The 121,744-nt window shown below is 27.1% G+C and overlaps 19 protein-coding genes across 19 annotated transcripts; 10 read left to right on the top strand and 9 right to left on the bottom strand.

Moving 5' to 3' along the window:
- Window positions 1-3,585: 3,585 nt before the first annotated feature.
- On the top strand, window positions 3,586-4,128 carry OCT59_007976 (uncharacterized protein; the record flags this gene model as incomplete). The annotated part of the gene is made up of 1 exon (XM_066142158.1): window positions 3,586-4,128. One exon carries the CDS (start codon window positions 3,586-3,588, stop codon window positions 4,126-4,128), a length of 543 nt encoding a protein of 180 aa, XP_065999064.1.
- A 2,037-nt stretch (window positions 4,129-6,165) lies between these two features.
- On the top strand, window positions 6,166-6,390 carry OCT59_007975 (uncharacterized protein; the record flags this gene model as incomplete). Its single annotated transcript, XM_066142157.1, has 1 exon — window positions 6,166-6,390. The coding sequence occupies one exon, from the start codon at window positions 6,166-6,168 to the stop codon at window positions 6,388-6,390; it is 225 nt and encodes a 74-aa protein (XP_065999063.1).
- A 1,666-nt stretch (window positions 6,391-8,056) lies between these two features.
- OCT59_007974 (uncharacterized protein) lies at window positions 8,057-9,560 on the bottom strand (the record flags this gene model as incomplete). The annotated part of the gene is made up of 2 exons (XM_066142155.1): window positions 8,057-9,175; window positions 9,255-9,560. 2 exons carry the CDS (start codon window positions 9,558-9,560, stop codon window positions 8,057-8,059), a joined length of 1,425 nt encoding a protein of 474 aa, XP_065999062.1.
- A 3,354-nt stretch (window positions 9,561-12,914) lies between these two features.
- OCT59_007973 (uncharacterized protein) lies at window positions 12,915-13,418 on the top strand (the record flags this gene model as incomplete). The annotated part of the gene is made up of 1 exon (XM_066142154.1): window positions 12,915-13,418. One exon carries the CDS (start codon window positions 12,915-12,917, stop codon window positions 13,416-13,418), a length of 504 nt encoding a protein of 167 aa, XP_065999061.1.
- A 4,312-nt stretch (window positions 13,419-17,730) lies between these two features.
- Window positions 17,731-18,758, bottom strand: OCT59_007972 (uncharacterized protein; the record flags this gene model as incomplete). Its single annotated transcript, XM_066142153.1, has 6 exons — window positions 17,731-17,902; window positions 17,993-18,041; window positions 18,119-18,147; window positions 18,239-18,309; window positions 18,375-18,533; window positions 18,741-18,758. The coding sequence occupies 6 exons, from the start codon at window positions 18,756-18,758 to the stop codon at window positions 17,731-17,733; spliced, it is 498 nt and encodes a 165-aa protein (XP_065999060.1).
- Window positions 18,759-22,989: 4,231 nt separating this feature from the next.
- On the top strand, window positions 22,990-23,472 carry OCT59_007971 (uncharacterized protein; the record flags this gene model as incomplete). Its single annotated transcript, XM_025324943.2, has 1 exon — window positions 22,990-23,472. The coding sequence occupies one exon, from the start codon at window positions 22,990-22,992 to the stop codon at window positions 23,470-23,472; it is 483 nt and encodes a 160-aa protein (XP_025183565.2).
- A 5,168-nt stretch (window positions 23,473-28,640) lies between these two features.
- OCT59_007970 (uncharacterized protein) lies at window positions 28,641-29,774 on the top strand (the record flags this gene model as incomplete). Its single annotated transcript, XM_025324942.1, has 2 exons — window positions 28,641-28,917; window positions 28,978-29,774. The coding sequence occupies 2 exons, from the start codon at window positions 28,641-28,643 to the stop codon at window positions 29,772-29,774; spliced, it is 1,074 nt and encodes a 357-aa protein (XP_025183563.1).
- A 9,564-nt stretch (window positions 29,775-39,338) lies between these two features.
- Window positions 39,339-40,512, top strand: OCT59_007969 (pyruvate transporter mpc1). The gene is made up of 6 exons (XM_066142152.1): window positions 39,339-39,498; window positions 39,583-39,586; window positions 39,692-39,707; window positions 39,775-39,855; window positions 39,975-40,110; window positions 40,194-40,512. The coding sequence occupies exons 1-6, from the start codon at window positions 39,431-39,433 to the stop codon at window positions 40,264-40,266; spliced, it is 378 nt and encodes a 125-aa protein (XP_065999059.1). The 5' UTR covers window positions 39,339-39,430; the 3' UTR covers window positions 40,267-40,512.
- A 1,687-nt stretch (window positions 40,513-42,199) lies between these two features.
- On the bottom strand, window positions 42,200-42,848 carry OCT59_007968 (uncharacterized protein; the record flags this gene model as incomplete). The annotated part of the gene is made up of 3 exons (XM_066142151.1): window positions 42,200-42,297; window positions 42,412-42,479; window positions 42,760-42,848. 3 exons carry the CDS (start codon window positions 42,846-42,848, stop codon window positions 42,200-42,202), a joined length of 255 nt encoding a protein of 84 aa, XP_065999058.1.
- Window positions 42,849-46,318: 3,470 nt separating this feature from the next.
- On the top strand, window positions 46,319-52,058 carry OCT59_007967 (uncharacterized protein; the record flags this gene model as incomplete). The annotated part of the gene is made up of 14 exons (XM_066142150.1): window positions 46,319-46,666; window positions 46,762-46,767; window positions 47,050-47,202; window positions 47,268-47,325; window positions 48,156-48,280; window positions 48,358-48,517; window positions 48,716-48,834; window positions 48,906-49,334; window positions 49,411-49,540; window positions 49,841-49,899; window positions 49,965-50,462; window positions 50,546-50,717; window positions 50,886-51,043; window positions 51,117-52,058. 14 exons carry the CDS (start codon window positions 46,319-46,321, stop codon window positions 52,056-52,058), a joined length of 3,357 nt encoding a protein of 1,118 aa, XP_065999057.1.
- Window positions 52,059-56,811: 4,753 nt separating this feature from the next.
- OCT59_007966 (uncharacterized protein) lies at window positions 56,812-59,095 on the top strand (the record flags this gene model as incomplete). Its single annotated transcript, XM_066142149.1, has 2 exons — window positions 56,812-57,749; window positions 57,901-59,095. 2 exons carry the CDS (start codon window positions 56,812-56,814, stop codon window positions 59,093-59,095), a joined length of 2,133 nt encoding a protein of 710 aa, XP_065999056.1.
- A 9,689-nt stretch (window positions 59,096-68,784) lies between these two features.
- On the bottom strand, window positions 68,785-69,021 carry OCT59_007965 (uncharacterized protein; the record flags this gene model as incomplete). Its single annotated transcript, XM_066142147.1, has 1 exon — window positions 68,785-69,021. One exon carries the CDS (start codon window positions 69,019-69,021, stop codon window positions 68,785-68,787), a length of 237 nt encoding a protein of 78 aa, XP_065999055.1.
- A 1,587-nt stretch (window positions 69,022-70,608) lies between these two features.
- Window positions 70,609-72,011, bottom strand: OCT59_007964 (uncharacterized protein; the record flags this gene model as incomplete). Its single annotated transcript, XM_066142146.1, has 5 exons — window positions 70,609-70,670; window positions 70,764-70,814; window positions 70,889-70,929; window positions 71,037-71,048; window positions 71,890-72,011. The coding sequence occupies 5 exons, from the start codon at window positions 72,009-72,011 to the stop codon at window positions 70,609-70,611; spliced, it is 288 nt and encodes a 95-aa protein (XP_065999054.1).
- A 737-nt stretch (window positions 72,012-72,748) lies between these two features.
- On the top strand, window positions 72,749-79,853 carry OCT59_007963 (uncharacterized protein; the record flags this gene model as incomplete). The annotated part of the gene is made up of 22 exons (XM_066142145.1): window positions 72,749-73,015; window positions 73,252-73,719; window positions 73,786-73,913; window positions 74,076-74,232; window positions 74,299-74,429; window positions 74,592-74,709; window positions 74,812-74,930; window positions 75,107-75,263; window positions 75,330-75,445; window positions 75,623-75,779; window positions 75,844-76,086; window positions 76,150-76,296; window positions 76,362-76,494; window positions 76,681-76,802; window positions 76,873-77,000; window positions 77,163-77,322; window positions 77,388-77,843; window positions 77,909-78,048; window positions 78,202-78,364; window positions 78,439-78,586; window positions 78,761-78,909; window positions 78,987-79,853. The coding sequence occupies 22 exons, from the start codon at window positions 72,749-72,751 to the stop codon at window positions 79,851-79,853; spliced, it is 4,674 nt and encodes a 1,557-aa protein (XP_065999053.1).
- A 5,390-nt stretch (window positions 79,854-85,243) lies between these two features.
- Window positions 85,244-87,004, bottom strand: OCT59_007962 (uncharacterized protein; the record flags this gene model as incomplete). The annotated part of the gene is made up of 8 exons (XM_066142144.1): window positions 85,244-85,383; window positions 85,462-85,501; window positions 85,581-85,854; window positions 85,946-86,100; window positions 86,322-86,450; window positions 86,527-86,561; window positions 86,645-86,725; window positions 86,806-87,004. The coding sequence occupies 8 exons, from the start codon at window positions 87,002-87,004 to the stop codon at window positions 85,244-85,246; spliced, it is 1,053 nt and encodes a 350-aa protein (XP_065999052.1).
- A 4,242-nt stretch (window positions 87,005-91,246) lies between these two features.
- Window positions 91,247-95,395, bottom strand: OCT59_007961 (uncharacterized protein; the record flags this gene model as incomplete). Its single annotated transcript, XM_066142143.1, has 11 exons — window positions 91,247-91,616; window positions 92,043-92,200; window positions 92,264-92,421; window positions 92,626-92,734; window positions 92,802-93,266; window positions 93,343-93,501; window positions 93,682-93,810; window positions 93,881-94,357; window positions 94,469-94,623; window positions 94,798-94,930; window positions 95,000-95,395. 11 exons carry the CDS (start codon window positions 95,393-95,395, stop codon window positions 91,247-91,249), a joined length of 2,709 nt encoding a protein of 902 aa, XP_065999051.1.
- A 12,824-nt stretch (window positions 95,396-108,219) lies between these two features.
- Window positions 108,220-109,333, bottom strand: OCT59_007960 (uncharacterized protein; the record flags this gene model as incomplete). Its single annotated transcript, XM_066142142.1, has 7 exons — window positions 108,220-108,284; window positions 108,360-108,389; window positions 108,478-108,510; window positions 108,579-108,616; window positions 108,992-109,002; window positions 109,189-109,219; window positions 109,299-109,333. 7 exons carry the CDS (start codon window positions 109,331-109,333, stop codon window positions 108,220-108,222), a joined length of 243 nt encoding a protein of 80 aa, XP_065999050.1.
- Window positions 109,334-112,755: 3,422 nt separating this feature from the next.
- On the top strand, window positions 112,756-113,054 carry OCT59_007959 (uncharacterized protein; the record flags this gene model as incomplete). Its single annotated transcript, XM_066142141.1, has 2 exons — window positions 112,756-112,818; window positions 112,881-113,054. The coding sequence occupies 2 exons, from the start codon at window positions 112,756-112,758 to the stop codon at window positions 113,052-113,054; spliced, it is 237 nt and encodes a 78-aa protein (XP_065999049.1).
- Window positions 113,055-114,987: 1,933 nt separating this feature from the next.
- Window positions 114,988-116,267, bottom strand: OCT59_007958 (uncharacterized protein; the record flags this gene model as incomplete). Its single annotated transcript, XM_066142140.1, has 3 exons — window positions 114,988-115,316; window positions 115,379-115,912; window positions 115,964-116,267. 3 exons carry the CDS (start codon window positions 116,265-116,267, stop codon window positions 114,988-114,990), a joined length of 1,167 nt encoding a protein of 388 aa, XP_065999048.1.
- Window positions 116,268-121,744: the final 5,477 nt, after the last annotated feature.

The raw sequence follows: 121,744 nt of genomic DNA, 5'->3' as shown, positions 1-121,744 counted from the left end.
TTTGTGATTTCTCAAGAATAAATTAAATAAGGTTATTGTAGGAAAATGAATTATGAAAATATAATATATATTGGAAAATGAAATATATTACAAGCAGTTCTCGCGAAAATTTCAAGAGCATTAGAAAACCAACAAACTTTGAATAATCATTTATCATCATGCAACTTTATTTTTTTTACCAAAATCCGATATATTAAAATTTTAATTGGTAATGTTCCAAACCATTTAAGGGTGGAGTATGTGTCAATCATTTTTTATATGTATTGGATGTATTGGATGGTTAAATTTTTTGCCAATCATTTGTTATGCACGTAGCAGTCGTAGCAGTCGTAGCATTCGTAGCATTCGTAGCAAATATCAATAACCAATAAAATTCAAGATTGCCTATTCGCAAACTTATATATTCATATTCGCAACTTCATACGAAAGTTTTTTAAAAAATTTTTTAATAATTAAATTTTTTTAAAATTCTAAAATGAAGCTTGGGATTGTTTTACAAAAGTTATAAAATACATAAATTATTGTTACTATGTAAAAAAAATTTTAGCATGTCGATTAATATAAAATTATCACGTGATATACTGCCCTTAACGCCAATTTTTGGGGCTATAATTTTGTAGATTGTGGAGAATATCGGAGCTGCTTTTTAGCCAAATTAATTCCCATTCAACAAAATTTTTGAACGCATAATATCTGCATGTTGATTAAAATTTTCGCGTTAACGATTATCATAGCTTTCATAATTACAAAGTAAGTAATTATTGATGAAGAAAATTTACCTGGCGTTCGCGGGAGAATTCTTTTTACTTATTGAAATTTCTAAAATAACACTACTATAACTTTCTTTTATTTACTCAATAGTTCAGAACAATGAAAATATTTGATTAGTATTGTTTTCTCGAATTTTATTGCCAGATGGACTTATAGTGTGTAACAAAAAAAACCGGAATATCACTCATGTAATAAAAATGCGTATTATACGCTCAAAATAAATCTGATTTTCTTTGTGTAAATTGGAAAATAAACCTATGACCAAGATCTATATTATGATAACTTTAAAGTTATAATTGCTTCATTATTTTTTGAAAAATTTCGCTGTAAATATTTACAGGTAACAGAAAATATAATAAAAAAATAAATTAAGATTACAAAGCATTTGAATATTGAATTTAAATTAAAACATTTAAATATTATTAAGAATAACTAATGTAAAAAACGTTGATACCAAAAAATCAGCAGTATAGAAACATTTATGGTAGAATGATGAGAAATTTACTCTTCAAAATTCCTCAATTTCGGTATATAGTAAAAAAGCTAAAAAATTATTCAAATTACAAAAATGCGTGTAGTTCGCTCAAAATAAGTCCAATTTTTATCATTTAAAATGCAAAATAAACTTGAATATCAGGGCTATATTTTGACATCTTTCATGATCATAATGCTTTTTTACTTCTCGAGAAAATTAACTACAAGTGTTGGTTTTTGAAGAAAAAATATAATGTGTAATTTGTGAATTTATAATGAATACAAAGTCATTGAAAATTTCTCAAATATTATCAAGACCAATAGAAAAATCTAAATTAAAAAATTTTTTTTTGACTATCTGCTGCATTTTATGCAAAGATATACATTAATTTTAAATTAGTTATAAAAAGTTTTAATCTAAAAAAAATTATAATCAGTTCTTATAAGCTTAATTATAAAAAAATTACTGCATTAAACACCATTTTAATTTACTATTGATAAGATCTACAGGTTTTCAGCTTTTCGAATACATATAATTTGGTGCGATCATCATGGCGGTACAGAATTTTTTAATTCCGATTTTTTCTGTTACACTGCAAAGTTGGCGTGCATTAATTTATTTTGTCCAGACTCCAGAAATTGAAATAGATATGAAAAAAAGGAAGTTATTAAGCTATTACATTTTAAGTTCAAACAGATCATGTGAGTAATGCAGAAATTTATAATAAGCATTACTAAGAGGTTCTGCGTAAATAAAGATTTACTTCTAACTTTATTTGGATTAATTAAGTTGTGTCTGATTAAATAAGATGCGTTGAAATGTTTGAATAAAAAGAATTTACTATTGAAGTCACACAATATAAGATTTATTTTTACTAATGCAAACTTAAATTCTACAAATTGATTTTGTATTCATTTTATTATCTTTTTGATTGCATGTTATTTATTTACTAAACTTTTTTGAATAATCTCTTTATTTCTGTTGGTTAAAATGTTATTTTGCTGTTTTAAGTATATTTATTCAGAATTATTCAGAGATTGAACAATCATTATGATTTAATATTGTGAAATCTCATCAACACCACCAATATAAAAGAAATATTTAATGAAAAAAAATTCTTTTTCCTTATTTCTAAAATTGTGCAGTTCTATCAATCTGACATTCAAATAATCAAGGAATTTGGTTAGAGCAACAACCAACCAATTAGAACTATGGCGTTTCCATTTAATAGGTATTGATTAGTATCTAATCAGCCCTGTCGTTGAAGAAGAATTTTTTTCAGTAAGGGACACATAATGTCTGTTATAGCTCCGTCAGGAAGTGAAATGGATACACGACATGACACGCTTAATTATACTAGAAATTATATTCTCTTTATGGAAGTGCAAAAGTCAAAAATGACTTATAAAAAAGCACATTTATTAGCCAAATTCCTGATTAATATTTTTGTCGCGCATAATTTTCTTAACGCTAGAAAAATGAATTACTATTTATAATAATATCGAATATTTCAAGAATACTTGTTAAAATTATACAACACCCCTCTTTTTCATTTTTTAAAAAAAATTATTCGTATTTTTAATTCCATGATTTTAAGACTCTATCTCATGAGTTGCTTTGATAAAATAACATAAATTTCTTACCAAAGGAATATTTAGTATACGGCGTGTACCACTATTGTTGTACACCAGTATAATAGCCGACGGACTTCATCGTCAATTTTATTCTAAAAATAATATGCAAATGTATCAAATGTATCAAAGAAAATTTCAAATGAGTGAAAGAGTATTCCGAAACGCAAAGAAACTTGCTATTTTAGATGTGAATGTTATCCTGAATTCAGGATACGCGATTTTTTGAGAATTTTTTAATTTAGTCATATTAAATCAGTTCCATTATTCTTCACAGAATATTAGGCGTTAACTTTAAAAAAAAAAGAAAGTCAACTAACTATTTTGATAATATTATCACCGGTGATGGTACTCCGTGAACTATGGATATAATTGTGTCCTTGATCAAAAGCATGTTTCACTGATGAGATATTATTATTACGTGACAGATAATTAATTAATGGGAGTAAAATTTTACGCCTATTTTTATTTGTTTTACGAAATATTTTAAGTACATACGCAGTAATCAGTTATTAGTACATTATTTATATAAAGAGCCCTCAATCCATTTTTTTTAATAAAAAATTTGATAGAAATTTCAAATTATTAAGTTTTCTTGAAAATCAAGCACACCGTAAGTAAACTTCACGTTAAACATTTCGAGCAACCTATTCGTTAAATTGCATTACGAAATCGTATATAAACTCGCATTATATTTAAGTTTTAAATATGAACTCAAATTATTCAAATAACCAATTTTTTGGTTCTGATAACAACCTCTCATTCCAAATGAATCCTGAGCAAGCGGCAGCTGGTTCACTTCCTTATATGGATGTGCAGAATACTAGCATCAATCCAAGACAAATCTCCTGCTCTGTAAATTCTTCTATCGTACAAGACAATCTTGTGATTAACCAACTCGTTCATCCTATTAAATTTATTTATCGGCCACCAAATGATATTTATATCTATCATATCAAATGTGAAGAAATCTCAATTCAATTATTAAATGAAATTAGTAGTAACGTATCCAACATTAACTTCAATCAAAATGAATACTTCTTCTTTTATCAACAACAAAATGATAATCGAACTTATAAAGTGGTTTGTGAAATAGTCTCTCCCTCTTTTATTATTAATTTTTTAAATAAAACTATTTATGGAATTGAAATTGAACAAAATATTGGCGAAGAATTGATCTTCAAATTTGATCAAAAGGAAAATCTCAAATTTTATTTAACACAATATCTAAATCGTTTTTCATTTAATTAAATTTTAAAATTAAATTATCTATTAGTATGATTATAACGTTAAGTTTAAAATATAGTGAAATTAAGATTATTACCTTAACAAATCGATAATATGATCATTGAATTCATTACGAATTATAGAATATGTTATTAAGCGATTTATATGTTGAAATACTATTGATAGCTACTTTTAAAATTTAACTCGGTAGTTTATTTAAGTTTAAATGATATACTATTTTATCTAATAAAATCAATTAACTCTTTTTATAAAATCAATTTTCTATATTGATTATTTCAAAAATAATTTTAACATTGACGGTATTACTAATATAAGTCTTTCCGTTTGATAAGTAAATCATATAACTCATTATTTCGCGCTGTTTTATTTGAATTTTGATTCTTTAGTTTCGACTATTAATTTCTTATATACCAATCTTGAATTAAGATTTGCATTCAATCAGGAAAAAACTCTAAAATATTGATTAATACAGATTAAGTCACTATTTGAACCACTAGACAAACAAATATTTATAAATTATACGTCTAAGATCATCTCTTTTATAGTTTTATAGTTAGTGATTAAAATGATCATTATACATTGGCAGCTTTTGTATGGTTTACCAAGGACCCCGAAATAGGCTTAACTATTAGCTGTGAGGTAATATATTTTCACTGGAAATATAAAGAGATTACACGAATTTTTTTAATTTTAATTTTTGCAATTTTGCAATTTAGTTATTTACCAAATAAGTATGGCATGAAGTCAATCAGTGACGTCGACCCTATAAAAAATTTTTCAGAAAAATGATCACGTGCCCGAGTCAGGATTTTTTTTGTAGGGCAATTGTAAATCATGTGAAATTAATATTTCAGATCAAATCAGTTGTGCTTAACCCATGAAGGGCGGGCCACGAGCGTTATTAATTGAATAATTAATCAATGTACAGTATTTACGCTTCTTATTTCTCTATTCTCCATGTAATTAACTATAACAACTACTTTCAAATACAATTTAATCAACGTTTGAGAGTTGAGACTTATGGTATTAGTTTATTTTACTTATTCTAATGACGACATAATATAATGTTGATACAACAAACTTACCTACGAAATTACTAATTTTTTTTTTGCTGTAATCTAAACTAAATTGAAAATTTTATAGAAAGTTTTTAATTATCGAGAGACCAAGATCTTCGTTATAAATAGCGTATTTTAAAAATTTTTTACATTCACTAATTTATGTTGTTATTTACGGAGAGGTCAAAATTTGCCGATAATAATAACTTCTTGCACCACTAAATTAATTTAGATTATTAGTCAAAAAGAAATGATTCAAAGATTCATTGAAAGTAAAAAGAAGACTTTTTACTCTAACCATTTAGGCAGCAAATTAATTATCCAAAATCAAGCCAAAATCTATCTTGTAATAAGTAAGAATATAGTATTTATTATTAATTAAACATGAATTATTCAATTTTTGGTTCTAAAACTTTCAAACTACTATTCCTACTAGTTTTCTCAAACGAAATCAGCCCGAACATGATGGTGATGCAAAAATATCATAAGATCATCTTGATATGTTTATAGAGTATCAACATAAGTCCATCAAGAAGACTCGTACAATATCAAGATTTATACATTTGTTAAATATCAACCAAAAACAATTTTATCATTGATTCATTGATTAACACTTTCATCTCATGTCAATTACCAAACGAATGATCTTACTAATTATCATATTAGAAATGTCTTTTATCAATGACAAAACAATAATAATTGAATTTGTTAAGTGATTTGTGAAATATTCTCTCTCTTGAATATTGGACGAATAAATTAACTGATCTTCCATGATCGGTAAAATCTGTCAAATTTCTCTTTTTTTTTTGTAATTCCATTTAAAGTTTTGGGAAGTGCAACTGAATGATAAGACAATGAAAGTAGATACATCAGTTTAAATTTGTTTAATTTGTCTGTCATTAATAATTCCTTAATGTGACTGAATTATTGAGGAAGAAAAATTTTATGATAAAGATCTTATACAGTAGAACCACAAAAATATATGTTAAGGGAGATTGAAGAGATGATGAAAGACATTCAACAGTTGATACCGTTAGCACCACCTACAAATTTGACTATTACAATCTCTCAAGAAGAAATTGAATCATACAACAACTCTGCAAGGTTATCACCTATTAAATCTGAACCAACCATACCGGTTATTCAAGAAGGTAAAAAAGAGGGTAAGAAACATGAAATAGAAAGCACAGATGGAGGAAGCAGTTAACCATCTAAGAAAGGGAATAGCAAGAAAAGGAAAAACGAAAAGAGATTAGAAATAGGGACGCCAAAAGTTCGGTTATAACCGATTATATCCGGTTTTTACCGGTTCGGTTATCGGTTCAGTTTCAGTCCAAGACCGACCGGTTAACCGTCAGTTTTATATATATAAAAACCGATCAAAAAACCGATCGGTTAATTGTAAATTTTTAATATATTCTGAAAAAAAAAATGATTTTGTTTATTGAGAATACCACTAAAAACTATGGTTTTAGTGTTTCTATGTATATTCTCATTTTTGAAATTATCGAATTTACGCGTTGATCACGTGATTTTTCGTTCTCTGAAAAAATCACAACGTCGGCGTTATTGTTGTAAAAAAATTACGTAAATTTAAAGAATATTATTCAAAAAACTATAGTTATAGTTGATACTTTATGGCATTATTTTATTCGATTTTGCAGTATTTTTGCAATCGGTTTTGTAGTTCAGTTTTATCGATCAGTTTTGCGGTCGGTTCGGTTTTGCTTGAAAACTGCAGTTTTAAAACCGAAACCGAACCGAACCGACCGTTGGCATCCCTAATTAGAAATATACAGTGATAATAGTCCTTTAGTTAGTTTTTTTTTCATTATTAATGGAGTTAGTTATACTGTATTTTATACGACTATGTATTTCTTGTTTATATTTGTTGTTCTCTTTGAATTACAGTATTAATAAAGAAATGCGTTACTAACAAAAAAAAAACCTCAAAAATTTATAGAGATTACTCGCCATATATGATGTTCAGAATTAAATAATCGTACAAATTTCACTTTCCTACCTTGACAATATTTACTGACAGGGTCATGGTATTGCTTATCAGAGTTTAAAAAAATTTAATAAAATTATTATATATTTTTTTTTTGTAAAAAAAATCCACTCATCTTTATTTCCGTCTTAGTAGATGTCATTTAATTTGTAAGGTTTTGATTTCTGGGTTCACCAATTATCTATTTTATGATTATGTTTTCGTTATTCGTTAATTACCGAAATGGGAATTATATAACGGCCTCTCTCCTAGAATACTATATATCTATATTAAATAGTTATTGGATAGGTGTATCTATATCGGTCACAGGACCGATATGTTATCGTTCCAACGTTTTTGATTAAATAAGTTTTATTTAACTTTCTATAAATTTCATTTTTATGCTATTTTTAATCCATTTTTTTAAGCTTTTCCTACAAATATTCATTATATCAATCATGTGTTATTGCTATTAAAAAATCTGCATAACTATATTTATTATTAATTATTTTTGTGTAACCATAATGTTTAGACTAAATACTGTTGCATAGTCACGTTATTTGCCATTATCGGGTTGTAACTAAATATCAAATGACCCACAGATTTTATTTTATTTTATTTTTTTTTAAACTTTAATCTTTATTAATATTGTGATAATTATATAAAACAACCTATCACAATTTAGACGCAATGCATCTGCTAATAAAGTAACTGACAAAATTTTCACGAAAAATACAAACACATAAACAAAACCATCTACGAAAATAAAATAACAAAATAAACTATCTACCAAAAATTAAATATAATTCTTAATTTCGATTTAACCTATTTTTAACCAAAATTTATGCTAATATTGTTCAACACTATCATAATCCTTAACGACCTACTTACCATCCTTTCTTACTTTTTTTCTTAGATTTCCCATTTTTCCCATTTTTCCCACCTTTTTTATTTTTTTTCCTCCCCGATTTACCTGTTCTTTAACTACTACCTTTGGCTCACTAATATCTGATTCACTGTCATCCTCAGTACCATCACTACTAACCATCCCTCTACTCAATTCATCCTTATTACCCCGCTTTTGTCCAATTTTTTCGTCCACGGCCATTACTTCTTTTTTGATTTTAGGCGGCAGACGTGATGAACAAACTTGATTTATCTTATTATACGTTTCTATTTCTTCTTGAGACACTGATACCTCTTCGGAATGTCTACCTATCCTTAAGCTCCCGTTTGTATCTTTCATCTTTTCGTTGATCACGTGATCTTTCACGTCCAAGCTCTTGCCCAAAATATCACCTGATGTTAAAGTACCACTCCTATTCTTTCTCTTAGCATTAGCTTTTTGTATTTCTTGGAACAGAACTTCAGTCTGTCTATCTTTATTTACATTGCTAACACCAAAATCTATATTGTCTAACTTAACGCCCATCATACTAGCTATTTCGTTTGCGGTTCTAATAACGTTCTCTTTAAACATTTCTTTCTCTTTAACCTGATCCTCAATTGCCTTATTAACAATTTCTTCCATATCTTTTTCAGTGTACTTAAATTTCGAAACAATCTCTTTATCCCATTCTTCTTTTTCCTTGATCGATTCCTCTACCTTTTTGTCTACTGTAAGTTGCAAATCCTTTTCCGTATATTTGTACAATTCCATCATGTCCTTAACGTCCTTTTCCGTATACTTATATTTACCATAATCCACGAAGTCCTGAGTCCATTCACGCTTCTTAATCAAATGGTCAATTGCTTTCGCAACACTCTTTTCCATATCCTCTTCCGTATACTTAAGTTTGGAAACCCTTTCATTAAACATCTTTGCTACTCTATCTTCCAAATCCTGTTCTGTATACTTAAACTTAGCCAACCTCTCTATCTCCAATTCTTTTGCCTTATTCTTGAACTTAGCATAACTCTCTTTAATCAATTCTTTCTCCTTTTCCTGATCTTCAATTGCTTTCGCCACCATCTCTCTCACATCTTGTTCTGTATACCTGGCCTTAACCAAATTCTCTTCTTTATCATGATTATCCAAAACCATTCACTTCCGTCCCTGACTCTCACGTGACTTGACGTACCGCTCCCACTTGAAATAAAATAATTAAAATTCTTTTTCTTTTGTGGAAACATCCAAGCTCCAAACCCTCAGTTACTGCCTGTTCTAACTTATTCTCATTCGCAAAATAAACATATATAAACTTCTTCCCTTTAATTAAAATAACCTTCCCATAAAACCAATCTCCTTGTCCTTTATAAGATTGCAAAATCTCTTCCTCTGTCAAATTCCATAATTCTTCCTTAACTTCTTTATACACTGTATACTTAAATCTTTCTCTGATCTCTGAAAACTTCATATACTCCGGAAACCATCTAAACAAATACATCTTGTCACCTATCTGTATATTAATGCTATGTCTGCTTCTCCAATCGGCATTTTCTTGGTCTAATTTTAAATGAATACACAATTTAACCGACTTGTACTTAAACTGATTCTTAATTGAAATCGTTTTGACCAAACCCAAATTCCTGAAAACTTTAATAATTTCTTCTTCTTTCCACCGTGCTGGAACGTCATACACAAGTATCTCGATCGGCGTCACCTGATATAATGACGCATCAATTTTTTCGATCGGCAGCTGATCAACCTGAATTACATTGGCACTTTTTTTCCGATTAACGCTATTCCTTTTTCTGTAATTTTTTGTGTCTGACTTGACCTTTTTAAGTTCTATCCTCATTGATTCAACCTCTTTAGATACTTTCCTAATTTTATCATTTTTCTCCAATATTATTTGTTCCTTTCTTTCAACCTCTTTTACCTTATTAAATACCTCACGTGATAATTCTTTGTTCGCTGCTGCACCTCCCGCAGCCAATTTCGAAGCTCCAAAATTTCCCTTGAAAGTCTCTTCATTTCATCTCTATAAACCTCGTAAGAAGTACTTGCGCACTTTAATATTATATCTTTTATATGTGTTTTTGTGCGTAGAACATCTTGTCTAATATCCTCTAAAAAGTTTCCTTCCACTCTATTGTATTCTTCCCACAGATTTTACATTGGGTTAACGGCTAGTAATATTATAATAATTTTAAGATTATGAAGCCATGAAGGTCATTGAGAAATCAAATGGGTCAATCATAATTTGGGAATACTCATTTTCTTGATTATGCTTGAAAAATAACAAACCTCATAATATAAATTTTTTAAAAGTTCGGTATTGAATAAAATATATAGTCTATACTAATTACTTGTTATAGTTATAATAATGACGCGTTACACATCAAATGTAAATGTTAAGTCTTACATTCATTAAAGCATTACACTGTATATAGTAAATAAGTTTAAATTAATTTAATATTCAAGATTTGAAGGATAAAACAAGTAATGATAATACGCCCATGGCTAAAAAGAAGCCTGCGGATTTCATTATCTCAATGAAGTTTTTGTTCCTATTCTTTCCGAAAAGAGTTTGTTGCAATAAAAATATTGGCGAGTTTAGTATAAACAATTATTTTGTTTTTCCTTTCGCTTTGCCGAATAATTGTCATTTGGTTTCATACGTCTAGTCTAACAAATAAGCCAAATTTCTAAATCTAAAATTCGTAATACGATAATTTTGTTCCTAGTTATCTTAATAATACCATGTGTTACACGCACGAATTTAACGGTATTCATAATAGAGAAATTAATTTTAACAATGACAAGTTATGAATAAATCACAAGGAATATTAAGGGAAAAATCTTTAACGGTGTTATTTTAAACTGACCGCTTGGTTTTTGTATTGAATTAGTGTAACACACAATAATGATATTTATGATTCGTCGATTACGGAATGTATTCCAAGTTTAGCTAATGATCTGCAAAATATTATTATGTGCTCCTTGATCGGAGTCACGAATTATAATATATTTTTTTATTTTATGCATTAATAAAATAAATAATTTATTGTAATTTAAAATAACAAATTTGTCATTTATCACCTTAGAAACATAAATTTTGCTATAAATATGTTGTATATGAGTATATATGATAAATGAATATATTTCGGAATTTTATTTCAGAAGTATGTATGCATACAATAGCGCATAGAGGATGTAATATGTATTTATTGGATCTGAATAAGAAAGTCAATTTTTAATTATAATAGCATCTTTCATCAATTTTGTTTTATTATGGATATTGAGTCTATTCTATTTAACATATATAGAAATCGAATATACTCCGATTAAGTCTGGCGCCTAATGGACACAAACTTAAAAAAAAAGAATTATTTCGGGTTTTCCTATAAATATTATGCTATATTTGGAACTTTAAAAAATGACAGCACACAATAAAATAACATATCGCTGAACTAAAAATTTTCAGATCTATTTTAATGCGTTATTAATTTTTTATCGTTATTATTTTGCATGAATTTATTTAATAGTTATAATAAATGCCTATTTTTAAACCACTGCTTAATATTGGATCAATAGGCTTTAGAAATTTGTAATAAAGCTTTGTACCATATTGCTTTAGTATCCAATAGTGTAAAATAGGTGATACAAACTATCTACCAGACAGATAGACCCCTTTTTTGTAACATAAACATGATAGTACGTATCAAAAAATTTTGAATATATAGTAAATATGGAATAAAGATCATAGTTGAGAAAGATCTAAAACGCCTTCTCGGGTTTCACGATTGTTTAAAAGTAAAAACAATTTCTTATTAACTTATAAGGCAATTTTAATTTCACAAATAACAATGATCGACAAAAGTATCCCCCCGGGACTTTCAAATAAATATAAATTTATTCGTTTGCATGCATCATTATGAAAAATAGGGGCATCGTAAAATTATATCAGGATACTTGCAATCGAAAAATATCATAAATTTCTTACCAAAATGAACTAGTGTATGGACCAAAAGAATGTCAGTGTATACCGTGTACTACTAATGTTGTACATCAGCATAATAGCCGACGGACTCTTCAATTTTATTTTACAAATAACATGCAAATGTATCAAAAAGGAATTTTCCAATGGATGAAAGAGTATTTCGAAACGCCAAGAAAATTGTTATTTTATTTTAGTAAATAGATATGAATGGTACGACTCAAGAAACGCGATTTATTTAATCTTTTTTTTTAATTTAATCATACTATTCGTCCATCGATGATTAAGTTTGATTAATTTGGCTAAAAATCAGTTCCGTTATTCCGAACCAGTGTTACGAACCATTCATTTTTTCTAATTTATGAGCGTAATTTCATTGATGTTAAACAATAAGATGATTCAATTGGAATTAGGGTGAAGGACAAAAGGAGTATCTGAAATTTTGACTTTATTAAAAAAGGGTACTTCATCAATAATACTGATAGTAATTGGTGGTTCTGCGGACATAAAATAAAATGGTTGATCACATGATAATATCAATAGGGAGCAAATTTACGCCAATTTTTATTTGTTTCACGAATATTTTAAGATTCATATGTATTAATAATGCATTATTTATATAAAGAGCTCTAAATCAGTTTCAATCCTTTTTTTTTAATAAAAAACTTGATAGAAATTTCAAATTAAGCTTTAAGGAAATTAAGTACACTGTAATTTATTTGTACAAACTTCAAATTTTAAAAGTATTATCGGTCCTTTTCGAATAACCTATATAAGTTTATTTTAAGTTTAGTAAATATGAACTCAAATTATTCAAATAACCAATTTTTTAGTTCTAATAACAACCTCTCATTTCAAATGAATACTGAGCAAGCGGCAGCTGGTTCACGTATGAATATTCCTTATATGGGTGTGCAGAATGCTAGCCATTTATCAAACCAATATTACGACAACCCGGGACAAATCTCCTTAAATTCTATCGTACAAGATAATTTTGTGATTAACCAACTCGTTCATCCCGTTACATTTATTTATCAGCCACCAAATGATATCTACATTTATCATATCAAATGTAAAGAAATCTCAATCCAATTACTAAATGAAATTAGTAGTAACGTATCCAACATTAACTTCAATCAAAATGAATACTACTTCTTTTATCAACAACTAAATGATAATCGAATTTATCAAGTGGTTTGTGAAATAGTTTCTCCCTCTTTTATTATTAATTTTTTAAATAAAACTATTTATGGAATTGAAATTGAACAAAATATTGGCGAAGAATTGATCTTCAAATTTGATCAAAAGGAAAATCTCAAATTTTATTTAACACAATATCTAAATAGATCTTCATTGAATTAATTTTATATTTTAAAATTAAATTATGGTATAATTATTTTAGCCAAACATTAAGTTTAAATATAGTAAAAATAAGATTATTACCCAATCGAATCGATAATATGATCATTGAATTATATATATATATATATATATATATATCATTACGAATTATAGAATATGTTATTAAGCGATTTATATGTTGAAATACTATTGATAGCTACTTTTAACTCGTAGTTTATTTAAGTTTAAATGATATCCAATTTTGTCTAATAAATCATTTATCTTTTTTTTATATTCTTTGAATTTTTTTATATTTTTTTTATGAGATAATTAATAAATAAATAAATTAAACAACAAAGAATATTTAGACAAATGGACATTTTTATAAAAAGAGAGATCAACTTTTATGCATTGAAAAAAATTATTTACTAGCAGTCACCTGTTGCTTCACACTGGGAACAATGGTCTTAAACTAAATCATTTTACGAAAAATCGTAATATGTCATAATTCTATGAAAAATTTTTGCTACACGTTACACAATTCAAATTAATTTATACAGGGCAATCTAATAAATATCCACCAAATTTTAAATGCGATTCAATGTCAATTAGGAGAATTATTATTAGTCATAGCTGATTAATCTGATGATTAAAAAGATCATTTTTATAATACGTAAATATAAAAGGTAGAGTAATTGTTAAGAAAAAATAGAAAAATAATAATAAAATAGTTGTACCAATTAATTGAAAATTTTTCGGGTTATGCTCAATATTCGATTTATTATTGGTTCGATCATTTATACATACAGTATATATATATTTTTTCAAATAGGTTTAGGTTAAATAGGTTCAATTTTTTAATATAAGTTAACCAAATTTTGACTAATTCCTGCATAAGTGCATTTTCCTGCGCCATTGCAAAATCACGTGACAATACAGGCGGCGTTCTATTTAAGGCTATTTAAAGACTTACTAATATTATTCGTGGGAATAAAATTTCTCGTGATTAACAATATAAGATAATTTCTTTATTATTGTACTATAAGAGCTATAAAAGCTTTAAAATAACCAAAATACAAAGAAACCTAAATGTATCATGATATCATAAAAATTTTTCTTTCTTTCCAAATAATTGAGGATCATATTATATTTTTCCCAACAGTTATTACATATGAAGTTTTGGGCGTAAATTTCTAAATGTGACTGATAGCCGAACATTATCTATGCTTCATAGATGCACTTTATTGATTTGGTTACGTAGGATAATATTATAATTTAATAATTAGATCAAATAAATAAATCAAAATACGTTCTTATTTTATCGCTTTTATAAGGGCAATAACGAACTTTTTTAATATATTTGAAACGTTGATTAAATAACCTTTTAATGAGATAATAGAATTTCTTTTTGATTTTCTCATGTTATTAAATAAATATAATCATATAAATATATTATTTATTTAGATCAAAGAAAATCTGGTTTTTTTTTACCCGAATATATTAAAAGTGGCGTGTTAAATTAATATATTATAAATACTGGTCAAAATAACGCGCCGTTATTTGTTAATCCTAAAAAATATTAGATCAAAAATGAAAAAAGGGTCTAACTTTATTTATAATATTTATTGAATCTTATCATCATATCAGTTAGTTATCAGGAATTCTTTTTTGGAAATGATTGTTTAAATGACTTCTTAAATAATATCTCCTTTGTGTTTGAAACACTTATTTTACTTATTTTACATCTAAATACAGAACAATGTGTTATGTACTGCAAAAAAAGAATTATAATATACTAGGTAACAGGAACTGTTGGAGCGCCTGAAGCGTTATATTCACATGACTATCTAAAAAAATATATCACTAAAAAATGTGCTTAACTAAAAAATGTATATATTAGTATTTAAGTTAAAAAATGTATAGTTTAAATAATGCATCGCTAAAGTTATACTTAAAAAAGTGTAAATGTAGTTAAATTTGTGACCACGTTGTAAATTTTCGATTTATTTCCATGGTATCGCAACACAATTTTTATTTTACAACAGAAAATATTAGTTGAACAATTTGGTATCATATGGCTGCATAGAGATTAACCTTAGTTCTTCGGCCATTCTCTCGTAATCTCTTAGTTTTAATACACTGGAGTCTTTCAAATGAAAATGGTCTAAAAAGAATATTTTGGAGAGCACAGCGTATTTAATGATGTTCAACAGTTTCATTTTATCTGGATTTACGTTTACGAAGTGTTGATAGGTTTGTCATCTGTTCGCTTGTTTTACTATTTTATTGATTTATTGAATTGTTTTTATGGTTTTTATCAATTTTTTTTGAATGTACAATTTATAGACTGACACTTTAAAAGCAACGGTTTATTAGCAAAAAAAATATATATATAAATGTCTCACTGTATAACTTGTGCGAAAAGTCAAGAGGATCTCTTCGTAAACCAATTACAAAAAATGGATATAAAATATAAGAAAGCTTTTCTACACGTCTATGTTTTCTAAATATTGGACAGCTGACTTACTAATACCAAAGTGTTTAGCAATGAGCCGAGTTGTCAGGCCTTCTAAATTTTTTTTTTCAATTATTTGCCATCTAATATGTAATGAAAGAATTGATTTTGACATGATAGCACAAAATAATTGTTTGTAAAATTGAATTTGTTTATTTATTTTTATTTATTTCATCATTGATCATTTAGTATAAATCTCGAATCACGTAACAATCCGACACACGTCCCAAATCTTATAGAAACAGCTGTAATGGCTGTGTAAGAATTATCAGCTTAACGGATTATCTGCTCAACCGTTATACAAGAATTATCGGCTCAACGGCTGTAAAAGAATTAATAAAGTAATAGACTTATCCAGTTTCGTTCTACTGTACAATGTTCTCTCAAAGTGGGTTGTGTAATCTCCCGCCGCAGTCAAGTAAAAAATTGGTTACGAAAAAAAAAATATGAACTTATTTAATTATATTATTTTATTTATTCAAATTATCATGACAATAACTTTCTTTTTTTAGCAAATAATTGTTTTTTTAATATACTGTAAATACCCAACGAATACAGTTTAAATATCAATCGTTAATTACAATATATACATCATATTATTATTATATCACATATTCACATATTAATAATATTATTTTATAATATTTCAATTTTATTTTATTTTATATACATAATTGAAAATTTTTATTGAATAAAAAAAATTTTCGGAATTCGAAATACTTTTAAATTTCTAAATAAAATGTGTCAGAATTACTCTCAATTGAATGCAATACAACTAATTTTTATATTGTTTTTATTGAATTAAATAACTCGTGAACTTTGGGAGAAATCGGTGAAAAAAAGTGTGGGTAATTGTGGCTAGTATCTTACTTTGTAATAATTCGAGTTTGGTTTAATTATGAATTTTTTTTTTATGAAATCTTTTTCAAATGAAACGTAATAAAAAATATTCAAATCTTTATTAGGGAATAATAAATAAGTAAATAATAATTGTGAACAAAGAAATTTATTTTAATAATTTATTTATATTAAAATGTTTTTTTTTTCTCCCCGATCTTATTCTCTTATCAAAATGCACGATTAACAAACTTTGTACATACCTTGTTTTCATTATTTGAACGGAATTAAGCCTTTTGAACATATTTCGTTAAATTCATCTTTTTAAAAAAGAATATTTTTAAATTCTTTTTATTGTTATTCTTGCGTTATCGCAAAGTTTCTCATCACAAGTCTATTTAAAGGGAATTATAGCTCATATGACATGGCTAAATACGCGCTGGCCCTATAAAAAAGGAACGTTCACTGTATATATGTAAAATAGTCACTTACAATTGTTACTAATCAGAACATAATTTAGGCTCCTTTTATATGTAGTTTAAACATAATCTAACTGTAAAATATATGGTAAATGAGACCAATTTGAACAATATATGATCATAATTTTATCCATTTTATATTCAAAGATATTAGTAATGACAATTTTATATTCATAATTGATAAATCATTTATACATTATTCGTAAACTATTTATTCAACAAATGTTTATTAAATGTATGTAATATATTGTGATTTCATTTATATAATAAATTAATACAAATGTTAAATTCACTATGTATAAATATGTATGCAAAGTATTAAAATACCAACTGAATTATTTATTATAACGTCGTTTTTTGATAGATTTGACAACACCTTCAATCGAGCGAATTTCAAACAGTTGATTCAGCCTTTTTTCGAGTTGATCTGCGAAGTGTAGTTAGCTGCAGTACTTTTTATTTCTATTCAACGTAAAAAACAATTGCTAATAATTAAACTAAGCTAACATACACACTGAAGGTTTCTTTCATTTTTTTCATTGGAATCATCTTCAATTTGTTGATCTTCAGCAGATTCTTCTGAATCAGTATCAGCTGGTTGATCTTCCTGAGCACGTGTTATATTATCAATTGGTTGTTTTTCAGTAAATACGTTAGAAACATTAATTTGTCGACTTTTAGTAGTTTTATTTTGCTGAAACATTGATTTTCGTCTACCACAATATTATAAAATGGAGCTAATAAATGTATTTTGGTATACATACGCATTGGAAAGAGTAGGTTCTTCTTGAGCACGAGTTTTATGATTTTTACCTAATAAATTAATATATTAATTAGGATGCTAATGTTAATATAAAATGCCAAAAAAACTTAGACATGAAATACTTTACCTTTTACTTCATTATTGTTTTTTACATGACTGAAGTTTATTTTGCGATGCATGAGATATACTAAGGCAGTCACCAATACAGTCTGGAAAATGAGCTCGAGGGTTAAATTTTTAAATTTACGTATAATACTCAAGATGTTTATATTGAACTCCAGCAGGAATATGGCGCTCAACAAGATCATAAAAGGCGGTCTAAAAATATAATAATCATAATTATCAAATGACCTATTTACTTTATATTAATAAATAATATTTACCCTATAACTTTCATATACACTTTTATTCATATTCAATTTTGAATATAATTTTGCGAATTGACTTGGTCCGACAGGAGGTTTTGGAATTGGCGCGATAGACAACTGACTATTATTTTCTTTGTTAACTATGCTATGCTTGTCATCTGAGAAATGTATATACTGTTTTAGAAGTGTTAATAGCATTCAAAATAATTATACCTCTATATTGTCTGGTTCTTATTCAGAACTTGACAGTTCTAAGCTAGATTTTTTGTATTTTTTGGATTCTTTTTTGGTTGGCCCGTTGGTACATATTTTTTACATTAGTTCTTATGAACATTTTTACTATAGTATTATCAGAAGTAGGTTTTGAAGTAATATTATTACCTTACCCATTTCTTTCATATTTGTTTCATCTTTTAATTTTTTATTTTTGCTTCCAAAGCAGCAACACGTGCTAAAATTGATGATAATAATTTTTCATCCACTTTTTTTGTAGTATAGTCATCATCATTGAACTTTGGGGAAGCTAAGATTTGAGAATCTTCAGCAGTCTTCATTATTTTCGGGAGCTGGTGATGGCTTCTTGACAATAGATTTGACAACATTTTTTCTTTTTCTGGTCATGTTTATAAATTTGAAAGTTAACGGCTAAGTGGATTTTAAAAAACAAATCATGATTTAAACTTTATAATTAGACTAATTAGACTTAAAATAAACTTCATTACGAATACTCATTTGGATTTTGTAGTACAAATTAGGATTAGTAATCATTAGTAATGTACAAATTATTCATATCTTTATTGTAGTGTAAATAAGTATTAGTAGTATATATGAAATTCCCACGAAATAATTTTGATAAATAAATAAAGGAATAATTTAACAAGTTCTTTGAAGTTTATATTATTAAAAAAATCACATACAATGTCAACCCAAGAATCAAATAAAATGAACAAAACTTTTTGCACCTGTTCAAAATGCTGTGAAAATGATACTGAAAATGGAATTGGAAAATTAATTAATTAATTTCAAAATCCACACGAGCCAGAGACTAGGGATTGGAATCGATTCAACTAAAATCGATTTAATCGAAAATCGAATCGTATCTAATAGAATCGATTAATCGAATATAAAACCGAATCCCAATAAATCGAATTTTTATATTTTGGCGCGGCAAATATAATCTTGCTGTTTCTATAACCACGCCACAATGATAAAAAATCTCAGAATTAACATAAAAAATTGAAAAAATTCAACAATTGTGATGGCTTTTTGACCAATAATAATTGGATATTGGACAATTAGACAATTGAGAATTTAATCAAACATTATCCAATCGAGTTAATTGTGGCTAATGTTTAATTAATTAAAAAAAATTTTTTTATTAATTGATAATTTCGAGTTCAGGGCCTGGATCATCTTTTGGCCAGAATTAAATATAATTCTATAATGCGGGCCAATAATGTCTACTGCATATTTGTACATATATTTTTTATTATAATGATAACAAATTTTGACTTTTTATATAATAATTACTTTAGTTAATAAATTTTTCGGGGGGTTTTTATTCAGTGCAAAAATAAAATCATTTTACTTTTTAATCAAAATTTTAAAATTTTTCAATTGAGATTATTTTAATGTTTTAGTTAAAATCCACCTAAAATTTTGTGCCGCCGGGATCATCGAAAGCGGTTACATCACGAAAATGTTTAAAAAATGATTTTTTTTGTTAAATTACTGAGAAACGATTAATCGATTCTTAAATCGATTCTCGGGTTTCGATTTTCGATTGAATCGATTCCAATTCCTAAGCCAGACACCGTAAAAAAAGAATTGGAAAATCCATTACCAGTATATTCACTGGGCTAAAAATGTTAAAGAGGATGATGTAGGACTCTTGTCATTTTTAAGATTTGGTGCACATGAATTTATTGATGCTTGTGCAATTGATCACTGCGTAGGATTCTTAGAGTATATTATATTATAGATAAAGAGGAGAAAATTTAGATTTTTTTTTCTTAGAGGGTGAATTTACGTAAAATATACCAATTATTAATTATTTTCTATATTTATTTACATTTTATGTACATATTTTCGTAATGATGAACATTTATCGTACATTTGTGTATTTAAAAATGGACAATTGTAAAATTATTGTTTAACAAATAGTAAACGAGCTAGACATTATATGGTTAAAAAAATGCCATATATATTTATGTACAATGCATTTTTATAGGATGGTTACTATAACGTAGGAAAAAAATCTTTTTATTTGGATCGTTGTGTAATGCAAAAAACACCACATATTTGTTATATTATACATTATCATTATCGCCGTTTTTAAAATGGTGTGAGCAGTTTATTTGTGATATATTCGAATATCAACATTTGTCCGGTTTTCATCCAGTATTCGTCCGGTATATGTCTTCTTATTCAAATATAACTATATAACTGCATACACCATTTTGAAAACGGCAATAATCTATCTTTATTATATTACTAGGTAAATTTAATTATAATTTAAGATAGATTACATAGTTTCATATTAATATTAAGTGATAGTTTTTTTTAGATAGATTTTTAGATATATTGTTTAGTTATAGGGTTATCGATATGCTATTATTGATACCTCTAAGTATTTATATAATTATGTAATCTTTGATTAAAATAATCAATATAATGCATTACTAATTTTTTTTTTTGTTTGATTTTGGACATGAAACATTAATAATAAATGTACAGCCAATTTTTTTCACAGTAGTGCTTTTAGTGAAACATGTACGATGACGGACAACTCCTCCCTCACGATCTACATGATCTTTAATGACCAGAACCCTTGTCATTTAGCCCAATCATTTATAAAACTTCGCAATCTTCCATAATTGAAATTTCTTTTTTGAATATAATAGCACATGTTCATCCTTATCAGACAAGATCGCCTCATCACAAACATCATTACAATTTTCTACAAAAAAAATGTAATAAAATAAAAAGAAGGGTTAGAAATGATTACCATTGTAACCTGAAATTATCTATCCTAATCCTTAACTCTAAACCTACTCTAACCCTAAGCCACTCCAAACCAACACTACTATAATGATAACGCACCTAACCTAAACCAATCTTCTTACACTAACCCTAAGCTGCTCCAAAGCCAAATACCACTCTAAAGCCAACATTATTTTGCCAACATTATCTGTTATTCTACCTAATTACATGCCTTGAGCAAATTCTGAAAGATGAATAATTTGAATTCTTTTTCTTCTATAAGGTAGGTTTGCACGAAAGGGAAAAATAAATGAAATTATTTATGGGTTTTACGTTCAATATTAAAGAAAGAAAAAAATAAAAATATTCAAATGAAAGAGGGCGAGCAAACGTGGGAAATACTGATTGACGATAATCAAAAAAGTTTTATGAAGTATACATCACGTGTCTACCATATTGAATTACGTAATTCACGTGACAAACAGCATCGATAAATAATAATTTCTTTTTTTTAACCTTATCTAATTTTTATTTAAAAATTATAATTGATCGAAATAGGTTTCATGATACCATAATAATAATATTTATGCGACTTATTCGTAAAAATGAAACATTATTGCAAAGAACTTTAAATAATTTACTCTAGCCATTTGACACTCCTGCAAGTACAAATCTCAATCGCGCCATTTTAGGGATCTACATAAAACAAATAAAACCGGTTATAAATTATGCCGAATCTCAAAAAAAGGGTTTAAAAAATTTTCTTTGTTATTTTTCAAATTAGTGTATCCCATAAATATTGCCTCTAAAAATCATCGATTTCCAAAAATTTGCGATTATAGACACAATTTTTTTAGGGTAGTTTCCTTGTTAAAAACGTTAGGTGTTACACAATATTTCAAAATTTGTTTATACCCTAGAAAATCACCAAATTCTAATGTAAGAATCAATGGATGAGAGTATTCCGAAACGCCAAGAAAATTCTATTTTATTTTAATAGATAGATATGAATGGTATCCTGTTGTATCATATTACACGACTCAAGATACGCGATTTTATTTCTTTTTTAATTTAACCTTATTATTTGTCCATCAATTATGAAGTTTGATTAATTTGACTAAAAATCAGTTCCATTATTCTTCACAGAATTTCTTAAACACAGATAAATAATATAAACAATATTAGGCGCCAACTTTAAAAAAAAAGGAAGTCAACTAACTATTTTGATAATATTATCACCGGTGACAGTACTCCGTGAACTATGGAAATAATTGTATCTTAAAAAGCTTGATCAAAAGCCTAGAAGAATGCTTCACTGATGAGATATTACGTAACAGATAATTAATGGGGAGCGCCTATTTTTATTTGTTTCATCAAACATTTTAAGATGCATACGCAGTAATCAGTTATTATATATAAATAAAGAGCCCTCGATCCATTTTTTAATAAAAAATTCGATAGAAACTTCAAATTATTAGGTTTTCTTGAAAATTAGGCACACCGTAATTAAACTTCACGTTAAACATCGTTAAATTGCATTACGTACGAAATCGTATATAAACTCGGCATTATATATTTAAGTTTAAATATGAACTCAAATTATTCTAATAACCAATTTTTTGGTTCTGATAACAACCTCTCATTCCAAATGAATCCTGCAGCTGGTTCACGTATGAATATTCCTTATATGGATGTGCAGAATACTAGCATCCATTTATCAAACCAATATTACGACAATCCAGGACAAATCTCTGTAAATTCTTCTATTGTACAAGGCAATTGCGTTCATCCTATTAAATTTATTTATAGCCCACCAAATGATATCTACATCTATCATATAAAATGTAAAGAAATCTCAATCCAATTATTAAATGAAATTAGTAATAACGTATCCAACATTAACTTCAATCAAAATGAATACTTCTTCTTTTATCAACAACAAAATGATAATCGAACTTATCAAGTGGTTTGTGAAATAGTTTCTCCCTCTTTTATTATTAATTTTTTAAATAAAACTATTTATGGAATTGAAATTGAACAAAATATTGGCGAAGAATTGATCTTCAAATTTGATCAAAAGGAAAACCTCAAATTTTATTTAACACAATATCTAAATAGATTTTCATTATAGTCAAAATAAGATTTATTACCTTATCGAATCGACAAAAATTTTTTGATTTCTAAATAGAATATATTATGTTAATTTATTTATAGGTATTATGTTCGAATTCATTACGAAATATAGAATATGTTATTAAGAGAATTATATATTGAAATATTGATAGCTACTTTTAACATTTAACTCAGTAGTTTATTTAAATTTAAATGATATCCGTTTTTATTTAATAAAATCAATTGTCTTTTTTTATATAAAATAAATTATCTATATAGTAGAGAAAACATTACTACTACCTTTGAAATATTATTTCAAAAATAATTTTTATCACGGTATTGCTTAGGGTACGCTCGGCTCGCCATGAGTTCAACTTAAACTTAAAATTCCTTAACAGTTAATCATAAGTTAAATGTAACTGAAATTACTTTCATACAAATTACGAATTTCATTTATGCTTATTTCGAGTTCTTTGTACCATTACGGTGGCGTGAAAGACCAAATGGTTAGTGTAATATACGCCATAAGCATAATGAGAAATTTGAGATGCTCGTAAATAAATATTTTATATTGATCTTTAAATAACGAAATAATGAATTAAAGATCTATCAATAAAGAAAGTTGTTATAATATAATATAAATGCTGTTATTATTAAGCATTTATTCGTATTGTATTCAGTTGTTTGCTGTATTACAAATGCATGACTCAAAACTTTCAAAAAAAAAAATAATTGTAAAGTAAAATGAAATTAATATAACCGCTAACACTCCAGTAACTCATTGAAATTACATACCAGAATAGACGATCATATTAATATCTTTAATCTAAAGACTCAAACGATATTTATTCATAATATTGTGCCATTTTTATCTGAATTATATCAATTTAAAGTTCTATTCTAATGAATCTACAATCCCATAAAAAAATTCTGGAAAAAACTCCGATAAATGATTGTTTTTAGTTTTTATTCCGAAGAAACTCAGACACGTGATCATTTTTCTGAAAAATTTTTTATGGGGAATAATTTTATGTGAATAATTCCGCATTTCTGTATTTCTGTAAACTAAGCAAGTCAAAATTTCAGGGAATTGAGGTTTTAAATTATACGAATATGCTACTTTACGGAAAATACGGAAAAGACATGAAAACATAACTTCTTTCAGGGTTTTTAAGACAAGGCAAAAAATGTGAGTCGAATGCGTTATTTTATTCCATATACAGTATTATGTGTTGAGATGACAAAAAAGCACTGAAAAATAGAAAAATAACTTAGTAAAATAACTTAACAGATTTGGAAATTGTCAGATGAAAATTAAATACAAAGAAACTTTAACATTATTAATTTTCTAAATGTTTTTTCCTTTTTGGATTTTTATTATTAAATCTTTTTCTCGGGTTCTGATTATTATTTTTTTAAATCAAACGATCTCATTGAGAACATTGGTCAGGAATTGATTGAACTTTACGTTCCGTCAATTAGAAAGTAATCCTAAAAATAATATTCAACTTTACCTAATTAGTTCAAATAATAATAAATGATTAATTACTATATCAAAAATAATAATGTGTAAATGAGATTTATTATAATTTCCTTGTCTGTTTAGTGATTTTAATCGGAATTGATTTTAGTTTTTTCTTTTGCATATGCGAGTTTCTATTATAAAACTTCGCAACAAACTTAGATATTATTTATTCTATGACAATATAATAATGTAGGCGTAAAATATTTTATTGGAGCAACATGCATATACATTTTTTATTATATATTTAATATCAAACTTTATTTATTTACTTAAAGGAATAAAAATTTTTGCTAGAGTCTAACTAATTTGAGAAGTTTATAGAAATTTATTACCATATTGAGGAAACTTAGATTTTGCGTAACCTACTTTATTAAGTAAGTGCATGAATTTTCTTATAAAATTTTTTTTTTTTTGAAACCAATTATATTCATTCATTTGTTATTATTTACGGAGTCAGAGGTTATAACAATATTTGATTATATTAGTATATATATTGACCTGAATGATAACTTGTACTACTTGAACAATTTTTAGATTAATCACGAATCATAAAAAGAAAATGATTCAAAGAATCATTGAATAAAATAATAAGACAAAAAGAAATCTTTTGCTTAAGCTGTTTTGGTAATTAATTATCCAATATTCAATTTACATATATGTAAAACCCCTGAATTTGAACAACCCCTTTTTTTCAAGAAAATTTATTAGAAATCTTAAATTCTAAAATTATCTTACAAACAAGTAAAAGTATAATCATTTGTAAACATAAGCATGAACTCAAAATATTCAATTTTTTGTTTCTGAGACTTCAAACTACTATTATTAATTTCACATCTCCGTCAAACAAACCCCGAGCAAGTGATCAGCAAAGACAATATTATTGTCGATCAACTCATTTATCCATGGAGTTTTTTATCAACCGCCAAATGATCATTTTATTATATTGACATTAAATATAAAGAAATTTTATTTATAATTACTAGGTATTACACGAATTTACATTGACTTCAACCAAAATGAATATGACAAAATAATGGTAATCGAATTTATCAAGTGGTTTATGAGATAGTCTCTCTCTCTTAAATTACAAATTTTAAATATAGCATTGAAATAAACTGAATATTTGGAAATGAGCAGTGCTGTAAATCTAATATTAATTCATTATTACTAAATTTACTAGATAGAAAATTAAGATCGATTACCTTATTTTTTTGGGATTACTTCATTTTTAAATATATTAATTTTCAATTTTTTTTATCTGTTGCATTTATTTTTTCTATCAACTGAACTCTATTAAGCGTCCAAATGAATTATTTACTTTGATCAAGATCTTTAAAATTGGAAAATAAATTAGAGTATTATAATAATGATAACTTTATCGTTAAATATAATTGGAGGAAAATAATTTATACTTTCCCGTTATAGAAATAACTCTATGTTAAATCAAGTCTTCTGGTTGGATTCCGCTATATAATGATCGTGCTGATCATGATTTGCAATAGGTACATTTCATTCGAAATTCATTTCACCGAAATCAATTTCGCCGAAGCCATTTTGCCGAAAGGAGGTTCACCGAAGGGACATTTCACTGGATGGAAATTTTATCAAGTGGACATTGAATCCTTTCCCTAAATCATCCATTTCGCTGAAATATACTTTGCCGAATCCCATTTCCCTGAAGCTATTCTGCTTAAATGGACATGCTGTTGAAAATAGTCATGGTGAGTGTGAAATTTTAATTTCTTTTTTTATATTAATTTTCGAATTATCTATACATTTTTTCATAAAAAAAATTCCAATTAGCCAGGACGGATATAACCGATTTATCATATTAAGAGAAATTTGTGTAACTATAATCAAGTTACTTTAACCGTTAACTATACAAATTTTTTGTCATGTGCTTTACTAGTTTTAACATTAATTTTCTCTTTGCATATAAATGAAATTTAGGGTTCCGTCCAAAATCCCGAAACTCAAAATCCCGAAATTCAAAATCCTGACGCGTCAAAATCCCGAAAATATATTTTTATTGTACTGTATATATTAGATTTAAATTAATTAGATGTACAAATATAGATTAGGGGATGGAAAGATGGCATAATCGGCATATATATAGCAGAGTAGTCGGAAATTTTAACAAGAATTTTTGTTAAAGTCTTGATTAGTAGGATTAAATTACTAGTATTACAGAGCGACTTTCGGGCAGCATTAAAGCTTAATGTGGGCCAATTATTCTGGATTTTGTACCTGTCGGGATTTTGGCCATTTGGGATGTCGTACCATACCCGTTTGTTTAACAATTAAGAACTATCAAAATAATTAAAACTATAATAAATTATACAAATAAAATAATGAAAAAGGATTTTTTTAGAGTAATCTTAATGCTCACCAGAGGTAAAATTCACCTGGAGTAATATTTTACTATATCACGTGATTTATATTAAAATTTAAAATTTTTTTCGTTTCTGAAAAATTTTCATGGCATTGTGAAACTCTTTCCCCTTTTTTTACATTTTGTTAATTTTCCGCAGTTATTTTTGCGCTAGTTAGTTTTTTTTCAGTTTCGACTTGAAACGCTAAAGGGGAAGAGGCCCAAGAGGGCGCCTCTGGTTGTATACGAGGTTTTTAGTTAGTATTTTACCTACACCCAAAGGAATATGACTTCTTCAAATCCTATAGTAATAGACTGGTCTTCATCATCACACTCGTTTATTCGCATAGATGACCCTTCATTTTCACAACATATTTCATATTATCCAATTCCGGATATTGATTCTCAAGCTTTTCCGAATAATAATCAGGAGGACTATCCAATAAAAGATTTTTCTTCTATATCTCCCATTTCTTTAACGACGACTCCACCTAATGTCGATAATTCTTTTCTCATTTCTTTCAAGAAATTTCACGTGACCAAAATACACAAAGCCGGTTATAACAAGATTTACGAATTTAGACGTTCAAAAAGTTTCTTTTTTGAGATTGTTGATCACCATCTGGACACCAATCAACTTCATTTACGGATACACACAAATGATTATCTCATGTCAACTATTCCTATTAAGTATCATTCCACAAGTGCACTACCAAACGCCAAATATCAAATTAGCAAAGGTCTTCAGCATTTTTTTTCCTCACAAAAAGTTATTCCACGTCGTATTCAAAAAAAATATTTTGATATGATACGCAATAAATTATTAGATAGAATCATGTTTATCAAGTCACGTGAGAGTAAAATCAACAATAAGAATACAACAACGAAAACTTTTTTTAATTTCTCGTACAAAAGATATAGATTTCATTTTGGTATCTTTATCCCTTACGACTATAAGATTGAGGCAAAAGGTTTATCTATTCCACCTCGACTTTGTGAGGTCCCTTGTCCTATAGTAATGTCTAATAATAGATATGGATGTGGCTTACATTTTTTTCACAAATACCCAGCTGCAATAGCTTTTGTACGAAACGAACATGGTGATTTTACATTTAAAAATCAACATCAAGATAAACAGTTCCACGCTAATTTGACATTTGACCGATGAATAAAAAAAGAATCGAAATCGATATTCTCTTCAAGAACGGGCATCTCTTATAACTCAAGATATATTGTCTGCAATTCAAATCGTAAATTCAGCCCTGGCCGTACTCACATTTATCACAAACTTATGAATAACTTCCAACTAACCCCAAGTCCTAATCGGAGGACAGCTAAAAAGCAGCAAATTAGATTCGAACGATCTTGTCGTCGTATCTTATCACAAGAAGTTACTAAACCAGACGCTGTTTCCAGTACATCAACGAAACTGGCCGCGGCTAAAAAAGGACGCTTCCTCTTTTTACCATCTCAAAAATTTACGACTCCTCTCAAACACTTACGTTATAAGAAGACTGTTGATACCCCTAAACAAAAGGATTATAATTTCACTATTCCACATTATTTCGGTATTAATACGAATACGCCTAACTGATCAAGGGCTACAAATAATATTTCTTCTGCTATAGCTATGACTTCACCTTCGGTGCCTATTGGTGAAATATTATATACAGTTTCTCCTTATAATCCTATTCCGGACATGTTTATTCCTATCAAATATCGCGATATCATACCGCCTGATCCTATTTATGATAATTTTGGTTCCTTTATTGCCCCTGGGTCTAGGGAATGGTTTACTTATATGTATCAATTGGATTTAGATACCCGTGATGAACGCCTTAGCAAAGCAGATGATGCTAAATTTATTGCTAGAATTGATGAACTTACTGCTGATGGTGACGCTTCTAGAGCTCATTATCAACAGTATCTAGAAGAACGTTCAAAGGAAATAACCGAACTTATAATACAAGAAGATATTAGAATTCATGATTTAGCCATATATCACGGTACTAGTTCTAAACACGTCAAATATCGACAACGTCAGGCGAGTGATTTAACCAGGTGGAGCAATTCCTATCATAATTGTATGATGAATCCCCAACGTCCTACCTCTTCCAACAAAAAGAAAAAGAAAAAGAAGAAACTCTTACAATCGGAAATGGATTCTTTTCTCATTAACTACCCTAACGTGTCATCTCCTCTTAGTTTAAAGTGTGACACCACACGATCAGTGTTTGATTATAAGGATAATATACTCCCTACCGAGCCATACACATCGGACGACACCAAAGAACTTGAATACCATCCTTCGAAACGTAATGATCGCACTTTTGATAATAACTCGAGTTCCTACAACATACCTAAACGCTCTCGCCTAGATACTCCTCTAGCTCTCGATTCCGAGCAGGCGGGGTCGTTCAAATAATTTTATTAGTTTTCTTATATTTAAAACTTTAGATTAGTGTTTCGTTATTTTGGAATCATTTTTATATATAGACGTTGTCTATTTCTTATTTCTTTTCTTTTTTTTAAACTTACAATGATAGTATATACAATAAGAATAGTGTTTACCATTCCACCTATGACAGTATTTACAGGTGGTGGCTTAGGCCAAAAGAAAAATACGGATCAACTAACTTTTCTTTTTTTAGATTAGCTTTTTCAATTGTTCCCATTTGATTTTTTAGCGTAGTCCTACTTTATCAAATAGTACAGATCGAAGAGTGGGGTCCCATAGGGGACGATGAACAAAGGTCTATACACATATATTAGTTTTAAGTATTTTTGAACTCTTTCTTCTTCTATTTGTAATAGCCTGGGTTTTAACACTCTTTTAGTAATAAAATAAATAAATAAATAAATTTTCATGGCATTGTATAATAAAAAATATAATAAAAGTACAATATAAATGAATAAAAACGTGTATAATTTTCTCCTCATTTTATTATAATTATTGAGTAAAAAATGATCAAGTTTTATTAGAAGTAATGAATTACAAGAAAAACGTGCGGAAACACTTCATTTTTTCCCAAACATCCCACCAGGTCTAATAGTTGAAATAATATTTATACTAATTGATAATTTAATTGCTTAATTAGAGCGAACGCGAAATCGTACAATGTTGCAATGCATTCTATTAGGGGTTAAAAAAGCTATATAAAGAACCGTTGTACTAATCAAATACTCCAACAAACCTATATATGCACTACATTTTATAGTAACTTCGCATTTACTCTCTTACGTTTGGACATTTCCGGTTTTTTGCATACCAAACATCTTCGTTGTGATTTTGATGTTACTCCACTATCACCAGTTTCTTGTATGTTAACGTGGATTTGGAAGTATTTTTGAATAACATACTAACTTAGAAATTCTTTTCTTCTTGAATTTTTAATTTTTATTATTGATTTTCATTTCGTCTTTTGAACTTGGGAAAACATATTTTTATTTACTAATAAATAAATATCCTTTCAAAGAGGGAGAAGAATAAGATATCTAGTTAAAAAGTTCGTAAATCTTTTTTTTTTTTCAACAAACCAAATTCTGCATACCAGCCGGTTGCAGTGATATAATAAATCATGCACGTAAAGGTGCGGGTTGGTCCATACACTACCATTTTTGGTGAATGACAATTCGGCGAAAGAGTCCTTCAGCAAATGTCCGGACATTCAACGAAATGGCTATTCGGTAAAATGACACTTCAGAGAAATTTCACTTCAGCAATGCAAAATGGCTTTGGTGAAATGGGTTTCAGCGAAGTAGACTTCGATGAAAGTTTCGGATACCCAATAAGTCAATCAAGTCATGGCTGCTGAAAGTCATCATTAAATCTGAATATTTCTCCATGAGAACCCTTTTTTCCATTTTGTTACTCAACAAATTCTTGACAATTACGGGACATTATTTATATAGAAATCTTATTGTAATTTTTTTCTTATACTCGGAAAAGTTCTATAAATGATATTATTAACAGATCGGGAATCCGCAATGATTCCATAATATCTCGCAAATTGTTGATAATTTTAAGATGAAATTTTAATACATTATTTGTTCATTATTACAAATTTTGTATGTGTAAATTTTAAAATATTCTTTTTGATATTTTATGTTTCATATTAATTTTGAATTGATTTACGTGCACGTGCATCGATATCGATGGATTTAAAAATCTTTCGGAAATTATCATCGGCTCAAGCGGAAAGAACCAGAATTATTCTCTAGATAAGAAACACGTTCTCGTCTTTTGTATGATATCTATTTAATCCATGCATATCTAATAATCTCATTATTATATAATTATGGTTGATAACTACAGTAGGACCCAGAAATATATATAAAAGAGTCAGGTTTGAGTTTGCGTATTTTGAACTAAAAAAATCATGAAAATCTTACCTTTTTTAGATAATTTTTGATAATTCCAGTCAGAATTTTATTTCCCATTATAGTAACCGACTGGCATTATCATAATTCCGGCCCTGAAAAAATGCGTACAGCTCATAGTAAAAAATTTTTTTCATCACCTGACCCCTATATATATATTTCTGGGTCCTACTACTTGAATATTTCACTTGATTTTCAATGCTTCAATTTTTCCTAGTCCAATTATCCCACTTAAAACATTCCGAAGTATAACTAAGACTATATATCTTAGGTTATACGGTTTGATATATTTTATTATATTCGGATGATGGTTATCGATCCCTAGAAATCAAAATCGAATTTTAGATTAAAACCTTTTTTAAAATTTTATTTCGGGTCAAATCCGGATAAAAACCGGATATCCGGAAAAATAAAATTATCCGACTATTTATTAGTAGCTCGTGACATTTTGTAGTACTACCTAATCACGTGATCTTATTGCTTGTTCCAATAAAACGATTGAAATATATGTAGTGCAACACATATCCCATTTGATTAATTAGCGTAGTCCTACTTTATCAAATAGAATTGATCGAAGGGTGAGGTTCCGTAGGGAATGAAGAACAAAGTTCTATACACACATATTAGGTTTAAGCTTTTTCTTTGAAATTTTTTCTTCTTTTATTTGTAATAGTCTGGGTTCTACCACTCTTTTAGTAATAAAATAAATAAAGTAGTGCAACACATATTTGGGACTTTTATAATCATATCACAACTGTGTGCACGCGATATTATATATATCAGATATATATATTTGAGAAGTTTTAATCATAAGGTGACATCGTGTATGCCTTTGAGTGGCTTTGACAATTCTGACATTCAACAAAAGTATTAAATTAAGTATGATATAATGATAGATTCTCTTACCGAGCGTAATTATAAGTCCCTATCAATCACGAGAAAAATTTAGTAATTGGTTAATCACGCGTATGACAATATCATCTAATCTAAAAGATTATCAGCCAAGAAAAAGCAATGAAAAAGGCTTTTTACAAGATATGATGTCAAGTTGACACGGATCGTACATGAAATTAATTTTACGCCAAATAAACAACTTTGACCATTTATAATCTTAAATAAAAAGCTGTAATTCTAGAAAATAGTCGGAGCTGGCTTTTCCAGCTTTAATTTAGAAAAAAAAAGAGTTCTTGTGCTTTTGTAATAGCGAACAAATGAATCTATTAATATTTATGGAAATAAAATATTAAATCAGCTTGGCGTTTTAGAAGGGTATTTTTTCTCATTGAACTTTTTCTAAAATGAATAAACAACTTTCATCTATTATTGAAATACGTACCGATTCATTAATAGATTGTTACATCATATAATTCTTTGTTTACCTAATATTGTTCTTTAAATATAGAACTCGTATTTAAGTCATTAACTTACCAATTAAAGAATTTAAGGTTTTGTCAAACTTATGCTAACCTGTAGTGAACGACTGAACGCATCCAATGAGGAATTATATCCGAGGATATGAGATCTTATCCATCAAAGAAATATTTCATAATAAAGTACGAATTATTGTTGTTGCACAAAAAAAGAAGAATTATGAAAACAAAGTCAATTTTTTTTTTCCAACGAATGATTAAATGATATAAAATAAACTTTAATTTAAAATAACAAAAGTGGGCGTAAAAAGATCAGCTTCCTGATTTCTCGTCTTTGATTTTATGTAATAATCTTCGAATCTCTTCTCGGAATCTCTTTTTCTTTGATTGATCAGATTATTTAGTAATAGAAGAATAATGGTTTACTTTTATGTTTAATAAAAGAATAAATAAAAAGAAAATCCAAATATATATGAATAATAAATCTAAATAAATAAATAAAATTTATTCAACTTAAATACGCTATAAGCTGATGATAGTATAATGAAATAATATAAATCAATAAGGAAATAATCAATAGAATATAATAAATAAGTATATTTTAAAGTACATATAATGAAATGGTCTGGGTCAATGCTTAAATATCAATTAAAATAATGTACGAATTAACCAGCTTTATCAATAGGTAACTAATTATTTACCTAGAAAGGAAAATTAATAAGGAAGTTACCTTATCCATTAATATATTAGCGTAGTTTGCCCGCCTCAGTTGATCACAAATACGTGACGTTACAACTTGATTTTTAAAGAAAAAAAGTTTTTTAGGAATTTTGAAAGTGTAGATCAAGAAGATTTTGATTTTTCTTTTTCAATATATATGGTCTATAAAAGCGCAAAATCTGTAGCAATATAAACTTATCGGGAATTGAAATAACCATTATTGTTTAGTTTAAACTTAAAATTCAATCAGAAAGTCTGCCTGCTTCAATTTTATTCGCGAAAAAAGAATTCGTCCATTTAATTCGAACTTTTATAAAAACAAATATAAATATTATCTGAAACAATTGGATATATTATACTTTGTGAATTACAATTTACTGAGTAGAAAGCTGTGAAAGGAGGATGAAAGAAAAACTTTTTAAACGCCAAAATAATTTTATTCATAAGTATGAATGGTTATAATGCTATTGCATATGATTCAGCCAAAACTAAAAAATAATTTTATGCAATACACTCATTCGTTATTAATCTGTAAAAATAAAAGGTCTTGTTTGTTTGCTTATTCACACAATGACAACAAAGTACTATGATAATGCTCTTTTTTGGTTATTTTCTATAATTCTATAATTGTATTAAAGTTTTATTACTAAGGCTTTATATTTATATAATGACTTGTTTGATTAACAAGTAAAAATAATATAACAAATATAAAAAATTTTTATAAATATCAAGTTAAGAACATCAGAGATCCTCGATTCCTTTTTTATACAATTAAGCATTTATAATTTTGTTCTTGAGAATTAATGAAAAATTACGCGTAAATACAATATTCTCTTCAGTCGGAAACGTTAAAGGTGTCAGAAGAGGTTTTGTCAAAACACATCCTTTTTTATTCAACATGGGAGGCCAACCGATATGACTGCATTATTTCTTCCGATTCATGAAAAATGAGAATGATTACAAGATTAATTAAATATTACTATCATATAACCGATAGTTTGAAACTGCAATCAGCTTTAAAGCGGGGAATTCACGAGGTATGAAAGAGAACAACGTGCGATTATAATATAAATGATTAAGTTTTCATTACAAAGTGAATTATATTATCTAGATATTCTATGGAAATCAGTCATTGAAATTTATGAATTTAACACAAAGATTAAGGTAATAAATAGGTTTATTTATTAGTACCTATTTTAGTTTCATGTCTCTCATTCTCATTAATAATTAATGTCATTTATTTTAGGGGCTATTTCTTTTGCATTTTCACTGGTATATTACTCTTTATTACATCTATTACTCCTCTCATCTTCCCTCTGTTTTCCTCTCTTTACTCTGATTTGATCATATTTTGGTTATATCTTTATGTAACAGATGTAGTAATAGATAGTTACGGATGTGTATATATGCGGGGGATAGATACTTTTATTGGTAAAGTTTTTGCTATTCATCTTAAAATTTTTTTCATGAATCAGAAATCTTTCTTTTACTTAGTCATTATCATAGTTTTTGTACTTTCTTTCATGTAATAATTGTGGGATAGAGAGAGGTAGATTTTGATTTCACTTCTTCTAATACTTTTAATGTTTCCGATTGAAAAGAATACTGAAATACATCGTAATTATAATTATTCTCAAGAATAAATTTTAATAATAAAGTTTAATTGTAATAAAAAGATGATGAAAATTGTAATTTTGAAATGTTATTCTGAAGAGATAAACAAAAAACGCATATTTATATTCGGAATGTTTTATTGAATAACACTATATTAATTATTACAAATCTGCCGCTCTGGCAGGTATATTTCATGTGTCGGTAAATATTAGGTAAAGTGGTGCATTGTTTTTTCGCGCCAAATCTCTTTCATTCCATTTCTTCTTTTTTTTATCCCGCATTTTCTTTTTTAAAAAAAGAAATTTCAAGTCATGGTATTAACAAAAAAGTACGCACGTTCTAGTAATGTTAATTAATAGTGGATGTTTTGTCGTATATTAAAAAGAAAGGATCTGCAATATAAAAATTATAGGCAAATTGGCTTAAAAAAAAAAAAAAAATTGAACATTTTTTTTTTTATAGTCTCACATTTGCGAAAATAGTATGAATGAAAGAATTGAAGTCAATAAAATTTACTAATAAAGATTTATAAAAGAAATTTTTTTTTTTCTTGCACGAATAATTGGATTAATACATTATCAACTTTTTAACAATTAACCTGCATACTATATAGAGTTTCAATAAACATATGTAAGGGTCCATAATAACGCCTACTTAAAAGTTCCATGTGAAGATCTAATTTTTTTTTCAATAAAAAAATAAAAAAAAAAATAATTGGATGCTTCAAATTTAGTCTTCTTTTCAATAGAACTATAAAGCAGTGCTGAAACATTATTTATGCTCCGGACTGGGAATTTTTGCAGTACTGTAATTGTCTGGGTTACTTCAAGTTTTCGTTGCATGAGATATAGATCCCGCCATTAAGATAGTGAAATGAAACAATACATTTTCAATAAAGAAACAAACCCCGACTCGTCTGTAATTATTATATGAGCATTGATGTAAAAAAAAAAAAAGAAAAAAAAAAGAAAAAAATTTTATAATCTAATTTTCATGGGTTACTGATTCATTAAAAGTTCATTCAAATAATAATTTGAATAACAAATCGTTTTCATATCTGCCTCGGGCCGGGCCCGAATATATAAAATGTAAAATAAAATAAGATCGACAACAATTCAATTTTTTTTTTTTTGCATTATTTTTTTTTTAAAAAAAAAAAAAATAATGATCGTAACGTAAGCCAAATTAGTAATTAACAAAGAAAATAATTTCTTGCCGTAATAGAATGGTTTATTTGCGTAATAAAGAAGATTTATTTTTGAATTAATATCAATTAATTAAACGAACTTTTTGACGTCAATTAAATTAATTCATGAATTAAGAGAGAAATTAAAAATATATTCCAATAATGAAACCAATAACAGATTCTAAATGAATGAATATTAAATTACTAATTTCTGCGTAAGTACGAAATTGTTATTGAGCAACTATACGATTAATGGCATTTAATTTAAATGTCAGTTATTAATTATTAACTAATTTGGCGATAGACCACAGAAATATTAAAAAAACGAGGTGCAATTAGATGATATCTTTAAGATTTAAAAACAGATTTAGGAAATTACAACGATTACAGCTATTTTGACAAGTTTTTGAAGTTTGTAAACTTGGCTGACTTCATAAGCATAATCATATGAAATCAAATGCTCATAGTATTTTACAAAAAACCTGTTTTGAGTGAATGATACCCGAGGGGTATTTTGTGCGACAAAGAGATATTGTGCATGGTTAATTATGTCGCTAGAATTACAACATTTTAAGAATCTATAGACAATTAAATTGTATCTGGGTATTTGATATATTACACAGAAATTAGCTGACGACTTTGACCTCTCTTATTTGGATATATAGTAATCATAATTTTCTGTATTAAATAACAAGTCTGCAGGTAGAATTCACAAAATAAAAGTCTATAAATAAGACAACTAGTCAGAAAGTTTAAGATAATGGTTCGACTGAAGCTATAGTACCGCAATTCGACAAATGTTTAAATTTGAAATTGACTGAAATTTAATTCTAACCGGAATCAAAATAATCACGTGCAATGCATGATTATAGTTAAAGTCCATAATTTTTGCGTTTATGTCTTTGTTGTTCAAGAGTACATATAATATCCGTTGCTTTTTATATACCTCACGGCTCACGATATTTTGTTATTTCGATACATAACTCCAATTGATGATAATCAGATGCTGCATGTGTTTGTTGATATTTTCCATCCCACCCAAGTAATTAAAAGAAGAAACTCTCTCTTTTATTTGTTGTTGGTAAAAGATGATATACAAAGATCATTGGAAAAAAAATACGAACGTTCTGAATCGCAGTCACAGGTTTTCAGTCGTGTTAACTGAGGTTAGTATATTTAATAATTACAATATAATTATATATAGTTAGTAGGTAGTTAGCTTTTTGAGCGTAATTTAATTAATTTATTAGTTCGTAGAGTGTGATTATTCGACATCACGAGTCGCCAAGATTATTCTAAACATCGAGACGCCCATATGATAGATATTCAGCCATATAGCATTTTACCGCAAACACGCTCTGCAGATTTACCTTTGGTTATCAAAGATATCACCTCTATACAAACAGTTTCCAGGATCCATCTCTATATGATTGAAGTTATTAAGGACAAACAGTGACATCAGAACATTTGTTTAATTAATATTCGTTAATGCTACAAGAAGATAAATTTTAAAATATTAAAATACTTAGTTGTTCAGGATTTGTTTGAGATGAGTTTGACTCTCCGGTATATAACCAATAGGTTAGTAAAAGTAGTTATTTTGTTTATTTTTTTTATGAAACTAATATAATTTTTCTAAATCAGAATTATACATTTTTAAGTGTTTTGAGAATTATGAAAGTAGTAAACAGTTGTATATGATCGGTCTTAAAGAGACACATAAAAGTTATATTAGGTACAAGGCAGTAAATTCTCAGCATAAATTAATTTATTTTTTTCTATTTGGGTGAGTAGGTTTCAGTTGGAGAGAATATGAATGTTGAATTTTATTACATTTTACGATTTCTGAAAAAAATGAGAAGCGTATTATTTACTTCATTAATTCGTTATGTAAAAAAATGCAGTAAATATAGTAAAAATTTACTTTATAGGTATGTCATAATGCTCAACAATTTTTCTTGTTTTAACTAAATATAATACTATATTATAAACGAAAAATCTATAATATTTAATGCAAGACGAGGAATCAGCGCCAGGGACAACTTTATGTTTCACATATATTTTTTTTATTTTTAATTCACAAAATGAATCGAGTTTCACCACATACTAGAACCGAAAGTAGTTTGCTAAACTGATAACCAAAACACGACTGTTCCTTGCGGAAACAGGGTGTTGCCACCTTGATTGGAAAAATAAAGAAGAACAGGGGGGAGATGAACTACCTCCTGGACAGATTATGTTTCACATATATTGAATGAAAAGGGGCGAAAGTTTACTTTATTAAAATCACGTGATATAAAGTAATAATAAGAAAAAATAGTGCATACAGAAGGGCTGCTAAAATTATTTTCACCAGCTTTAAATACTGTAAGCCAGCCTTTTTTTTTGGCTAGTACTCATAATGGTCATATAGAAAATACTATTTCAAGGTTTAACATTACAATTTTAGATTTAACGGTTTAAGATTATTGTACGACTCTATTTACTTTAGATCCGTAAGTTACTAACCCGTTAAAGTTCGTTAATAGCCTAATGTTTATGTCATATGGGTAATGATCTTCTATTATAATTAAGATTAATACGCCACAAATGTTTGTCTCTTGGCAGTTGGCAGTTATCTGCAGTTGATCCACTTTATTTAGATCGGATCACCTGATGTACAAATTTTTTTTTTTTTGTTATATAAACGCTTTTAATTTTTATCCCGATATATTTTTTGGTACTAGTCTTTTAGTTCGCATATATTATTTTATAGAAATAATTACTTTAGTTTAATTAACTTGTAATAATATTACATTAAATACGTTAAATATGACTTCTTATGTTGGTTTCGTCTTTCAAAAAATCAAAAGTAAGGAGTTCCGGGATTATCTCATGAGGTAATGGTCCAATAATTATTTTAAAAATTGTATGAATAAAATTTATATTTGTATTGATTTTAATTTTTTTTTTATTTTTTTTAGCACGGTAATTATTTATACATTTTAATATTGAAGTGCGATCGTGATGTTTAATTATTATTATGACTCTATGACTAACTTTCAATTATGTTCTTTAATTCAATTAATGAAGCATTTCTGGGGACCGGGTATGTCTTTATGTTTTCAAATTTCATTTAATATATTTTTCACTGATCGTACTGAAATTTTGAATAGTTGCGAACTGGGGACTTCCTTTAGCTGCTATAGCTGATTCTCGAAAAGATCCTGAAATTATATCACCAAAAATGACAATCGGTACTTATAATTGAAGTTTATTTATTTATTTATTTATTTGTGATCATTATCATCATCGTTCGATTTACTAATTTTAATTGTTTATTTTTATTTTTATTTTATTTTTATTTTTCTTAAAGCTATGCTTATATATTCCGCTACATTTATGCGTTTCGCTGTTAAAGTAAGACCTGCTAACCCATTACTGTTTGCATGTCATTTCACAAATGAAGGTGCACAATTATTACAAGGGTATCGTTATTTAGATTATTATCAGTACGTAATTATAATTTCAATCGTTTTATTTTGTATTTTATTTTTTATATTGAAATGATGCTAATATATAATTTTCTAATTAGTTTTGGAGGGAAAGAAAAAAAATTAAAACAATTAGAAGAAAGTAAAAAAGCACCATCACCTGTTACTTTATAAAAATCATAGAACTATGGTTTTGAATTTTTTTTTAAAGAAGGGCATGTTTTTATTAGTGGCGTGAACGAATTTTTTTTAATAATAATAAATCTGATGAATAAGGAAGTAGTATTAATGTTTATTAATTTTATTAATGTTTTGAATCAATCAAATTGATTTAAAATGTAATTTATATTTATATTTATTATAAATTACTTTTTTTTTTTTACTGAACGGATTTAATAAAAATTATATTTACAAGTATTTAATAATTTTTCATATTCCATATCGTCTAGTAGTTATATATATATTTTTGAAATCACATGAAAGTCTGCAAACAATGGTTGGGAGCTGAAATGTTAAAATCTTCAATTGTTTAGCGCAATGTACTGTACTGAGTTTGAAAGAATAACTAGCGATTGATCTTGATCATGTGAAATATTACTCATTGTATAGTGAAACACTGCTGATTCTTTGATGACTAAAAAAATGGTAAAAAAACTATTGGTCTTATCTATGATTTAATAATGGTCTTGTCGCATTTGCATGTGAAAAAAAAAAATTGAAACAAATAGGGTATGCATCACATGATTCTTAATACTGATATGTCAATTCCGGCTAGCACTATACTACTTCGAATCCAGGTGCTAACAAAACTAAGTTGATTAAAGGTCGGAAGAGTTTTCATGCAATTAGTACTAATGTTAGTTTATTTTTTCTTCCCCTAATAATAATACTTTAAAGCTTGCCAGTATTCTTGGGTCGGTTTCGTTTAGGTTTAATGAATACTGTATAATCGAGTAGGTTGTACTGACGTCGATTCTGAAGCCAGGCGCATTACATAAGACTGATATAGCCTCTAATTAGATCTTCTTCCCTTATTTACTTAGTTTAGATGGTTATGTTAGTTGGGCTCTGATAATTTTTGTTTGCCGCAAATCACCGTAATATGTACTATCATTGACTTGAAAAACTAGACCGCTGATACATTTTTTAACCGTTTTTCTTTGAATTGAATTTTGGCCTGCATTGATTGTTATTTATGTTGCTTCTTCATACTAAACTTTTTAATACATCCAAGAGGTTCTAACACTTTCATCACTAAATCTCTTGCCGGCACGTCATATATCAATATTTCACGTGACTCAGAACAAAAATAATTTCGAATCCTGTAGAAATTCGACGATCTGTAAAATACCACGAATTTCAATGCGAACCAAATGTATAATTTATATCATCATTTAATGATAAAATATTAATATTTAAATATTTAATATCTAAAAAAGACGAGGAATTCCAACTTACTCTGTCTATATAAAAGTTATACGATTATTTTAGTCAATACTACAAAACTGTATCCTACTTTTTTATGTGGTTATATGATTTAGATCAATAAACACGTTAGAGCTCATAATTGACTTGCGATTGGCTCATATAACTTTATAGAAGCTTCAATAGATAAGCTTATTATATGAATTTTAATAGGTAATGAAAATAAAGTCGTGTCAATAACTCATTATTAAAAGAATTGTTATGGAAGACATTTGATAATTTGTAAAATTATGTTTTAACATTAATGGCGAATATAAAGGATATTTAGATTTAAAGAAATTTTCAACTTGTTGATCAATGGGGATTTTATTATTGTTATAAAAATTTCATATTTACACTTGGACTCAATAATTTAAACTTAAAACTGATTGATTATTAATGCGAATACCTATCCGGAATGAAAAATATTATACATGATGTTATTATACCTAAAAAAAGCAGATAATATTTTGACTGTAAATCCGTCTGTCCTGCTCCTTTATCCATCTGTCTAGCCAAATAATCTTTTTGTATTTTATTTTCTTCTCTCCTTCGTTTTTTCTAACTTCCTCAAAATAGTCTCTAACATGTTCTCAACAGCACTCTCTCATAGGGGGTAGTCCGCTTAGATTGTGAATATCAGTCAAAAGAATCTTATATTGCGTAAAGTGGTGTATCCATTCTCAATGGATGTAACAAAGACTCCTAAGGTATGTATGGTGACTATGGTCCTTGTTATACCTATGAAAATATAATTTAGTAATGAAAACACTACATTGAAATATTCAAAAGAGTTGGCTCCTTCAAATTCTCTGATTTCGTTTATTCCCACTTTTGCGGTGGTATAATTCTTACACTGAACCAAGAGGATATGTTCTTTTAATGGAGCAAAAATATCGATGCCATTATCTCCATACGAGCCCCTATAACAAGTAAAATAAAAATAAGTAAACATCATTACCATGAGGATGCAATAACCTGAGATCGGTTTCAAGTTACTACAAACCATACACCCTATTCACCACAACCATAAAAGCTTTCGAATAATAAGGCTAAGCAGAGAAGGACGTTCACTAAACTATTACCCGACAAATAATCTATAGGGCACGAAGCGCTTCCAGTTCTCTGCCGCCTTATTACCTAGTGGCAGCGTAACTTCAGGTATATATGACTATCAATCTTAAGAGATATAATATAACTCACCTAGTACGAGAAACACATAATTTCATTGATTTTAATTTATTATAAACGCAACTTTCGAACTGAGAACTGTTTTCTACTGAAGAGGCCATTGTTAATAAGTGAAAGCGAATATAAAAAAGTGAGTCTTTAAACATAATACACAAAAACGCGACACAAAACATATTTACTTTTATTCTGAGTTTGAAAGCAGAAGCGTATTTTGCCCTCATGAGTCATGACTATGTACTTATGTGTTTGAAGTTTGATTTTATACTTAAATAAACTATAAATAGCTCGTGACTGATTTAATAGTGTGATCGTGAGAGTCTATATAGTAAAACACTTATCTTTAGGCAATAGCGTGCTGTTTTCGATTGAGGCCATTTGATCATCGGTCAGATTGTGCCACTTCATACTATACAATAAGTATATAGTAAATAATAATCCTAATTTTGCTTATTACCCTCACTTTTAATAAAAATTCTTATTAAAAATTATTTATATATTGAAATTTATATTAAAATAGAAAAATAATTTATAATTTAAATAAATTTTATTAAGAAACTATCCAAAAATGATCGTTTAAATTTTATAATAACAACGCATGTTACTAAAAAAAAAAAAATTATTATTTTGTTTTACGAGACATAACATTTCTTATTATATTCATAGGACGTTCGACCGGTATGTAGCTTTGGGATTAATTCGAAATTAATTTTTTATTAAAATAACATAGGATGTAAAACGTGGATCAACATTTTCTTTACACCAAATTTAATTCATTTTGCAACAAACAAATTGGAATTTTTTTTTTTTAAAAAAAATAATTCCAAGTATTTATCTCCACTACAATAAATAAAGCACAAAAATATGAATGCATTATATCATTATTAATACGCAATAAATATACAATTACCGGTATCAAGCAACAAATTAAATGAAATACATACTAACGATAGCAAGATTAAGCATAAAAGGGAAAATTATCACCGAAATGTTTAATTAAACATTCAGCTTTGAATTTTAGTAAATTGCATAAATATCACAACATTGCATAACTCAAAAACTACAATTCCGAATCTGATAATGTAAGTTTTTACCTGATTCCGCGATGACTGAGCGCCCTGTATATTATGAAGTTTGTTGTAAAGATGGTCATCGGTCCTAAAAGACCGTGGTCCTACTGTCTTATACCTTAAAAAGACAGACCGGTCCGTCTTGGTGTAGGACTGCGGTCTTTCAGTCCTGTAAAAAGACCTTTGCAAATAAAAAATTTTAAAATCATTTATTATATGAAGACCTGGTCAGTCGGTCCTACTGCGCCACAAAAAAATGCAAGTCCGGTCCTACAAGCCCTGGGACCGTAGAACCGATGACCATCCTTAGTTTGTTGTAGTATCATCTTGGTGGTGATTGATTGGAATTGTGTAAAAAAGTTCGGTGATTTAATTCCATGATAATATAAAATTGTGATAAGATAAAAACTTTAACAGTTAAGAAAAAACTCAATAAATTCGCGTAAATAATAATTTAAACGAATGACAAGTAATTGCATTTATAGCAGCATGCATTTTACTCTGAAAAAAAAAACATGTAAATTTATTTAAGTCATATGCTGTGCGTTGCGCTGTTATTAAACATTCGAATATAACACTTTGTTAATTAATTTTGACAATATACAACGAATGTATTTATTCATTTACACTAATAAATAAAAAAGATAAATCTCTGATATTCAGTTCCAATGCATCCATAGTCAACTCATAGTCATACTACAATTTAATCTCATTATACTGTACATAATGAGGTTTATTTTATATTTTCAAACACATACACTTTAAATATTCATTTGTTTGTAAACACTACTCGTGTGCTATGCTAAAAAGAAGAGAGGTTGTCGACTTATTTAATTTTGTTTACGCAATCAAATATTTTCGACAATTCTTTTCGCATTATATATATACTGACTAACTGGCAATCATTTTATTATCGTAATTTATCAAATACATCCAGCGCTGAACTTTTTTTCTTCCTTGACTCATTAATAACTTTAATTTGAGAGTACCCTTCGGGAGTGATTTATAGAAAAAAATTAACGTTTCAGATAATTTTCACTTTTTAGTAACGATTATGTGAGATTGGACATTAACTGAATTATACAGGCGTCTATTTAAAATTATCTATTTATTATGAATTAGTAATTTTGCATATGAAAAAATTTCTTACAAATTATGGAATGTTTATAGATTTGACGTTTGATAAGTAATTTTTTTTTAAGGTTAACCAAATTTCATGGTTATACAGTACATTGGGATAATACCAGCATTAATTCCTGACCGGTATATTATCCAGTAAGGAATGATCTGCAGTTATAACTAGCGAGCTTTTTTAAAATTAATAGGTTATAACGAATTTTATAATTGAAAATTCGCTATAAAAAGGTTCTCTCTATGATTGGCATATTCTTAGTTATAACGAATTTAGAATTTTTTATATGGAACATAAAATTTGCTATAAAATGGGTGAACTGTACATGATTTTTTTTTTTTGACTCATCCTACGCATCTTTTGTAGTTTTCCCATTTGATATTTTCTCTAGGTCTTCGCTCATGTCATTGCAGAGTTACAGTCTGGCATATTCAACGGTTTAATTCATCACTTATATATGTTAAACTTTATTATACAAGGGACGTATTATGTAATTTAAGGATATAATTTATAATTGTTCTAAGAATACATGCGATTTGGTGCGATTTTAATTCCGGCTAGAATTCATAATTCCGGCAAAATATAATAAAATCAGTGTATGTAGATCAGTGTAACATTAAATATTAATGCTAAGCCACCCAAAAAAAAAATCGTTCGATCCTATATGAAAAATAACAAAATAATCAAAAATAAAAGTATTATAAAGTACCAATTCAACTATTTAGGCTTCTTTTAATATCCAACTTTATAAAAATACCTTTATAAGTAAAAACTAAGAAAGTTAGAACAAAATTTTCTTTAAAAAAAAAATCAAAAGAAATAAAAATGGATAAAATAACTAAAAAATAAAAGAAAAAACTCTGATTATAGCCATATTTTACTCATAATTATGACATACCTTAGTTAAATAGTTGTTACTTATGGTAGATGGGTTGGACCAGTTTTTATTTAAGTTTTTTTTCTTAATCTTAAAGCAGAATCTTATAATATAATTTTGCAATTTCGAAAGAAAATCGTCGACATATACATCTAGTTCAGTCGGATTAAAAATCATAGTAGGGGAAAACGCGTTTTTTTATTAAATTATTTTTGATTTGTGTAATTTTTTGATCCAATCAGTTACTGCTGATATTTCACCTGATATATACTGTAACTCGTGTATGCCGATCAGTTTAAAGAACTAATAACCGCCCACATGATTTACAACTTAATTTGGAAGATTTTTGATACATGTTGTCGCACAACGTATTCTTGGAAATGTTTTGCCGAATGTTGTACGTAATAGCTCCAAAAATGGTAAATTTGCCGAAAAAAGCATTATAATAATTAATTTGGGTTCATTAAATTAAATTTAAATGTTGCTTTTAATAAAATGTCATCAGAAAATAACCATGAGAAATGTAGTGAAAATTGTACAGATATTTGTAAAAGATACAAAACAAAAGAAAATATTGTAAGTTGGACCAGTGGAAATGAAGAAATCGACAAATTCGTTCGAAGTATAAACTTGAAAATTGATAAAAATTCACCTGATATAATATTTGAATGGATACCATATAATCAATTTAGTAACATGAAAGAAATATTTAAAGATACAATATATTTAGCAAAATGGAAGAATGGCCCATTATATATTTGTAATAATGAATTTATAAGGAAATCTGATACAATTGTTACTTTAAAATATTTGCCTTATTCACAAAATGAATTTCTAAATAAGGTATAAAATTTCCATTTAAAATGCATAATATGTTTTGTGTTAAAATAAAAATAATAATAATGATTATTTAATTTTTTTATGTTCAAATTTAAAAGGTTGAAGTATGTTTGAAAAATTTAAATAATGCTTATAAAATATATGGAATATCTCAAAATCCAGATACAAATAATTATATTATTGTTCTTGAGGATGAATACAAAAAATATTGTATAAATTGTGATAAAATATATACAAATTTATATTATAAATGGTGTAAACCATGTCAAATAAATTATTTTAAAAAAAGTAGTGGAAATGAAAATATTGATAATTTCATACAAAAAATGCAATTACAAATTATAAACCCGACTGATATAGTATTAGAATGGATACCATATGATCAGGTTTGTGAGATTAAAGAAATAGGAAATGGAGTATTTTCAGCAATATGGAAAGTTGGTCCATTATTCTGGAAAGACAAAGAATATATAAGAGAACCAAATAAGAAAGTTGCTTTTCGATATTTGGAAAATATAACTGAAGAATCTTTAATTGAGGTATGAAATTTCTTTCAAATTTAGATTTTTGTTAATATATAGTAATTTATTTTTATATTCAATAGTATAAAAAAGATTCATTGAAATTTGGCATTGAGACTTATGGAATATCTCAAGATCCAAGTATAGAGGCTTATATTATTATTCTTCAAGATAAATATTGTAAACAATGTGGTAATATATATACAGATAGTTACCATAAATGGTGCAAAGAATGCCAAATTAATCATTTTAAAGAAAATTTTGCAAATTGGACTAGTGAAAATAAAGATATTGATGAATTGATTCAAGAAAAGCAATTAAAAATTGATGAATATGATGACATAGTATTTGAATGGGTGCCTTACAATCACTTTAATAACATTAAAGAAATAGATAAAAGTGGTTTTGCTGTAGTATATTCAGCAAAATGGAGGAATGGTCCATTATGTTATAATGTTGACAGAATAAAATATACAAGGGATTTGAATAAAACAATTGCTTTAAAATGTTCTCATAATTCACAAAATACTAATAATAAATTCCTAGATGAGGTATGAAATTCATGATTTATGTATATCTTTATAATAATACATCAATTATTTATTTTTATTCATTTTAATAGGTTAAGAAATGTTTAAGTAATAATTTTAAAATGTATGGAATAACTCAAAATTCTAATACAAAAGATTATATGATAATTTTTCATAGTAAGTATTTTGAAAAAGGGTTTTGTGTAAAATGCAATAATAAATATACAAATTCTAATAATAAATGGTGTCAACAATGCCAAATAAAGTACTTAAAAGAAAATCTTAACTGGACCAGTGGAAATGAAATAGTTGATAATTTTATTCAAGAAATGCAATTAAAAATCAAATCTCCATCTGACAAAATATTTGAATGGATACCATACAATCAGTTTAATAATATTAAAGAAATTGATAATGACAGATTTTCTAAAATATATTCAGCTAAATGGAAGAATGGTTTATTATATTGGGATAATGGCAGTATGAAATATATAAGAAAATTAGGTATTAAAGTTACTTTAAAATCTTTTTATAATTTACAAAATGTTAATCAATTTCTAAATGAGGTATGATATTTCTCTAAAAATTAATTTAAATATTTTGTAACATAATAATGATTTTTTTTTCTAATGCATAATACTAGGTCAAAATATATTTAAAAGATGACATCAAAGATGCTATTACTAATATTACAATATATGGAATATCTCAAAATCTAATTAATGGAGAATATGTTATGGTTTTTCATAATGAATGTTGTGTAAAATGTGGCGAATTATATACAAACACAACTTATAATTGGTGTAAACCATGTCAAATAAAAAATTTAGAAGAAAATTTTACGAATTGGACCAGTGGAAATAAAGAAATTGATAAGTTTATTCAAAATGAGCAATCAAAAATTGGTGACTTGAATGATATGATATTTGAATGGATACCATACAACCAGTTTAATGATTTCATAAAAATAGATAATGATAAGTTTGTCACAATATATTCAGCAAAATGGAAGGATGGTCCATTATGTTGGAATAATAGAAAGTATATAAGAAAATTACATGCAACAATTGCCTTAAAATGTTTACATAATGCACAAAATATTAATCATGTTCTTAATGAGGTATAAATATTTCCATAAATTCAGTCAATGATTAACAATTATTGATAATTATTTTCTTACTTTATTTGTAGGTTAAACCTGATTTGGAAATACATGGAATATCTCAGAATCCTGATACAAAAAATTATATTATAGTCTTACAAAATGAATATTGTAAAAGATGTGACAAAATATATACGGATATACAGCATAAATGGTGCAAACCATGTCAAATAGAGTACTTAGTAAACCTTACAAATTGGACAAGTGGAAATGAAAAAATTGATAATTTTGTTAAAGAAATACAGTTAAAAATTAAGAAATTATCTGATATAATATTTGAATGGATACCATACAACCAGTTTAATAATTTCATAAAAATAGATGATGATGAGTGTGTCATAATATATTCAGCAAAGTGGAACGATGGTCCATTATATTGGAATACTAACAATAAGGAATATCTAAGAAAATCAGATACAAAAGTTACTTTAAAATATTCACAATTTATAATTGATGAGGTATGAAATTTTTTCAAAAATTAATATGGTTGTTTTATAATATAATAATATAATATTTTTTTTTAACAATTAATAGGTTGAAACATATTTAACAAATAATCATGATGATATTAATGATACATACATTGATACAATATATGGAATATCTCAAAATCCAGATACAAAAGAATATATTGTGGTTTTTCGTGAAGAATGTTGTGCAAAATGTAATAAAGTTTACATAAATACATGGAATAAATGGTGTGGAACGTGTCAAAAAAGTCGTTTAGAAAGAAACTTTGTAAATTGGACAAGTAATAATAAAAGTATTGATAATTTAATTCAAGAAATGCAATTAAAACTTGATGATCCATCTGATATAATATTTGAATGGATACCATACAATCAGTTTAGTGATATTAAAGAGATAAACAAGAGTAGCTTTGCCACAATATATACATCAATATGGAAGGATGGCCCATTTTACTGGAATAATATGATGTATAAAAGAGATTCAAATAAAACAGTTACTTTAAAATGCTTAAATGATTTACAGAACAATACTGGTGAATTTCTAAATAAAAAGGTAAATCTCTGAATTAATTTAATTGCTTTTATAATATTAGTAGTTAATTTTTTATGTTTTAATAGGTTAAAGAATATTCAATAAAAAGTCACTATTGTAATAATATATATGGAATATCTCGAAATGAAAAGTACAATGTTATAGTTCTTCAAGATAATTACTACAAAAATCATTGTTTAAAATGCGATGAAATATATACAAGCACTTATTATAAATGGTGTAAACCATGCCAAATGAAAAGTTTTACAAATTCTACAAGTAAAAATAAAGAAATTGATGATTATGTTCAGGAAATGCAATTAAGAATTAATAGTGATTCATGGGATGTTAATTCATGGGATAAAGTGTTTGAATGGATACCATACAATCAATTTCATAATATTAATAAAGTAGTAGATGAAGATGAATTTACTTTAGTATATTCAGCAAAATGGATAAATGGTCCATTATATTATAACATTAACCAAAACAAATATATGAGGAGTTCAGAAAAAACTGTTGCTTTAAAATGTTTAAAATGTTTAAATAATTCCCAAAATATCACTAATGAACTTATAGATAAGGTGTGAAATTTCTTCTGTTCTTCGGCTCTAACACTTCAATTAATATTTTTTCTTTAATGGTTTTTTTTTACATTACAAACTAGGTTAAAACATATTCATTTAATTTATATGGTATTCTTGAAATATATGGAATATCTCATAATCCTATTGCAAATGAATATGTAATGGTTCTTCACAATAAATATTTTGAAAAAGAGTTTGAAAAATATTGTGTAAAATGTGGAAATAATTATACAGATATACAATATAAGTGGTGTAAGCCATGTCAGTTAGATTCTTTAAAAAAAAATCCCACAAATTGGATTAGCAGAAATGAAAAAATTAATAATTTCATTCAAGAAATGGTATCAAAAATTAATGACTTACTTGATATAGTATTTGAGTGGATACCATATGATCAATTTGATAATGTTAATGAAATAGATAAAGGTGGTTTTGCTACAGTATATTCAGCAATATGGAAAAATGGTCCATCATTTTATAATCCTAATAAAAAGAAATATCTAAGACATTCAAATAAAACAGTTGCTTTAAAACGTTTATATAACTCACATGATATTACTAATGAATTTCTAAACGAGGTATGGATTACTTTTAAAATTTTAATTATTTTTTGATGATATACTGTAATAATTGTTTTTAATGATTTAATAGATCAAAGAATATTCAATAGATAGGCATAGTAATAATATCCTTAGAATCTATGGTTTATCTCAAGATCCAGTTACAAAAGAATATATTATTGTTCTTGAATATGCGGAAGGTGGAAATTTTAATAGTTGGGTAAATAAAAATGGCGAAAAATTTTCCTGGTTATTTAAAATAAATACATTACTTAATATTAGTAATGGTCTTAAAATGATTCATCAAAAACATATAGTTCATCGTGATCTTCATACAGGAAATATATTATTTTTTACAAAAAATATAAATATTTTTAGTAATAGCATAATATATATTTCTGACATGGGATTATGTGGTGAAGTTGGCAAAATAGACAAATCATGCATTTATGGAGTAATGCCTTATGTAGCTCCTGAAGTATTAAGAGGAAGGCCTTATACTCAAGCAGCAGATATATATAGTTTTGGTATGATTATGTATTTTGCAGCAACTGGAAGACAACCTTTTGCTGATTGTGCTCATGATGAGCTATTAGCACTAGATATATGTCAAGGAAGTAGACCTAAAATCGATGAGTTAGAAGCACCAAAATGTTACATTGATTTAATGAAAATATGTTGGGATCCAAATCCAAAAAATAGAAAAAAATCTGATGAAACGTATGAACAGATTTTAATGTTTCGTAAGTCATACAGAGGAGAAATTTTTGATACAGAAAAAGGAATTTCCAAGGAGCAATTTAATAAGTCATATAAAGGAGAAATTTTAGGTACAGACGATCATGATGAAATTGAAAAGCAATTTAAAAAAGCAGAAGAATACAGAAAAGATAATCTTTTATCTAATAAAAATAGTCGATCACATACTACTCATCCAAAGGCTGTTTATACATCTCGATTACTTAATTCTTTTACAAAAAATCTCCCAAAATATGAAGATACTGAATGTTTAGATTGTAAGATTGTAGTATAGAAAATTGTCGTTTATCGCTATAGCGACATATCGCTAGTCTATACAGATCATGTGATTTATCGATTCATCATATTATTTATTGATTTAAACTCGTAAATTGCTTTTTCTAAACTATATTTAGATTACGAAAAAAGATTATCATTATTTTTTTCTCACCTCTCTTTTTTAGTTTACCAACAATTTTAAACTTTCATTAATAGTGACTAATTTATTCTTATTTATTAAACATTTTACTCTTAAAAACTTTCTTTTTACTCTTTTGTTATTTCTATTGGTAAATATGTGGATGAAGAAAGTGGATACAAAAGTTCTAATAATGGTATGTTGATAATAAGGGTTAGTATTGGTGTTGGTATCATGTTAGGGTTAAGATTATGGTTAGGTTAAGAATTAGGAATTAGGGTTTGAGTTTAGGGTTTGGTTTAGGGTTAGTTTATTTATAGTTTATAAGTCTAACTCTTCTTTTTTTTAGTTATTTGTAGGGTTAGTTTGTTTAGTGTTTATAAGTATCTAACTCTTCTTTTTTTTAGTTATTTGTGGTGGCCAAATAATTTTATTTAATGAACATGATACTGTATCTTTATATTTATTAAAGACCTTTACATTATAGAAGGATGTAAACAATCTTTGAGTGAATGGACATAGAGTCAAGGTTTTAGATTAGTATTTTTCATTAATGGTCATTTATTTGTGATCATATTTGAATTCATAATTCATCCTCCACCAGAGATACTTCTACCAAAAAATTAAATTGTCCTTTTTTTGTTAATGCATTTTATTAAAGAATAAAAATCCACAAGGCTTTGTATTTATAAACAAGTCATAACCATCCTTTAATAAATCAATGACTGAAGATGCAAAAAGATTTACACCTGAAATGATTTATGATATTAGATTATAACCATTCACCGTACAGTACATTTGGTGTGGCAACTCATCTATTTAAATGATCTATATTCTGCAATTAAAAAATTTTGTCCAAGTAGTAAATCTTTATCAAACAATGCAGCCCAAATACCAAACTGGTCTGACCAATAAAAAGAGATGGATCCTCAATGGATTGTAGTTCATAGTTGGGATGAAAATAATACTTTGATTTATTTATTCTGGATGTTACCAATTCAAATAGGAAATCAGATTCATTATTCTGATTGTATCTTTAATAATGTAACTCATAAAACCAACCATCATGGCATGGCATTATTATTGTTTTTTAGATTTGATAATCATTAAAGTATTTTACTTGCCTAAGCTCTTCTACTTGATAAAGTCTTGAATCACATATATGGATGTTCAAACAGATAATAGAATCAGCCAGTATATAACCAATAATTATTATTACAGATGCTGATCAAGCTGTAGATGCTGCTGTTTGACAAGTTTTTCCATTAATATATCCTGTTCATTATACTTATTATATCACCCAAAATATTCATAAGAATCTCAGGAAGCTATTAAATGATAATCATTATCAAAGTTTTCTAATATCATTTTATAATTGCCAGAATTGTTTTGTTGAAGAAATTTTTCAGAAATGATTTGGCAAGCTAATTGATAGTTTTCTCAAAGATAATTGCAAATCAAAAATATATTGGATTCTTTACAGATACTTGAAATCTATAAACAATGTTATTTCAAAATCATTTGATATAATATTACAACAACATTGAATGACATCAAAACAATATTGAAATAACATCAAAACGACATTGAAACTATATTGAATGATATTATAATAAGTTAATAACATCAAAATGATACAGATGCCTACAATAATTTACCAGATTTTTTAAAATTACTTAGTAATTTATAGTAAACTTAGCATTTTTTAAGATATATAAAAGTTTGTCAAAATTTAATATATTGTAATCAATTTTTTTTTTTATTTAAAACTAATCAATTGTAGCTTTTAAAAATATAATTAAAGATATAATTTATATTGAAATTCCAAAAGTTATTTAAATATAATTAATATGTAATCTGATTATAAAAAGTTGTTATGCTTAACATCCATAATTTTTTTTATATTTTAAAACTATTTAACTATTTATTTTGATATTTAAAAATTATGATATTTAGCTAAATTTTGAATGAAATTTGTTGGAAACTTAGACTTTTTATGCAATTTTGCAATTTTAAGATCAAGTATTTTAAAAAAATCTGGTAAATTACTGTAGGCCTCTGTATTGTTAAGTTTAACTTAAATATGTTATTTTAATATTATTTCAATATTATTTTGCTTTGATATGCAGTATTATTATTTCTTTTTTTTTTAATCTTTTATCAGTATTACAAAAAATTACGATGTAATCAATCACAATTTTGATGCAACAGCATCACATCAATAAAAGCATTCACACTAAAATATAAAAACTAATTCTAATTATTTCTTGTTAGAAAATATGTAACATCAACTAGGATTATTTAAACTATATATGACACTCAACTACAAATGATTATAACAAAATAAAGGCAGGGTACAATAACCTGCCCAAACTACAGATTTACATTAGTAGCAAATCCTGAAAGAGTCTAATCTCAATGTGGAATTATATTGGGATACATAAGTGGCCCATTAGAATAACAACTGAAATTTGGCAGCAAAACTAAACACAACACCTACTTCATCATCCTATGATAATCCTATTCCACTATTACTTTGCTAACAACTTAACATGGTTTGTATATAATGTACTGTAATTTTTAATTTTACAATACATTTAAAAAATTTTAAGATACTCATTATTGGTCTTGTAGGGACATAGTGCAATAGTTAGTGTAACATCAATTGTAATATTAATTTATTCATGTATATTTAATATAAATTATAGCAAATTATTGTAAAATATATTGTAAAATTTAATTATAAAATAAATTGTAAATTTAATTTGTATTGTAACTTTAATTATAAAATACATTTCCTCTCATTGGTATTTAAAAAAAAGAAAAAAAGCAAAACATTAATAAAACGTTTTGCCAAAAAAAAATCATTTCATCAAAATCTTGCTAAAAGAATTAAATTCAAAAAAAATATATTCCTGATTTCCTTTTCCATGTGCCCAGACACGTCTAAAAAAAAAATTTAAAACTTCAATATATGTTTCATTATAATAAATAAACTAAGACGAAAAAAAAACTTACTATAACAAAATCTTACGCATCTAAAGAGACTCAAAGAAATATCTATAAAAAAAGAACTATTAATATCTGTTTGTTAAATTAAAGGAAAATTTTGAAAACTTACGAAATGTCACATCCAGGAGACCAAAAAGCTGTCTAAAAAAGAAAAAGAAATAAGTAACCATTTTTAAAAGATGGAATAAAGAAATTTAAAAAAAAAATAATACTTCACCAAAGTCCCGCATCTAAAGAGCTGAAGAATCGCCTAAAAGAAGAAAAATTGAAGCATTAGGAAATGTTTTGTTAAATAAATGTTTTATCCAAGAATAATTCAAAAAAATCTCTACCCTACCGAATTGTTACGTGTCCAAAGACTCAGTCATCAAAAAAAAAAAAAATTGAAACATTAGTATATATTTCGTTGAAATATATAACAACAGTATAGATACTTCTGATTTCTCACCGAATCTCACGTGTCTGAAGGGCGAAATGAAGCCAAAATCTAGAAAAAGAAAAATTAGTATCAAAGACATAGAAGGAAACTATTAGTAATTAAGACAAAAAGATAAAATAAGAATAGAATACACCCACCCAGAAATTGACAAAACCTAAAAAAGAAACACAAAAGAGCCACCAAAACCTAAAAGTAAAAAGAAATCGAAGCATACACCTACAAAAAAAAGAAAGGAGAAAGTTAATAGTAAAGACAAAAGATATAAGAAAGACCAGAAGAAATGACACTTGCTTCCATTTCCAGGGAGAATCGGCAAACCCTAAAAGAAGAGAAAACTGAGAAAAATGAATTATTAATAAAGTTCGTTAAAGTAAAATAATCAAAAAAAAACTAAGAATTACCATGCTGAAATCCCATTTCCAAAGAGACCTTAGAGAAACGCCTAGATGAAGAAAGTAAATGGACTGTTAGAAAATGTTCATTAAAACAAAAACAATTAAGGAAAAAAAATTTAACTAGCTTACCGAAATTTCACGTCCAAAGAGACAGAAAGAACCACCTAAAAAAAAAACTGAAATATTAGAAAACGTTTCATTAAAATAGATAAGAAAAAAAAATTAAGAAAAACAACTATTAGAAATCATTCGTTAAAATGAAACAATTAAAAAAAAAAGACAAACTTACCAGAAATTTGCACCTAAGGAGGGAAACGCTTAAGATTTTTTCAACAAAAAATGTGAGAGAAGCAGGAAAAGAGAAAGAAAAGAGAATAGTAAAGGGAAGAGGGAGGAAAGGAAAAGGAAAGAACAAGGGAGAGACAAAAGAAGAATACGAAGGGAAGTGAAAGGGTGAACAAAGGAAAAGGGAAGAATGAAAAAAAAGTAAAAAAAAAGTTTAAAAGAAAGAAAGTTTAAAAAGAAAAAAAAAAGTTTAAAAAAAGTTAGTTGATCAAAGTCATCAAACTGCGGATTATATCACATGCACGTAATATATAAATAGGGCCATAGGGGTTTATTTTACGTATATATTAATGGTGAGGGTATTTCAAAACCTTTTCACGTCGATCTCTTGACCAAAATACAGCTAACGAACTTTACATAGAAAAATATTTTTTCAATAGATAAACACATAAATTTTATTAAATTTTTGAACTCTCCGACGTGAAAAGCATATAACAACATGGCAGAAAATACTCGCTCCAAAAGTAATAAACGATCAAGCCAGAAAACACAATTTGAGAACTATACTAATAATCTATCAGACAAAGAAATGGTCGCAGAAACTTATAAAGCTAAAGAAAAAGCTTCGTCGTTGTCTCAAGCAACGAAAAAATTAAAAAAAGCTGAAGCCTCTTCTTCACTATCGTCTCCAAATAACAATGATAATAATATGATCATAGACGATAAAAACGAAATGGAACACCCAATTTCTTCTGAACCTAACGTCTCATCACGTGACGCATCTACAAACGTTTCGCAAACACCAATCACTAATAGCCAAGATGCAATGGACACAGATCTACCAGAAAACAATTCAGATAAAGGAATTACACAAGGATCTGCAGATACACAAATTACATCTGATACAAACAATGATGTAAACTCACATAACTTAGAAATTTTTAAGGAATATAACTCACGTTCAGACAGTCAATATATATTATTTTTCATGAGAGACCAATTTGATAAAGAAAAATCAAACAACGAAATTCTCAATGACCTAAAAAATGCATTTTTAATGGAAAAGGACGTAATCGAATACAAAATCAACAAAAAAGCCACAATTGAATTTTACACTATTCTTATTGGTACAGAAGAAACGTTCAACAAAATTAAAGATAAACCTGTACCATTGTTGAACAATACTGCGCCAAAAATTTATTCCCGCGATGCTATAGACAACCTGATTAATCACGATATTAACAATTTAAGAGCACGCTCAGTCAATCTTTTAAACGTGCCAATCAACTATGATATAAATCTTTTAATCAAACATATAGCTAACTTTACCAGCAGCGCCATTGACAGTTATAAAGAATTTATCCCAATAGACGCATTACCAACCGCAATTTACCATCTAGAATCAAATACAATCTTAGATCGCCTACATATAAAAAAGTTACGCTTACATTCAATAAACCAAATGCAGTAGAATACTTATTATCACAACACAAATGGGGCATTTTAATAGAAAACTTTCTCATTAGAATTGTACCTATAGACGAACAACAACATAATTTTAAAAATAGAACAACCCCTACGTATGTAGTTACAGGGATCCCCTCAATGCTAACGTGTTGAATTTAATTCCTTTAACAGACCATCTAAACGCACGATCCATTGAATTTCTCCCTACTAAACCAGTATCACTACACAAAGTAGCTAATATATATTGTAATATTGATGATGATAATCACGTACAATATTCTAAATTCGACACAAATTTTCAAGGATTCCAATTACATATTTACCCTGCCCAGAAATTTAACCTAAATGACACATGTGGCTACTGTGGCAAGGAAAATCACAACGTCTATGATTGTAGTGAAACAGATTACACAATTATCCCACATAATAAAGAAAGAAAATATAGGAAAAAATTCTTGAAAAGACAAAACTCCTATACTCTTAACGATAATGTTAAATTATCTTATGATCAAATCAAACCATTAATGTTTTCACAACGCAACCGTCCTAATCCACATGGTCGTCATAACACAAGACCACCACCCAACCAGGGTTACCAAACTAAAGCACCTAATAATTCTACTTTTACTCCTCGTGATAAACGCCATAATCGTGGTCCCGCATCTCGTTCCACGTTTATTCCAGATAATGATATGAATAACTGGGATGTTAATCCAAATAACGCTAATGCCAACAAACCCACAATCAAAGGTAAACAAAGGGCATCAGACAACTCTAACAACGATGAACTGCTTAATAGAATCGTTCATTTAGAAACAATTATTAAAGATCTCAGCTCAGAAATAATGGGATTAAAAATCACAGATAAACAGCATAAAAAAGACATTATTTTCTTGAAGGAACAAGAAACGCGACATGCGAACAATATGGAAAAACTCAATCAACATTTAACAACGATCAATGAAAATATGGCTAAACAAGCCGCTACAATTAGTGGTGTGCCAAAAATAGTAACCTTCCTAGAAAACCTGGAACAAAATGGATTCTTCTCACAATTTAACGATAACAACCAAGCGTATGGATCAAACAACTACAGTTATCCTCCTCATGATGAATTCGTCACTGAAGAACACCTGCAAGAAGAATATAATGATTCACAGAGCGGATACGAATCATCTAGCACAGTTGAAACTCATAACGTATTCCTGGATACGGACTATACGCCCTCAAGACCCACAGGAGGTTATCCCACTATCACTTCTTCCATTAGTAATAAATTTGGTAATATGCTAGGCTTAGGCCACAGGCAACAATAGTAGATTATAATCTACCATATAACGAGTAATATCTCTCAAACTATCAGGGTGGACTAATGATGGACAACAAATTTAACAAATTGGTTACGAAAGTTCGAAATATAACTTCGAACATATCTTCTTCTTTTAATAATAAACAAAAAAACCAATAAAAACCACAAAAAAATATTAAAAACCAAGAAAAAATCACAAAAAAAGATTCATTTATTAACAACAATGATACACATTTTAATCAAAATTTAGATAATATAGATGATTCTTCACATAATTCAGGCGTTCCCGATTGTTTTGATTGGATACACGATATCAAACAATTTACATTTGCTAGCCATAATATTCAAGGAGGCTCAAAAAAGAAATGAACAGAAATTATCGAAATGATGGCTCATCATTGTATAGACTTTTTACATATATGTGAAACTAATGAACGAGATAATACACAGGCAATCTCGATAAATCGGATCCTCGATAAACCGGATTTGGCACTATTTCGGATTTTTCTTCTGGAACCAAATCATCTATATTAAAACAGTCTTGATATATCGGACTTTATTAGTAAAATCTTGATATTTCGTAAATCGGATTTTATTCTAGATCAACTATAGTTAAAAAATCTTGATATGACGTATTAATTTTTTCGGAGTCCGAAATAATTATGTCAATCATTTATTAATTAGGCAAACAATTTTTCTCACTGTTTTTTTTTCAAAATATACTTTAGCATGAGAGAAAACAAAGATACGAATAATAAAAAGAAGAAATCTTTAACATTAGCTCAAAAGAAAGAACTCTGCGAAAAACAGAGATCAAAAACTTAGTGGTGTTCAATTAGCAGCACAATATGGAATTTCCACTAGCACAGTTTCCGATATTTTAAAAAGATCAGAACATTGGCTTTCCATTGATACCACTTTACCAAATGCAAATAATTTTCGTGAAAAATCTAGTGTTTATCCACAACTAGAAGAAGTAATGAGCATTTGGGTTGATCAACAAATTTCAAGAAATTTAACTATAAATGGGCCTATTATCCAACAAAAAGCAGTAGAGTGTGCTAACTTACTTGATATCACCAACTTTTCAGCATCTGCAGGATGGTTAAGCAACTTTAAACAGAGAAATAATTTGCATACATATAAAAAAAAAGGAGAAGCTGGCAGTGCTCCTATTGATGAACTTCCACAAATGAGAGCTGAATTACGAGAAATTCTTCAAGCATATGAACTAAAAGATATCTGGAACTGTGATGAAACTGCTCTTTTTTGGCGTTTAGAACCATCCAAAACAATAGCACATGATCCTGTACTTGGTAAAAAACGTCCTAAAGAACGTGTTAGTATTTTGGCAACTTGTAATGCTTCTGGTGATGAAAGATTGCCTTTAGTTTTTATTCATAAATATGAAACACCACGTGCATTAAAGGGAATTGAAAAAAGATCTCTCCCTGTTTGGTATTATTGGAACTCTAAAGCTTGGATGCAAAGAAGTATTTTCAAACATTATCTTGAAAGATTAAATTCCAAAATGCTTAGAGAAAATCGGCATATTATTTTACTAATAGATAATGCTAGATGTCATGAATCTGAGAACATCAATAGTCTTTCAAATGTTAAGGTTCATTTTTTACCACCAAATACAACATCATTTCTTCAACCATTAGATCAAGGCATTATTTATAGTTTAAAAGCACAATATCGCAAATTGCTATGTCAAAATCGTATTCAAGCTTATGATTTTTATGAAGAGGGAGACCCCATTCCACCCCCAATTGATATTTTTGATTCAATCAATTTAATTGCTGATGCCTGGAAAAAAGTATCTAAAAAAACAATTCTTAACAGTTGGGCTAAAGCTGGAATCCTTCCCAATAATAATATGGAAGATTCTGAATGTTCAGACAATTCCGATTATGAAGAAGATAATATTGGACATGAATTACAATCATTAATTGATGAGTTAGGATTCGTAGATCCTTTAGCTGTGAATGACTATATTAATATTGATAATAGAGCATCTGCTGAAGAGGAATTATCATTACAAGAAATTGTTGACGTTGTAAAGGGAACAAATGAAAGGGAAATTGAAGAGGAAGAGGAGCAAGATGAAATCTCTACAATAGTTGCGTTAAATAGCATTGAAAATGTAATTAAATATATTCAACAAAAAGATTTAGAAATTGGTAATTTAGAAATGAAAAATTTAATTAAATTGAAAAAAAGGATCTTTTTTGATAATATAAATGAAAAAAGGCAAAGTAAACTAAATGAATATTTTGATTTTAATGTATGACAGATAGTTCTTTTATAATAATAAAATTATATTCATTTTTGAATAAAATTTTGAAAATTTTGAACGAAAAATCACGTGATTTCTTGGTATTTCGGATTTTTCATATATTTTTATATAAATCCGGTTTGGCGAGATTTTTTCGATATATCGGATGTCTTGATATATCGGATATTTTTACTGGAACCAACTGATCCGATTTATCGAGATTGCCTGTGTAATTTTAGTTTAGCACAATCCAAAGCCCATATTAGATATGTCTCACCTAGTCCAAAAGATGACTCTCCTTACAAAACATTTTATATTATTAACAACCCGAATGAAAATAAAACGGGAGAGGGATCAACATTAATAATGACACAACAACTACATAACCACTTAGAAAGTATGACCATCAAGATCAAAGGAAGATATATATACACTACTTTCAATTTCAAAAACAAAACAAAAATTTTTATCCATTCAATTTATTTACCACACCTTGAACTTAAACACAAAACACTTTACAAAGATATTATTATAGAATTATATTCAACGCTTTCCAAACAACCGACAAAGCAAAATCACGTGACTCTATTATTAGGAGATTTTAATATACGAGATCTCAATCAAAAGAAAATTTCTGTAAAAAGAACTCTGTTTTCAAAACAATATATAGAAGACCATTCAACAGATTCAAATATTATGCACTTAATATTACAACATTTCAACTTAATTAATTTAGCTGACAAGTTTGGATTATCTACTGCACCGACACATATCCCGTCAGATTCTAATAAACAACTGAGCGTTATTGATTACATATTTGGATCTAAAAATTTATGTAATAAAACTTTAAACTTTAAGATTCTTAACATGGTAGACGATGAATTTAATGATTATAACTCTGACCACAACCTTTTAATGGTATCGATAGATCACCCTAATGAATACATCAGAGTACATAGTAACAATAACTACTCAAAACTAAGAGCTAGCTCCTCAAACGACAACGATCACTACAATATTAAAGACTTAAATACAGATCAATGGAATAGATTCCAAATGCTGTTGAACAACTGTGCTTATCCCATATATGAAGAATCAGATAGAATTGGTGACCCACAACAATTTATTAATTTACGTATGAATCAAATAGATCGAGATATTAAGGAAGCTCTAGCTAAAGTAGATATTAAAACTTATCAACCTTCGATTCCAAGAAGAAATGATTTTCCTTTACATATCAGACAACAATATAATCAGTTATATCAACTTAGATCCCTTACCGTTTATATGAACGACAAAAAACAAATAATAGATAATCACTCAGTAATTGAACGGATTAATTCGAATTTGAATAAAATATCATGTGACCAAATAGATATGAACAAAATTTCTTTTATATTTCGAAAATTTTGGAGGAGAAAAAGGAAATGGCTCATAAAACTTTCCAAAATTCATAACCTAAACATAGTCGATTCACTACCACACAATTTAGAAAATATAACTGAAATCGATATTATCATATCCATTATTCAACAATTGGAAAAGCATATTAAAGGTTCTTTGATAAAGGATCGCTCACAATGGGATAAAGATCAAATCAACAAATTTATTAATAGACGAGATGATGATATAAAAAATAATAACAAACGGATGTTAAACTCTATATTAGAATGACATCCTAGAAAGATTACGCTTGATCGAATCAAATATCAAGATAATGACGAAATTAAGTACTCGAACGACCCGATCATAATTACTAAAATCACTAATGAACATTTTAAAAATATTGGTTTATCGAATACAAGTAATCAAAAATATAACAAAGATAACGGTTTTGATCAATACTGGCAAGAATTTTATACTCCCAAGCATAATATTCCTTTAGAAGAATCTAATTCTTTAGAATCTCCTATCACAATAATTGAAATGGAAGATGTTATAAGAACGTTACCCAACAATAAAGTGCCCGGGGTATCAAAGATCACTTATGAAATTATTAAAAAATTGCCTAATAATTTTCTCAAGGAAATCCTTTATTTATATAACTTTTCATTAAAATATGAAGTAATTCCCAACAGCTGGCTCAAAGCTCTCCTTTACCCGATACCAAAACCTCAATGGTGGGATAATGACATCAAACATACAAGACCTATTGTATTATTGGAAGCAATTAGGAAACTACTCACGAAAATTATTAACAACCGCCTTAATAAATATTTGAGTTTCAATAACATCTTACAACACAATAACAGAGCTGGGGTGCAATATTCATCGTGTATGGAAATTATATTTAACATACAAGCCTCGATTACTGCAGCAAAAACTTTACACAAACCGTTATATATATTAATTCAAGACTTATCGAAAGCATATGATCGCGTCGATATTCTGTTACTAGAACAAGCTTTGTTGCGAATTTGTATTCCCTCTTCCGTTATTAATTTTATCATTAATTTATTTACCAATAGAAGTAATCAAGTCATTTTTAGTGATTGGATCGGAGATCCATATGATGTCGAAATTGGTATTGATCAAGGAGAATCAATTTGTCCTCTCTTATGGGTAATATATTACGACCCCATGTTCGAAGCAATCAATTCCTCCTTTTTTCCTGGTATTAATTATAAAACACAAATTACAAGAAAATGTTATTTTCCTAAATTACAAGATTTCGATAATAATGATATAATCGAAGAAACGCTATCACACAAAGTACTTGGTTACTTAGACGATACAACCTGGTTAGCGGAAAACATCGAAGATCTGGAAAACAATTTAATGATTGCTAATAATTTCTACGAACTTGCCAATATTCATATCAACAAGGATAAATCCTTTATATTAGTTAATAGATATGCTAGGAAAAGCTCCTCACGTATTATAGCAGCTAATCCACCTTATATCGACATTAACTTTAGATCAAAGATCAAAGTACCTGTACTTAATAGAAATCAAAGTACGCGTATCTTAGGAGTATATTTTAACGCGGATGATGGTCGTCAAACAAGTATCAAAAAAATTTTTAATATGATTAATTACGTTACCATGTTAATTAGAAAGAAAAAACTTACACATGATCACGTGATCTATGTGATCAACCGCGTAATTATTCCTAGAATCGAATATATTTCACAAAATTTTATTTTAACACCCAACCAGTGTAACAAAATTAATATTTCCCTTCAGTCTACTTTTAAACATTCTTTAAATTTACCCAAAAATTTATATAATTCAGTATTACACTGTAATATTTATCCTAATATTGTCAATTTTTTTGATCATCAATTGAAAGTTCAATCATCGTTACTAGTCGCCCAAGCAAATTATCCTCATACTTCAAATACTCTAAAATTTTTATTTTTACTTACACAACAAAAATTTTGGCTTCCGAATTCTCCTATTAATTTTTTTAATCTTTTTGATAAACCTTTAAAATATTTTTCACGAATAGAATCTTTACTAACTTTTTTCAAATTTTATAATCTTTCTATTTCCACTAATTTTACTTTTAATGTTAAAGGTGGTAATTATCCGATATCACATTTTATAATTGATCCGAAATATTTAATGAGTCATATAGATAGTTTAAAGAACAAAGGGATAATGTTCTTAGATCATATCATCACGAAAGATTACGCTTTTCTCCATGATTATAATACGATCAAGAAATCTTTACAACATAAAGGTGGTAAAATCCCTCGGTGGTATACTTTCTTACAAGACCATATCACCATCAATAATTATAGGTTGAACGTTGAATTAACGCTACCAGTAATCCAAAATCCTACTGCGGCTAGACCTTCTACTCCGCCAACTTCACAAGAAATTATATATCATACAAAACGACTACAAAAATGGGTGATGGCATGGATACCAATGAAATCGGCTTTAGTTTATGGAAAACTTTTAACTACTACTCATTATCCAAATTGCATTCCAGTATCGTATATAGAACATTGGATTTACAAAGATTTATCTTCCATAGTTAGAAACGATACCCCCCGATCGTTACCTACCATGATCGTTCAATGCCCAGGATGTGACCAACACTTTAGCTATTATGTGGGTGATTTATGACCTAAATGTATTTTACAAATCAAACATTAAGACTTGTTACTTGTAGAAACACTCAGTAAACAAAAAAAATTGAATTTAACGAACGTCAATAATAGAGATGTAAACTCATTTCAACTACTCAAGTATAGTCACCCTAGTTATCGTATTTCAGCATACAATGACTACTTGATACAAAATAAAAAAATTCCTCCATACATAGATCTTCCTATCGCTCCTCCAGCTCCAAATCAACCATATAATCCCAACGATAATCTAATTAGTAGTTTAATTTTACAAGATTCTATAATTTCTGATCTTAAAAATTTAGCGTTGATGCTCAGTGATTTTACAATACTCCAATTTTACACCGATGGCTCATATCAGAATAATAGTACCGGTAATGAACCACCTATGGGCTATGGATGGATATTAGCTAACCATTTAAATGACAACATTTTCTACTCAGGATCATTAAAATTTTTTCCGTCGTCAACCAAAGCCGAAACAATGGCCATTCTAACAGCGCTCATAGTATGTCCCCCTAATTGTATAGTAGAAATATATACAGATTCACAAGCGGCAATAGATGCTTTTCATAAATCAAAAAATTTACACTCAATTTCACCATGACGCTTTAACAAGATAAACAATAATATCTTATGGTCAACGATCCACCATATAATCAAAAAATTATCTATTAAAGTTTCCTTCTTTAAGGTAAAAGCACATTCAGGCGACCATTACAATGATTCTGCAGATACATTAGCCAAAGCTGGGAGGCTTATTCTAACCCCAACTACCATTAATCATGAACATTTACCATCACAAACACTTACCTTGGAATGGAATGAAGATCATATCCAACACCCCTCTTTATCTTTTGTCAAAGACGCTACAAAAAATAATCTTATAGATTGGTCCCTATCATCGAAATGGTTCAACTTTAATGGATGGAATGATAGTACTAGTGAGAAACACACCAAAGACCTAAAATGGAAAATTTGTTGTTCTACACTTTCCTTGCCAACTTTAGACATTTTAAATAGAAATTACCCACTTTTGATTAATAATAACATTACTTGTTTATTTTGTGACTCTGATCCTGAAAGCAATCACCACCTCTGGACGTGTAAGAGTACCAGAGAAATCATAAAGGAGTGTTTTATTATAATGGGCAACAATTTGATAGACCTTCTTAACAAGCACGCCGAAAAATCATTACTATTGATTGATGATAGCGTTAAATTTTCCAAAACCTTCTGATGGGCCTATCGTGAATCGTGATGAAGAATTACATCCTGTTGCGATCCTTCTACTTAAATCTTTTATTACCAACGATATCATTGGTATATTCCGTTCACACTTTAACTCACTAAAATCCATAATCAAACTATTATTACCCTTTATCCATGAATGTAGTATTTTATTTAAAATGAATATATGGAAAAAAAGGAACGATAAGTGGAAAATTCAACGTGACCTGTTAGGATTAACTAAAAAATCTTTTAAAGACTATCATCAAACATACCGTCACAACCCTTCAGCACAACCTTCATCACGAAACAGACAAAGAAACATTCGAGATTTCAATTATATTAATCCCTTTAACAGTTTTCGTAATTTTAAATTATCAAAAGATTTTCTTTATATTTTATTTTCTTCTTCTAATTTTTTACATAGTGGTCCTTTTTTTACGCATTTAGAAGTGAATGACGAAATTACCTATAATTCTCCTTTATCTATAGATGCTTGTTTATTTTATAATGTATACTAGTTTTGCCACATCTAATTCTTATATCAGATATTTTAATTCCATAGTTTTTTTCTTATTATTGTAGATAATAGTTAGTTCTTTATTTTTTTCTTTTTTCCTTCTACCTGCTCCTTCATCGGTCGTGTTGTTGGAGTAGTCTATGGTATATAATAATTAGTTAGGGTCTGCCCCTCGGGATAGATGATGGACTAAATGTTGGGCGCAATTCTTGTAATTAATGCTCTCTTAGAATAGTCCTTCCAACTTTACATAAAATAAATAAAGTATATATTAATGGTAATTAGATTATGTTATAAATAATTAATTGTGAAATTCATTATACAATATTTTGTACAATATATACATAAGTAAAATCTTGTGAAACATTGTAAAAAATTATAAGACTCATTGAAAAATGTATCAGAATTATATATTTTACAATTGATTATAAATAAATTAATATTAAAAATGGATTGTTAGAAATATTGTACTATATATTTTCAGATTTAAAATACCTTGTACAAGGCTCGTACAAGGATCACACTATGCATTATGAAAATTTAGCATTGTTAGCAAAGTAGTAGTAGTGCTCACATTTATTTGTACTATGGCTTCCATTAGAGCTATTCAGCTTGAGATTTTGTGTTTGCTTTGTGGTTGTATTTTGGTTACTCAATACTTTCTCTGTTTTTTATCATTATTGATTGTACTGCTGCTTTAGATATCTATAAAATCAAAAAACAATTAATTAGTATAGTTAGCTCAAAATAGGAAATATTATAAAAAATAAAATAATTAACATGTACAAGTATCAGTATCATTCTGTTATTCATGATTAGTATATTCTGGAGAAACTGGTGTAATAAGCTCTTGAGAATATGGCGTAATATTCTAGGGAATCTGTTGTGATATCTTCTGGAGTATCTGCTATAGAGTTATAACCCATATTATTATCCTTAGAATTTGACATATTATCATGGTTTAGATGTTATTATATTTGAACTAATATATAATTCATTTATTTCTTTAATAATTTTTCTCAGATTAGTTTCATTTTGCCATAAGTTGAATTCCTTCTGCTCTCTCTTATACTAAAGAATTAATGTTACAATTCATTTAAAATTTAAAATTTTAAGATATTTACTGAAATTATTAACATATCATCAGATCATCCCTCTTTGAGCCATATTATCAATTGTTTTTGGAAATCAATAATTTTTCTTGTTAAACTAGAAGAATGAAATATTAGATTAAATAGCAACTATAGAATTTAAAAATTTTACTCTTTGCTAATCTTATCAATCATGTTATTAAGAAGGCCTGCATCAATATCCTTATACATTGTAGTATTAGCAATTTCAGTTAGATGTTTTTTATATATATGTCTCATTGCTTCATATTTTCAAAGTATTATGTTTTAAAAGCATTAATGTGTAATGCAAGTAAAAATTACCAAAAAATTAAATATTTTACCATATATCCATTCTATATTCTCATAATAATTATAACCTTTATCATATTTTGGAATAGGGTATTGGAAAATTTTTATTTACTTGTTACATTGTTACAAAGGTGCTAGGATGAAGACCATTCAGTAGATTCTTTTCTAGGTATAATTGTTTTTTTTACAATTAATCTTATGTTTACAAATTTCTTTAATTGAAGATTGTTTGGGTTTTTCATCTGATTGTTCAACAGCTTCAAATGTCTTTTGTTTTTCACTATTTTGTTTTTTGTTATCCTTAGAAGTTTGTTCTTTTAGTAGTTTAAGTTGTTTTTCAAGTTTTGCAATTTTGGTCAAAGTATTTTTTTCTAGTATCTGTAGAAAAGTTTGAAGAATCATTATCTGATAATAAGTTGAACTGTTGAAGGATTTTTTGTTTCATAATATATATTTTACATAAATTTTATGGAAACAGTATTCTTTCATTTGTATACAAAAGAGAACATAAAAAGAGTAAAAATGTGGGAAAATGTGGCTAAGTTTAAATAGTTTAATAATGCTCACAAAGTAAACAGTGATTACTAAATAATTACATCAATGATTTATGATTTATAATATTATACAATTATTAAATCCTAATTTTTATATCTTATTTCTATATTTACTATTGACTAGTATAGCATATATAAGTTTAAATAAAAAACTGAAAAAGAAAAAAAATACTTTATAGAATGAAATTGTTAATCTTATAGTTTATATCCAAATGGATATAAAAAGTTTCAAAAGCAACAAGAACATGCCATGGAATGAAAGATAAAGAGCAATCTGAACAAACAATTAATAATTTTGATCAATACAGAGATTTCAATGATTTTGATGAAGATTTTAATCAACAATCTATAAATGACAACTGACGTTGATCAAGAAATAGATAATACCATTAGTAGTGAATGTACTTCATCAAAAATGATTCTAGTTCATAAGCGATTCTACTGCTTATAACTGTAATTTATTAATTAGTGTAATTATTCCTGGACCTAATGCACCATTTGATCTCAATTCTTTTTTATATATAAATACTAATAAAATGAATTAAAATCTCTTAAAGGTATATTATTTATTAATGATATTTATAATTTTAATTAAATAATAATCTTATTTATTATAGAATGTATAGAATGCTATGATGGTTTTAAAAAAGAAACTTTTACCTTATGATGTTCAGTAGTTTCTTGGTCAGGTGATACACCTGCTCTTGCAAAGTTGAATTATAACATAATGTTAAAAACTTAAGTAATTATAAGTATTTTAAACCTAGTTAATTTTTCTTGTAAACTTTGAATAAAATTGGGATATAAAAGAAATTCATACATTATTGACATTTTTTCTTCCTTTTTTTTGCTGAATTTTTGTAGTCTTACTGAGAAAAAAAGTTTGATAAGTCCAGACTAATACCACCAATGTAAGCAAAGCTCGTGTGTAACCCACTAGAAAACTTATTGCGTAACCAAATAAATTCCTCCCAGACTACCGAAGGGTGGAAAGAAGGGAAATCGAAAAACTAAAAAAAATGAAATAAGAAATAAAAGCATTATCCTAAGGTGCTCTGACCTGGTTTTCTCCCAATATCTAATGAATTTTATGAAAGCATCTGCCCTATAAAAAAATTGGGATACGTTTTTTATAAAGTTTTTATACGATTTTTTTCCTTAGAAATAACGTATCATAATAGGATACGGAAAAATGCACAATTCCGTATCACTAAAAATATGGTTTGGATACGGAATTTGCACGGAATTCATATGGAATTTACATGATTTGATCACTGATTTTATCACGAAATTTATACGATTTGGTCACTGAATTTACTATTTGTATTACAGTTTACTATAATTATATTTACATAAATCTAATTTTACTTTATTAAATTAAATAAAAAATAAAAAATAAACAAAATACAAATACATTATGAAAATTCCCTCCTTATTAAAACCACCTATTGCAACCAAAATTATCTATAAGTTCAGGTTCATTTGGAGTCAAACAACCTAAAAAAACAAAAAAAAGAAACATAAGAATGTCTAGCTTAATTGGAAACAAAACCCCCCCCTTCATATAGTATCTGCAATCGTCCAAGTCACCAAAGGTCAGCATTCCTACAAAAAAAGAAAGAGAACTCCAGAATGTCTGACCTACATAAATGAAAAGAATTATGAAGCATCTGATGAAAAAGAAACCAAAACAACAAAATAAATCCAAAACTGACCTACAAAAAAAGAAGACTCTGAAGCAACAAACTGAAACAACCTACAAAAAGAAAAGAATCTAAACCCAACTTACAAAAAAAAAAAGAAAATTTGAACTGACCTAAAAAAAGAAAAAAATCCTAAACAATCCTACAAAAAGGAAAGGACTTCCAAACTGATCTACAAAAAAGAAAAAAGAAACTGAATCTTCTCACAAAAAAAAATCTGCTGGCCTATGAAATAAAAAAAGGGATATATAAATAAAAAAGAAAGGGGAATAAAAAATAAATCAAAAAAAAATATTTTTTTAAAAAGAGGGTAACGAAGTTAGGAAAGTTAAAAAAAATTTTTTTTTTTAAAGGGAGGACGTCAAAGTTAGAAAAATAAAAATTTTTTTATAAAGAAGAAATAGAAATAGAAAGAAGAAAATTTTTTTTTAAAAAAAGAAGAGTGGGAATAGTGGGAATAAAAGAATAAAATCAAAAAAAATTTTTTTTTTAAGGGAGTGATGAAAAAAAAATTTTTTTTTAAAGGAAAGTGATGAAAAAAAAAATTTTTAAAGTGAGGTACGAAAAAAAAAATTTTTTTTTAAAAGGGGGGTGATGAAAAAAGAAGAAAAATTTAGAAAAAATAACAAAAATAAGACAAGAGAAAAGAGAAGGAAGGGAAAGACAGAAAAGAAGATCGGAAGATCAAACTCATCAAAGTAAAGGGTTTATATAAAAAACAAAAAACGTATCATAACAAAACAATAAACAATCACGTGATCTCGTGTTATGATACGAGATTTTTGTAAAATTATTTTCTAAAAATATTAAGTTTATAAATTCCGTATACATTCCGTATGATTAATTTTTTCCGTATACATTTCTTATACATTAGTTTTTTTAAAAAATGTTCAAAAATGAATTGCTTATTAAATATACGGAATTTGTATACGGAATCTATAGAAACGTACATAAAATGTATACAAAATGTTTCCTTTCCGTATACATATTTCTTATAGGGCTGCGAAAGATACCTTTGTTTCCTTACGAGAGTGTTTGCTCTTAGATTAGTCTCTTGAATCTGAGTTTTTGAAAATTTCTTCTTTTCACGACTAACATAACAGGATGCTAACTTTACATTATGCCCACATGACATGCAAAATCTTCTTGTGAGTTTAAATAAATCTTTTAGTGTCATCTGATGACAAACTTCTAATTTTGGTCTTATAAAATCTTTGTTGGTCAAGTTGAGAGTAGCTAAAAGAATATCTGAAGTAATATCTTTATGTTATATGGATTCGCATGGTCACGCTTACGTTACTTGCGATCCTTGAGCTTCCAATACCAAATATTCATAACATAATCTCTGCTAGCGCAGTAAGCACTTTATCTTGGGACAAAGATGCTGGTATGTCGTACACAGTCAGGGTACGGACTCGAACCTTACATAAAAAAGTAACAAACAATACAGCGCAAATGAGCCAATAATGCGCAGATCCTTCCTTTTTTGGATAATGCCAGGCGGCATTGCAATTCTGGCCTTGATGATTCGTAGAGCTAATACGGCAGATCGTGTCCTTGTATAACATCATCAGTTTAATATGCAGTAATGATAGTCCCGTTAAATTCCGTTGATCTTCATTGCTTTGAAATGTTATTGGTTCCATTGGCGTTACTGTAATCACTTATTATTGGCACCTATAATTTTGTCATTCTGAAAGTTGCATCTCGAATTCCCAATGATTCATCAATTATAATCAATTATGATTACGCCTATTCTCGTATTCTCGGGCTGTAATTTTTCCGGTTTTGTATTTATTGGCGTAAATTTACTAATCGAAATTTTTTTAGTTTAAGAATTTCAAAATAATATTAAGGCTTAAACCATGCAAAATGGAAAATTTAGAAAAAAATTCTAGAAGTTGGACCAGTGGGAACAATAAAATTGATGGTTTTATTCGAGAAATGCAATTAGAAATTAATGACCCAAGTGATACTATATTTAAATGGGTGCCATATAATCAGTTTAGTAACATTAAAAAGATTGGTAATGGTGATTTTGCAATAGCAAAATGGAAGTGTAACCAGAACGATGTGACTGTTAATTTAAAATATTTAAATAACTCACAAAGTATCACAACCTATGAATTACGTAATGAGGTATGAATTCTTTTATGTAAATTCTAATTTTTAAAATACTTTTTTTTCAAGAGAATAACTGCAATTAACCAGGGAGAAAATTAACTGATAGGTAGAATTACATAATTCCTAGTCAAGCATCAAAACTGAATTGTACCAGAATTAACATAATTCCTTACCCAGTTGATTTCCCCCGGTTAAGATTAGCAACACTCCTTTTTAATACATTAATACTTTTTTGGTTTAATTAATACTAGGCTAGACAATACTCAATTAGAAGTAGTAGTAATTACTACAATATTTGTAAAATATACGGAGTATCTCAAAATCCTTATACAAAAGATTATATTTTTGTTCTTCAAGATGGATATTGTAAAGGATGTGGTGAAAAGTATGAAAAAATATTCTATAAATGGTGTAAATCATGCCAAATAAAATACTTAAAAGAAAATTTCAAAAATTGGACTAGTGAAAATGAAAAAATTGATGAATTTATTCAAGAAATGCAATTAAAAATTAATAACCCAAAAGATATAATATTTGAATGGATATCATATGATCAATTTAGTGATATTAAGAAAATAAGCAATATAATATATTCAGCATTATGGAATGATGGCCAATTGAAATATAATCGAAACAAAAAAGAATGGACAAGAGTACAAGTTGAAATTAACTTGAAGCTATTTAATTCACAAAATACAGTTGACGAATTTCTAAATAAGGTATGAAAATTTTATATACAATTTAAGTAATTGTTATTTCAAATATTAATTTTGTCATTAATATAGGTTGTAGAATATAAAAATGATAATTTTAAGATATATGGAATATCTCAAAATCCTGATACAAAGAATTATATTTTTGTTCTTCAAGATAGATATTGTGAAGAGTGTGGTGAAAAGTACACAGAAATATTGTATAAATGGTGCAATCCATGTCAAATAAAAAATTTAAAAGAAAATTTCAAAAATTGGACCAGTGGAAATGAAAAAATTGATAATTTTATTCAAGAAATGCAATTGAAAATAAATAACCCAAAAGATATAATATTTGAATGGATATCATATAACCAATTTAGTGATATTAAGAAAATAAGCAATACAATATATTCAGCATTATGGAATAATGACCAATTGAAACATGATCGAAACAAAAAAGAGTGGATAAGAGTACAAGTTGAGATTAATTTGAAACTATTTAATTCACAAAATACAATTGATGAATTTCTTAATAAGGTATGAAAATTTTAAATACAATTTAAGTAATTGTTATTTTAAATATTAATCTTGTCATTAAAATAGGTTGTAGAATACAAAAATGACAATTTTAAAATATATGGAATATCTCAAAATCTTGATACTAAGGATTATATATTGGTTCTTCAAACTGGATACCATTGTGATGAATGTGGTGAAAAGAATACAGAAACATCGTATAAATGGTGCAAACCATGTCAAATAAAAAATTTAAAAGAAAATTTCAAAAATTGGACTAGTGGAAATGAAAAAATTGATAATTTTATTCAAGAAATGCAATTAAAAATAAATAACCCAAAAGATATAATATTTGAATGGATATCATATGATCAATTTAGTGATATTAAGGAAACAAATATCACAATATATTCAGCATTATGGAATGATGGCAAATTGAAATATGATCAGAACAAAAAAGAATGGATAAGAGTACAAGTTGAGATTAATTTGAACCATGTAATTCACAAATTACAATTGATGAATTTCTTAATAAGGTATAAATTTTAAATATAATTTAAGTAAATATTATTTTTAATATTAATTTTGTTATTAAAATAGGTTTTAGAATATAAAAGTGATAATAATTTTGAAGTATATGGAATATCTCAGAATCCTGATACAAATGATTATATATTGGTTCTTCAAGATGGATACTATTGCAAAGAATGTGTTGAAAAGTATACAAATATAATCCTTAAATGGTGCAAATCATGTCAAATAAAAAATTTAAATGAAAGTTTAAAAATTGGGCTAGTAGAAATGAAAAAACTGATATTAATTTTATTCAAGAAATGTTAAAAGTAAATCGTTCACGTGATATAATATTCGAATGGATATTATATAATCAATTTAGTGTTATTAAGGAAATAAGTAATACAATATATTTAGCATTATGGAATGATAGCCAATTGAAATATGATCGAAACAAAAAAGAATGGACAAGAGTACAAGTTGAAATTAACTTGAAGCTATTTAATTCACAAAATACAGTTGACGAATTTCTTAATAAGGTATGAAGATTTTATATACAATTTAAGTAATTGTTATTTTAAATATTAATTTTGTCATTAATATAGGTTGTTGAATATAAAAATTATAATTTTAAAATATATGGTATATCTCAAAATCCTGATACAAAGGATTATATATTAATTCTTCAAACTGGATACCATTGTGATGAATGCGGTGAAAAGTATACAGTAATATCGTATAAATGGTGTAAACCATGCCAAATAAAAAATTTAAAAGAAAATTTCAAAAATTGGACTAGTGGAAATGAAAAAATTGATAATTTTATTCAAGAAATGCAATTAAAAGTAAATCGTCCACGTGATATAATATTTGAATGTATATCATATAATCAATTTAGTGATATTAAGGAAATAAGTAATACAATATATTTAGCATTATGGAATGATGGCCAATTGAAATATGATCAGAACAGAAAAGAATGGATAAGAGTGCAAGTTGAGATTAATTTGAAACTATTTAATTCACAAAATACAGATGATGAATTTCTTAATAAGGTATAAAAATTTTGAATACAATTTAAGTAAATATTATTTAAATATTAATTTTATTATTAAATAGGTTGTGGAATATAAAAATAATGATAATGTTGAAATATATGGAATATCTCAAAATCCATATACAAAGGATTATATATTAGTTCTTCAAACTGGATTCCATTGTGAAAAGTGTGGTGAAAAGTATACGGATACATGGTATAAATGGTGCAAACCATGTCAAATAAAGAATTCAAAAGAAAATTTTAAAAATTGGACTAGTGGAAATGAAAAAATTGATAATTTTATTCAAGAAATGCAATTAAAAGTAAATCATCCACGTGATACAATATTTGAATGGATATCATATAACCAATTTATTGATATTAAGGAAATAAGTAATACAATATATTTAGCATTATGGAATGATGGCCAATTGGAATATGATCAGAACAAAAAAGAGTGGACAAGAGTACAAGTTGAGATTAATTTGAAACTATTTAATTCACAAAATATAATTGATGAATTTCTTAATAAGGTATGAATGGTTTAAATACAATTAAAATAATTATTATTTTGATATTAATTTTGCTATTAATATAGTTAAAAGCATGTAAAAATGAATTGTATGGAATATCTCAAAATTCTGATACAAAAGATTATATTTTAGTTTTTCAATGTGGATACTATTGTAAAGAATGTGGCGAAAAGTACACAGAAATATGGGATAAATGGTGTAAGCCATGTCAAATAAAGTATCTAAAGGAAACTTTTATAAAGTGGACTAGTGAAAATGAAAAAATTGATAATTTTATTCAAGAAATGCAATTAAAAGTAAATCATTCATATGATATAATATTTGAATGGATACCTTATAATCAGTTTAGCAGTATTAAAAAAATAAGTAACTCAATATATTCAGCATTATGGAAAACTGGACCATTGAAATATGATCAGAATAAAAAGGAACGGACAAGAGTCCAAATTGAGGTTAACTTAAAATTATATAATTTACAAAATACAATTGATGAATTTCTTAATAAGGTATGAAAAATTTAAGAATAATTTAAATAGTACATATTACTTAGTTATTAATTATTTTGCTATTAAATAGGTTAGAGTATATGAAAGTGATAAAAATTTTGAAATATATGGAATATCCCAAAATCCTGACACAAAGGATTATATTTTGATTCTTGAAGATGGACATTGTAGATGTAGTGAGATGTATACAGATATAAGGTATAAATGGTGTAAACCATGTCAAATAAAGAATTTAAAAGAAAATTTCAGAAATTGGACTAGTGAAGATGAAAAAATTGATAATTTTATTCAAGAAATGCAATTAAAAATCAATTACCCAAAAGATATAATATTTGAATGGATACCATATGATCAGTTTAGTGATGCTAAGAAAATAAGCAATGCAGTTTATTCAGCATTATGGAAAGATAGTCCATTGAAATATAATCAGAATAAAAAAGAGTGGGTAAGAATACAATTTAAAGAAGTTATTTTAAAACTATGTAATTCACAGTATATGATTGATGAATTTCTTAATAAGGTATGAACGTTTTAAATATACTAATCTATATATATCTTAAATATTAATTTTTTCTATTAAAATAGATTAAAGTATATGAAAATGATAAAATTTTTGAAATATATAGAATATCTCAAGATTCAGATACAAAAGATTATATTATGGTTCTTCAAAAGAAATATGACAGAAGGTACTGTGAAAAATGCATTGAAAAGATAGAACATAAATGGTGTAAACTATGTCAAATAAAATATTTAGAAGAAAATTTCAAAAATTGGACCAGTAAAAATGAAATAATTGATAATTTTATTCAAGAAATGCAATTGAAAGTCAATAACCCAAAAGATTCAGTATTTGAATGGATATCATATGATCAATCTAATAATATTAAAATAATAAATAAAACTGTATATTCAGCATTATGGAAAGATGGCCCACTGAAATATAATTTGAGTGAAAAGAAGTGGGCAAGAGTACAAGCTAAAGAAGTTACTTTGAAACTATGTGATTCACAAAATATAATTAATAATTTTCTGAATAAGGTATGAAAGTTTTAAGTATAATTTAGATAAATACAATTTTTAATATTAATTTTGTTATTAAACAGATTATAGTATATAGAAGTGATGAAAATTTTGAAATATATGGAATATCTCAAAATCCTGATACAAAAGATTATGTCTTGGTTTCTCAAGATGGATATTGTGAAGAATGTGATGAGAAATATACAGAAATACAGAATAAATGGTGCAAGTCATGTCAAATAAAGAATTTAAAAGAAAATTTTAAAAATTGGACTAGTGGAAATGAAAAAACTGATAATTTTATTCAAGAAATGCAATTAAAAGTAAATTGTTCAAGTGATATAATATTTGAATGGATATCATATGATCAATTTAGTAGTATTAAGGAAGTAAACAATACAATATATTCAGCATTATGGAATGATGGCCCATTGGAATATGAGTCAAATAAAAAGAAATGGGTAAGAGTGCAAACTAGCAAAGAAGTTACTTTGAAATTATGTAACTCAAAAAATACGATTAATGGTTTTCTAAATAAGGTATGATTTTACGAAAGTTTCTAATTTCTATAAATCTAACTTAATACTCTTTTAATGTAATTAAAATTGTTTAGGTGAAAATATACAATAACTATTTCAAAATACATGGAATAACTCAAAAGCCCGATTCCAAAGATTATGTTATGGTTCTTAAGAATAATCATAAAGGATATGTTGGAAGTTATTGTGAGATATGTATCGAAGAATATACAGACATAAAATGTAAATGGTGTAAATCATGTCAAATTGATTATTTAAGAAAAAATTTTACAAATTGGAGTGGGAATGAAAAAATTGATGAATTTATTCAAGCAATGCAATTAAAAATTAATAACCCAAATGTTATAGTATTTGAATGGATACCGTATAATCAATTTAAGGCTATTAAAATAATAGGTAAAGGTGGATTTGCTACAGTATATTCAGCGAAATGGAAAAATGGTCCATTGCATTATGATAAAGAATGGAAAAGAGGGCCGTATAAAAAAGTTGCTTTAAAATTGTTAAATAAATCACATGATATAATTGACGAAATTTTAAAAGAGGTATGTGATTATGTTATATCATGTTATTAAATATATGACTTATAAGTATATTAACAACTAAGCTCTTATCTTGGTAGATTAAAGCATATTCAATGAATAAATGTGGTAGTAACATTGTTAAAATATATGGAATATCTCAAGATCTGAAAACAAAGAATTATATTATAGTTCTTCAATATGCAGAAGGTGGAAATTTTAATGATTGGATAAATAAATGTTATAAACATTTTGACTGGAATAATAAATTACGAACACTATATAATATTATTATTGGTTTAAATGAAATTCATCAAAAACAGATGGTTCATCGTGATTTTCACACAGGAAATATATTATTTGAATATGGATATGTTAACCGATATAATGATACGTATATTTCAGATATGGGATTATGTGGAGAAATTGGTAGTGTAGACAAATCCAAAATTTACGGAGTAATGCCTTACGTAGCTCCAGAAGTGTTAAGAGGAAAATCTTACACCAAAGCAGCAGATATATACAGTTTTGGTATGATTATGTATTTTGTAGCAACCGGAAGACAACCTTTCTTTGATCATGCTCATGATAAAGTATTGGCATTAGGTATATGTAATGGAATCAGACCTAAATTAAATGAATTAGAAGCACCAAAATGTTACGTTGAATTAATGGAAAGGTGTTGGGATTCGGTTCCAGACAATAGACCAAATGCTATTGAAATAGAAAATATTATTTACTCGTATAATTTTGGTTTAAACAGTGAAATTAAAAAGCAATTTAAAGAAGCAGAAGAATACAGAAAAGTAAATATTTCATCTATTTCATCTATTGAAATTAACCAATCAACAACACATCCACAAGCTAGTAATATATCTCGATTATTAAACCCTTTTACAAAAGACCTTTCGAAATGCGATAATAATGATGATCATTCCGAATGTTTAGACTGTTCAATTGCTGATTAAACTGATTTCAATGTACATTATACTATAGATTTCATTTAGTTAAGTTTTATCCTAATTTATTTTGATATAGACTAAGAACTGTGTTCGTGTCCTTTTTTTTTAAAAAAAATAGTAAATTTCTTTATTATATTTTTTTTTCGGTTGATTACTATGACCAATATATAGTAAATATGGGCTATTAAAAATAAAAAAAAAATTTACACTCTTATTATCTATATATTATTTTAGTATATTTATTGGATAATTACATGTTTTAGTTCAACACTGATTTATAGAGTATATGTAAAAATTGTTTTTTTACATCAATAAAATCAGTTTGTAATTGAGCAAAATCATCAAAATTAATATTTCGAAATGTTACGTTAAATGGTGTAATTATGTTGACCTTAATTAGTAATTTTTATAAAAATTTAATTTTACGTTTTGTAACAAGTAAATTTAATTTTGTTGGGATCGTTGTCCCACTAGGACCCAAAAATATATATATAGGGGTCAGGTGATGAAAAAAATTTTTTACTATGAGCTGTACGCATTTTTTCAGGGCCGGAATTATGATAATGTCAGTCGGTAACTATAATAGGAAATAAAATTCTGACTGGCATTATCAAAAATTATCTAAAAAAGGAGAGATTTTCATGATTTTTGTTAGTTCAAAATACGCAAACTCAAACCTGAATTTATATATATTTCTGGGTCCTGATCCACTGCTTTTGTATTTTCTATATATATATATATATATATATATATATATAAATAATTAAAAATAAAGAAATAGAATCAATTTTTTTAAATTTTTAATTAATGGTATTGCGAAACGTAAGAGTGCAATGTAACCAACATTTTGTAACGTTTGCCTATAATGTACCATTTTATAATAACAATATTTATTTAAAACGATAGGGAAATTTCCACTGACCATAAGGAAATTTCACTTCTTCCTTACAAAAATATAAAAAAAAATTGAATACGTACAATGATAATGACAAAATCTATCATAGCTTTATTAAGCATTTTAATGTTTTATGTCTTGCAAGTAGTATTTGCACAAAATTATATTTTAAAGGGTGGGTCTTATTACAACAAAAAAAAAAGCAGCAGTAAAAGTTAATAACACTGGATTTTATCCCGATCTTATTGTTCGTGATGGACAAAGTGTTGTTTGGTGTATGTATTAATTTGTCTTTTACTAATATTATATTTTCATATTTTTCATGAATAACAAAATTAAATCTTGTACTTTAGTGTGGGAAGAAGTTGGAGATCATACAGTTACAAACAATGCAGGATCTTTTGGAGATTGTAATGATAACCCAAGTCATAAGTTTTTGACCGAAGCATAAGCGTAGTGCAGTAGGACACCTTCATTTCATGTATTTAAACTGTTTCCAGAGAGTGCTGATACATGACATAATTTAATTTTTACAGATCCAAATAATTTTACAAAACAACTTCGCCCAAATGCCATGCATGACATAATTTAATTTTTATTTCTTTATATTAACGATAGATGAAAATGGGCTTTATGAAGGTGACGTAATCAATGCGGACCGTTCAAATACGACTCATCAAACAACGTATTTTATTATAAATGCATTAGCGAAAACAAAATATATCGATTAATTTAACAAAAAAACTTTTCATTAATACTTAGTTGTTATGGTGGCATGTTTGGTATTATTAAAATTATTAAAAAGAAAAGGCAATAACAAAATAAGCAGTAATTATATTATTATATGCCATTTTATTGTAATTAAATTTATTTTGTTTGTATGATGATTTTTTTTTTTGGATTCGTCATGATAATAAAATGTACGAAATTTCGAAAAATAATGTAATCTACTAATTTTACGTTCGTTCACTAGTTAATTAAATTACCGTAAACCCTATTTTTAAAAACGAAAGTTGTGATAAAAATGCCGATAGATCGTTGCGTAGGTTTTCTAGAAAGTAGAAAATCTTTACTATATTATTAATAAGAAGGTTGATAATTTAATGTATTATACAAATAATGCGTTTATTTAAATAATATTTATTCATACTCACCTCTCATAATGTTTGTAAAATTCTAATGAATTTTATCTAAATCATTACTCGTAAGGGTGAATTGTAGACATTTTTGAACAGCTTGAACAAATTTCTCCCATCCTTTTAAATATCTATATTTTATTATTTTAAAATTTCTACAATTATAAACAAAAAAAATACTATAACTTACTTAGCTAGTAATTTATTCAATAAAAACGGAATAGCACTTATATGTTTCAGAAGAAGAATAAATATAATCACTGCGAAACTAGTACAAATTTAGTATATATATTGCATATATATTAAAATTACAAAATCTTTTTTTCCGTATAAAATTAATTATTAAGATTCATATTGGAATATCATATATTAAATCATTAAACCGACAAAAAAAAAAATAGAACAATCTAATATGATAAATTTGAATTAAAAGTTAATAAACAAAAAGTTTCTTAAGAATTTAAATTATTCGATTTAAATTAAAATGAGTCCAAATCACATTTCTGTTCCTCACTAATAATTCTCTTGTAGTACAATACTATATGTCTAAAATCTTTTTTATGAGCCACATTGATATCCTTAAATATTATGAATCAATGATACATTTTGCTAATAATGAGTATGTATGACTTAATAAAAATTAAGAATATAAAATGCTTGCGAAAAAAAAAAAAAATTACAAACAGTTGTTTACTTGATAAAATAAAACTTCAACAACTTTTCTCTCTTTATACCTCTCTTTCTTTCTTAACAACGGTATAACCTTTCTCTTTCTTTTTTTTTCTTTCTTTCTTATTCAAGATGACGCAAAAAAGGAAGTTAATAGACTCAGTAAAGTTAGCAGACTCAGAAAATTCAGCATCAAAAAGGAAGAAATTTACCAATTCAGGAAATTCGAGGAAGAAATTTGGTAAAAAACTTTCCTTATAATTGATAAGATATAACATATATATAACTCTTTTTAACTCTTTATTTTTTTTTTTTATAGATATTAATAATATAGATTTCAGCCGTACTTACAGCCTTGAGGAGTTTGAACTCATCAAAAACCACATTAAGAATAATCATCCCAACTTTGAGCTTGTAGGTGGAAAACTAGTTTCTATTCCATATTCTCCTATTGTATATGAAGCTATTGTACATGAAATCTCTAGACAGCTTGGTAATTGGAATATTAATAATGCCAAGAATGGTGTTGTAACCACATCTAAAGGAGGTTTTGATTTTAATGTTTCTGGTAGTCAGAAAATTCGAGCATTAGACATTACTTTTACATCTGCCAATATTTATCGTTCGCTTGATGAAGAACAACTTTGGTCTTTTAATGGGCAACCTTTTACCCCTTTATTTGTTGTTGAAGTTGCAAATCTCAAGAAAAAAGAAGTAGAAAAAGAAATTGATACCAGATTCAAGAAGGAATATTTTGCAAGTGGTACATCCGTGGAGTTAGGATGGTTATTTGATCCATTGAATCGCATAATCTGGGTTTACAAAAGAAATAAGAATGGTGAACCTTATCGTCGATCACAACCATGGGAAAATTTGGAAGGTGGTAAAATTTTACCAGGTTTTACTTTAGAATTGTGGCCTATTAATGATATCGTTGCACAGGTAAATATAATATACGTTATAATAGTTATCGTTGTTGTTAAATATCTCATTTTTAAAATTTCATTATTTTTTAGGAAATAGATTATGAAGAAGATAGTGATGATGATGATGATGATGAAAAAGTATGCCCTTACTGCAAGGCAATTATTAAGGACGCCTCTCAAATGGTTAAACATATACAAAATAAACATAATTGATGAGTGGTACCGAAAATCACCTACGTGTACACCGAGGAGAAAATACCCATGTATTTTGGAAAGATCAGTAAAGAAATGAAAAATACCCATGTATTTTGTAAAGATCAGTAAAAAAATTTTATTTGAAATAATGAAAAGATTTTAAATATGATTATCATGTATTATGCATTTATAGGATTTATATGTATATTTATAGGATTTATGTTATAACTATTCACTTTAATATTTTTATAATATTACTGTTCTTTTAATATTTTTTATATTTAGGTTTAGAATAACTATAAGCTTTTTATGGCTTAGCAAACAGATGCTTTTAAATGGTTGCTTAATATTATATGAAATAAATAATGATTTTGTCAGTTTATCCTCCTGTGTTTTATGAATAGTAGGTGAAAAGTGCATTTTGTAAAAGAAAATTGAGTGCACCTAGCTGAACCTCTAGGTCTATAAAGATCTAAGTTTTATGGTCATAACCGTGATACGGTCACTGTAGGATATCATGATTTTCATGGCACAGCCGCGAAAATTGCGTACTTCAGGCGAAATTTGCATTGTACATCATTTTAATCCAATAGTTTTGAACACGTGATGCACATAAAAAGGACACGAGGGTGCTGAATGATTGGCTGTCATAGTGCCACTGCGTGGCACAATGACCACAATCATTCAATATCCGAGTAGATTATGAAATCAGTTATGAAAGATACGTATATTATCATTATTATTATGTATGTTGTGTCCCAGATATCATTCTTATTTATTTATTTTAACAATTATAAATCCAATACTACTGTAATGAGTATTATCTGCGAAGGGTCTAAAAGTTAAGCGCAGAGCTTGAAATTTTACCGAACCGAAAGAAAAGTGCTGGTCGGAATTACAATTAGTTTCGGCTGGCAAACAACCCTAGCGTCGCCAGCAAAAAATGGTATCTGAAGATCCCGCCTTTCTTATTCTTGGCTTTTTGGCCTTTGAATGATTAGTTCCTCCTGAAGATTTAATTTAAGGCTTTAGAAACAGGCACAGTTTGTTCTTGTGATTCAACTGTGACGAGTGTGACGTGGTACTTATTTTGTAGAGTAGTTAGTTAAGCCTAGGATTTAGGGTAAGTATTCTTTAATATTATATGTGACCCGACAGAATAAATCCGGATACCATATGATTATTGGTTGTAAGAACAGATCAGTTATTTTTCCATAATTGTTTACAGTAGTAATTTTTTGAAACCGAAGTTCAATTTTGCCTCAGTTCAATTTATAAGTTGCACTAAGTACTGTTTACTATCATCACATCTTATTATTTTAGCCTGGAACGTATTTACAAGGGACGCCAGTTCTCATAAGAGGTTGTTTATTATTAATTACGATAAGAACTTATATATTTTTACAATTTTTTTTTTTATAAAAAAAAAAATGAAAAAAAAAATTATTATCTTAGAAAATTAAATAACCTTAAAAAAAATAAAACCTTAAGAAAAAAAAAACCTTCCGCTATTTAAATAATTTTATGTAAAAAGAAAAAAAAAACATTATATATCAAATATAATTTGTAAAAAAATTATAATTTACTACTTTTTGTCTGTTCTCTCTCTTCAAGATTAATATTATCATTTAAATCATTGTTATTACGATGTACTAATAAAAATTTTTCATTTCGTATGTATTGAATCAAGTTGCTTATTCCTCCAATACTAATGGCTAGAAACAAAAAAATTATATTAGAAGGGATTTCAATAACTTGATATCATTATTCTTTTTTAAAAAAAAAATTATTACCTGAAAGACTTAAGGCGTTAAGCAAAATAATATAATTAATCTATAAAATTAAAGAAAAAATTCAATATTTTTTTTTTTTTGCTCCCAAATTCTTGTATATATAAAAAAAAAAGGATTACCTTTAATAATTTGAAAATATCTGATAATAAGAGAGGAATATATTGAAAGATGAAGACCAAAATATAGGCCATTACTTTCTTTAAAATTTTTTTCTCGATATTATTATGTCGCTGTATATCTGCTTCTGAATTTTCGATGGGTGAATCTTCTCTTACATTATGAATCAATTTTAATACGTGCATATAACAAAATACAATAGTAATTAATGTGAGAAGAATTGTGACCAACAAGAACGTTGATATCAATGAATTATCATATTCATTAATTCCGCACCTTAAAAAAATGAGATATACAGTTCAGTAAATACATGACGGATGACGTGCTTATAGAATAACCGTGTAACATAATTATTTATGCAACTTACCAATACACTTGAGAACCAAAGTCATGCACGGAAATTAGAGGAATAATGAATGATATAAGACAGATTGGAGACCAAACTTTATAATCATATCTTCCCCATGAAAAATAATACTCTTGTACGACTCTCAACCAAGTTGTGATAGAAAGGCTTCCAACCTATTAGAATATGTGAAATATATATATATATATATATATTGTGAAATAAAAAATGATTAAAAAAAAATTAGAAAATTGATCTGATCACATTATGATGCACTTTTGGCCAGAATTAAAATTCAAATAAAACACTGGCCGGCATTACATCATAATTTCACCACCCGTCACTACTGATGATATTTAGCAGTACCAAAAATTTAAATTTTAATTTAATTTCTTACCAATAACATATTTAACAGAGTGAAAGCGGTATTAAAAAATCCAAGAATTTCACAATATGGTGATGGCCATAAAATATCTTCTTCTTTTGTTGCATTTGATAACGCCGATGCATTCGAAGCAGTATATGACTATAAGAAGGTATACAATTAGTTTTTTTCTAAAAAAAAAAAAAAAAAAAAATTGATGCGAATATTATTTACTCACGAAATCAATTAAGATTATTATTGAGAACAAAAAATCTAAATATCATAAAGATAAAAGTTAAATATTATATATTTACACGTATATCATATATTACACAAATAAATTATTTAATATTTACCCGTAATTGCTATGTAAAATGGAAATCTAACCGATAATAAAGTAATTTTATCATAATCAAATTTCCATCGTAAATACGTGCCTTTAAGTTTATTTTTCTGGTTGTCAATTTTTACCGCAAATAATAATTAAGATCAAATTCAAATTAAACAAATTACTTACGGTAAAATATATAAAGACTTCCAAGCAAATTCAATGCGTTCAAGGTTAAAGGAATAATCGTCACGACATAAAAATCGGACTTAGAACCAAGAGAATTTTCGTCCGGCGAACTATACGCATGACTTAATGGTACCGTAAGAAGTAACGACGAAATTAAAGTAATAAAACTAAAACGAATTGAATTTGATAAAGAAATCATTTTTTATAAACGAGATAAATTTGATGAGTAAAGTATATGGAATTAATGTGGCGCGATTATAAGAGCAATTACAGTTTTAAAAAAAAAATTTAAGAGAATGTATATATTAAATCGAAAAGTATCGCACGAAAAGAGCTGAAAGGACCCGCGCTAAAATCCAAAATTTCTTTAAACTACTTACTTTTATATATCTGAAGTAGATGTAAAATGTCTGCATGTACTTCTTTCTTTGATTAATTAAAGAAAAAAACTAGACTATTTAATCGTTGTGTGACATTTTTTTTGTTTTTATTTGTGTTTTTAATAACTTACCTCAACATTATGTAATGAAATATTTGGATGAACCGATACGTTTTATGCACGTTAGATACGAGTTTCATTCATTTATGCAATTTTTTAATTCACCACAAAACCGAAGGTTGCATAAATAAAAACTGTATAATCGAAGGGGTTCATAATAATTAAATTAAATGATTAACGAAAAAAAAAAATAAAAATAAAAATTGATTTTTATTTGGGAATTAGAATAAAATTTTTTTTTTTTAATTTACACATGTGGCAATGTGGCACGGACATTTTAGTAAGAAATGTCGGTAAAAAGTATTTATTTGGTAGCACCTCAGCTTATTTGGTTCTATTGTTCTTTCGTTCTATAAAGAATTTTCGGTACCACCAAAAAATTTTTTTATTGTAAAAATGATTATTAGATTAAAAGATCTCAAACAGATAATTCTTACCTCTAAACTTAGTGTTTATTCATGCGTAGTACAATCATCTTTCAATGATAAAGTTTCGGTAAGTTTCGAGATTATTTTTTTTATTATATCTAAAGTTCACGAATATTTTTTTTCTTCTAAAATGATCGTCAAAGTACTGAATATCACATGATATCGATAGTCGCTGGATAATGAAACGCAAAATAAACATTTATATTAAACCATTACCTTTTAATTTACTATATTTAAAAAAGAGGAAGTTACATTAATTGCTTTTAATTAGTTATAAATCTAGACGGAGCGAATTTATCTACATATATAGAAAAGGCAGGTCTCGGCCTCTTGCGCTGAATGACCATGGCTGTGTTGATTCTTTAATAGTAGTTCTAGGCGCTTAGCGCTTAATGCAGGTAAAAATTAATATAACGTGTGTAGATCCCAGTTACCCTTTTGATTTTCAAATAAAATTTTGACATTCGGATTATCCGGAAAAAAAAAAAAAACTTTCCTTCTGAAAAAAAAATTTAACCGGCCGATCAAGTTTACTAAATAAAGAAATGGGACTTTTTTAAAATACTTTTTCTAAACAATTAAAAAGTACGCTACTTTTTATTGTTCTCTGTTCGTCAAAAATCAAAGATAAACTAAACCAAAAAAATGTTGTAGCACCAAATCTAACTGATGACTCAGGAAAATTCATGTTGTGTACATCTTTAAATTTTTAATTTAAACAAAATTGAATTTCAGGACGTAACGCATAAAAAATTTTTTTATGATAAGTATAAAATTATCATCCCCTATTTTTTTTTTTTTTTTACCTGTAATAAAATCATCTGATCAACAAATATAAAAAAAATCAATCTTTTTCGTACAAAGAATTATTTATTTTTAGGATGCTTTAAACATTTATAATATAATATATGCAAAATTCTTGTAAACAATCATTTGATAATATTTATTTGTAATAATAAATATTTATTACATAAATTTAATAATGTTATTTTGGTCATTTATCGAATAGTGAGTTGCATTTTTAACATAATATATGCATAAAAAAAAAAATTTTTTTTTTATAAGAAAATATATATATATTATATTGTTATAAAATACATGTTATACAAATACATGTTATATATAAATATAAACCTTTTTTTTAAAAACCTTTTTTAATTAAAAATTCATTTATATTAAATGATTATTTTGGATCATTATCATATTATCATTGAAACTTGTGCTACTAAAAAAAAACTGATTTTGAACGATAAAAATTTCGCCAAGACTTCTTTATAATCTCAATTTAACACACTTTTTAATTTATTCATGCAAAAAGTTTTAAGTGTTTCAAATATATCTGCACAATGAATTCTTCGTGATTTTTAAATTTAACCATTTTCGCTCCATGTACTTAATTAATATTTTTATTTGCATTAAAATGTAAAAGTTGTTCAAAGAAAAAATTATTTAATATTATAAAATTTTTAATTTTGATACTAGATTATGATACGTCGATAATTTAATAAAGGAAAGTTAGTAAAAAAAAGCATAATAGGACATTTTAATTTTTTTTTTCCTGCTAATTTAAGGACTAAATATTTTTTACATAATAACCATTGTTTATAATTGAAATCATTGAATGAAAGTAATTTGATTGGTTTCAAAATTTATTCATCGCACCACCAATACAAATACTTACCAATTCATGTATTACAATAAAAATTATTAAAGCGTTTTCAATATTTACCCATTCACTAAGTCGTGCAACTAGTTCAAGTCATTCTGTCATCATTGAACCTTACAAAAAAAAAATAATAAATAAAAAATAAAAAAGATAGTTTTGATTGGTTTTGACTAATAATTAATAACAATTAATGGTTGGATTTTATTGTCGTCATCTCCTTTGAAAAATTGAATCAAAATAAAGATATCTTAAAAACATATCGTGTTCATCTGTAAATTATTACGTTCAAGTCGTTCAATTGTCTCAGGATCACGTGATGGCGGGAACGTATTGTCTCCTATAAATAGAAATACGCGACGGATAAGCACAATCATTCGTCCGGAAACTCCTCGTTTAACAATTTTTTTTCGTTTAAACAAAACCTGTATCTATGTCAACGGAAAACAAGCCCCTTATACTAGCAGAAGAAATAAAAAAGTATGACACTAAGACTCTTAACGAATTTTTTAAAGGAACAGTAATTAAGTCTTATTGATACTTTTTTACTATGGTCTATGGAAAAAACTTTAGGAAAAGTTTATTCAGAAACAAATATTGCGAAAACTTTACTGCAACTGTATGGAAATAAATCTAGATTAAGTATAGTCGTCATCTATTTTAACTCGTGAATGTTAAATCAGATCACCGTTATGACCATCAAAAATTACCATCAGCACTTTCTCATTAACACTACAATATGTGTGTTACAATCGTTACCTGGACTGTTTGTGCAACTTACTGGCTAAATATGAATATTGAGAGTTGATCATCAAACCTTTGATATACACTGGATTCAGAAGCGAATTTAAGCTTATTCTTTGCTAGGTTACGAGTTGTCCATTCTTGTTAAAACAACTTGATCAAAATACGGCAAATAAAGCAAAATTGTTACAGAATCAACTGAAGTTCAGTTTAAATTGTTTCTAAATAGAAGGTGATAGATAAGCTTGTATGTAATTATATCTCTCGATGCTGTCGAGGATGGGAGGATGTAGCTTCTTTGCGTTTTATATTTCTATTTCCAAATATCATAAAAAAGTTACTAATCATTAGTTCACTTTTGCCTTTTGCTTATTGCGCTTTTCAAAATTGTACTACCCCATAGATCATCTGATAAAAAATTATTAGATTACAAGACGATTACCGAACAAAAATTGAACAATGTTGTCCTGTAATCGTCCTGTAATCATAATCACTCAGTAATCACAACGTACACAGAATTCTGAAACTGCGATAAATTTTCCTTTTAAGAATTTTAAGAATGGATGAGATTGCAAAGTCTCATTTAACTTTAAGTGAGCTGCTAAACTAAAGTGATTCAAAGTTGATGCCATATTATTAAAAAATATTGTAATTATTCGCTTATTATTTTTATTTCTACCGATTTTTCAGACGAACATTAAGACGTTAATGACGTTAAAGAAATAAGCAGTTTCAAACTATGAAAAGTCCTTTTAAGTCCATGTTAGAGGTGACTTATATTCAAAAGATGACAAAGTAAAATTATGCTAATGAATTAAACTTTGTCAAGTTTTCTTTCACTTTTATTACTTTTAATACATGGTAGTTATAAAGAAGATTTTACATGTACTGTATGTTCGTAAATAAAATTGTATTGTTAATTCATTTATAAAGTTAAAATAGAAGAAATTTTAAATTCACTCATTTTATTTTGTTTTTGAACTTTTTGAACAAATTAAAGAAATAAAAAAATTTCCGTTCAAATTAAATGAACAAAAATATGAATTAAAGAAAATAAGTATAAGCATTTAAACAATTTAATACTAAATATAAAGAATCGATTATTCATTATATTTTACAGTCTAAAGCTTCAGACTTATCGTCATCAAATTCTGGAAGTTCATCGGTAAAAGAGTTAAGTAATCGGGCTATAAAAATTGCTTGTGGATGGGTATCTGATTGATTATCTTCTTCGAATGAAAGATATTCTATTCTGTATTCTTCCGCTTTTTTGAATTGATCATCAATTTCATTACTATCATACTTCTCAATTTTATCAGATGGCTGAATTAATTGCTCCTTAATATTACCAGCATCAGTCTCGTTATCATATGTTCCTGTATCAATAATTTTTCCTCTATATGACTTACGAAATTGTAAAATTGATTCGTATAGTGTTAAAGAATTTGGTCTATTTTCTGGATTTGAATCCCAACACCTTTTCATTAAATCAATATAACATTTTGGTACTTCTTGCTCATTAATTTCAGGTCTAATTTCATTGCATATATCTAATGCTAGAAGCTTATCGTGAGCACACTTAGTAAATGGTTGTTTTCCAGTTGCTACAAAATACATAATCATACCAAAGCTATATATGTCTGCTGCTTGAGTATAAGGTTTTCTTCTTAATACTTCAGGGGCTACATAAGGCATAACTCCATAAATATTTGATTTGTCTATATTATCAACTTCTCCACATAATCCCATATCAGAAATTGATATTATATTATCATCGAAGATATTTATGTTATTCACAAATAATAATATATTCCCTGTATGTAAATCACGATGAACTCTCTGTTTTTGATGAATCTCTTTAAGTCCATTACTGATATTAAGTAACGTATTTATTTTAGCTAACCAAGAAAAATATTTATAATTTTTGTTTAACCAATTATTAAGATTTCCGCCTTCTGCATAATCAAGAATTATAATAAATTCTTTTGTATCCGGATTTTGGGATAAACCATATATCTTAACAATATTATTACCATGGTTATCTATTGAATATTCTTTAATCTATTAAAACAAAAAAATAATTACTATAAATTAATGGCGAAATTTATAAGGAAAATGTCGTACCTCATTTAAAAACTCATTAGTAATATTTTGGGAATTATGTAAGCATTTTAAAGCAACCATTTTATCTAAAATTCTCGTATATTTGCTTTTATCAACACAATAATTTAACGGACCACCTTTCCATGTTGCTGAATATATAGTGGCAAAACCACCTTTACCTATTTCTTTGATGTTAAGAAATTGATTATATGGTATCCACTCCGATATTACATCCAATCGACCGTTAGCCTCTAATTGCCTTTGTTGAATAAAATTATCAATTACATCATTTTCACTAGACCAATTAATAAAATTATTTTTTAAATAATTTATTTGGCATTGTTTGCACCATTGATCATCCACATTTGTATAAACATTGTTACATTTTTTACAATATTCTCCATATTTATCTTGCCAAACTAAAATATAATCATTTGTATCTGGATTTTGAGATATTCCATATACTGTAAAATTGATTGAATGTGCCTTAACCTATTCAAATATAATAATAAATTAATATATTATATTAAATGATTTAATTCATAGTAAAACTTCATACCTCATTTAAAAATCCATCAATATTTTGTAGATTATATAAATGTTTTAAAATAACTTTCATATCTGGTTCTCTTGTATATATTTTAAGCAAACTTCCCCAATATAATGGACCACTGTTCCATTTAGCTGAATATAATACTGTAGAAAAGTCATCACTATCTATCTCTTTAATATCACAAAATTGATTGTATGGTATCCACTCAAATACTACGTCAAGTGGATCATTAATTCCTAATTGCTTTTCTTGAATAAAATCATCAATTTTTTCGTTTCCACTGGTCCAGTTAGTCAAAGTTTCTCTTAAATTATTTATTTGGCATTGTTTACACCATCTATTTTTTACTTCTGTATAAGTATTGTTACAGTTTATACAATAATCTTTATCTAAGAAAGCTATAATATAATCTTTTGTAACGGGATTTTGGGATATTCCATATAATATAAAATTTGTTAAATATTCTTGAACCTATTAAGTATAAATAAATTATTAATATACTATAAAATGATTAAGTTCATATAAGTTCATATAAAAAATTTCATACCTCAGTTAGAAATTCATCAATACTTTGTGAATTATGTGAACATTTTAAAGAAACTTCTTCATATTGATGTTTTTTGTATTCTTTACTATTCTCATCCCAACGTAATGGACCATTCTTCCATTTCGCCAAATATATTGTAGAAAAGTTATTTTCATCTATCTTTTTAATGTCAAAAAATAGATCGTATGATATCCATTCAAATATTATATCCAATGGATTATTAATCCTTAATTGCCTTTTTTGGATAAAATCATTAATTTTCTCGTTTCCACTCGTCCAATAAGTAAAATTTTTTCTTAAATGATTTATTTGACATTGTTTACACCATCTATTATTTACGTCCGTATAAACTTTATTACATTTTATACAATATTTTCCATATTCATCATATAAAACTAAAATATAATCTTTTGTATCTGGGCTTTGAGATATTCCATATACTTTGAAGTTGATAGAATATGCTTTAACCTATTAAATATAAATAGATAAATTACATTAGTATCAAAAAATAATTCAAGTTAATATAAAATATCCATACTTCATTTAAAAATTCATCAACATTTTGTAAATTATGTAAATATTTCAGAGTAACTTCTTTTTTTTGTAGTCTTATATACTTTTTATCTAGACGATGTCCCCAGTATAATGGACCGTCCTTCCATTTTGCTGAACATACTGTAGAAGAATCATCTTTATTTACTTCGTTAATGTTGAGAAATTGATTAGATGGTATCCACTCAAAAATTATTTCTGATGAGTCATTAATATTTAATTGCTTTTCTTGAATAAAGTCATCAATTTCTTCATTTTTACTGGTCCAATTAATAAAATTTTCCTTCAAATTTTCTATTTGACATGATTTACACCATTTAGAATATATACTTGGATATATGTTGTTACATTTAATACAACATTTTGTACAATAATCTTTAAGACTTAAAGCCATAATATAATCTTTTGTATCTGGATTTTGAGACATTCCATATATTTTGAAATTAATCAAATATTCTTTAACCTAATTATTATAAAATAAAATTATTATTATAGTTAAAAATGATTTAACTTTAATTCCTAATTAAAATTTTAATAAGTGGTTACTGTAAGTTCATTAAGAAAATGTTCATACCTCATTTAGAAATTCATCAATATCTTTTAAATTATGTAAAAATTTTAAAGCAATTACTTTATTTGATGAAAATCTTACATATTTTTGATCTAAGTAATATAATGGACCATTCTTCCATTTTGCTGAATATGTTGTAGAAAAATCATTTTTATTCACTTTATTAATGTCAAAAAACTGATCGTATGCTATCCACTCAAATATTATGTCTGATGAGTTATTTCCTAATTGCCTTTCTTGGATAAAATTATCAATTTTTTCATTTCCACTGGTCCAATTAGAAAAATTATTTCTTAAATAATTAATTTGACATTGTTTACACCATTCTTTACCTACATCTGTATAAACTTTATTACATTTTATACAATATTTACCATATTCATTTTCTAAAATTAAAATATATTCATTTGTATTCGGATTTTGAGATATTCCATATACTTTGAAATTAATAGAATATTCTTTAACCTATCAAATATAAATAAATAAATTATTTGTTATGTTAAAGTGATTCAAGTTCATAGAAATATTACATACTTCATTTAGAAATTCATCAATACTTTGTAAATTATGTGTATATTTTATAGTAATTTCTTTACCATGAGGGGTTCTTATATATTTTTTTTCATGATAATGATCCCAATATAATGGACCATTCTTCCATCTTGCTAAATATATCGTAGAAGAGTTATCATTGTATACTTCATTAATATCAAAAAATTGATCGTATGGTATCCATTCAAATATTATATCTGACGGATTATTGATTTCTAGTTGTTTTTCTTGAATAAATTTATCAATTTTTTCGTTACCACTGGTAAAAATTTCTTTTATATCTTTTATTTGACAGAATTTACACCATTTATAATTTGTGTCTGTGTATATTTCATGACATTTTTTACATTTATTGTATGATGTCTTGTTATATGACATTTTGTCAATACAAATTAAAAAAGTTTTCTAGGGTCGATTCAAATTTATTGATGTTGATTATCGTACGAATTTGGTTTTCGTAAGAATATAGGTCAGGTAAGATTGACATAAATTTAATATTAGCTATGGTTAGCATTATCCTAAAAAGGAATTAATGAATTTTCTTGGCAAAAAAAAAAATAATGGATTTTATGACATAAATAAAATAAATGGGTCAGGAGAGATCGGCACAAATTTAATATTAGTTTAGTTAGGTTCATCCAAATAAGTAAAAAATGAACTTTTCTTGGCAAAATGCTAAACCAACCAAAAATAATAATTTTATGATATACATTAATAAGATATAGTATAAATGGGTCAGGAGAAATCGGCGCAAATTTAATATTAGTTGTGGTTAGTTTTATTCAAAAGGGAAAAAATGAATTTTCTTGGCAAATACTAAACTAACCAAAAATAATATTGATATGATACAGCCAATAAGATATGGTATAAATGGGTCAGACGAGATCAACACGGTCAGCATTATTCCAAAAGGGAAAAAATGACAAATTTACAAGCATGCTGAATTTATATATTTTAATAAAAAAAAAATATAAATAATCTTAAATGTGACTATATAAAGGATGTGATTAAATAAAAGTTTTTATATAGTCTTTTATACGAGTGAATTTTTTTCAAAGGCGTGAATATAAATTATTATATAAAGAAAATTTTGAAATGTGATTATATGGGTATGACTATACAGAGGCCTGACTAACTCTTTTTTTTTTATGGAACATAAAAAGTTTAGTAGTTATCAAAAGTTATGATTGTTAAATTGTAAAAGTTCAAACAAGTTATATATAAAAATGTATAACAATTTAACCAAATATGACGATAAGATAGGTGGGCCATCCTTACCAATTAGAATACAGCATTGATCAATAATTGTATATAAATATAAATGTTTTTTTTCACATTGTTTCTTCTAATGAAATTTAATCATTTTTTACTTAATAACTATGATAAAACATTCATTAGAAAGAGAAAAATTTTTTACATGTTATTAATTGATTATTTATGTATTTTAGTATATAAAAATGTAAAGAATATTTTAAATTACTTTTAAATTTTAAGATTTTTCATGTAAATCGAAATCACGAAATCGAAATCACGTGATCAGGTAATTTTCACCCGGTGAGCGTTTAAATTTTCCAAAAAATAAATATTATTATAGAATCGTGGTAACTAATAGAGCAGAAATGACCGCAAATAAAATGAAAATTATATTTTTTTTTGTTAGTATTAATCCATCAGAATAAAAAAATCCATCAATTAACCGGAAATGTATTGGTTTAAGATCGGTTATCGTAGTCAGGAAGGTCAATCAAATTTCCTTAATTATGATATGATAAATACAAAATAGATCAAACGCAAGAATATTACATTTTCAATATTACACAATTCAAATTATTTATACAGGGTAATCTAAATATGGCAAAAATTTTTTAATTAGATAGATATATATTTTTGTTTTAATATTTAGATTTTTTTTTTGATCTTTTTCAAACTGATTTTTTTTAAAATTTTTTTCCCTTAATATATAATCTATTTAATGATAATTTTTTCTTAGTTGTTTTTTTTTCTCATTATTTGGCGTGTATAAATTATTTCAATTATCAATAAATTTATTAACTCAATTATAGTTAAATAATATTTATTATGAATTCAAATGTCATAGAAATGAACAAGATCAAAATAAATCACATTTCATATATTTTACATTTTGTAGTCCTAACTCCCCTTTAACTTGTTATATTATTAAAACCCTTCCAGGTTCTTCGCATAGTTTGACAATCTTATGTCTTTTCATTTTCTCTAATTACTTAAAATTTGAACGAACATTTTCTAACTATAAATATTGTTTGGGTTTATTAAGTGACTCTTCTTTTAAATATAAGTTTATAAAAAAAAAATTATGGTGAAGAAAAGAAAAAATTTTAAATAACGTAATTGATCCAAAACCACATGTAACCGGCATGTGTGTAACCGGCAAGTAAATCCGGCTACCAGGCGATGCTAGAGTCATTGTCCCGAAATCATGATATTAATTTGATTTTTTATAATTGTGTATTTGAAAAATTATTTTTCTTTATTAAAATTGAATAAAAAAATAAATAAACACTCAAAGTTTGAAATATCAAAAATAATCCTTTAGACATGCTTATTATAAAAGGAGTAAATAATTTTATTTTATATATATTTTGGATTTTTTTTTAAAATTCGCGACGATCGAGCCAATCAGAATTTAAAAGCCACAAAATCACGTGGTGTTCTTATTCATATGAGACTGGTGATTGGACACCTGTTGTGGTTCAAAGTAAATTTAATAAAAATATTTATGATAATTAAATAGACTCAAAATTAGAGATGGGAGCTGCTCGTTCGGCTCTATTTCAATCAGTTCCACATTGGACTTCATTAAAAAAATGTGATGATCATTCAATAAAACGTCTAATTTTACAATTTTTGGAGTTTCGGTTCGGTTCAATTTTTTAAAAGTTAATAAATAAATTTTGACATAAATTTTCTTTTCTTTTTTATTTGTTTTAGAAGAATATGTATTTCTCTTATTTAAAACAAAATTTTAGCTTATATAAATTCGGAATTCGACTAGATTTAGGATCGGTTCAAAAACTGCTCGAGATCGCATGATTCGAGCTGACCTGATTAATTTTAGCAGAAATATAGCTTTGAAATGCACAAAACAATACATAACTGCTGAGTCATAATACAATTATCACTGAGCTATACATAACGTTATGGGTTTGCTAAAAGAAGCCAATGTGTCGCAGGAGTAAGAAGGAATTGAATGAAATTATTTGAGACGAAAGCTCAGGACAACACTAACTAAAGTATAAAATATTATGGCTGCACAAGTAACTTTTCTTACAGGCTTTCCAAAGACCTTATTTGTATTATGGAAGAAAAATAACAAAGTTCTGGCAAGCTTTGCTAAGTGTAATAATTATTTTTTTTTGGTATTGCATATCTTGTATAACTAACAATAGGTGTAAACTAAAGGTTATACTTTATTATTGGACTTTATTGAACTTCAATTCCAAACTTAAGAAATAACAAGAACTAACTCTTTAACAACTGAAAGGAAAATACAAGAGTTATTTATACAAAAGTTACTACATATAAAGATATAATAGATATAATTAATATAACTAATATAATAAGTATAAAAAATAAATCAATTATATTAAATAAATTAAATATAACAAATATAACAAATATAATAAAAATAATAGGCTATACAGCTTGGCACAGTAAATCTTAATTTTCACATTGATCATTTTGGTGCAGCACGACTAGTGCCTCGACCCGTATCCGGATCAATCCGGATTGATCCGGATTTTTTTTTTTTCAGATATCCGGATTTTCACGGTTTTCATCCGGATTATAAACCGGATGAAAAATATCCGGTTTGACCCAGAATCCAGATGAAATTATTATTATTTTTTTTTTATTAATAATAATTTTGCTGATCCATAAAGATCTATATCTAAATGATATTATGGCTAATTATTTTTGCGCCTAATACCAATTTTTTTATTAAAATTTATTAAATTTATATTCGTTATATTAAACTTTTTAATACAGTAAGTTTAAGAAGATTTTTCAATTATAATTTATTTATTGAAGTTTGTATCAGATTTGTTTATTTAAATTTATACATTAACAAATAACAAATAATTTTAGATTTCACATTCAAACGTTCAAAAGAAAAAAAACTTTATATTATTTTTGTTACAACAAAATAATAATTATTGTTTTAAATAAAAAATTGTTCAATATTATAAATTTATATAATTATACCAACTTTTTTTAAAAATTAAAACTAGTGTTATATAATTTGATTCAAATAATTCTTTAATTTTTGAAAGAAGAAACAAATCCTTAAAAAATTGCCTTACTAACCCAACACATCTATTTATAGTAATCTTTAGCTGTATATAAAAATATCTTGTTTAAAATTTCATAATTAGTTAATTTACAAAGAAATGTTAAACAATAGTCTGAGACAATGCTGAAATAATAAGAAATTGTTTTAAATAAAAGTATTTAATGAAATTGGAATTATGTAAATTTCGTGGTCTTGGATAATTTTGGCCAATTTGTAATTCTGGCCGGCGTTATGAATTCTGGCCAGAATTATTGCCGATCATTTGTAAATCCAATCCAGTTTCCGGTTTCTATCCGGATTATCTGATCCGGATTCAAAATCCGGGTCAATCCGGATATAATCTGGATTTTTTTTTTGTGTAATCCGGATGACGGTTTTCATCCGGGTCAAAGCACTATGCACGACAGCATGTTGTAGTAATACAATGACCCAAAAAAATTTTTTATCGTAACTTCTACTTTTGGTTAAAATATTTCTTTTTAGTAGCTCATTCATGATAATTGAATAAGAAAAAAAATTTTTTTTGTCAAAAAATTTGTACAAAGAAAATTAAAAAAAAAAAATAATTTTTTTTTCAGTAAATCAAAATAACAAATGGAAACGGAATTTAGTAAATTAAATATTTCAGATAATGATACTGATACAATGAGCACCAAAAATTGTTTGTATTGCAATATACCTTTTACTGAAAAATTGTGGTGTAAAGAATGTATTAATTCTTTAGAAAACTTAGCAGAAAATGGTAATATAGAAGCAATGTTTAATTTAGCCACATGTTATAAAAGTGGAGAAGGAACAGAAAAAAATTTAGAAAAAGCCTTTTATTGGTATCAAAAAGCAGCAGAAAATGGTGAAGAAAATGCAATGTTTAATTCAGCTATATGTTATGAAGATGGAATAGGAACAGAAAAGAATTTAGAAAAAGCCTTTTATTTGTATCAAAAAGCAGCAGAAAATGATTATATTATTGCAATGAATAGTTTAGCCATATGTTATGAAGATGGAATGGGAACAGAAAAGAATTTAGAAAAAGCCTTTCATTGGTATCAAAAAGCAGCAGAAAATAATTATATTATTGCAATGAATAGTTTAGCCATATGTTATGAAGATGGAATAGGAACAGAAAAGAATTTAGAAAAAGCCTTTCATTGGTATCAAAAAGCAGCAGAAAATGGTCATATTGGAGCAATGAATAATTTAGCCATATGTTATAAAAGTGGAGAAGGAATAGAAAAGAATTTAGAAAAAGCCTTTCATTGGTATCAAAAAGCAGCAGAAAATGGTGAAGAAAATGCAATGTTTAATTTAGCTATACGCTATTATTATGGAGAAGGAACAGAAAAGAATTTAGAAAAAGCCTTTCATTGGTATCAAAAAGCAGCAGAAAATGGTCATATTATTGCAATGTATAATTTGGCCATATGTTATGAAAATGGAGAAGGAATAGAAAAGAATTTAGAAAAAGCCTTTTATTGGTATCAAAAAGCAGCAGTAAATGATCATATTAATGCAATGTTTAATTTAGCCGGCAGCCACTATGATGGAGAAGGAATAGAAAAGAATTTAGAAAAAGCATTTCATTGGTATCAAAAAGCAGCAGAAAATGGTCATATTGGAGCAATGAATAATTTAGCCATATGTTATAAAAGTGGAGAAGGAATAGAAAAGAATTTAGAAAAAGCCTTTCATTGGTATCAAAAAGCAGCAGAAAATGGTGAAGAAAATGCAATGTTTAATTTAGCTATACGCTATTATTATGGAGAAGGAACAGAAAAGAATTTAGAAAAAGCCTTTCATTGGTATCAAAAAGCAGCAGAAAATAATTATATTATTGCAATGAATAGTTTAGCCATATGTTATGAAGATGGAATAGGAACAGAAAAGAATTTAGAAAAAGCCTTTCATTGGTATCAAAAAGCAGCAGAAAATGGTCATATTATTGCAATGTATAATTTGGCCATATGTTATGAAAATGGAGAAGGAATAGAAAAGAATTTAGAAAAAGCCTTTTATTGGTATCAAAAAGCAGCAGTAAATGATTATATTAATGCAATGTTTAATTTAGCCGGCAGCCACTATGATGGAGAAGGAATAGAAAAGAATTTAGAAAAAGCATTTCATTGGTATCAAAAAGCAGCAGAAAATGGTCATATTGGAGCAATGAATAATTTAGCCATATGTTATAAAAGTGGAGAAGGAATAGAAAAGAATTTAGAAAAAGCCTTTCATTGGTATCAAAAAGCAGCAGAAAATGGTGAAGAAAATGCAATGTTTAATTTAGCTATACGCTATTATTATGGAGAAGGAACAGAAAAGAATTTAGAAAAAGCCTTTCATTGGTATCAAAAAGCAGCAGAAAATAATTATATTATTGCAATGAATAGTTTAGCCATATGTTATGAAGATGGAATAGGAACAGAAAAGAATTTAGAAAAAGCCTTTTATTTGTATCACAAAGCAGCAGAAAAAGGTTATATTGTTGCAATGAATAGTTTAGCTATATGTTATGAAGATGGAATAGGAACAGAAAAGAATTTGGAAAAAGCCTTTCATTGGTATCAAAAAGCAGCAGAAAATGGTCATATTATTGCAATGTATAATTTAGCCATATGTTATGAAAATGGAAAAGGAATAGAAAAGAATTTAGAAAAAGCCTTTTATTGGTATCAAAAAGCAGCAGTAAATGATTATACTAATGCAATGTTTAATTTAGCCGGCAGCCACTATGATGGAGAAGGAATAGAAAAGAATCTAGAAAAAGCATTTCATTGGTATCAAAAAGCAGCAGAAAATGGTCATATTGGAGCAATGAATAATTTAGCCATATGTTATAAAAGTGGAGAAGGAATAGAAAAGAATTTAGAAAAAGCCTTTCATTGGTATCAAAAAGCAGCAGAAAATGGTGAAGAAAATGCAATGTTTAATTTAGCTATACGCTATTATTATGGAGAAGGAACAGAAAAGAATTTAGAAAAAGCCTTTCATTGGTATCAAAAAGCAGCAGAAAATGGTGAAAAAAAAGCAATGAATAGTTTAGCTATACACTATTATTATGGAGAAGGAATAGAAAAGAATTTAGAAAAAGCTTTTCATTGGTATCAAAAAGCAGCAGAAAATGGTGAAAAAGAAGCAATGCATAGTTTAGCCATATGTTATAAAAATGGAGAAAGAACAGAAAAGATTTTAGAAAAAGCCTTTCATTGGTATCAAAAAGCAGCAGAAAATGGTCATACTGGAGGAATGAATAATTTAGCTTTATGTTATGAAAATGGAGAAGGAACAGAAAAGAATTTAGAAAAAGCCTTTCATTGGTATCAAAAAGCAGCAGAAAATGATCATATTATTGCAATGAATAATTTAGCCATATGTTATGAAAATGGAGAAGGAACAGAAAAGAATTTAGAAAAAGCCTTTCATTGGTATCAAAAAGCAGCAGAAAATGATTATACTAAGTCAATGTTTAATTTAGCCAATAGTTACTATAATGGAGAAGGAATAGAAAAGAATTTAGAAAAAGCCTTTCATTGGTGTCAAAAAGCAGCAAAAAATGGTGATGAAAAGGCAATGTATAATTTAGTCGACCACTATTATAATGGAGAAGGAACAGAAAAGAATTTAGAAAAGGCCTTTTATTGGTATCAAAAAGGAGTAGAAAATAACAAAGTGAATCCTAAGAATGAAGTAGTTGGATTATGTGATGAATGCAAGCAAAAATATACTGATTACCAGTGGTGTCAACAATGTAATACTAAACGATTTCAACAAAATTTTTTAAAGTGGGCTAGTAAAAATGAATTTATTGATAAATTTATTCAGGAAACACAACTAAATGCTAAAAGTAGTTATGAAATATTAGAGTGGATACCTTATAATAAATTGTCAAGTATTAATTATTATGATAAAGGAGGATTTAGTGAAATTCATAAAGCTATCTGGTCAGATGGACCTATTTATGGTTGGAATTTTGATAAACAACAATGGAATAGACAAACATGTTATGAGGTTGTTCTTAAAACACTTAATAATTCATCAAGTTTAAATAATAGATTTCTGGATGAGGTATAGTATTTGTATATAATGGTAAATTTTATTTACTTTTGCAAAAATTTAATGATTTTTTTATCATTTATGTAGTGGAAATATTATTATAGTTGTCAGAAAAAATCATTTTCAAAATTTATTCAGTTCTTAGGTATTACTCAAGATCCAAATAATTTAAATTATATAATAGTAATGAGTTATGCAAAAAAAGGAAGTTTGAGAAAATGTTTATCTGATATAATTAAATTCAAATGGCAAGATAAGTTACAATTATTGAAAAAAATTATATTAGGACTTAAAGTAATTCATGAATCAAATTTAACTCATGGTGATTTTCATGATGGTAATATTTTAATGTCAGATAATTACAATGAGATATTTATTATTGATTTAGGATTATGCAAACCTATAAGTGATTTACAAGATTCTGATAATAAAGTTAATGAAATTTATGGAGTTTTACCCTACATGGCGCCTGAAATATTAAGAAAAAAACCCTATATTCCAGCAAGTGATATTTATAGCTTTTCAATGATAATGTGGGAATTTACATCAGGCATTCCTCCATTTAACCATGAAGCACATGATCATCACTTTATCTTAAGTGTTTATGAAGGGAAACGTCCTAAAATCATGGAAAATACTCCAAAATGCTATATAGATTTAATGAAAAAATGTTGGGATTTAAGTCCTTCCAATAGACCAACCATAATAATGCTTGAAAATATTATATCTGGATGGATTAGATGTATTAATAAATATTATGAAATAAACAAAGATGAAAATTATGAATGTTTTGTATCTGATATTGATAATCAACTAAAAAATGATATGAAAGAATTTGTAGAAGCAAACAAAGCTTTAGTACAAGAAAAAGCAAGCACTTCTATCATACAATATCATCCACAAGCATATTTTACAAGTCGCAAACTTACTTCAGTTCAAGCAGAGTCTCAGGGTTTTGATTGTATGATTGAAGATTAATAATTTTATTATTTATATATTCTTCATTTGTTATTATCAATGATTACATAGAAAGCATTATTATGTTGTACTTTTTCAGTTTTACTATAAAGTAATAAGATTAAATATTATTGAATACAAGTAATACAAGTATGATAATTATTGAAATAATGTTTATTTATACTTTTATTTGTTTAAAAAATTTATCTAAATTCATACTTTTGAAAATTTACTAATATTCTTTTCTTAGATTAATATCATAATCAATATTTCTCATAAATTATAATAGCAACTGAACATCTAAAATATTGAAATTGTATAATGCTAACCTTTCTGATACAACTTAGTTATTACTCTTATTTAATTGATGAGATTGATAAATTATTTATATTGTAAACAAAGAGATTAATAGTGAAGCAATGATTATAGATCAAATTTTCTAGATCTCTATATACAGTAGCATTCAAATTTTTAGTTTCTGCTGGAAATACATCAAAAACTGTATAATTATTGGCTAAATTATAATATCATGCATTTTTATAAAATTATTAAATACTTATATTTTATATTTCTTAAATAAATAGACACTTTTTGTAGTCCCTATAAAAAAGATAATTTGAATATATTATTATGGGCCATATCCAACATAAAACTTAAAAAATTCTAATTTTTGATACTTATTTAAGTATTACAATATAATATTAACACCTAGTTTCTTAACAGCAACTAAATAAACTAATAAATATCAAAGAAAAAAGCCATACATTCTTACTTATTCATATTTTATAGTATTCATAATTTTATATTTATTATATATCATGCTGGGAAGTAAGTAATTTATATGCTTTTTTTTATTTCAATTTATACCAAGTTTTAATATTTAAAATCCGGTTTGTTCAAATATGTAATAATGCAAAAAATCAATTTCCATTTCATCATTAAATACATATATTTTAAAAATTTATAAAAGAATTTATTTTTTATCTTTTTGTATAATTTATTTAAGAAGTCAAACCATTTGTAACTTAATCAATCAAAAAAATGTATATTGTACAATCTCATGCAAATTATAATATATTAAAAAGGAAAGCCTTTTAGAAAAGATATCTAGAAAAAATAAAGTTCTAAACATAACTAAAATTTTGCGTAATAAGTGAATTTGAAATGTCCTTTGATTATTATTATTGAGCGATATAAAGAAATGATTATTTATTCTTCAAAAAAACAATAAAAAGCAATGAGGATAAATTTAATCTTTCGATTAGTATCAAATATTCTATCATAAATGATGATAAAAAGGTTAACAATATAGATTCATCTAGATTAGATTTTGATAAAATATTAAAAAATGTAATTAATGTTAAGAAATTGTCATCCTCTTTTAAAATAATTTTAAAAATTCAGTCTTCATTTAAACAATGATTTTTATAATACATTTTCATTGTGAAAAGTTCAAAGAGTATATACTGTATATAGTTTTATAATTTTTATTAACTACTTTTGTAATACAGCAATAAATTTATATCATCGCATTAAATAATGTTAATAGAATTCTGAATTACAAGAATGATTCATCATATAATTATAATTATTATAGTAAATTATTTTTGCGTTAAATAAGAATACCAAATGTTGTCAATATAACGATATCATCGTTATTAAATAATGAACTTGCAACTAGTTTATGATCATTGCTGATACTAATATATTTTTTGTCAGGATAATGAAAATTTTCAATTCTCATGTTAATTAATTTCCTTTTTTGAAAACTTCCAGTTTAATTTTACCATCACCAACACGTATATCCCATTTAATTAAATTTTCAGTTGATTCAGTTGATTCTTTATCATTTGTTGTGGCTTTTTGAAATAATGTAGACAGAGTATTATCCATAATTCCATATATAGATTAAATGAATGAACATTTAAGTATTCATCACATTTAACAATTTTGTTATTTTTTTTATTTAATTCATCAGAATTTTCGGATGAAAAGTTCATTTTTGACATCTTTTCGTAAAGTTTAGATTTCCAAACAAGTCCATTTCGAATTCCAAACACAAACTTTGTTTGATCATCAGTTTATTTGATTAATTCGTGATTCGCATAACAATTAGAGAAAATTTACGAAATTACTATTCAATTTAGGGGAAAAAATAAAAAAGTTATTTGCGATTATATCATTTTACAGTGATTCAATTTCGATGAACATTTTTTTGTCGTGTAGCTCTCTACGCCTTCTATAAAATAAAAAAAAGATCGTCAAAATTGGACCAATAGAATGTGAGATAATCGCAAAATCAATTTTTTCTGGAGCATGTCAGATTCGAAATTTGGAATCCGATATGCCCCAGGAAAAATTGATTTTGCGATTATCTCACATTTTATTGGTCCAATTTCGAGATCTTTTTTTTATTTTATAGAAGGCGTAGAGAGCTACATGACATAAAACTTTCATCGAGATTGAATCACTGAATCATGAGATAATCGCAAAAAACGTTTTTATTTTCTCTTCCCAAATTTGAATAGTAATTTTCTCCGATTGTTACGTGAATCACAAATTAAACATATTTTCGTATTTATTGTTCCAGCAATATTTGATTTCTTTATCTGAGGTATAATAGAATAAAGAAGGTAAAAGAAATAAACCAGTATGATTCATAAAATTGTATAGTTGAATATCTAAATAAAAAATAATGATTTAATATGAGTAATAATTAAAGTATAAATAAAATTTTTTAAAAATGGTTACCATTATTTATATCCAAAGAAGCAATAGTAATTCCAATTCGATTGAATAAATGATGATTTTATCATTAATTTTTAGAAAAATAAACTTTTTATTACTAAATATTCTGATATTTTTTTTTCAAACTAAAAAAATAAATAGTATTTATTTATTTAACTATAATTTAACATTGATTGGTTTGAAAATAAATTTTATAATATTTATTACCTTATTCTTATTCTTATTATTATCAAATATTTTTACACCTTTCATAGTATCGATACTCCATTCACAGGTAAACTTTATCATATTTTGTTATACTAATTAATTCATAATTTTAGGTATCCTGTAAAATCTCTTACATTCCCATTTGTTATTTTAGTTTGTGTGGAACAAATCCAAATAATTTTATGTTTTTCATTAATAATATTATTTACAACTACACTATATAGAATAAATTCACCTTTTAAATTAAAGGTACAATAGTATGGAACAACTTTTATATTGAAACTTCTTTTACAGAAATATATTAATAGTCAAAACCTCGTGACCAAATCGTGACTAAATGGCATACTAAATTAGTAATAGTTTCATTACGATCTAGTAAATCATTAATCTGTATATAGCCTATATGCAGTTACTGCGCATTAAGACGATCGATGATGATAATGATGACCAGAAAAAAAATTTATTATCAAAGTTGTTAGATATTAGTAAACAAATTGTAAATATATTTATGGCACTTTGTAAATATATAGTAAATAATAGTAAATAAATCGTAAATATATTATAAAGAATTATTAAACGTTTTTTTAAAAATTAGTAAATGCAATGATAATTATTTTTTTATGTTTCAATGCTAATCACATAAAATTAATCTAATACCTCACAGCGAAGCATTAACTAACATTAAAATGACTTTGAAGAAGTATATATTTCTCATATAATAATTATTCCCTAAATCATGTCCACTATTATTACATTTATCGTTGTAACAACAATGAACAAAATATAAAGTACTACTTATATCAACTACGCTCATAGAACATATCTGTCACGTATCTTGAAGTCTATAAACCAGACATCCTAATTTCATTAAACCAGTAATTTTAAACCTATTGATGACAATAAAGGCGAAATGTTAATCATTTCTTTCATGGCTAAAAATTGATCGTATAATTGCAAAAGTTTCTCCATCATCGGTGACTATGGTAACAACTTTGATTCTTTAATAGAAAAAAAATTAAAGTTTCGAAATTAGTTAGAAACTTCAAAACTTACCGTCCATCCAATAAAAGTCCAAAGGGAAACCTACAAAAAAATAAAGAAATGATTAGTAAGCCTATTCTTTAATAATAAAAATAAATAAAGTTTCGAAGAAAGACACTTTAAAACTTACCATCCTCAGGAATAGCTAATTCAAAGGTAAACCCTACAAAAAAAAGAAGGAAACAGTTAGTAAACCTGTTCCCTTAAAAAAAACACTGAAAGTAACATTACCTTCGAAATTTCTCTGTGGGTTGGATTGACTGAAGTCCCTACAAAAAGTAAAAAATGTTAATAAAACATTTCTTTTAAAAAATATTAAAAATAAGTTTTACAATAATACATATGAAACTCAATATGATTCAGACCAAATTTTATGAAAAGTAAATAGGGAAGTATTAATAAAACATTTCTTTTTTTAAAAAAAAAATTAAAGAGAAATTCTGAAAATTTTTTTTGAAATTTACCATTAATTAAAAAATATAAAAAAGTTAATAAAACATTTTTTTTTAAGTTTAGAATTGTATTTGAAAACTTATGATTCTGTTCCATAATCCAAAAATTGGGTAAGATTCCTAAAAAAAAAAAGTTAGAAACATTAGAAACGTTTTTTTTAATAAATTTTTGAAACAAATTCGTAAACTTACCAACCGGATCTCTAAAAAAAAGAAAATAACGAAACATTAGCAAATGTTTCATTGAAGAAATAAATTATCAAAAAAAGATTTTCAATTCCTCACCTAAATCACATGTCCCGAAGAGCTAACTGTCTAAAAAAATGAAAGAACGAAATGTTAGCAATGTTTCATTAAAAAAATAGTATTAGAAAAAAAAATCCACCTACCAAAATCCACATTTGTCCAAAGCCGTATAAGCTACAAAATGCAAAACACGAAATGTTAGTTAATGTTTCGTTACATAAAAATCAAAAAAAAGAATAATTTTGGACATTACGAATTATGTCCCTTTGAAATAGGTGTTTTGGACATACGAAAAAAATAACAAAAATGTTAACAAAATGTTTCATTAAGATAAATTTGAAAAAAATTAAAGAAACCCTCCTCGCCAAAGTTCCCATGTATCCAAGAGCCAAAGAACTAACCGTCCAAAAAAAGAAAAAAAGAATTAGTAGCCATTTTTTAAAAGATAAAATAAATAAAAAAAAATTACACAACTTACCAGAATACCATATCCAAGAACTGAGAAGTCATCTAAAAAGTATAAATAAGGGGGAAGAGGAAAAAGAATGGGAAAAGGGGAAGACGAAAGTGTGGAAATAGGATAGGATGAAAGTGTGGGAAAGAGTGAAGTTAAAAAAAGTTTAATTGATCGTTCAATTATTATAGTATTACGTGATTCACGTAACTTAAATACTTAAAATTTAATACTTAAAATAGCTTAACAGTTAAATTAATAGCTTAATAAATTAATAGCTTAAATTAAATATGCGTTTAAATTAATAGTAGTATCTTTATGATTTTACTGATAATAAATTTTACTATTAATTTTTATCACTTACTATAATTTTTACTACATAATAATAGAATTTTATATTATTAATTTTTATGCTTTTATTATTAACATAATTATAAAAAAATAATTAAGTTAAAAAAGGTATTTATATCATGTGTGTTATGGCGATTGAATTAAGTTTTGAGCTAAAACTCTTTAAAGATTTTGATCAAAGCCAAAACTTTTTAATTTTTTTTTTAATTTTCTTTTAAAAGTTTTGGTCATACTATTGAAACTTCTTTTTAAATTTTTTTTTGAAAAGTTTTGAGGTTTAACTTTTTTTTAGTTTCAAAATTTCAAAAAATTTTTTTGACGCAAGATTTTGGTATGTGTAATTTTTTTTTATTTTTATCCTTCTTTAAATGAACATTATTAACATTTTACATTTTTTTTAGGCGGTTATTTAGGTTTCTTTGGATGTGAAATTTTAATAAGTGCAAATTTTCTACTTTTTTTTCTTTACTCTGTCTTCTAATGAACATTTACTGAAAGTTTGTTCTCTTTCTTTTTATTAGACAGTTGGGTTCTTTGGCTCTTTGTACATGAATTTCAGTAAGTTTTTCTTTGTTTTTTTTTAAAATACTTTTAACAAAACGGTTATTAATATTTTATTTTTTTTTTAGGCGGATCTATAATGTCTATGAGGATTATATGAAGGTTGATTTAAGCTAAAATGGAATTATTTAAATTTCTCTTGCACAATCCTCGCAGAGTTGGTCTTCAAGCTTTATCAGGAATCTAAAAAAACATCTCTGCTAAGTAGAGTGAGGCCATGACACTGAGTTACTGCTCAAGGTATTGATTGAATTAAAGACAAGCACCTTGTATACAGTACCTTTGAACTATTATTCAAGTTCAAATCTATTTTTCAATACATCAAGTATGACCTACTAGGTGATGGTACAGACACTAGTGTCATGGGATCTTAGTGAGAAATCAGTTAATTCATTTCTCTTAACAAAATGTTTCCTAATATTTCATTTATCCTTTTTTTAGATGGTTGTTTTTTTAGACACATGAAAATCCAGTGAGTGGGTTTTCTTTGAATCAACTTATTATTTTAGCAAAATGTCCCTTAACATTCAACCCTTTCTTTTTTAGGCGAATCTGGATCTGAAATTAAGCATAATTACAACTTTAATACGGCAATTTCATAATTTTGAGTCGTAATCTGAAATTAGGTAGTAATCCAAGTTGTAATCCAAAATGCCGTAATTATTACTTACAGTGACCAACCTTAATGGAGAACATCAGATCAATCAGGTGATACCATTGTCCAAATCAGGTTCTCACTTTATTATAGTTGTGTCACCAGGGGCGCTATGTCAACGGAAATTTAGTACGTTGATCGCTTAAAAATCCGTGGCTATCCAATTATAACAAGAGGAACATTAGATAATGTATTTGCAACATCAGCAGTTATATTTTTTATAGAATTTATGTAATATCTATAATCCTATATATATCCAATATAAATTTTTTATATAAATTTTTATAAGTCTATATCACACACATACATTTTATTTGCTTTTTATTTAAATATAGAAATATTATAAATATTTTATATAAAATTTGTGCAAATATAAAACTATTTAAATATAAGTTTATTTGTAATTTATAGTCGAATAAATAATATGCAAATATTAAATATAAAATTATATAGATATAGAATTACTTAAATATAAGTTTATTTGTAATTTATAGTTAAATAAAAATTATGCAAGTATTTTATATACTAACTATATATGTATATAATTAGATACATATTTTATATAAAATTTTCATATAAATTTGTATAGGTTTAAAAAATATTTATATGTTTTATTTAATTTTCAAATGAGTATAAAATTATAATAATTACCTAAATATAATATATATAATTTGCATCAATAGATAACATATATAACTGTTTTAAAGATTTACAAACTAAAGCTTAACAAAATCACGATAAATCTTATTTGGAAAATTTTGTTCATCAGATTGATCATCATCAGAAAAGGTTTGATCATCATCTTCAGAAAAGATAGGAATTGCCATTTCGTTTATATTTGTTGCTAAAACTGAATGTTCAATAATAGGAACAGATAAGTCATCAAATGCAATTCTAGTATTTTCGTCACTTTCATTTGATTCTTCACCATCATCACCATCATTACGGTTATAAACATCATCCCTCTTTGAAAATAATTGATCTGAAGAAATTTCGTTTGAAGACTCTTCATCTGAACTTGATTCATGTTCACTACTACTTATTTCATAATTGAATTTGTGGCTTTGTCGATGATTATAATAACTTGTTGAACGATTAAAAGTTTTAAAGCAAATATTACATGTCCACATTTTAAAAATTGAGATACCCTTTCAATCAAAAATGATGATATAAAAAATAGTGTATCATAATGATTTTAAAAAATTTAAAATATTTAGGCTACAATGAATATAATATGAAAAGGGGATGAAGTACTGTAATGTTACACTTGTAAAAACTAATTATTATTAATGTGATGTGTAATTACGAAATGAAAATCAATTGGATGAGAGATTGCCAGTGTAAATTCAACCAAAATTCTTTGAATATTTTTATCTAATTAATGATGTTCCGATGTGAAGTAATTATGAAATACCATTAAATATATTATCAATAATAATAATTTTATAAAATGAAACTTGTGAAAAATGAAAATAATATATTTACCAGTATTAGTTTGTATTATGATTATATGTTTATATATCCGTCATTATAAATTATGCGATTAATAATGTGACGATCATTATCATTAATCATCATTTTATATAAATAGTTTAAATAGTTTAAATAATTTAAACTAATTTTAACTTTTTTCTTTTTCATGTTCTTTTCATCTTTCCATTTTTTCATTGTTTTATTAATTATTTAGCTATGAAGTCTATGAGAAATCTTAGATCAAAGCGTAAAATAAATGACCAGCAAGATATTGAAGCTGTAAGTACTACAACATTTATGAATTTTACATGGTACAAAATAACCACATTTTTTTTATTTAGATTATTGATGGCTTTGAAGTAAATACGAACTCTACACCAAGTAATGGAAAGAAAAAACGAAAAACTACTACACAGAAAGTTAAATCACTTGTTACAAAACCTACAATCAATAAAACTTCAGTTGGTAATAATTCGAGGCCATCTACTACAAATGATACCACTTTATATATCTGATGATAACTTGTCTCCATTCACTTTAAATGTTACGCCTATTACTGCTTTAACTAATGGTAATATTTCACTGGTCAGAATAGTCCATTTCGGCAAAATTTTAAATTGCCGAATGTTGGACGAAATTTGGTCTGACCTTAGCCGATCAGTACCAAAAAAATCGGCAACTAATTTTATAGGCGATTTGCACCGTAACGCCTGCCACTCGCAATTAGAAATTGGCAAAGTTTCGGAATTAGTTAAAAAAATCGGCTGTACATATCAATAAAATTCGAACCTGCCATGCAAATGAAATTCGTCATAAACAATCGACTATTCGTCTAAAAATCGATATTGATTTAAATTGCCGATTTGCAAAAATAAATAAAATCGACCATAATAATTTTGACGAAATTTAGCAAATTTAAGTTTTAAAACAGCGATTTTATTTCGATTGATTTACCAATTATTTTAATTAAATCGCAAAAATTTCCTACAAAAATAGTAAAAATTTCCTACGAAAATAATACGAAAATAATACTAAAATAATAAAAATTTCCTACGAAAATAATACGAAAATAATACTAAAATAATAAAAATTTCCTACGAAAATAATATGAAAATAATACTAAAATAATAAAATTTCCTACGAAAATAATACGAAAATAATACTAAAATAATAAAAATTTCCTACAAAAATAATATGAAAATAATACTAAAATAATAAAAATTTCCTACGAAAATAATATGAAAATAATACGAAAATAATAAAAATTTCCTATGAAAATAATACGAAAATGATAAAAAAATCCAATCCACAATTCCACAAAAAAACCCATAATTTTCAAAAAAAAAATCCAAAAAAAAACTGACGAATCAATCTAAAATTCGAAAAAGTTAGTATAACAAAAACTCAAAACAAAAATTAAAGTACAAATTTATACCATTTTTCTGTTTCATCTTCCGTTTCCGGCGATTCTTCCACTCCAATTGGTTCCGATTCTTCCATTCCCGTTGGTTCCGAATCTTCTATTACCTCTATTTCGTCCATCTCCGCCGACATTTCTGCATCTTCCGCCATTATTAGATTATCCATCGTTTAAATCGGCATCTCCGGCTCAGAAAAGTCGGTATCGGCCGGCGTATTCTGCTCCACATAGGTCCAATTTGGAGCACCTCGTGGATGACGAGAGATGATATTATATATCTCATCGTCATAATTTCGCGTTCGTATCAGTTGTGCAGATTGAAGAGAGAAAGCGTGTTGGTCCAAGATATTTCGTAATAAATCTATTAACTATTATTAGAAAAAAAATCAATCCTATTACGAAAAAAATAAAACAAATAAAAAATAAAAAATAAAAATATGACAAATAAGTTATCGAACCTCTTCAGATCTCCAAGACGGATTATAAACATTGATATGTCTTTTACCGTCTGGTTGCTCCTCATCCGATTCAGAATACTCTGGAGAGTGATATCAGTTGTCGCTTAAAACATTCAAAAGTTCTTTTCGATCATAATTCTCCAGTTTTTCGTCATTTTTGTCGAAAAGTGATTTTGCGCCTTTAACTCGTCGTGCTTTTTTCTATATTTAAAGTTTTGACGAATGATGAGATTTTTTTTTTTGAAATAATAAAGAAATTATTTACCTCATTTAACCGATTGTTTCGATGTAGACGACGATTATCTTTGTCTAAAGTGCCGCGTTGTTTATATAACAAACGCACTCTGCGATGTTTATGTAAAGCGGCAAGCCAAGACTTGACTTGCCTGTATCGTGGAGTATACCTTGGCTTCATCGCTTCAATTAATCGAGGTATAATCTGTCGAAGAATTTCATCATTCGACTCACTGCTAAACTTTTCATCGTATATTAATTCTAGTTCAATCGGAAAAGTTTTTAGAATCGTCTTCATCTCGGCCTAAATTGAACAAAATATCAGTTTAGCGAGCGTTAAAGCATACATTGAAAGAGGAATTTTGGACGAACCCTAGCTTCTTCTTCATCTACTTCCATTTCATCTTCAGAATCGCGCACAAGATTTTTTCCTTTCCTACGCTTTGTTGGTCGTTGATCCTCTTCAAATTCGATATCTTGAAGGTCAGATGAATGTCGGTGATGCAAGCCGTCGTTTTCCTGACTAAGTATATTGTTATACGATTGTAATTGGCCAACATCTAGCCATAGGTCACGCAACTCGCCATTTGCATTATCGAGTTGCCGATTTAATTCGTCGATTCTTCCCCGTAAGTAGGCATTTTCTTCTCGGAGATCATACGTTTCTAAAAAAACGTTAAAGTCGACCAGAACTCTAAAATGAATACAAAAGTCAATTGTAGCTCACCATTTACATCTCTAGTCCAATTACTACTATAAGGTTCACGTATAATTGGCGTTGATTCTCTCCTATATGGTTCGGTGATGCGTACATTGCTCCTATACGGTTCGGCAGTGCGTACATTGCTCCTATATGGTTCAGTGGTGCGTGTAATGGGCGTTAATTCCCTATGTATATTGCTCCTATACGGTTTGCCTGTGCGTATAATGGGCGTTAATTCCCTATGTACATTGCTCCTATATGGTTCAGCTGTGCGTGTAATGGGCGTTAATTTCCTATGTACGGTTATATTACGAATCGGTGGTACCATCCTGCTTTGTTGCGAGTACAAGCTGGATGGTACCACTAAGCGAAATGGCCCATTATCTTCTGAAGCTTCTGGTATCGACGTTTGTTTTTGAGTTTTGGTAGAACCGGAACCGGAAGCTGCAGATTCCTGTATCGATGTTTGTTTTTGAGTTTTGGTAGAACTGGAACCGGAAGCTGCGGATTCCTGTATCGACGTTTGTTTTTGAGTTTTGGTAGTACCGGAACTGGAAGCTGCGGATTGTTGTTTCGACGCTTATTTTTGAGTTTTGGTAGTACTGGAACCGGAAGCTGCGGATTCCTGTTTTGACGCTTGTTTTTGAGTTTTGGTAGAACTGGAACCGGAAGCTGCGGATTCCTGTATCGACGTTTGTTTTTGAGTTTTGGTAGAAACGGAACCGGAAGTTGCGGATTGTTGTTTCGACGCTTGTTTTTGAGTTTTGGTAGAACCAGAACCGGAAGCTGCGGATTGTTGTTTCGATATTGACATTTGTTTGGGAGAATCGGAACTTACAAATTCCTGTGAAGAAGTTTGTTTGTGAGACTCTTGATGACTTTTTTTGACACTTTTTTTTCCAGATCGTTTCATTCTTTATAGAGATTTTAATAAACAGAAGAATAGTAAAATTAGTAAATAAAGTAGAACTTTCTTTCAAAATGACGAAAAATATTGTTCGATTTATATAAAAGTTGATCAATATAAAAATGTATTGCAGATTTTATAAAAATTACGAGAATTGTTTATCGAAAAAATAAAATTATTTTTGCGAAAAAAATTCGATTGATGGAGCTTTATAAATTCAAAATAAGCTTTCCTGGGAAAAAGTTTATTTGATAAAAATAAAACTGAAATTTGATTTATAAGTTAATTAATCGTTAAAAAAAGTCTAATCGAAATTAAACTTTTATTAAATCAATTACTAAAGGATCAATTTAACCGAAATATTCAAATTAATTAAAAAAATTTCTCATGATTGAAAATTTAATTAAATCGACTAAATCAAAATCTCAAAATTAAACTTTTATTAAATCAATTGCTAACGGATCAATTTAACCAAAATTTTCAAATTATAAAAATTTCTCATGATTGAAAATTTAATTAAATCGACTAAATCAAAATCTCGAAATTAAACTTTTATTAAATCAATTGCTAACGGATCAATTTAACCGAAATTTTCAAATTAAAAAAATTTCTCATGATTGAAAATTTAATTAAATCGACTAAATCAAAATCTCGAAATTAAACTTTTATTAAATCAATTGCTAACGGATCAATTTAACCAAAATTTTCAAATTAAAAAAATTTCTCATGATTGAAAATTTAATTAAATCGACTAAATCAAAATCTCGAAATTAAACTTTTATTAAATCAATTGCTAACGGATCAATTTAACCGAAATTTTCAAATTAAAAAAAAATTTCATAAAATTTTAATTTTCAAGAGAAAAATTGACTTCATTTGTCAAAATTTCGTTAAATTTTAAAGTACATATTAATTATAACCGATTCTTTATCAAATTTTATAAAACATGACGAGAAGAAGATCGATTAATCAAATTATGGGTTCGGAAAGGATAGCAAACCGACTATCTTCTAGAAGGTTTAGCAAAAAAAGAACCAAAGTCCCTTGTTATTGTGACAAATGTAATGGAAAACTGGTTGTAACACGAACCAAAATGCTTCACGAAGTGGCGGAAAACACAACTGACTCGAATCTTAATAGTGGTTTGGCTTCATTGTTACTAATTAATCAAGAAGAGGATTCGACAATAACTTCGTTAGAAGAAAATCCGATAAATGAAGATATTTTGATATCTCCATTAAATGAAGAAATTTCGGTAATAACTCCTTTTGAAGAAGATTCGACAACAATTCCATTAAATGAAAAAGATAATTCGACAACTCCAGAATACAACGAAAACGAATATATTTTTTTACCTCGAAGCCGTACAAGAAGCTACGCAAATCGCCCACAAATTATGCTCGAACATTCAGGAACAGAAGATTTGAGCAATTCTGATTATGAACAACATACTGATACTTCTTCTTCTGATGGCAATGAGTCAGATGATGGAACTTTTGCCGATACTTTTGAAAATTATTCACCGCCAGATTTTAAGTCATATCAAGAGGAAGAAAAAACGACAATAGATGATAAATTTTCATGGATTTTATTGTGGATAATGACCTTTCGAAAAAAGTTCAATCTTCCTGAAATAGCGACCGAATCTCAACTAAAATTCATGAAAATAGTGTTAAAAGAAATCGGTGGAGATATTTACGATAGTTTTCCTGACTCTCTATATCTGGCAAGAATTCAACTTGGCCTGAAAGATCGTTTCCATAGTTTCGTGCCATGTCCGAAATGTCATGAATTATATAATAAGACAGACATGGACGAAATTCAAAAAAATGACAGTATCGGTATCATAAGATGCAGTCACGTCGAATTTCCAAATTCTGCGTCTCGAAGGACGAAATCGTGTCAAACGGTCTTGGCTGAGAGAGAGGTTAAAAAGCCAGAATTAATATATCCGTTTGTACCGATTTATCAACAATTGGAAGCTCTATATCGTCGGCCTCACTTTGAATGGTTACTTCGACATTGGTCAAATCGTCGACAATTCGATAACATACTGACCGATATATATGATGGTCAAATCTGGAAAACATTCAGAGAAACTGACGATGAAAATTCAGCCAAATTTTTCCGACCAGAAGTAGCCGATTCACATCTAGGACTAATGATAAACCTTGATTGGTTCCAGCCCTACGATGGTACATTTTATAGTATCAGGGCAATTTACGCGGCTATCTGTAATTTACCCCGTGACATTCGGTTCAAGCGCGAAAATTTGCTGGTTCTCGGTCTACTACCAGGACCGAACGAAGTAAGCTTGCACAAGATTAATCATTATATTGCGCCTATTGTCAATGAATTAGAGTTACTATGGAGTGGAATAACTTTAAATCGAACATTTGAGTGCCAAAACGGGAAAAATATTTGTGCGGCTTTAGTACTAATTTCGTGCGATATCCCTGCTGCTCGGAAAATATGCGGGCATATTTCAGCTTTGGTTTCTTGCCATCGGTGTATGAAACGAGCAAATTATGAAGACCACCAACATAATTTTGCAGGTATGGAGGATATGGAGAATTGGTTCATTACTCGCGATTTGACCGAACATCGTCAGAATGCTCTTGCATGGCGAAGTTAGGACCCTGAAGAATACATATACAACTCAGATCCAGACCCAAAATTTTAATATAACTTTATACGCCTAATTTTATTAGAAGCTTTATACAAAATCATCACATAAGTTCAAATTTTATTATAAATTATACAATTATAAATCTGAGTTTATATAAAAAAAAAATTTTTAAAGAAAAATTTCAAATAAATTTTATTGAAAATTTTAATAAATATTATTAAAAACTATTTAAAAATTCTAACAAATACTTAAAAAATTTTTTTTAAAAAAAATTATTAAAAAAAATTATTAAAAAATAACTTAAATAAAATTTTTAAACAAAATTGCATGTTAAAATTTTAAATACCCGATAGATATTGATGCCCAATATGTATAATATAGTAAGTTTTATGCAAAAATTTGGGTGTATACTACAAAATAAAAGAAAATACATTTTGTTATATATCTCACCACCCAGTGATCGTAAAAAGATGAAACACAGCTCGTTGGATTCGTCTTGACAAGACGAATCGAATGGTAGTAGTTTCGTGTTTCTAGGTGTGATAGATAATGAGCTATACCACACATCGGCACTTTGTATTTTCGTCTACTGTGCATTTTTACATTTTATCACATAACTCGGCATCTATCGCGCCTAGAAATATGAAACTACCACCATTCGACTCATCGTATTGAGACGAATCTAATAAGCTGTGTTTCATTTCTCTATGATCACTGGATGCTGAGATATATAATAAAATGTATTTTTTTTTTAATTTTGTAAATGAATTTTAAAAAAATTTCTTCATTTTTATTAAAAAAATGTCTTTAAACGAACCCTTAAAAACTTCTTAAACAAAAAACAATTTCTATTAAAAAATATTTCAAGTGTTTTTTAAAACAAATAAAAAAACTCTTTATTAAAAAATATCTTAAAAATTTCTTAAACAAAAAATAAAAAAAAACTTTAAAAAATTTTAAACATATATAAAAAAAAATTCTAATATCCGTTATACAAAATGAAAATCTTACTTATTGTAAAAATCATTATTGTTATACAAATAAAAATCTGACTTTTTGCGTAACTGCTATTTGGTTATACAATTTCAAACATATGACTTATTAAGAAATTACATAGTAAGTTTATACAAAATTGGATCCCAGTATTATATGTATTCTTCGGGGTCCTGCGAAGTTGCAATTCCACCAATTCATGAAAGAATTTCGTTAGTGAAAAAGGGGTTAAGTGGTCGGAGTTACTTCGATTGCCGTACTTTGACCCAATTCGTTTTATTATTGTAGATCCAATGCACTGCTTATTCTTAGGAATTGCGAGGTGGATAATAAAGAGGATTTGGATCGACGAGGGTGTTTTAACCCCGAACGATCTAAAGAAGATTCAAGAAAAAATGAATCAATTCAAAATACCGGCTGATTTGGGACGAATTCCTGGAAATATTGAGCGCGGAGAAGGGTTTTCGAACTATACAGCCGATCAGTGGCGAATTTTCTTTATGATCTACGCAACTACCTCATTGTGGGAACATTTACCGTCAAAAGATCGAAAAATCTTGACACATTTCGTTAGAGTTTGTTCTATTTTAGTAAGCCGAATTTTAGAAATTGAATTAATGGAAGAAGCTCATGAGAGGCTAATTAAAATAATTAAGCTTATTGAAGTACACTATGGAAGAGTAAAAATTACGCCTAATCTTCACCTTTCGCTCCATTTGTGCGATTGTTCGAATGATTTTGGTCCATTATATGCATTTTGGTGTTTTTCATTTGAGCGTATGAATGGAATACTCGGTAAGATATTCTTTTTTTTACTTTTTTTACTTTATTCGGATGTTTACATTGTTAGTCTTATTTTTAATAATTTTTAAGGCTCGTTGCCAACAAGTAATAGACAAATTGAACCGGAAATAATGCGTCGGATAATGAATGATAATCGAATTGGAGATATCATTAGTTCTGACATTCAAACGAAAGGTTTAGAATTGCTTGAAGATCGACCCACAACTGGTTCAATATCGGCTGCGGACCAATTTTCTTCAGATGAACTAGAGCGGTTTTGGCTAAATGCTAAAAACATACAGGAATCGACTATTACTGGATGCGAGCCATTTCCTGGAGAAATGCTGAAGCCTAGTTCCGAAGCAATAATGACCGAATCAATGCTCGAACTGATGGTTGCTTTTTATAATGCTTCTTATATCGAAATGTACAAGTTTCGCAAACCAGCAGATGAAATTATCCAAGATTCTATAACAATTCGAGTAAAGATAAATCAATTTGGAAGATGCCGAATTGGTTCCGAAGTATTTGGCTCCGCAATGTCAGTTCGAAATACAAAAAGCTCGTATGTCCTAGCCAAATTTATAACTAGTGATGGGAAAGTCGACAGTTATCCTGGACAAATTCAATACTTCTTCAAACATACAGTCGACTTGCCAAATGGACAAATGGAACATAATTTGGCATATATTCGTTAGTATCGACCAGCTAGTACGAGTGAAAGTTGATATTATTTTCATATTGATGATGAAGACGAGAGCTGTAACGTCGAGTTGTGGAAATCTGAATTTTATGATGAAAGCCGCGATTGTATTATTCCTGTACATAATATCCTTTGTCGATTTATACCATCAAAATATCGAATTTCTACTCGGAGTAATGCTATTGAATATTTGGCGATTAATCCAATTAATCGCAAACTCCAAATTCGTTAATAATTAAGTGTTTTTAGTAAAAATCGGCCGAATTATTATTATTTTTTTTAAAAAAAAAAAATTTCATAATTACTTGTCGAGAGACACGTTGTCACCCCCGTCTGCCACCCGGCGGTAAACAAAGTTCCCTGCTTTAACGTATA

Source organism: Rhizophagus irregularis, chromosome 16 (assembly GCF_026210795.1).
Source record: "Rhizophagus irregularis chromosome 16, complete sequence".
Classification (NCBI taxonomy): domain Eukaryota; kingdom Fungi; phylum Glomeromycota; class Glomeromycetes; order Glomerales; family Glomeraceae; genus Rhizophagus; species Rhizophagus irregularis.
The sequence above is the reverse complement of the archived record's forward strand: the minus strand, read 5'-3'. Positions and strand labels throughout refer to the sequence as shown.

Coding starts and splice junctions, on each gene's coding strand:
- OCT59_007969 (XM_066142152.1), top strand. CDS start 39,431: ATGACTTCTTATGTTGGTTTCGTCTTTCAAAAAATCAAAAGTAAGGAG. Junction 39,856..39,974: donor ATCACCAAAAATGACAATCG/GTACTTATAATT, acceptor TTTTTCTTAAAG/CTATGCTTATATATTCCGCT. Junction 40,111..40,193: donor CGTTATTTAGATTATTATCA/GTACGTAATTAT, acceptor TTTTCTAATTAG/TTTTGGAGGGAAAGAAAAAA.